The sequence below is a fragment of the Myodes glareolus genome, chromosome 6, assembly GCF_982192425.1.
Source record: "Myodes glareolus chromosome 6, mMyoGla1.1, whole genome shotgun sequence".
In the NCBI taxonomy this organism is placed as follows: Eukaryota; Metazoa; Chordata; class Mammalia; order Rodentia; family Cricetidae; genus Myodes; species Myodes glareolus.
This window is the reverse complement of record NC_142031.1, coordinates 105,476,324-105,598,395: the sequence shown is the minus strand read 5'-3', so window position 1 is coordinate 105,598,395 and position 122,072 is coordinate 105,476,324. Positions and strand designations below refer to the sequence as shown.

The 122,072-nt window shown below is 48.7% G+C and overlaps 1 protein-coding gene and 1 long non-coding RNA gene across 8 annotated transcripts; one reads left to right on the top strand and one right to left on the bottom strand.

The window, feature by feature from the left end:
• Positions 1–32,409: 32,409 nt before the first annotated feature.
• Positions 32,410–46,112, bottom strand: LOC148121937 (uncharacterized). Its single transcript, XR_015738179.1, has 2 exons — positions 46,040–46,112; positions 32,410–35,546 (listed from the first exon to the last, which is right to left on the bottom strand). It is a non-coding gene; the product is annotated as an uncharacterized LOC148121937 (long non-coding RNA).
• Positions 46,060–99,668, top strand: Adcyap1r1 (ADCYAP receptor type I). Of its 7 annotated transcripts, XM_085691045.2 has the most exons (18): positions 46,062–46,572; positions 55,159–55,281; positions 56,509–56,614; positions 68,910–69,017; positions 71,423–71,443; positions 72,297–72,338; positions 74,939–75,048; positions 75,534–75,631; positions 76,050–76,182; positions 77,449–77,602; positions 77,907–77,967; positions 78,588–78,657; positions 82,448–82,539; positions 85,214–85,297; positions 88,872–88,955; positions 91,753–91,882; positions 93,533–93,574; positions 94,963–99,668. In XM_085691045.2, exons 2-18 carry the CDS (start codon positions 55,231–55,233, stop codon positions 95,149–95,151), a joined length of 1,575 nt encoding a protein of 524 aa, XP_085547171.1. In that variant the 5' UTR covers positions 46,062–46,572; positions 55,159–55,230; the 3' UTR covers positions 95,152–99,668. The 7 variants fall into 7 exon arrangements, with proteins under 7 accessions (XP_085547172.1, XP_085547175.1, XP_085547171.1 ...); XM_085691046.2 differs by lacking the exon at positions 71,423–71,443 and having other exon boundaries at positions 46,060–46,572; XM_085691047.2 differs by lacking the exon at positions 88,872–88,955 and having other exon boundaries at positions 46,063–46,572.
• The last annotated feature ends 22,404 nt before the right edge of the window (positions 99,669–122,072 follow it).

Genomic DNA, 122,072 nt, shown 5'->3' with positions numbered 1-122,072 from the left:
GAGACCCTCATGCTGAGTCTCTTGGCTGGGTCCAGAGGGGACTTAGGTCTGCACAGACACACAAAAGGTCAGAGACAGTGTTTGCTCATCCTTTCCTCTCATGCTTTCAAAAATTTCTGTTGAAGTTCGGCCATTCTGTGCGCCAGAAACGGATCCAGTGACCAAAACGCTTGAGGAAAACAAATAATCCCAGACCCCAAGGACTTAATTGGCTCCCGCCTTTGACTCTTTCTCACCCATAGCATAGTCTCTTGCAGCTGTGAGGTCAGCAGCCAAAAGGGAAACTGGCCAAGGCAATAAGGATCCAGAGCGCAAGTGGGAGTGAGGATGGGGGAAAGCCACAGCCGCGGTTTTCTCCGCCCACAAATTACAGGGCTTCCTTTTGACCCTCTCAGGATTGAAGGCGGAGGAGTCTTTGGGGACATCTGGAACATCTGGTAGCCATCCCTCCCATTGAAGAGAACAAGGCAGCGGGCAGGAAGGAAAAGCAGACCCAGGTATCTTCCTGCTCCCAAATCTCAAAAACTGCCTCCATGTCCTCGTGGCCTGACTTTCTCCCCAGCCTCTTCCTGAACACCCCAGGACCTCAGTTTTATCTCCTGCCCTCACCTCTCAGCATGGGCCTGCTCCTACACACTGTAGAGCCCGCTTGGAAGATTAGAGTCCCACAGGAACCCAGGCTGAGAGGCAAGGGTCCGAGATGAGAGGCTGAGATTGTGGGAGGCGGGGAGGAGACTTCCTGCAGGAGAGCTCAGCTTTGGAGTGGTGAAGGAGGAGCTGGGTAGAGGTGGGGCAGCAGAGCGGTGAGCTCACAGTTTGTGGGATGGAATGAAACGGCTGAAACTTAAAGACTGGAGGTGACATAGGCTGCTCAGTTCGTCCCCAAAATCCGCATTCTGAACTTTCAAACCCTAGTGTTTAGAATGTGGTCACTTAGACATAGTACTTTTTTTTACCTGTGTTTTTGGTAGTGCTGGGTGAGGGTAGAACCTAGGGTCTCACACATGCTAGGTAGATGCTCTACCGCGGAGCTATACCTGACACCTAAGTAGGACTTTAAAAGAAATTACTAAGGGAAAATAATATCACTGGGGAGGCTCTAAGCCGACATATTGGTGTCATGGTGAGAAAAGGTGATCAAGGGGGAGACAAAAAAAAAAAAGGGAAGTCACGTGAAAAAGGAACTATGTCCATAAGCCAAGGAGTGAGGTCTCAGAGCACAGCCTGCCAAGGCCTTGATTCTGGCTGCTAGCCATCTACAACCATGAGGAAACAGATCTCTGTTGCTGAAGCATCCTGACCAGGGTGTTTGTTACAGTGGCCCCAGCTAAGTCATCTAGGAGTCAGACTATTGGATTATGACCCTGTTCCTTGTCTCAGGCGTGTGTGGCTATGGGCCACATGGAGAGTCCATTATCCCAGGACTCTGCTGGGAAAAGACAGATACCAGGGAAAGAGCCCTGGTTTATTCTTTCCATGTGTCTGTGTCCAGTGGAGCCTCATGTATTGATGAGGCTCATCCAGAAGAGAAGGTGACATTATTTATATGAAGATTGGGCTGACCTTTGAAGGGAATTGGTGAGTTATGTTTGCTTTCAATAATGTGGGGAAAAAACAGATGCAACATTGCCAGCACAAGGAGATGGACCAGACATAGCACAGACGCTGTCTTCTTCGTGTGCTCTTAAGGGAGGGAGGTGCTGCTTTTACTCCTTGAGCCAGCAGAAGGCCTATGAGGAAAGCATCCATAAATACATATCTCATGCCTGGGCGGTATCATTCACAAAACTGGATGTGGCAGGTGCAGAAGGGAGATATTGAATGTCCATGGCATAGTTCTAATGTTTTCCTCTAGACACCAAGTAACTGTGTCATCTTTATTAAACCTCAACAAAGCCCAACAATGCAACATAGTTGCTTCCCTAGCTTTCCAGATGAGAAAAGGGAGGCCCAGAGGGTGTCTGTGTCAGAGCCTACAACAGATGCTAAAAAGAAAGAGCCAGGTGGTGGTGGCGCACCCATTAATCCCAGCACTTGGGAGGCAGAGGAAGGTGGATCTGTGTGATTCCGAGACCAGTCTGGTCTACAAGAGCTAGTTTCAGGATAGCCAGGGCTGTTACACAGAGAAACCCCCGTCTTGTAAAACCTAAATAAATAAATAAAATAATAAAGAAGAAGAAGAAAGAGCAACACAGTCAGATGTGCTGGGATCGTGAAGACAGAAACCCAGGAAGAGGTTAGGTAGCAAGCATATGGGCTACTCCGCCAAAATCTTACCCTCGAGAGGGATTGTTCAGACTCTTACTAGATTGATAGTAATCTTACTAGATTACTTACTAATTACTAAATGTGGCCTGCTACATCACCCATGAAGCAAGGCAAGCACAGTGACCTCAGGATACCATGAGGCAGCATGCAGCGGTCTCTGTGATGCCTGTGAAGAGATTTTAAAATAGTAGCCTCTGTCGTTCCTCTAAAGTCATTAGAGTGGACTGACCCCATGTGGAGGACATGTACTCAGAAAGATATTGCTCATTCTGATCATACACAGATTTGTTTTTCTGGCAAGTATGACAATTATTTACTTCGCACTTATTTTATGTTGGGTAATATAAGAATTCCAGAGGTGTTTTAAATATATGAGGTATGTGTGGGTTCTCCATGAATACCATGCCATTTTGTTAAGAAATTTGACCATCTCAGGACTTTGGTATCCAAGGGGTATTTTAGAAGAAAGACTATGTGGTTACTGGGGAACCAGTGGTCCTGCTAACATGTGGTTGGCAGTCTTGGGCCTGCTGTCATCTCTCAGAGGTGTTTACATCTATTTCCCTAGTGTTTTGGCATGCAAAAGCCCAGAGATCTGTAAGAATTTCTTTTGTTTCCTTAATCTTTGTGTGACATATCCAGAAACCTACCCTTTTTAAAGTCGTGTTGTTTATGGTAACAGTGTTGAACCCCAGTGTGACACCTACTCTATTTTGTTACTTCTGCTCTGTGCTAATTGATTTGGGGACCGGAGAGTTTTATCCAGTCTTATCTAATAACAATTTCTTTGAAGGCCATTTTACCTTCTGAGCTTCACTTTGTCTTCCTTTCCTTGGGATAGTAACCCAGGATCCCCTGTTCATTCTTGGGCCTGCCTGCCAGATGTGGGGATTGCGGGGGGAATGACTAATGTTCTCTGGTAATCCCCAGATGACTCCTGTCAGCTCGAGCAAACTTGGACTATTTCTGGAAGATTTGGGCAAGAGAAAGGACTTGGTGTCAGTAAGTGGGTGAGTGGATAAGACTCCATGGCTGTGGAGTTTTCCTCCTGGAGGTTCAGAGAAATAGGGTATGGACTTGTGTGTCTTCATGGGTGGAGCGGGCTAGGACGCTTCCCAGGGTTGTTGGGAGGCCTGACACCCACGCCATGGCGGCTGTGGAAGGATCTGCTCTAGTTTTTAGCCAAGGCCCTGGGTTTGCAATCAGGCCTGGAACAGTGGCCAGAGGAAAAACAACCAGAAGCATTGCACTGTGTGCCGCTTTTCCCTGGAAGAATGCCGAACGATGCTGAGGACGGCCATACTCCCCGTTTATTAAGGCCAAGGAAAACGGCCTGAGAAATTGGAAAGATAAGAAAAGGGACCATTAGTTGTCTTTGCCCTCAGCAAATGTGATGTCTTTGCTGTGTTCACAATAACTGCCACCTGAGAATGGATGCCCTTCTTCCTCCTGCTGCATCCTCCAGGGAGGGAGGCTGGTTTCAGGAGCCACGCTGTGTAATTATAGGTTGGGCCAGAAGAGAGAGAAGAGGCAGAGGGGAGAGTGTGACCGCAGAGGCCCTGGGGAAAGATGGAGGTGGCGTAGGGAGAAAGGATGAGCGACAGAACCTTGTGGAGGTCTATTTCTTAGCTGATGGTATGGGGTGCCAGGGGGGTATCCATGACCACCACTGTATCCTCCTCATCTGTGTTTCCACAGAGGATTCTGGGAAAGGTTGCATCTTCCGGCCTCTCATCTGTAGGGGTGGGAGTTGGGCCTACCTTGGGAATCCAGCCAAATTCCCCCTATCCCAGACCCTCCCCACCCCTGACAAGGAAGAGCCTGTCACCAGGAGAAGGATAACACTCCCGTGTCCAAGTCTTCATTTCACTTGCAGCTCGGCACTAATCCAATTGCTGCCTCTAACCTAATTCTCCATTGTTGCTAGAGTCCTTTGCTTTGCCGATATTAAAACTCTTTTCATTTAATTGTGCAGAAGATAGATCCTCCTTGGCCATCAGGTGGTAAATATAGAATAGCTGATGTGTAGCTCTAATTTCTTCCCTGGCAGGCCTCCTGCATCTCTGAGTAATTGGGGACCAAGATCTTATGGAAGGAAGGAGACAGGAAGGGAGAATAGGGACAGGCCTCCTGCCCTGACATTGCTAGGAGGTCGCAGGTAAAAGGCAGTCTGTTCATGTCTGTAGGGCCAGTAGGTTCTCTACTGCCCTGAAACGCATACATGTCTGGTGTTTCTGAACCAAAGGTGACTAAGGAATGCTGATCCATTGTAAACAATGTGAAAGGCCACATTTTCGGCCAGAGCTGGGACCACCAGAGAGGGGTGGCTTGGATAAGCTCCTCACCCTCACTCGAGGCTGGGCTGCTCATGTCTCTGTGCAAGGTCACTAAAGATCCACACGCTATCACAGTTCTGCTATTCTCTGAGGTCCCATGTGGCGGTGGACTGTAATCTTGCTTGGTGACTACGGGGTTTCTCAGTAAGACAAAGAAAGGCAAGATATCAGTGCAGGTGTATTGATCTCCAGTTGGGAGGGGGAATAGCATGTGGAAGATGGGGCCACTGTGTTCCCATAGGTGGGGAAAGAAAGCGTATCATGGAAAGTTCCAGGGCCCTTAGTGTGCTCTGAGTTCGCTCCTGCTCATCCAGGAGGCAGGGATCTCAGTCACAGTCACTGATCCAGTCCACAGTTACAACTAGCTAAGGAGGAAGAAGGAAACATCTTTGGACGAACCACTGATCAACAGGGGGTCCTGCTTATCTGTGACTGCAGTTTCTTAGAAGCTCACGCTTCCATGACTCCCATAGGCTCTGGAAAACACAGCAACCCATTTGGTTTCCTCAAGGAGAGTAGTAGCATCCCTTGGGCAGCATGCTCAGCTCTCTGAGCCTCTAGGCCCCTCCTTCAAGACCACGGGTGAACCCGAGTTTTTAGACTAGTCCAATTTCCCATCAGCGGCACCCCTGCACTGTAGTTTACTTATTTCTCCTGTCAACCCTGCTCCTCATGGACTGGTCAGACTGTTTCTCCCAGGCTGGGCTTGGGCTGCCTTTTCTTCTCTCCAACCTCACAGTGAGATATGGGTTCAACTCAGAATCCACCAGAGCAGGACCCTGCAAGACCTGCCTCTCTAGTTCCCTTGGTGCTGATCCAAGACCCTCAGAACAAAGGGAGAGGATTCTCAGGGTTCAAGTAGCCATGGATCCCTCTGCACTATGGTCCTAAAGACACCAAGGTAGTTTTCAAGACTCTGGCCTGGACTGGTCTCCACTGACACTTATCTCAGCATTCGGACCTGCAGGTGACTCTCCTTCCTTGTCTTTCCATTTTCAGAACCAGGAACAGCAGGGCATGGGACTGCTGGAAACACTGACCCAGATGGTTCATTCACAGTTGTATCAGGGCCAGGATCATCATAGCTCTCAGATCCTTTCTGTTCAGACAAGGAACCTGAGACCCAGAGGTGGAGTCTAGAAGGTATACTACTCCTGCATGGCATCCTAAGATCCTGACCTTTTAGATTCTGATCTGGGATCAGCATATCTGCTGCTGCAGTAATAGAAATGGGCACTTACAGGTACAACGGTCCGAACTATAGGCATAGAACTCCATCGTCACCCTCTACCAGCTGGGTGACCACCCACAAGTTACATGACCTCTCTGGTCATCAGTTTCCTCATCTATAAAATGAGGGTGACAGCGGTATCTGTCTCCTGTGGTGACCTGAGAGGCGCGAGATAGCCTTTGCAAAGCCCTGGGGTAGCATCTGGAAAGCGGCACATGATAATTAGTTATCTCACACTTCCCCTCCAACCAGTTCAAACCAGAATGAGCAGAGCAATTCCAGCAATCAGCGAGCAGGCATTTAAATTTATTGCCTTGGAAAATGGAAGGGTTCTGTTATCAAGGGGCTATTTGGATGGCTTTCCCAAGAAGACAAGATTGCACAGATGTCTTTTTCTCTGACACAGAAGGTTCCTAGCACTGGGAAGGGGCAGCAGAGTCACCCTGTCCCTCTTGAAACTGTCCACACACAGGAAGGAGAAAGAGGGAGAGGGAGAGGAGAGAGGGAGAAGGAGAGAGAGAGAGAGAGAGAGAGAGAGAGAGAGAGAGAGAGAGAGAGAAAGAAAGTCTGGCTTCTGCTGGTATTCCCCTGGGAGGCTTCCAGAAGTCAGGGCTGCCTTAGTTTCTGCATGCCTTTCCCATCTCTTCCCTACTGACTTCTGCTGCATGGAGGGTACAGAGCAGGAGGAGCCTTGCTCCATGTCTCAGGAAGCTTTGTCACAATGCTAAGCAAAGATGTGAGTTCTTCTCCCCAGGGGCGGGAATAGAGGAATGTCACTTGCCTAGCATGGAACACACAAGGGACACCCCAAGCTCAGAATAGTAGCTCCTCTAGCTCATGGATCATCCGAGAACTTCTGCCCGTGGCTCAAGATAAACTTGCGAATTAGGCATAGCATAGTAAGAGAGATAGTCATAAGGAATAGCCATCGCATACTGCCATGAAAGTTAGAAGGCCACAGTCATTTTCTCTGTCAGAATAACTTAGTGTACTGGACTCTCATATCCTTATGAGAGTAAACATAAACATATGGCATGATGTTTGGGTGTCAAGATAAAATGAAGGGAATAGTGCTGGAGATCCTGCTTGGTTCTGGAAGACAAACCATGTGGTACTGAGAGAGTGTATCTGATAGCCAACATGGCTGTTCTGTGGCCAGTGGGCTCGTGGTAGCATACTCAGAGTGCACATTAGATCAAGGGATAATTCCTGTTCCCAGGTGGGTGTGTATGGAGACGAATAGCATGAATGTCATCCCGGTACCCAGAATAAGTTGTTTAGTTCTGGAATTTTCCACTTCATATTTTTAGACTGTGGTTGAGTAACAACAAGTAACCAAAACCACCAAAAGCACAAGGGAAACTACTTGTAATATTTTATTAACATCATTTATTAAAAACTTAAAAATCAGTTTTAAAACTTCACAAAGAACAGAGCGTCAGACTTTTAAACAGAATGGCGTCAACCATGCACCTGTGTCCCCTGAAAGCAAGAGCCTCCCACCTAACTTGCCTGACCTTGAGGCTCAGCCCGTCTCAGGCCAGCACGGTCTGTGTCTCTTAAAGTAGAATCCGGGCTTGCAAAGCTCCACAGCAACTCAGCTCTGAGAGGACCCAATCTTCCTGCTTTGAAGGAAGAAATGAGAGAAGGGCATTCAGCTGCAGAGAAGGCTGGGGCGTAATCTGGTCCCTTTCAGTCCCTTTCAGGAGACTGGAGTTGGTGAAGTCAGCTGCGGGTGGACAGGAGAGCCTCTGCCCAGGGCCCTGCCATTCTGCTGTCCCACATCTGTCCTATGGGGATCTTACTGTGGTTCACGTTTGTGCAGAAACTTTAAGAACTACTGACCAATGCAACGGATGCGCTTTTTTAATCCTTGAGGACACTGCGATGCAGTGCTTCCCACTTCAAATATCGGGAGTCCTCTCTGCTGCTTGGCCTCCTCTGCCGATTTCCAGGCCCAGCCCACTCTTCCCAGTCTTCTCCGTAATCATCCACTCCCATGGATATACTTGTGAGGGATTTTTCTTATGAAATAATTTGAAGTGGGAAGACCTGCCTTTAATTCGGGCCACACCTTCTGTGGCAGCCTATATAAAGGGCATGGAAGAAGGAAGCCTTGGTTTTTTACCAGCTTGCCCTTATTCTCACCGGCAAGCACATTCCTTCGCTGGTGTTAGAACCCATGTCTTCAGGATTTGAGAGCATACTGAAGACCAGCTGAGACATTCAGGCCCATGGAGCAAACAACTATTGGATTCTTGCCTTTCCATTGGTAGATAGACTCTGTTGCTGAAGATACCACATATTTTGACCACTGAACATGGAGAAATCCAAATGGTATTGATAGGAAAGCTTCTTCCCTGCGGGCTAGGTTTCACAGTACTGGAAAGTGATTCTAGAGGAGAAAGTCACCAATAATTATCTTAATTATTAATTATTAATAATGTAATAATAATTAAGTTATCTTGTTATGAACCACACAAGTTGCAATAATGACAATGCCTGGCAAGATAGGTTCATGGGGGCGGTAGTGGCACTGATGTTATTGGGGTAACCAACTGCCTTTTGGTTGGATTTTAGGCTTACTCCACAGCAGAAAGCACATACCTGGGATATAAATCTGGTCAGCAACTCATTTCTGGGGGAGGTCATAAACCCTAGGGGTGATCCTAATAGTATTTGATAAATGGTCATAATATCAAAGTGCCCTATAGCTCTCTACTAGTACAATTCCCAGTCCTTATCAGAAAAAATTCTTTGTGCAGTATTTGGTGGTTCACACAGAAGTGCACAGATGGTCAATGTGTCTGTGTTGTGTGCTCAGCCATAAGTGGGGCATCTACATAATAATACCCTTTACCCCTATGGTTTAGGTGACATCACATAAGAGCAGGTGTGATGGTGGTAAGGGCCAGAGGCTCAGGAGAACCAGGGAAAAGCAACAGCTTCTAAACATGGCTCAACTCCTGTACTCATAAACTCGCCACACCTGTGGTTATCTGAATAAGGCCTGCACGCAATCAAACGAAACAACATTGCAGCATGGACAGGGCAGGAGGTCATGAGCCCCCATGGCTAGTTAAGAAGATACGGAGAGTTGATGTTTGCTAGGGGGAGAAACTGCCACTTTTCTTTCTTTCTGTCACTTTTCTTTCTATCTCTTTAAGGAGGGGATACTCAGACTCAAACACAAGAGAATCACAGTTCTGCTGTCTCCCCATGTCTGTGCTTCCTCTCTTTTCAGTTGACTCTTCTATGTTCTGACTGCAGACTTCCTACTCCTTGGTTCACTTTCATCTTTGGTGTAGCCATTCGCCAGGAACTTTCTAAGAAACACAGGGGAGGTAATTTTGTGCGCTTCATGCCTGTGTCTGGCTATGTCTATTTCTCCTCTTTTATTCATTGTTTCCCCCCATATGACGAATGCTTTGATAAGATATGGAACTCTAGGTTGCAAATGAGTTTCTCTAGAGCCTGCAAATGCTTCAGTTAATCACGCTCCGGTTTCCAGTGTTGCTGTGGAAACATCTGGTGCCCTTTGAAGCCTTGTCCTGGGTACACGATCAGCTCTTCCTCTTGTTTAAAAATTTTCTGTCCCTGATGTTCTGAATTTCATGCCTTACCATGTCTTCCATGATTTGTTCCATAATTCATGGGTGCTTTCAAAGCAGAGACTCGCATCCTTGAATTCCAGAAGATCTTGTATCTTCTCTTTGAAGCTATCGCTCCCTCCACATGCTCAAGGCTCTCACGTGTTGAAATCCCTGTTAATGAGATGTTTGACTTTATGCATTGAAGCACCCATTTCATATCTTTTCTTACTCACCAGTTTGTACTGTTTTCCAAAAGAATATTTTACCTCAGCTTTCTGCTTTTTAACTGAAAGTTGACTTTAAGATGTGATATTTTTCTCCTTATTTTCTAAGAATTTTGCTTATTTTCTGCATATTCAGTTAAAAATAGCATCCTGTTTTTAAAGAATGTTTCTCCAATACAATCTATTAAGATTTTAAAGACAGCACTTCTATCTTCAGTTTCCCCCCATTACCTGTCTCTGTGTCCACTAACTCGAGTCCTCTATCTGCATCTTCCTTTGCTTCTCTCCTTGTCGCAGACCCTTCACACTGGAGCCATCTCTTAGGTGTGAAGGATCCTATAAAAGTCTGTATCACAGACAGAATCACAGGTCAGCTGTCAGAGGGTCTGTGCACAGACACAGCTTGCCACTATCCAGCTTCTCTGGAGGGGTTCAGGTGACACAGTGGTTTGAATAAGAATGGCCCCCACAGGCTCATGTATTTAAATGCTTGGTCCCCAGTTGGTGAAACTGTTTGAGAAGGATTAGGGCATGTGGCCTGTTGGAGTAGGTGTGTCACTGGGGGTCTGAGGTTTCAAAAGTCCACACCATACCAGGTTAGCTGTGTCTGTGCCTCTCTCTCTCTCTCTCTCTCTCTCTCTCTCTCTCTCTCTCTCTCTCCTTCCCTCCCTCCCTCCCTCCCTCCCTCCCTCCCTCCCTCCCTTCCTCTGCTTTTGGATCAGATGTGATCTCTCAGCTGCTGCTCCAATACCATGTATGTCTGCTAATGTGCTCTTCACCATGATGGGCATGAACTCCAACCCTTTGGATCAATGCCCCACCCACAAACTAGATGCTTTCTTGTATAAGTTGTCTTGGTCATGGTGTTTTATCTGTCAACAGAAAAGTAACTAAGACAGATGGCAAGCCTGTGTGTCACTTTTTTGAGGTCTTTCCTTTAGAACTGTTAAATCTTTCCTGAGGGGATATCTCTCATCCCTTATGGGAGCATTGGGTAGAAGCTGCAGGCTTAAGTTCTCCCTCCTGTTTGTAACCCCTCTTTTCTTTGGTGCTTCATCCACAGTCCTCCTTAACACCCTAGGGATACCAAGGCTTGCTCAGCATCTCTGGATCAAGTTGTCCTGAGAGACACCCATCCAGCTCACTTAGGTGGGAAGGGGATCTAGAGATTGATGTGGGACAGGTCTCATGCCTTTTTAAAGCATATGTGCACTACTGACTCTATATTCAGCTCTATTTCTGCTTCTGGAAGTTTCTGGAAGCTCTGTGCCTTAGGCTTCGAGGCATCTGAACAGAATCTGGCTTGCTGCCTGATTCGTCGTCTCACCCCAGGCACTTAACTTACATCTTGTGGTCCCTCTTCTGACTGTCTTTGACCTTTTTGACCTCTTAGTGGTTTTTGCAGGGCTGGAGAAAGGAATATATAATCAAATGTGGTTACTCCATTGAAGTCTTTTGACAAGACCAGAGAGACCTCCTGACACCTCCCCACTCTGATTCCAGAGACCTCTGCAATCTGCTTCTTTCCCTAGTTCTGCTCTGACCTTGAGCTCGGTTTATCTCTTTTCCAGCTCCTTCCTCATCTTGTTTTTCCTGCCTTCTCCCCTTCCTCTCATCCTCCCTGCCTGAGTTCTCTTCAGCACTTGCCAACTGTGCTTTGCCTTCTAGAGAGCCTTCCTTAATGCCATCCTGACCCTGAAGCCTTCCTTGATGCTCTCCTGACCCTGGCTTGCCAAAATTGGGGGAGTGTTCTTGCTCTGCTTCCTTTACCTTGCTGCCGAATCCTCCCTGGCCCCGTCTTGCTTCCCATGGGATTTCCAGGTCTGTGAAGGAGGTATGTGCACAAGGTATGTGCTCCCTTCCCCCATCTCCCCAACTGGGCCCAGTGCTGGGGTGAAGTAGATTCTGATTTGTTGAACTCATAAATGAATGCTATAATTAAAGCATGATGACATATAAATTATATACTTAATATATAATTATATAAGTCATAGATTGATGTTATAATTCATTTAAGTGAGCATTAATTTTTTGCTAACTTAATGAGCCTGTAGCCATGAATGAGTAAAGTCCATATTGGTCTGGGCAGAGGGCAGAAAAGGGGGAGCCACTCAGGAGTGCTCAAAGAAGTCTCTGTAAGTCACCACGACCTGGCTTTCCTGAGACCCTCGAGAGAAAAGAGGGTGTGGAGTGAGCCTCAACAGTTCATCTTCTGTAGCTGGCTTGGTGCTGGGCACCCTCCCTTGAGGAAGTGGAGCTGCATATCCAGGCTTGGGGCAGAAGAACCATCACTGTGTCTGTGTGCCTCCTGCACCCACTCCATCTGGTCTTCTGAATAAAGCCAAAGAGGCCGAGCCTCCCCACGGGGAACCAGAGAGTCTGGACAGTGTCTCCAGCTCTTTTCCACAACATCCTGCTATTGCCCCTGCTGCCCTTCCACAGTGTCACTAAACTCTGGATACCTCACAGACATTCCCAATGCACTGGCCCCAGGACAGGTCTAGGTGTTGGCCTGGCTGGTTAGGTCTATAGTGACCACGCTTTTTATCCTTACTACCTGACACATTGCCCCTCCTGGACTGACACTGGCAGGAGCACAGAAAGGCACAGGGCCAAGACTCTGGAGCGGGCATCCAGGCGTGGCACAAGAATCCCTTGCAATCCCTGCTCTGGTTGTCTGGTCTATGAAATGTGTGTGAAGCAACACTGATTCATTGCATTGTGGTGCAGTTTAAGCACAAATTGTTGAGCACTCTGCCTGGCGCCCACAAACCTTATGAAAGAAAGTCTTGCCTGTGATCACTAAGCAACTGCTTAGGAAAGATCTGTTGAGTTGACTGAATCAGGTGCTAACAGTGGGTTTATCACTCTGCTTTGGCAACCACGCATTCCCTGTTGGCTTTCTGCCTCCCACTGACCTCTTTCAGTCTGCCCTCTCTCCTGGCTGCTCGCAACTTTGAGGAGGGCAAGCTCATTATGTTCGACACTGCACAAATGCACACAGATTACTGTGTGTGCATGAACACATGGAGCCAGGCACCATTTCCCTGGTCCCTATGCTCCAGTCTGCACATTCTCAGGGTTCCTTTCTTTCTGTTTCTCGCTGTCTGCAAGCTGCTGCCCAGTTTTGGTCCTAGGAAGCGCTCACGATGCTTTTGGCTCTGTGATTTTCTTCCCTGGAAGCCAATTATGGTCCGCTGCCTCTAGTGCTCTGAGAGGTTCCCGTTACACTTTGTGACTCCATTACTCTCCAGAGCTTCTGGAAGAGGTCCCCACGCCAACTCAGTGCATAGAAGCCTCCCCATTGGTCGATGAACAACTGGAGTCCCTCGTGGGCCTTGAGAAGAGTGTTTATCACCCAGGGCACAGTGACTTGCTTCTGCTTGGCTAGCTCCGTGCTCATTTAGGATGCAGGATTGTGGGGTCTTTGGGCTAAAGCAGTCCTTCTGTTTGGCTGGGTCTCAGACTTCCACTGGGCTCAGGACCGAGCCTGTCTTTTCTGCTCACCCCTTCTGAACTCTTCCATTCTTTGCTCTTTGTGTCTCTAGGCCATTTCTTCATTGCCATCCTCAGACTTGAAGTGCAGGGGCAGAGCGGAAGGTGAGCTGTTAGGCTCCATCAGTTCAGTCTTAGGAGAAGCACGTGCACCGTGCCTCTCACCTGCTTCCCCCAATTCCTGGGGAGAGGGTGGGTGTAGGACTGAGCTGTTTCAGTAGTGGGTTGTTTCAGAAGTAGGTGTTTCAGTAGGCTTCACCGGCCTCCCACCCTCCCTTAGCATCTCTCCTCTCCTATCTTTCATCGACACTCAATTCTTCAGTACTCCACATGCTGCTGAACCACCTGTGCCATGGGTCAAAAGCAAGATGTGGTAAGGAGCTGTCCTGAGGCTGAAGTGCTGAGGAAGCTGGCACCAGCCTATACCGAGGGTGCTGGCGGGAGCGGGGTGTCCACGAGGGAGCTCCCATTCCAGTCTTCCTTTTAGAGGGGTGCGTGGTGCTCACCAATCCACTCCTAGCCCTGTGGGACTTGAAGTCTCACCTCAAAGGCCTTTTCCTCAGGCCACTGGAAGCTTACCTTTCACCTTAGTGTGAATGAGATCGTGCCTCTTCTACGAATGCATCCTTTAATTATTGAGGGCCCTAAGGATGGAGCTGGAAATGCCTTTTCTGAGTCTGTATCCCAGACCTAAGGCTCCTCCTCTGGGCTCCTGTGCTTCCCCTCTCACCATGCTAAGCCCCTGAAAGGAGACACCGGGTGGACACACAGGAAGCTGCAGGGTGACTATGGGCATGAGGAAAAAGAGAACAGTCCCAGGAAGGGAAATGAAGTCTCTTGAACGTTAGCAAACCTCCCCTCTGCCTTGGCCTAGCCTCCCCAAATTCCCAGGGTTGGCTTTCTTTGGGGAGGGCAGTAGGAGGAAGGGATATTCTTTGTTTGGGGCCCCAGCCTGGCCTTGTGCCCTTTCCCTCTGAACCAAGGGTGATGTCTTTATTGTTGTTTTTGCAGTGTTTTTGGCATCTAGGGTGAACTCCAGTTGCCATGGCAACTCCAGCAAAGGGAGAAGGGAGAGGGTTGAGGGGGTAGAATGTATTCCGCTCTCAGCTTCTTTTCTAGGTGGGGGTCTAAAGAGGGCTAAGACTAATACTTTCCACAGGAAGGCCCCTCAGCACCCCACATCTGCCCTGCCTGGGTCTGACTCCGTGCTGACTGCTGCACCTAGCAAGTGAGATTCCTTTTAGGGTGAAAAACAGGCTTCCATGCAGTTAGACTAGGGGGAGGGGGAGCTCAAGAAACTTCCCAGTTGGAGAATCACGCAGACCCCTCTGTCCTCCTAGGGTGCCAGGGAGCATCAGGCAGGGCAAGAAGTCCTCTAAGTGCTTAGTCAGTGGGAATATAAGCTCTAGAAACCAAGACCAGGAAGTCAAAAAGGAATGTTTCAGGATAGACATGCCACCGCCCTTTGTTCTGCAAGGACAGAGTCTGCATTAGAAAACGAAAACTATATAAATCCTTTTACCTTCCAGTTCAATTTTCAACTTCTGGGTGATAATGCTACCATGTCAGGGAAGTAGTTTTGTGCTGTGGTGACAAGCAAGCCCACTGAGAAGTGGCAGCTGGCATGAGGGATAGGGGTGCTGGAGGAAGGTGAGTCTGTCTGTGGAGAGCCATCTTTCTGCGGAAAGAACTGTGACCATCTGGCCTAGGGCTGCCTGAGTGTCTAGCTGCTCAGACGGAAAGCTGGGTGGTATGAGTTTCCTGAGTTCTGCGGCTTTCTTCACCACAGTCCTGGGTTCTGTTCCCTGGATTGATCCACCTAGAGTGTGCTGTCAGATTGCAGATGTCGGCCCAGGCTGCGTCTCTGAATGGTTCATATGGGATGGCTTTTTGAAAAAACTCACTCATCCCATCTCTTTCTGTTCTGCATGGGGAAAGTGGGTCTGGATGGGTTCATGGGTTCTTGGCAGGGCTGCAGCTGGGGGTCCCCAGCAGAGAAACAAACAGGTGACCAGAGAGTATACATGCTGCTGCGGGTCCATGTGGGACACTTCACCCTGTTGGGGGCAGGTTGGACCCAGAGGACCAGGGAATGATGGTAATTTTAGTTCACGTTTCCTGGGGCAGGTGCTATAGCTAGCATGCTGGTGTCTATTGACTGCACTTTTATTTTCTGTTTCACAGTTCTTTTTGAGGAGTACTTGCTTATTGCACTAGATGAAAATCCGCTCTGACCTTACATCTTTTCTGCTCACCCCTAGGCCTCAGGAAAGATATTACTTAGCCCCTAACACACATTCCCCTCACCTAACTCAAATCTAGAGACCACGGCACGGCAGGAAGAGGGCCCTGGGCTTTTCTGTCCTCCTTGACGTGCCCTGGCCTTTCATAATCTTCCATCTGATGACCAGTTCCTGATTCTTCCCCTCTGCAGGTGGGGTAGAAAGGAGCAAGTAGGAGGGGAAAAGAGAAGGCGAATCTTGCTGGACCTGCTTGGCACCATGGGTTGTGTTCTCTAGTGGAACCATCTCTGTTCTGACTTCTCAAGGGGATGGCATCCAGCAAGGACAGTAATGCCCATTCACGGTCTACTATCACCCTCAGAATTCCATATTACCTGGTCCACCCTACAGAACTTGGTCCGCATTAGATGCCTTTGGATTTGGCTACGTATGGGCTGTATAACCTTATATAAACCAAGTGGAACCTCTCCATGTCCCAGTTTCTACATCTTGGAGAATAAAAAGTGAAGAGGTCACTACTTTGCATGAGTGGTCCTCCTGATGCTGAGGGGCAGGGGTGTCATCTAAATGTCTGTCATCAAATGAGGAGACCTTTCTCTAGGTCTTTAACTGGGACCCAGACAGCAGAGCAATGCCACTTCGGATCTGCTGTAAGACTCCAAGCACAGGGCCTCACTAGGGTCTTCAGAGCTCTTTGGCCTGCTCAGAGCACTCCCATCTTCTGCTGTTTACCATCTCTTGTCCTTTCACCTACCAGGCAGAGGTAGAAAACCCTGGCTTCTAGCCTCACCCACAAGTCCTTCTCAGAACCAACAGCCTTGTAAGAGGGCAGGTCATGGACTTGTTGGGGCCACTAGACAACATTCTTCTTGTTGATCCTCCTGTAGTGTTACTTTGACTCTCAGTATAAGGCCATGACTGAAAGGACCCTAGAGCTAAGTGAGTGTCTAGATGTTGAATACAGGGGTATAGGAAGATGGACCTATCTAGGCCCTGTTGTGTTGGGTAGAGTAGAATTTTCTATGATAGAAAAGAGACTGGATGGGGCCTCCTGATTGTGGAGAGGAGGTCTTGAACCTTCTCTCTGTTCAGTCAGAGAACTGGTGTGGCTGCCTCTGCACCTCTTCATTGGGGATCCAGTGCACCTATGACCTTCATGCTGCCTGAGACAGGACAGAGATTTCATGTCGGAAGTCTTACAACAGGCTCCCTTCAGGCCTTGGCCACAGGCGTGAAAGTCACTCTAATGAGAGATAGGTCAGGTCAGGTTTCCCAGGATATCCAGGGAGCCTCCTCTGACATCTGAGCCTTCACAGGCCTTGCTTCCATTTTCTACAGTGAAGGGAAAGAACCACTGTGCCAGGTTCCTCCTTTCATGACTAGGGTTTGCCCATATCCTTTTATCTCTGAACTTTTAGCACAAGACCATATCCTATCTGGCCAAACCAGCCTTGTAGGGATGTCTACAAGGGATGTTTGCAGGATGTCTGAAGCAGTGCTTCCAGGACGAAGGGAGAAAGTCATGGGGTGACTTGTGAGAGGAGGGGACTGAGGTAGAGTATGCTTCTGTGGAAAATAGAGGCACTTCTGTGTATGTTCCAGATAGAGACTGGCCTGCCACTTTGGATCACCTTTGTCACCAAACTGTGTATCTCTGCTGCTAGCTGTGTGGCCTGTCCACCTTTCACCTCCTGCAGAGATGATCCAGTAGAGGAGGGGCAGAGACTTGGGGGAAAGCAGATGAATACAGTAAAAGAGAAAGCCAAAAGTAGGGCCTGTAAGAGAAGGCTGGAGGGAAGGAAAAAGAGGAAGGAGGAAAAAGGAAGGATGCAAGAAAGAGGGGTGTGAGGAGGGCTCACACAGGAACATGATGAAGAGGCTCCCTTTCTCAGTCTGTGTCCCCTTCAGCCTGACAGAGCAGTTGGTGAGTGTTGACTGACTTTTCTGTCCTGCTCAGTTCCCACAGTCGTTAAATCCCAAAGAAATCACACAGAGGTCTACATTAATCATAAACTGTTTGGCCCATTAGCTCAGGCTTCTTATTAACTCTTATAATTTATATTAACCCAATATTCTTGTCTATGTTATCCACATGACTCAGTACCTTATTCAGCGAGGCAGTCACATCTTAATTCTTCTGTGGCTGGGTCACGACTACAGACTAGGACTTCCTTCTTCCCAGAATTACCTGTTCTCCTTGACCAGCCTCTACTTCCTGTCTGGTTGTCCCACCTATACTTCCTACCTGGCTACTGGCCAATCAGCATTTATTTAAAATGTAGTTGACAGAATACAAACCATTGTCCCACACCAGGTGAGCTTATTGTAAATATTTTCCTGGGGCCTCTTTACCTAATAGCAGGTGAGACTAGATACTTCTTCAGTGTGGGTCAACCTGAAGCTATAATCTAGTTCCTGGGGCAAAATGACCAGAAGCTGGCTCCTTTCCTGATCTGCAAATGTCTCATGCTTGGAATCAGGAGGTTTGTGGTCTCTGAGAGAGCATGGTGCAGTGAGTATGTGGGAACAAGCCACTCAGGCTCAGGTGCCTGCCAGCAACTCTCTTAGGTGACTCAATGACAAATAGTTTAAATGCTTTCATTTTTCATTTGAGGATCTCCAAATGTGACAAAACCAGCATTTCTCTAAGAGCTGGTATGAGGTTTGAATGAGGCAATCCAGGTCGAACATAAAGTCTGGCCGTCATGAGGACTGCAGAAGTCTGTGATTTTGTTTCTTGGGCCCCTGTGTATGGAGGTGGAAGCACACACCGAACTTCTGATCATGGCTACTTGCTTACAGAGAGGGGCCAGTGATCCTGGCTCGGAAGGTAGCCAAGGATGATGAAGAGCCCATGCAGATCAGGGGCAAGCAGTAAGTTTCCAATGACTGCCTTTTCTTGGCTTTTCCTCCCCTATCTTTGAGGAAGTATTAAGGTCCATAGTACAGATAAGGAAACCCAGGCTGGCAGCAGACAGGGGCTTGCCTGGGCAATGTGCAAGATCCAAACAACCAGAGAAGTGGGGATTCATGGCCTAGGATGTTCCTTTCAATGTGGGCTCTGGCAAGGAGCTTGGGGACCGTGGGAGGAGAGTTCCTGCCAATAGCACCCATTACCTCCCACTTATGGTTCTTTGTTGATTCTGAACAGCAGGTACCAGGTCTTAATGCCACCGTTGCCTCTTCACATCAGGAGGAGAAAATTGGACTAAAATGGCTTTGTGCTTTTACCTCACAGTTTGGAAGGGGATAAAGCAACAGCATAAGGGCAAGTAGGGAATGGAAAGAATGGTTTCTAGTTTGAGTACAGGCTTCCCAGCCTGCAAGGGGCTCAAAAGCAGGTGCCTGGGAAGAGGCAAAGGGAAGGGCTTAGCAGGGTCCAGGCTCCTTCCCTATAAGATTCTGAGTGTCTGAGCATCCTCCAGTGAGTGAGTCACATCCAAGTGGGACCCAGCAGAAAGACAAAGCCTGCCTATAAGTATAAGGTTTTTGAAACCACACAAGAGAAGACAAAGTTTGGTACTCAGCTGGCTGAGGGCAAGGGAAGGGAAAGAATCAGAAAACTGTGAAAAGATGTCAGTTTTTCCTAGGGCTGGGATATAGGAATCTCACTTGCCTAGCATGCAGCTTGCAAAGAATACCATAAATTTAGGACAGTAGCTTCTCTTATTCATGGATCATCCCAAGATGCAACTCAGGACAAACTCTAGAGCACACTTCCCACAGAGATTGGGTTTTGTCTCCAGTACAGCTGCAGCCTAAATGCTACTTAGAGGATTACCATGTCCCGTGGACCACTGTCATTGAGGTGGGATGAGGGGAACACTCAGAGGCAGAAGAGGCGTGGAAAAGGGCTGAGAATCTGGCCATCACATTCTAGTGTTTCAGAGGCAAGTGAGAGGCAAGATATGGGGTTGGCAGGAGGTTGCAGAACCCTCAAATCACAGCATGAAGTCTGTGGATAGAAAAGCCCAGATCTTGGAGGTCATGATGGGACTACCATTGCTGACCCTGAGGAATAGGTTGGGGCATCTTTAAAGGTCCTTTTCTTCTCTCATTGCTGTGAACAAATAGCTGATCAAAAACAACCTAAAAGGGTGTCTTAGGGTTTCTATTGCTGTTGTGGAACACCATGATGAAAAAAACAAGTCGGGGAGCAAAGGGTTTATTTGGCTTACACTTTCACGTTGCTGTTCATCACTGATGGAAGTCAGACAGGGCATGAACCTGGAGTCAGGTGCTGATGCAGAGGAGATGGAAGGGTGCTGCTTACTGGCTTGCTTCTCATGGCTTACACATTCTGCTTTCTTATAGAACCCAGAACCACCAGCCCAGGATGGTCCTCCCCCATTGATCACTAGTTGAGAAAATGCTTATAGCTGGATCTCAGGGAGGCATTCCCTCAACTGAGACTCCTTCCTCTCTGATGTCGCTAGCTTGTGTCAAGTTGACACACAAAACCAACCAGAGGGGAAAGACTTATTTTGCTCATGGTTCAGAGAAATGCAGTCATGTCGGGGAAAACAAGAAGATGGAATGCTTGGTCTATGGTGTCACCAGAAAGTAGAGGAAGGATAATGATAATGTTTAATTTGTTTTTCCCTGCTTTTCTGTGTAGGTCTAGTGCATGCATGTATGTGTGTAGTAGATGCAGGAATGTACATGCCTGTAAATGTGTGTGTGTGGAGGCCAGAGGCTGATGTCCGTGTCCTCCTCTATTGTTCTACTCCTTATTTTCTGGAACAATAAAATGTATTATGTAACTGGATATCTCTGATTTGGCTCAACTACATGGCTCGCAAGCTGCCAGGATCCCCCCTCTGACTTTCAATACTGGGGTTAAAGGTGCACACCGTCATGCTTGGCTTCTCAAGGATGTTGGACATCCAGACACAGTCATTAGTGCTTATGTGGCAAGGGCTTTACAAGGCCATCTTCCATCATCCTTTCCTCTGTGTATTTGGTCCAGAACTCCAGCATGCTGGATGATATAATACCTACTTCTCTGTTGCTGTGATGTAAAACCACAATCAAGGCAACTTAGAGAAGCAAGAATTGGTTTGGGCTTACAGTTTTAGAGGGAGAGACTATAATGATGGTGGAGGCTGGAGCAGGAAGCTGATAAATCGTATCTCCAACCACAGACACGAAGCATGGAGCTAACTGAAAGTACAGTGAAGTTGTGGACTCCCGAGGTCCATTCCCAGTAACATATTCCTTTAACAAGGCTCTGCTTCCTGAAGGCTCTGTATACCCCCCTCCACTACTGCCATCAAGTAGGCACCAAGCCTTCAAATACCTGAGCCTGTGGGGGAAATTTCCTACTCAAACCACATTCATGTGAGCCTTCCCTCCTCAATTAAACTGCCCTGGGAACACTTCACAGATGCACCAAGAGGTGGGTATCATTAATATCTAGGTGTTTATTAATCTTACCAAGTCCACAACTGAAATTCACGAGTCTGTCCCTTTTCAACTTGACCCTCAGACATCATAAACCATAACATTCCACCCATCATCCTTCTTAGGCTCATGGAGAACTCATGCATAATGCAAAATGCATTCCTTAGGATATCAAAAGTTCTCACAATCTTAAATTTTAACACTTTTTCAAAAGCCCAAAGTCTCTTCAGAGACTCAAGACACTCTCTGCACTGTAAGCCTCTATTAAACCTAAATCACAACAGGAAAAACTCTAAACTTTACAGCTCCTTGTTCAGCCTCTGGGGATCTTAATGACATATCTGGACTCCTGCAGCCATTGCTCTACTGATGGATGCTACATATAGCACAGGTAGCTTCTGTCTGTCTCTTGGTCCAGATCTACTCTGTGCCTGCAGCCTTTTTTTTTTTTTTTTTTTTTTACAGATTTCCCATGGTCTTTGCATCTCCAGCATCCATAGGTCTCTAATGAAATGTGGGCTCCATCTTTCCATTTTCAGAAAACTTCTCAGAGTCACACACTGTCTGGCCCTGGTTGTTTTCTGGAAACTTGGCATGGCCTCCATGACCTTCAGCTTATGTTCTGCAAACCTGCAAAGCAGCACCATACGGATGGTGCTGCCAAGTTCTGCTGCCGGTTTGAGACACAGCATGGCACCCTTCTGCCACAGCTGTAATTATCTTTATGCCTTGGAGAATGAACCTATAAACCCCTTTCTCGGTTTTTATTTTGCAAAGGGACTCCCTTTAGTGAGCAGGGAACCCCTTCAGAAGAATTTTTAGCTTACCCTCTCTCCTTTCAAATGAATTTGCATTCTTAAAAGATTTTATTTTTAATTATGTGCATGTGTGTATGGATGTGTGTGTGTGTGTGTGTGTGTGTGTGTGTGTGTGTGTGATTGTAGGTGCCCCTAAAATCTAGAGACATCGAATCCCTTGCGGCTGAAGTTACAGACAGTTGTTAACCACTTGACTTGGTGCTAATAACTGAACTAGGGTTCTCTGCAAAAGCAGTATACATTCTTAACCTTTGAGTCATCTCTCCAGTCTTGCATATACATTTTTATAAGGTAGAGCCTTTGATGTGCGTGGTCGTGCTACTAAGGAGAGTAAATGTGATGTTTCTCTGTGACTGTTCTAATTTCATAAACAGTTACAGTAGGCATATCTACACTCTCCTTGTTTACAACTTTAAACTGGTTCCTGCTCCATCCTTGTCAGATCACACAGTTGTCGTATCTTTGTGCTCTCTGAAACTCGTCACATGCACTAGATTCCCCCTTCCCAAACTTTTATAAGTAGCAAGGACTGCAGAGAAAAAGCAAGCAAGCAAGCAAGCAAGTGAGCAAGCCAACAAACAGCAAGCAGCAAGCAAGTGAACCAGCAAGCCACCTCTATGGAGCAGCCAAGTGAGAGGCAGAGACCAACTAAGCTGTCCGGAAGAATCACTTCCCACCCTTCTGAGCTGCTTGTGGGTTATCATTGAGCTTTGGGTTTTCAGAATTTGTGAGCTATCACCCATTCCTGGTTGGGGTTGGGGTGATGCAACCCTCTTGGAGTCATTTAAGCCCCATACGTAACTGTCACCTCCGCTCTGTCAGTATCCCAACAAAGCTCATTGTTCATCAACTTGGACTTTGGCGCCATCCTTTCTTTGGTCTGTCCCCAATTCCCTTTCTCAGGTGAGTGGACTTTTGTTCACATTTCCACAGAAATAGTGTTACAAAACAAGTTGACAACCAAAATTAGCCATTACATGGAAGTTATATGGAGGTCCAGGCCCTAGGGAGTCTATTCTGTATCTGTTCAAACTCCATCCATTGAATTTTATATATTTTTCATTTAAAATATTCTCATGTGATATATTTTGATCATATCCTTTCATGTACCCCATCTCTTCCCAGATACTTCCCACCTCCCTACCCATCCAACTTCATGGTTTTTTTCTCTTTCATGTACAAAAACAAAAATAAAAAGCCAAAACAAAACTGAGAAAACAACTACAAAAAGTGTGAAATGAAAATCAAAACAGACAAACCTAAAAGAAGAGAAAAAAAAACTAAAAAAAAAATAAGAAAACAAAAAATTGTATGGGAAAAAACAAAAACTTAAAAGCATGGGGAATATATAGTCCGTTTATGGTGACCAACTATTCCTAGGCATGGGACGAGGCCAGGAGTGTGGTTGACTTACCTAGGGACACTCCACTGGAGAAAACTGATATTTACCTTTCCCAGCAGGTAACTGCAAATAGCTTCTTGGTGCGGAGTGGGACTGTCCAATTCCCCTCTCCGCGGTGGGATTTTGTCTGTTTTGAGCCTGTGCTGGTCTTGGGTAGGCTGCCACAGTCTGTGCTTTCACATGTGTTTCTGGGAGATGTTTCCTTGGAGTTGTCCACCACCTCTGGCTCTTATAATCTTTCTGCCCCCTCTTCTGTATAGATCCCTGAACCTTGATGGGGTGGATTTAAAAAAAAAACACTTAAGGTTGAGTGCTCCAAAGTCTCTCACTCACCCTTGGCACATGACATAGTTGTGGATCTCTTTGCTAATTGATATCTACCACAAGAAGGTGCTTCTCTGGTGAGAGTTGAATGATGCTCTGATCTGTGTGTATAGTAATTAGGGGCCACTCTATGTTCTTGTAGTAGAATAATAATAGTAGGAGTCTCCTTAGGTCCGTGACCTATCTACTCTCAGATAGTCTCCTACTTTATCAGTGTCCTATAAGGGTTCTATCTCATGGAGTGGGCCTTAAGTGGAATTTTAAAGAAATGGCTGATTACTCCCATAACATTTGCACCACTATTGCACCAATACTGGCAGGTCTCTTGCTGGAAGTTTCAGGATTTGTAGCTTGGTGAAACTGAGGGTACTTTTCTGCTCTGTAGTCTACAAAGTATCTGGTTAGTAGGTATGAAATTTCTGGTTGGGCACCAGTTTGATTTCTCCATATTCAGTGACATAAATAAGTTGAGTCTTCAAAAAGGCATTATCATGAAGCTTAGAGAGTAATCAATAGCCTTGGTAACAGCCTGTAATTTTTGGGGGGTGGAGTCTATAGTTAATAAGTCAACAAGATGGAACACATTTCTGGAACTGGGGGTTTTGCTTGGTGGAATAAGATGTCTACTTTGGATACCATCTACCCCATTAAATGTTGACTCCATTTAAATTCATCTCATATATTTCAGGATGTTTTTTGCAGTTGTAGGTTTGTATATGGCCTTTACAAAGGTCTTTAATGGTAGTTGTCTTTTTCCATATTTACTCATTTACCCAGCTCTCCCATCTCCCTCCTCATTTAATTCTCCTACTCTTGTTTATCCTTTATCTCTTTATAACACTCGAATCTATTTCCCTTAACTTGGAAGATCCCTTCCTCCCCCAGCCCTGGTCTCTTATGAGGTACCTGAAACCTGGGGTTATTTGAATTGAAACAAGCATACATATAAAGTTTAAGAGTTAACATTCACACATAAGAGACAACATGCAATATACATGTTTTGGGTAAGGAAGGCTATTCTTGTTCCCGTGAGGTAAGACACTGACTTGAGGACATCTGGGATGATCCTCTCCCAGATCATCGACTTTGCATCTCCCCTCTGCCCTTCCTCCTCCTCTTTTCTTCTCCTCACACCTTAATAACTGGAAGACTAGACCACATATGTCTCGGTATGTCATCATTAGGGGTCCAGGACTTTCTCCTCTCAGTGGTATAGTATTTACAGAGATGGAGTCTGTATTTCATACTTATATATTGACAACCTATAACTTGGCTTCACTGGTAGGCATTTAGAAGAACTTGTAAGCTGGGATCACATTTTGAAATGGCCAAGCCCACCTGTAAGTTGACTCTCAGGGGTACTGACCAGGAGAATAAAAATGGCCCTTTGCTACCTGTCCCAGTACAATAGTCAAAGCCCTGTGCCTACCCTGTGCCTAACATCCATGCGTACAAAGGAAAGAGGCTGTTAGCATCCTGCAGTGGAAGTTGATATCACAGGCCCTTGTGTCCATACTCGGAGCTCCCGTGGTGTTTGTAGCAGCTGCATTGTTCCCCTCGCTGATATTACTGAACACCCAGTCTCGACTAGTGAGTGGGTGTTTGTCCATTGACTGAAAACCTGAAGAGGACCAAAGGAAGACCCCAATTCTCAAGCCCCAGTACTGTAGCCCTCTCTGCAGAAAATCCTTAGATCCTGCTCTGAAACTCAAGCATTCTTCAATTCTGGAGAATGCCAGGATATGTCAAAACTGGGGCAGACTAGCAATATCAAGCATCCCAGAGGACTTTCAAAGCATGGAAGGGCTTCAGACAATGTTCAGTGTGCTTTCTAGGCATGCTGAACATCAGGGCTAAAAGTCTAAGCAGGAAGCTCAGTGACTGAGAGAGATGCCGACAGAGTTAATCTGACTACAGTAGGGCACTGGCCCAGGGCCTCCAGACTGACCTCATCCTCCCTGCCCAGCCAAGTCAACCCTTGAAATGTCCTTGATTACTTGCCTGGGCTCTGGGAAGTCCTAATCTGCTTGCATTTAGTGCTCTCTGAGATGCTGTCTTAGATAGGGTTCCTATTGCTATTTTGACCACCATGACCAAAAGCAAGTTGGGGAGAAAAGTGTTTATTTGGATTAAACTTCCACACTGTGGTCCTTCATTGAAGAAAGTCAGGGCAGGAACTTGAACAGGGCAGAAACGCATGCAGAGGTCATGGAAGGATGCTGCTTACTGATCTGCTTCTCCTAGCTGGGCCCTCCCTCATTAATAACTAAATGAGAAAATGCCCTACAGACTTGCCAACAGCCTGATCTTATGGAGACTGTTTTCGAATTGAGGTTCTCCCCTCTGAGTTTAGCTTGTGTCAAGTTGACAGAAAGCTAGCCAGCACAGATCTTGTCAACAGATTTCTATTTCTCATGTTATGCATTTGCCTAGATGTTTTCAGACAGGTACACTGAGGCTAAGACAGAGGAGTAACTTCTCCACGATGACTTTGACATGGCCAGGGACACTAGTGTAGGGTCCAACATCTTAGCCTGGCTTCTTCCAGCTGCCCCAGAGAACTCCATCTTCCTGCCTGATGATTGGATTCCAACCGCTCTGTTTTAGAGAATAATTTTATTGTCCTCATTATGCATTTCAATATTCTAAACCACCTTCCATCTGCTTTGGAGGCAGGCAGGGGAAACACTATAAACACATATCCACAGTCATTGTGCTCCCTTTGGTCATTCAACTCTGGCGTCTGCTCCCTTGTGCAAGGGAGTAAAGGAAGATGAAGCTGAGCATGGGTCTAGACAAAGGTTAGAGACAGTGTGGGATTGAAGGCAGAGGTGATGATGGGCTGTCATGCCCGTCTTCGCCCTGTAGGTACTGTGCTTGACTGCAGGCCTGTGATGCTGTGTATCATCCCTGCCTCTTAGCACGAGTGCCACGAATCCACTGCCGCTTAGCAGTGGTGATCTTTGGCCAGTCTGCTAATATCTCTGTGCCTCAGTTTCCTCATTGACAGTGTGATAATAAAAGCAGCCCCCTTTGCCTGAGGCTTGGACCTTGGAGCCCCGGCTTGGACTGTTGCAGCGGTCTGTCCCAGAAAATAAGAGACTATGTAGGAAGAAGGCAACTCTTTACTCTGTCCTGGGGCCGCGGACTGGCCTTGTCTGTGTGAGTACTAGCTTGGGTCACTGTGTAACAGGCATAGCCCTTTGCCTGCCACATTGGAAGAATTCAGAGCGAGTGCATTTCCCTCCACAATAAGACAGGAAGCTGCCCTGCGCATTATGATAAGATCATCTTTTGAGTTATTATATTTGAGGATATTAGAGGTAATGGGAGCAGTTGAGGAGGCCAGGCTGAAACAGAGGAAAATTTCATTTTTATCCACTCACCCATTTTCTAGATATGATCCATGTCTGCTCCCTGGTTGGTATCCTAGGGTAGGCAGGTATGTCCTTATAGTTCCTGCTCCCAGGAGTTTCTGTGCTGGGGGAAACAGGGGGGGATGTACAGAGGCTTGCCTGGTGTGTGGAGGCATCAGAGGTTGAGGGCTGAAGTATAGACCCAGTAATGTCAGAATGTCATCACATTGGTCCAAAGGCATCCTGAGTGGAAGGAATGCATGGGAAACCAGGGGCAGATGACCACAAAGTGTGAAGGATAAGCTTGTGGCAAGTCGTGTACTGACTGCTTCTCTTGGACACCCCATTCAATGTGGGAATCTCCAGTCCTGGAGCAAAAACGCAGAGAGTTCCAATAAGGCAGCAACTGACTAGTCTAGTTCTGGAATGGGGACTAAACCTTACTGGTTTGTACTGCACAGATGAATATGTGCAAACTCAAACTCTCGACAGGGCCTGGGAAGTTCAGAGAAGACAGCAGGAAGCTTGACTAGAGCTAGCAGAGGCCCAAAGGCTTCTGGGAGCAGGGGCTGCTCCAAGAGGAGAAGGCCTCCCAAAGAAAGCTGAGGTTGCTCATCCACCTCGTAGGGCAGATGCAAGCTGGGAGCCTCTTCATACTATGTCTCACTAAGGAGACAGGCCTCTTCTCAGGCACAAGGCTGACATGTTTTGTTTCCCCAGATGGGGATAATCAGCCTGTTTGGGAGCAGGGCTGACAGCGCCAGCAGCAGGCGGAGTTTGGGGGCGGGAGGCCCCAGGCTGCAGGCAGCTCCCAGCTCTCTCGGGAGCAGAGGCTGTCTGTGTGGCAACCTCCAGCAGGTGGGGATTTCTGTTTGCACCACAGAGAGGGCTGTGGAGTCATTTGGCTCAGTTACATGAACCCTGAGAATCAGCCCAGATCCTTTTCTCATTTAATTTATGCCTGAGTGTCAGAGCTGAAGAACATCAAGCCGGCCTTCCCCAGCTCCACTGGGAAAGGCTATCAGCAGCCTGCCTTGGGCTGAGCTGGGCCTTTGCAGAAAGAGGGAGTCTGTCTGTCCTCTCCACTTTTTTGGGAAGATGACTCTACTTCCCTATTCCTTACTGGATCTCTCCACTCCTACCAGTTCCCCAGCCCTCGGCCTCCAGTCTCACATCCCAACCTTTCACTAGGGTCTGCGTAAGGTTCTCTGGTTCAGGTTCTGGGCGGAGGGGAGCAGAGGTTCCTGCCACTGACGGGGAGTCCTAGGCAAGCCTGCTCTGAGGCTGGGCTAGGGCCCTGGTTTGTTGATAAGCATTTTTAAGCACTGGGCTGGAAGGATATTTGTAGCTTGTCTTAAGACAGTACTGAGCCACTGTGTTATTAACACTCTAAGCCATATTCACCCTGAAGGTAATGGGCTCCTTCCACGTGGATCTCTAGCGGTCTCAGGAGATCCAACATTTGCAGATGGCAATGGACTCTTTTTCTCTTTTCTTCTCACCCTGTCCCTCAGATTGAATTACAGGAGACCGCAGCAAGGTCAGCCTTTTTTTGAGGGGCCTCCTAACCCTTGCCCCATCCACAAGTTCCCCCAGTTCTAAGGCCCAACCAGCTCAAGGTTTGCCAGTCATAGTCCTTGATGCCCCTCCGCCACCTTGTCTCAGTACCCCTTTTCTGGGTCCCCAGCCAGATGGCAGCTTCCATATCTGTTTGCTCATTGAGTCTCTGTCCATCAGAGTTTGGAGTCTCCCTCAGCCTCCAGCTGTTCCAGTCTAGCTGTTCCTGGGAACAAGTTTAATAAGGACCTTTAATAGAATCAGGGGTCTCATCAGGGGAAAATCTACGCATATATGCACAGGCCTATGAGGCTCTCTGTCTGCGCACCTGGCCATCAGAGCCCAGGATGCGGCAGATCCCTGACTCTGTCTTTAGTTCCTCAACACCCACCCTCAGGGAGTTGGTGATCCAGGCTCTGCACCTCAGTTTCCTCATCCACCTAGTGACTGCATCCCCGTGTAACCCCAGCAGGACGTACACAAGGTTGTGATCCCCAACCCAAGACCTCTGGGACCCTGGGCCATCTGGTCTTCTGAAACCTTGTGGAACAGCTTTCCTCCTCTGTGGTCTCCCTGGCAACGCAGAGCCACCTGCCAAGCCTGCTGCCGGGGCCTGGTGCCCGAGCCGATCTTTAGAGCCATACAGAGATGGCTGATGGCAGGAGCCAGGGTGAGGCTCAACCTTCCCAGCTGTCACAGTGAGCAAATCACACAAAGGCTTAGTTGGTGGGGGTGGGGTGCTAGGGCCAGGGGGCCCTGGGAAAGTAGCTTTGGGGCCCTGGCTGTACCTCTCCCACCTCGTTCTCCCGACTCAGACCTCACAGTGACCCTTACTTCCCATAACACTCTCTGTGGGGTTTCTCCACCTGGCCTCTATGTTTCCTTATCTATCAAAGGACGGAGCGAATTCTCTATCCCTCTAGCTCATTGACTGAAGACAAGAAAGGAGCTTAGATATCACAGTCCTATGGCAGGGGCAGTCTTCAGGTAGCTAGTGGCCTTTGGACAGCTGCCCAAACTGCCCTACAGGTCTTTGTAGGGTGCTAGTCTCAGGGGCATTTATTAGCAAATATCTCCAAGACCCTTAGGTCCAAGACACAGAAGCCACCATGACAATTGCTCTATGATGCTGGAAGGCATTCCTTCCCAGAGCTAGGTTTGCCCTTAAAGTCTCTCCCCAAGACCACCGGGTTCTGGTGGCTGAGCATCTATCTTGGTTTCAGACCACAGGCACTCTGTTAAGGACACCATTATTTCCCTTTCCTGAGAGGGTAGGATGGTAGAGCTACCCCTGGGAAAGGAATCCAAAAGATGGGTGTGTGTTGAGGACAACCCTGGGCCTCCTGCTTCTGCCTATAGGCAGATCAAGGACAGGGAAGGAGCTACTATTATACTTCAGCAGACTCCAAGGTCCAGAGCAAAGGTCCAGGTACTTCCATCTAACCAGGCCTGGGTAGCAGCAGAAACGATTAGTTGAGAGAGGTTCTCTTGGGGTTAAACAACTATCATCAAACAGCAAGATCCACAAGGACAGGTTGTCCGCAGGCCCCCACAGTCCCTTTATGTGAAAGAAAGATGCTGTCTTTTCCCAGGCTTGGCTGGAAAGTGAGTGGACTTCACTTCCCCCCTATAGGCTATAGTTGAACCTGAGTTGTTATCCATTGCAGCCTGCCAAGCAAGAACTGAGGAACAGCAACTCCTTGACCAAATACTAGAAAATCCAGGGGCAATTCCTGGCTGGTCTCATGGGGGAGGTTTTGTTGACATTGAGCCTGAGACCCAGAGGCCAGAGCAAGGGCTTTCAGTTCCTTCAACAAACATTCATTGACATCCCCTGCCTTAGAAAGGGAAGAGCTCAAATCAAGACAGAGAAGGTCCCCGTGGTCTTGGTGTGCTATGTAGAGAAGAGACTAGAATAATACCATGAGAGATGGGCACGGAGAGACCTGTACCTCAGGATGGGTAGTAAGTGCATGGTAGCAGTCGTTCTGGTGTGAGGAAACACATCTGGCAAGACCCTCAGAGCTTTGAGCTGCAACCCACATAAGAAAAGGTTCTACTTCTGCATGAACAGCTTGTCCATAATGTTTCCATGTCCTCCTTGAGGTCTTTGAACTCAGACAGCTGATTCCCTTGCTGGGCAGAGGCTTCCAATGCACTGGTTCCAAGCTGCCATCTGGGCCTGGTTTCCGAGCAGCATTCGTGCCTGGTGAGATGGTGAGACAGGGGCAGTTTCTGGCTCGATATTCAGGGCTCTGGGCACCGTTCACAGAGGCTCCTGTAAACCTTAGCATAGCTGGAAGGGCAAGGCTGTTGAATGAGTGATATATGAAGGGACCTTAAACCAAACCCATCCAACACCCTCATTTTGTAGACAGAATCAGAGTCCTGGAGAGCCACAGTAACCCAATGAACTAAAATATAGGGTGGTTGGTTCCATCTTGTCCCTAGGGAAAGCTATCCCCTTAGCACCCCACATTTGGAGTCACACATCTTGACTGCATGTGCACATGTCTCCTCTGGCACAACACCCTCTTCTCAGCAGGTATTCAGCAAGCCCACCCTGGGTGTTAGCCAGTGACCTGAACGCCTTCTTTACCAAAGACATCTTGGCAGTCCATTGGCCTTTCAGCCCCAGCAGCACAGACAAAGCATGGCAGAATCTCAGCAGAGGGTTTCCTATTGGCACCTTGCTTGCCAGCCTCCATGGGTATGAGCAATGACCAGTAGATCCCAGGCACTCAGCAGAAGCCGTAGCAATCAGATTTCAGAAATCTGTGCGAAAGAATGGATTTTCTGGCTGGGCGTACTCTTTCATTTCCTGTGTTTGCCCCCAAAGGGCTTTTCCATCGACAAAGCACTTGCTTTTGCAGGCAGTGCAGTTGATGAGAAGCCGCTGATGGGGAGATTAGTGATGGGGACAGAAGGAACCTGGAGAGTTGGGGTGGCAGTATTAATGAAGGACTGGGAGAGCACAAGCAAGTCCACAGACAGGAATAGGCCAACTAGGAGAGGAAGCCAGGTGTGACTGCACCAGGAACTGGGTGACCCCAAGTATTTTGCCAAACCAAAAAGTCTTTATGTATAAGCAGTATTCCAAGGAAACTGTGTGTTCAGCGGAACTGCAAGTAAGAACTTTGAACAAATGTTCTAGTCAGACAAAAGGACTAACTTACTGGATATTAAATGAAGGAGTTTCTTAGGTCACTTGTCTACACTGAAGAGCCCTCCTCTTACTTATCGGGGGCCACTTGGCATAGCCTTTCTTAGGAACAAGTGCTATCTAGTTCTTGGGGATCAAGGATGAGCTTGATGCCTGCATGGATTAGCTGGAGGGAGTCCTGTATCACATCCCTAAGGTTGCCTTATTTCCATAGGCTTCCAATGAGCCTGAAAGTGAACTATGATCACCACCACCATCACTCCCAGGATGCACTCCTGCCTTGCTTCTCTGTCCTTGCCTCTGAGCTCCTCTCCTAGCCCCTTGCCTTTCCTTCCTGCCAAGCTTCAGGCTCCACTTAGAGGCCCTTCACTCAATATCTGCACTCTCTAGGTGGTCCCGTTGCCCTCCTAGGCTCTTTGCCCACAATGCCCATCTAGACTCCATGGACCTGCACAGATCTCCTGAGCCTCTTTTCCCGACCTGCATGTTCCATGCCCTGTAAACGGCAGTGCCCTTTGTTGCTAGCCACACCTAGATCTTTCTGTGCCTTTTGGATCCCTTGACTTTCCTTAAGCTTCCCTTTGCCTGCTGGTCCCTCACTGATGCCCGCTGAGCCCCTGCAGGTTCTGACTCACCCCTCCCCCTCCCCGCCACTGCCACCACAGCCAGGCCCCCATTCCCAGAGGAAGTGATTCATCACCCAGACTCTGCAACCAGCTATGAGATTACTGCCTGTGCAGCTTTGGGTGAGTTAATTAGCCTCTCTGGGACACCGCTTCCTCGTGAATAAATCAAAGATAAGAGTGATATATACCTTATGCGGTTGTGAAAATCAAGTAGTACATGTAAAACAGGCTTGTGCGTAGAAGTAGGGGCCTGTTAATCAAGGTTATCCTTGGCCACTTCCTGTTGCCCCATAGAAACATATGGGAGGCACAGTGGAGCCATATATACAATTTCAAAGCATCTAGTAGTTGTATTAAAAAGAAACACAGGGAATTTTAATGGTATGTTTTATTCAGCCCGCTACATTCAAAATATTTCAAAATTCTATCAGCATAAAATACGAATGAGCGATTTTGCCTTCTTTCTCATGTGCCAAGTCTGGAATCCATCGTTTATTTGACATTTCCATCACATTTGAACCAGCCACGTGTAGCATGTTCAGGTATCATGTGTGCCTTGCAGTGCAGGCTCTGGCCAGCAGCAGTGTGAATAGCCTCTACTGCCTGGTTCCTCCAGGGCAGACCTGCTCAGTCACCGTGAACTCCTGCCATGGCTTCCCATCTCACTGAGAGGAAAGTCCCGGCACTTCTCTAGAACTGACGGTGTCACCACATCTGGCCCCAGCTTACGGAGGGGATCGCCTCCATTCTCCTCAGCCACCTCTTCCTTCAACATGGGACAGGCCAAGTTCATTCTTCCCACCCGTTCTCTCGACTGGGTGGGCTTTCCCCTTTGGCCTTCACTCTGGTAGGTGACCCAACGAGGGGGGTGATGGAGTACAGGGGACACAGGTGCCTTAGTTTGAGACCTCACTTGAAGGCTGATACAGACTCTCCTTCAAGTTCCTTGAGTTGGGTCAGTATGTCCCAGTGGGGGCAAAGTGTTAGCCAGCCTTAGGAGGACCCTTCAACTTAAGGCTCTTGGTAGTGACCGCAGTTCAGGTATTTGGAGAATAATCTTCAGTGGGTTTAGCTTGGCCAGTCTCTACCCTGGGGAACATCATCAGTAGAAGAAGGGGGTGCAGAAGAATTAGTGTGCATCAGGATGGGGCTTTGAAAGGCTAGCTTCTCTAGCAACCACTTGTCTTGGTAGGGTTACCCATAGTTCTCTTGATTTGTAGATGGGATCAGCAAAAGCGCAAGGCTAGCTGTCAGGGGAAAGAGTGATAGAATAGCCTGAATGCCTGTGAGCTTGCAGCATAGGTTGGTGCTTGCAGACAGGCCAGCAGCTGCAATGACAGAACTCTCAGACTGGCCCTAGGCAAGCGCTGGGCAAGCGGCTTCTTCCCAAGGAGGCCAGTGGAGCCCACTTCCTGGTAGCCCATATCCAGGTCAGCTGTAAAGCCTAGAGAAGTTCCTAAGAGGCTAGGGGACAGTGGGGGTGTAGGCAAAAAATGTGGATATCTTCAGACTAGAGCCCTAGCTGAGAGGACAATGTATGTCCTATCTAATGTCCCCGCCATGTTCCCGATGACCATAGCTGGGCTGACAGGGTAGTGGCTAAGGGTCATTACACTTTCTCACCACCAGGTAGCAGCTGAATGTGTGGGAGGCACTGGAGAGGCCAGGTTCTGAGTTCAAGTCTCCTTACTCTGTGCTTCCTTCCTGAGCCATCTGTCCACTCCCAGAGTCACCATCCACCCAAGAAGTTCCACCCTTAGCTGCCTGGGAGAATCGAATGCAGAGTTAAGAAGGCCCCAGTGCCAGTCCTTGCCTCAAATCCCTTCTGTCAAAATCTGCATTGTGCCTGCTTACCAGAATTCAGACATAGTCTTGTGCTGCCAGGGTGGAGAACCCTGACTTTATTTCTAAGACCAGCCTTGCTCTTCCAAGTTCAGCCTCTTTTCTGAGCTTCTCACCTCCTCCTGTGATGTCTCTTCTTGGGCTTCTCTTAGGGTGCCTCAAGCCCACATGACCCAAGTCCAGTTCATAATCCACGCGAAGCCTGTTTCCCCCTTCAGGCTCCTGCTCAGTGAACGTGTCCACCAGGTAGACAATAGTGCAGCCTGGTGTCAGCCCATAGGCTCTGCCAGCGTCAACCTCCCTATACCTCCCGGCTAGTCCGTCATGCTGAAGCTTTGCTTCATTAGTAGCAACCATGAACAGCGGTGTAGGAATGAAAGAGAAGCATACAAGTCCGAGTAATTCACAAGGAAGCCAGAGCCTTCTCAAGAAGCAGTTTTCTCTTCCTCACAAGGTTAGCCTGGTTTGCACTATCACACTCCCGCCCCGGTCAGTGGGGAGGAGAGAGCAAATGGTGCGTCCAGGCTTCTCCCTTCAAAAGAATATCCTAGATGCTGTTTACATCCCTAGGGGCCCGAGTTCAATCACACACACTCACACACCTGGCTGCTGAGTCCTGTTGACCACGTTCCTTATAGTCTCCTGTTTCTCCATCTCTCTGTCATTCTTCCCACAGGCTCTGTCCGACGCAGCCAGCCTTCTATCTCTGCTCTCTGCACCCTCCAGCCTCCTTTCTTCCTGGCATCTTGGGCAATACTTTCAAAATGCCAGTGAGATCTGATACTCTCTTTAACCATTTCCCACTGCTCTGAGGATAAGGCCTCTGGCCATGGGATCCGGCCCTGTGGCTCAAATTCAGTCCAACCCCATTGGTGTCTGGTTGCAGTGGGGCCCGTGCCTGCTGGTCCTTTTCTCTGTGGTTGTAGCTTTTGTTTTCTCCGTGGAGCCCCTCCACCCCTGGACTCCAAGCTATTCCTTAACTTGTCCTTTAAATCGAAGAGCAGTCGAATTCTTGACACATCCCTGACATCTGGGTGAGAGCAGAGTGCCCTCCTTCCCAATGTCAACATTCTAGTTGGGTTCCACCAAGAGGTTAGTCATTGCTTCAATTCTGTGCATCCCATTTGGCCACAGGCCCAGGAGGAATGGATCACTGCCATTTCAAGTGTGCCACCGTGCCACCATTTCAAGTGTCCTCACCCACACTGCTCGCTGCACGAATTATGAGTGGCAGTTGTAAGGAGTGGCACCCAGGCTCCCCACTCCCCGAGATTGTAAAAGAGGTACATTTGTAGAGGAGGAGCCCTGGAAAGCACGGAGATGGCAGGCTCTTGTGTTCGACATGGAAATGTGGCCGGGAAGTGTTCCAGAAGTTACTGGGCTCAATCATGTGGGTTGCTACACATGCGGGGTTGGACCTCTGGAGGAATAGCCTTCCTGGATCCAAGGACGCTGGATTCTCTATCTGCACTAGGGACTGGAAAAAAAAGCAGAAACCGCTGAAGATGGAAAGTGACAGTCTTCATTGTCAGCGTGATTAGAGAGGTAGACACCTAGGAGATTAGCTGAACACAGCGCCGTGGGTGACAATGAGGAGTTTCCAGGGGCTTGACACATGAGAGAGCATGACCTTGACTGTGGGTGGCACCATCTACTAGTGGGGACCTGGAGAGAACAGGAGAGGAAGGAGGAAGTCAGCTAATGCGCTGAGTGCATAGCATAGCCACTTCCCCATCCCCTTTCCCCATCTTTCCTTCCCTCTCTCCCCTTCCTGGCCCCCCGGAGGTAAGTGACTTCACTCCTCCTCACACTGTGGTGTTCATCCTCATCACAGTCTGGAAAAGCAAAGACAGCAGACATGGCTGGATACACTGGGAAACATAAACCCAGGAAAATTCTTTCTCCCTTGTAACTTTCCCAGATTTTTTTTTCTCAGAACAATGCATATGACTAATACATGCAGTCATTTGAATCTTCCTGTGTTACGTCAACCTTTGAAGGGGAAAACTCTCACCCCACCACCTCTGGTGACCTCAATGCTGTTCTGAGGTCCCTACTTTCTGAGTCTTTACCTTTCCTGGGATGGGTGGTAGGATCATGCTGCTTAAACAAGGTGGAGGACTCTCTTTGCAAGTCCTGTAGAGATGACTTCTGTGTGGTTCTCAGTGAGCAGAGGGAAGCCATGATGGAAATGTTGGCGGGTGTTTTAAGTTTCCCAGTGACTAGCCATGACTACCGGGATTTAGAACCAGAGACTCACTGGATATTGGCTAGGGCAGCCTGACAATAGAAGATCTCAACCACAGACCTCCCTGTTGTCCTTGCTGAGAAGTGAATGCAGGTGACAGGGCTGAAACACCATGGTTGGCAGCAGGGACTCGGCTTAGCAGGAAAGTCTCTTTGCCGCCACCCATGAGGCCACTGTCACCCGCATCTCACCTGTCATGCAGAGACAGTGATTCTTGCTAGAAACATGGGAGGCTGGCTGTGATGAAGGTTTTCCTTATGACCGCACACAATGTGGCCACATGGGCCACATGAGGCTGGCCATGCCACTCCTTTCTTATTCCTCCTGCTGAACAGTTGGGGAGCTGGGGGTCTTTCGGGCTTCTTTTCCTTTCTAGACAGGAATCCCTGAGCTTGTGGGAGTGGGCATGTTAGTCAAGGGCCCGAGGAGGAGGTCTTAAACCCTCCACTGCAGCCTTATCGAAAAGAAGAGGACAACTTCCCCCTACCTTGGTAATGGCGAGAGATCAGAATTCCTCCTAGGCATTCTCTGGGCTCAAGTAGGGCAAGAAAGACTACCAAGGAGCCTGCATGAGAAGTGTGAACTGCACGATCCGTTCAGGAAGGTCATCCATATCTGCCTCCAAAATTATCAGGGTCAGTATCCCGTTCCCAACACCAGGTGGTGCTGAGTTGGGTCCCGGCATGGCTTCTAGGAATGGCCTTGACCCGGGGCATTGAAGGAATGAAGAAAACACAGACACACAAACTGGAGTTGGGTTGTCTGCACTCCCAAATGGAGAAAGCTCACTGCCCCAGAATCTTGCATGATTATTATACAGAATTGACACAGAGGCAGAGGCATTGCATTCAGCTGAACAGGAGAATAGGTTATTCCACACACGCTAACAAGGAGGCAGGGTTTATGGCAAGCAGCTGGTTCAAGGAGGCAGGTGTAGCTAATCTCGGTAGGACAGTCTCTGTAGGGGAGCAGTGCTCTGGCTGTAAAATCTGTGCAGAGAAATCTACAGTGGATATTTTCTGAGCACACTGTCTACTCATGGACCAGAAGGGAAGGATTTACCATTTCTCTCTTGGCCCCGAGTCTCGCCCCAGCAGGGGAAAGAGAATTTGCTACTTTCCAAAGGGTCTGAGAGTAGGGTCCTTGTCATGGCTGTGATCATGTCAACAACACACGTTCACTCACGACTTTGATTCCTATAGAGTGGTTACCTACATCCTCACTCACCAATTCTATCACCACTCTGTACCTTCACCTCCAACAAGGATGCCTCTGTCCCCAATCGTCTATGTCTTGACTCTGGGTGGACTAGCATCTACCCACTGACCTCCTTTTAGACTCTTTTTGTGAACAGAGTCTGGAAGGGACCTGGACACAAAGCTACTTCTGGAATCAGACACACACACACACACACACACACACACACACACACGCACACACGCACACACGCGCACACACACGCATACACACTGTCCACAGTAGGATGAGTCCACTTTGAGGAGCAGGGGGAGGGAGTATGGGCTAGGGCTCTGCAGCTGCGAGTTTCTAGAAGTCAGTAGGGCTCAGGAACAAGCAGTTCTTTAGGAAGAGTCCTGTCTTCAGAGAGAGTTCTATGGAGATGGGTGAGATTCAGAGGAGCCCCCTGAAGCATGCTGGGAGACTCCAAGTAGGGTCAGGGCTCTGTCCTGAATGAAGATGTTAGGCCATTTTGTGGCCTGATCCAAGGCTTTCTCTGAAGCCGAGATTAGAGGGAGGCCAGTCTAAGAAAGGGTTAAGGGGAGGCCTGGCTGTGCTGCAGTACTGACTGGCTTGAGCCTAGTGAGGTCTCATACTTGGTGCTTCTTATACACTCCCAGCCTCTTTCCTGGCTCAGTCCTTCTACCCTCCAGGCTCCTGGTGTCACTAACCTTGCCTCTGTTTCCCCGGTGCTCAAGGCACAGCCACATTCTTCTTAGCGCTTGGGATTTCAGAGTGAGACAGAAAGCCTAAGGTCCTCTGTAGACTGACTTTGCAGAATGTCCTGATCGGAGAAGGAGAGGGCAGCGCTGGGGTCTGGGGTTCCGCCAGCCCTGGCAGCTGGATGAGCAGCTGTAATGGGATTAAGACCAGCCATGCCCACATCCCTCCCCCAGTGGCCTGATTAGGATGCAGTGTTGGCTCTGCTGACTGGGCCAGGCAGCTCTTTGTCCCCACCCCCAGCGCTGCTAGTGCCTAGCAACCCTCACAGGAGAGCCCTTTCCCACCATTCTGTCCACTAGCCGAGCCCTAAGCTCAGAGCACACACAAGCGCCACTTGCTTTTTTTTTTTTTTTTTTTTTTTTGACACCGACAGGGAGCCAGCTGGCCTATCCAGATCCTCCCATGTTCCAGTTCCGAGTTTCTTCTGAAAGTCTAGGTTTCCTTTCCAAGAGTCCTGCCTCCTATCAGTGATACTCTGGTAGAGTTTCATTATGGAATCTCCGAGTCACGTGATCTATTCTAGAAAGCCCCAAACTCCAGGATTGTAGGACAGGAGGTCTCAGCTTGGTGGGCTGGACTCCAGTGCTTGGTGAGTGTGTTGGAGAGGAGTGATCTGAAAGTAGGGTCTGCGGCTGTGGGTCGGGGGGGCACAGCTAAGAGATGCTGGAAGCTGAAGCTTCCTTTGATCTCTTGAAACCGCAGTTTCTGAGTGTGCAGAGAAAAGACCGGAGACCGTCTCCAGCTCAGCAGTATCCAGCTGTCCAAACCGGGGCTGGAGCAACGAGTAAAGAAGGACTTGGTCCTCAGCCAGTCTGTGATGGCCTAGCGGAGACACGTCTTATAGGAAGAGGCAGGTGGTTTGTCGTGTGTGCACAGAGAGGGCTGTGGAAGAAAAGGGCGAGCCTGGTGGGTCAGTGCATTAACCCTAGCATTGCTGAGAAGGAGGGGATCCCAGGTCTATCCTGGGCTAAGTAAGGAGAGCCTGTCAAAAGCAAACAGCAGCGACAACAACGAAAACTAAAGCAAACAAATCGACGAAAGCAATGTTAAAAATGAAAACGAGCAACAATGTTAATAATGAAAACGAGCAACAATGTTAAAAATGAAAACGAGCAGGCAAGGGAAACATGGCTCTCTTGTATTTACCCAATGCTAAGCATCACTCCAAGACAGATGTATTATGTGTATATAGAAAAGCACACATATTTAGATATTTTTCACAACAGCCTCAAATATTCAATGCTGTTATTTAGCTTGGCTTTCTGGGTAAGAAAACAGAGGCATAGAAAGTTAAATGACCTTGTAGGACTGACAGTTTAAACCTGAAGGTCGATGATGAAGTCTCTGCCTTGTTAGTACTACTTGCTTCAGTTAAACAGGAGGAGATGACAGGGGTCATAGTGGTAGGGACCTGTGAACAAAGACCGAGGAAGAGGAAGGGTGATGCATGTGGAGATCTGGAGAAAGTTCTGGATAGCTGTGTCCTTCAGAAAGTGGGTTGGCGGCTCCTTCTAACAGTAAAGATGGTGGAGGTAGCCTGGGGGCTGGAGGGAAGCTTCCCTCTGGGGCGCTGTTAGAAGCAGCAATATCTAAGAGCTAGCGTGACGAGGGTATGTCTCTGTCCATCCCAGACAACAATATTCCTCTGTGACCTTTCCTTCCAGACCACTGCAGATGAGGTCCCCCATTCTGTAGAGGTGTCCTCAAAACACAAAGTAGCAGCCAGAGAGACAGCCTGGTGACAGAGATCTCCAGCCAGCCTAATTAGGAATAATTGAGAACACCTCTCCCTCCGGCCATCATCCCAGGGTGAGACAGATCCAGGACTGATTTCCCCCAGGAACCTGGACAGAAAGGCAGGAGTGAGGGAAATAGCTGAGCATCTTGTGCTCTCCTTACACAGCTGTCCCCTGTTACAGAGAAGCAGCGTCGGTGACATTAGGATTGAACTGAGTGGGCTGGCAGCATCTTTGGATAAGTGACTTGGTCTCTCTGAGACTTGGTTTCTTTACCTGCATACACATGATCACCATGGCCCTATTCAATACAGTCTGACGAGCTCCTAAGATGGGAGACAGCACAGAGCCTGGCTTATAAGGCTCCATGGACAGAGCTGCAGACATTGCTTCGGCCTTAGCAACTGTGGCTCTGGACAGGTCAATGCTGCTATTTTTCTGTCCTGGCCTTCAGACTCCTCATCAAAGTACAATGGAGACAGGGGTTAGCCACTCGTTTGTAATCAGCAGGGAAGTGATACCAAACACTGGAGGCACAGCCAGACAGGTCCAGGCACTGACTTCAGGGAGCTGCTGTAGGGGACTGCAGAGCCCCAGCCCCGCCCTCACACTCCAGGCTCCATAAGATGGGAACTGCAGTAGGTTGGATTTGGAAGTACCCACAGTTCCTGCCCCTGCTGTGAAATAGCACATAATCTCACCCTCTTGAATGTGGACAGGACTTGTAAGTATGGTGTGATCTTGTTTTCTTGATTGGCGCTCATCTGAGGCAAAGGGGAAGGGATCTTGCTGTCTGTCCCCATCGAGTTGCTTTTAAATTTAGGACCAGGGAACTTACTCTGAAAGAGTCTGAGCCAAGCAGATGAGCCTTTGGAAAGAGAGATCAAAGACAGAGAGGCCAAACAGCTCTGAGGGTAACAGTGCTAGGACAGGTCTCTCTGAAGCACATGGTGACTGACCTTTCAAAGCTAAGGCCCAAGTACGACAGCCCCAAGAAACTGAATTCTGCAAACACCTTGGGATAAGACCCCAGGTCTCCACCGAGCTCCTGGACCTGGTCTCTTTTTGATTGCAGCCTTATAACATACTGAATAGAACTCCCTGTCCAGTCTCTGAATGCATGGAACTTGTGACATAAGCCAGCTAGCCAGGTATATTATCTCAAGTTACTACGTTTACAGTAACGCTTTGCACAGCACTAGAAAATCTAAACTATATAGACACTGCCTTGAATATTTCCAAGGCCTTAGGTCGTGCAAGCTCAGGTCTAGGGCCCAGGCACCTTATGAATTTCTTGCAGATAGTTCTTCCATCTGCCACACAGCAAAGAATTAGTTTAACGTCTGCCAAACTGTTCCCAAAGTTGGTCATCAAATAACCTTCTATTTGCCCTACTTTTAATATAATTATCAGCATCATTTGCATGACACCAACTCAGGTCTAAGGCTGTCATAGGCCTTCCATTATTCTGAACAGCTTTTTCTGGGAACGGCTGTATTCATACCTCATGCAGGCTGCCTCCTCCCACATGAATTATCTGCAATTTCCACACCTCTGTGCCTGCCTGCCGAGGTCCTTTATTAGAGCCAGGGCTGGTGTGGGGCTGGGGCATACTGTCATTTTTAAAGCAGTCAAGACAGACTCTAAGAAGCTGCAGGAACGGCAAGTAGAAACTGGTTTTGACTCTGGTATTGGCAAGGAGGGAGCAGACAGAGGCAATGCACAACCACACCATGACGGAACCTAGAGCAGGCCAGAGATAGCAGACCTGCGCCCAGCTAGGGGTGGGGTGTGTGCAAAATGGCCTTTACATACATATGTGGTCGTTTTGTAGTCCACACTGGAAGGGTTCTTTCTACAACTGAAGAGGCTATGCCCAAACTCCAGGCATGAAGAAAACAGCAGGGGAAGGAAGGATAAGAAAAGAATCCTATGGAGAGAGAGGAGATGGTGTGAGACTAGAAATATTTCATTCTCTACCAACTATGGGCTCTCAGAACACTTGGTTCCCATGAGTAACCAGCTGACTCCCTGGGGAAGGCACTACAGAAGGTGAATGGGAAATGTCACTCACTCTCTGACAAGAATTGCCTAAGAGTGATGAAGCTATGCCTCGGCAGACAGGCCCTGCTGTCTGCCTGAGATCCCTCAGGAGGGAATATCTCTATCCCAGAGGAGAAGCAGCATATTCACAGCACGAATCTGTGTGTGGGACCACCCACTGGCTCGTCTGTGACCACACCCCTGGGGATGCATCCTGTACCAGAAGATGCAATGAGTATGTATATTCGCCTGTGCACATCTGGGCAGGGCAGTGTATTTGCATATCTATATACACAGTGCAAAGAGCTGAATATCTACACACAGGTCTGTTGCTTTTCCTCTGGGCTTCAAAGAATTATCTCTCTCATCTAGTCCACCCCGACACCCACACTTTCCAACTTCCTAGGCGCATATGTTGTTATCCAAGAGCTGGGGAGACACAGGGCTGGTAGCTCTGAGACCTGCTCTGCCAGCAACTGTAACATCCTGGAACTGAAGCATCCTTTCTAATTCTGAGCCTTGGGAGTGAGAGCTCCAAATCTCTTGCCCCTGAATCCCACCTGCCCCTAATTCCAAACAGTCCTTGCCTCACTCATCTGTATCCACTGCTGGGCCCTGGAATGGATGGGAGGGGTGCAGAGAGAACTTAAGCCTAGTGAGGGGTGCCAGGGGCCTCTGAAGATGACCTTCTGTCCTCCTTGACTCCAGGTAGCTGCCGAGATATCTCAAGGGCTTTCAAATACCACAGGACCACAGTCTGCATAGCACAGTTCTAGACAGAAAACTAACATACATTTCCTTGGTTTTTTTAGGGTATCCAAAGGTCTGGGGACCAGGTCTTTGAGGTCCCTGTTCTGGTGGTACCGAGTAGACCACCTTGATAGGCTGGCACACAGGCGTGGGGAGGGCTTCTCACAGTGCTCCCGAGCACTCTGGTTGGAGGTTAAAAGACCCTAGGGAGCTTTCAAAAAACACTCCTGCCCAAGCCTCTCCACAGACCCATTATCTAATTATCTGCGGTGGGGAGGCCCTGGGCAGGGGTGTTTCTTTCAAAGCTTCTGAAGAGATTCTGTGGAGAAGAGTTAAGAAGGGTCATTTCTCCACCAGAAAGTGCCAGGAATCCAGAGCAACCTGGGGTCTCCAAAGGGAGAGCGCACCAGAAATGCTAGCTCTCCACCACGAGACACCTGTGTTCTGGGAGGTGCAGCTTCTGTCTGAGTGGTGCCAGGCCTGGGCTAGAGTCACGGAAGGAACGGCTTCTCAGGAGAGATGAATGCTGGGTAGGGTGGCCTGGCATCCATCTCCCTCAATCCCTCATCTCAGGAAATTGAATTAAAACCCGTATTTTTCAGATGCTGCCTGCCCAGCTGGCTGGCTGGCTTGTGGAGAGGGATGAGGCAGTGAGCTCCTCAGGGTAGGGAACAGTGGGAGTGGAGGCCCGTCATTTTCCTGCTCTGGGAGGGAAGGCAGCTCAAACGGACTCTGGAATAACACTGCCACGGTGCTTCTTTAGCGTCCCCTAAATACATTTCAGAGCCTGGCAGCAATGATGTAGGTGGTGGGCTGCCAAGCACAGAAAGTCAAGGTTAGAACTTGACCTGAAGCTGACATTTTGAGTGAATAAGGGTAGAGATAATGAGAGATCCTGGCTCTCTTCTTGAGGGTGCTCAGTTTAGGTGACCAGAATTAGGTGAAGTTATTACGCAAGGGATCATATTTGTGAAGAGGCCCAGAGACAAATGCCTGTGACAGGCCGAGAGTAGCATAGGACACAGAAACTCATCCTGGACTTACAGGATAGTGGAGGGGGTAGTCACACGACACTCCTCTGCTGGGGTATGGTGTTTGATCTGCTAAGAAAATCATCTTTTTGCCCCTGGGAAGCGAATCAACTAAGAAGAAGCACCACTTCTGGATGACTTCAGACGTATCTAGCTGCAGGTGTGTCATGGTTTTCCATCCCCTCTTTGCCCTTATCAGGTCTTTCTAGGCTGGGTGCAAGTAGGACCTGACTGCCCAGTCGGTTCTGCCAGGAACTCACCTTCAGGCCATAGGCTATGTGTATGTGTGTGTGTATGCATGTGTGTATGTGCATTTTACTTCCTTCTACATGGTTGGTTGCCTGGACAGAGGTAGATGCATGCTCTCTCTCTCTCTCTCTCTCTCTCTCTCTCTCTCTCTCTCTCTGTGTGTGTGTGTGTGTGTGTACAGAGGAAGATGCATGCCATGGCTACCTTTTCAAACACGATGATGTGTGCACGTGTGTGCGCGCGTGTGCATCTCACTTCCTTCTACATGGCTGGCTGCCTGGACAGAGGTAGATGCACGCTCTCTCTCTCTCTCTCTCTCTCTCTCTCTCTCTCTCTCTCTCTCTCTGTGTGTGTGTGTGTGTGTGTGTGTGTGTATACAGAGGAAGATGCACGCCATGGCTCCCTTTTCAGACACAATGGTGTGTGTGTGAGTGTGTACAGAGGAAGATGCACGCCATGGCTCGTGCGTGTGCATCTCACTTCCTTCTACATGGCTGGCTGGCTGAACAGAGATACATGCCATGACCACCTTCTCAGACACCACATTGTGCACCAGGTAACAAAGAACAGCGAGCAGGGTTTTGGTTCCCAGACGCAGACGTGAAGAACCAAGGACATGTAATAAACCAAGAACTGGATGCACACCTTCAGAGTGGCAGGACTCCCACAGGGGACTCTGACTGTCACCATGTCTACTGTAGGTGATCCCACCTCCCCATTCCATATATCCCTAGTGCCAGTGTCCTTCATTTCATGCTTCGTTTCCGACCTAGAGGCTCCCAACAGCCAGTTTACAGAATACTTTCCTAGGTGACATCTCATTTGATTGGTCCTACATCGGGGCTGGAGGCTGAGTAGAGAAGCTGACCCCCAGCTTGGGAAAACAGACTAGAAAGAGATGCAATGCTTTCCAGAGGGTAGTCTGGATGACACTTGCTTAGTGCTGGCTGTGTTCTTTCTAGAAGGGCCCTGGCCACTCCTGATAGAGAAGGATGGTAATCTGCTCTTCTCTTCCTCTGGAACATGGCCTGAAAGGATCACAAGCCAGTACCAGTCAACAGTGAGGTGAAGCAGGCAGGCCAGGGCTTTCTGGGCTACAAGGGGGGAATCATGGATATCTCTGCATATAGGGGATTTCATACACACATCTTTCTGAAACACTAGGTTGCTCCTTTATTCTGAGCTTTATTATTTTCATTTGTGAAATGGGGTGTAAAATGGTCAGGTCTCATGTGTTAGGATTCTGTATGGCTCCCATCTACACTGTGATTCTCTTACCTCCCAGACCTTTTATCTTCTGCTTGACTAACCTTGCCAAAGAGAGACTCAAGTCCTTTCTCCTTTCCTCTTCCTCCTTGGGGATCCCTCAGAAGGTACTCTGTACCCCAGTGACTGGACCTATCGGGAGGGTGGCCCAGAACCTACTTGAATGGGCAATGACAGATCTGTTTGAGAGCTGAATGATGGAGATGCAGAGAACTCACAGGAAGCTCTGACTGGGGACAGTTACAACCAACCGGGCTTGGCAGAACAGTGGCTATGAGACCTTAACCTGCTGAGTTCTACTCATTAAGCCTCCACTTACCAAATTGTACCAGGAGAAGGCTGAGTGGACCATGTCACCGAGAACAATAGTGATTCGTTCAGCAGCAGCGATTATAAAAGGCTAGTACAAGTCTACTACTGGCATACAGACTGTCTTTACTTAACGCTGTTCTCAAGACTACAGAAACAGGAACGACGATTCTATAGTGCAGGTGAAGTCAGAAATGTCAGGCCACATGCCCAAACTCACGGAGCTGCCAGGGCAGTCTCATTTATTTTAAGAGCTCTCCTATAAGCACCATCATTCCTATACTGGCTATAGAGGTGTTCTCCAGAGTGTCACATTTGAGGACATCCAGATAGGCACTTGCAATCCAACCCTTGCAGACCTGAATTGTTGACAGAGAAAGGCCCAAAGAGGGCCTGGGACTTGGTCAAGGGGCAAGGTTGCCAGAGGAGGTTTGGAACACAGTGAGGGAAGGGAGAGGGCTTTCTCTCTTGGATGTTTTGCGGTTGGACAGAAAGGTGGAGAGTCCAGAGGAAGGCTCAACTCAGCCCGGAAGTTCTGCGACAAAACTGGGAAAGGGGGGCTGTTACCTCCGCCTCCGCGCCCTGGGTCTCTGCCGCAGCTCCGGCTGTGTCAGTGCGGTGGTCCTCATCGCGCTCCCCATCTCTGTCCGCGGTCTAACCCCGCCCCCAGGCGCTCATTGGCCTGCACCCCACCCCCCAGCCGGCTCGGTCCTCTGGGGAGGCGGTGGTCTGTCGCCTCCCTCAGCCCCGGGCCTGGCTGCGCAGCAGAGGCGGCGCCTCTCCCGCAGGACAGAGCTGGCCGCGCGGAGCGGGGAGGGCGAAAGCAGACGAGGGGCTCCCGGCTCCCATCCCCGGCGGTGACTGGCGTCCGCTCTGGACCAGCGTGGTCCCCGTGTGCACATACGCACACGCCACGGCGCAGGAACACACAGACCCAGCTGCCCGCGGCCACAAGCACTCAGAGACCAGGCTCAGCGCGCGCTCCGCGGCTGACTCGCTCCAGCCAGTGCAGCTCCGGCGGGCACGGATTCGCGGGCTGCACGCCCTCCTGCACCTTCCATTCCGGCACCCTGCAGCCCGCACGACCCTGGGACCAGCAGGTAAGAGCCACCCCCGGCCCGTCCCTCCGCCCCGCAGCACGCGTCCAGTTCCAGACCCTTCTCTGGCGGGGCCCTAGGACCCCTTCCTCCAGCCCAGAGGTCTCTTGGAGCTGCGTGCTCCGCCGACCCAGAGCCGGCGAGGGCCAGCACCGGGCACAACGCTGGAGCCCAGTCTCTCTCGCTGTTGTAGGCAGCCTACGCTTCTTTCTGCCCCATCTAAGTGTCTGGGACGGTGGCGTGAGGCCACCATTCCTTTAGATCACTCAGTGATGATCGGCCTAGCACTCGCAGTCTTTTCTGGTGCCAGAAAAGGACATTCAGGGGCAGGAATGACACTGCTGCCAGAGGGATCCCAAGAGATCTATTTCCCTGTCTCTAGGGCGGACCAAAGCGCCTAGGCGGATTTGGAAGCGAGGCACTGGAGGGTCCTTTGGGGGACTCCGTTCCACCGTCTGCGGGGTGTCTGAGGGGTAGGCAATCTATGTACTGGGGATAGAGGTAGGGTAGGAACCAGTTCAGTTTGTTCCCCAAGGGTGATAACCTTTAGGATTGTTTAAAAAAGGATAGTCCTCCAGTTTTTCCCGCGGCGCAGAGAGGTCGAATGAGAGATGCTTGGGCTTTGGTGGTCTAACAAGGAAACGCCCTGCAGGGCCTATGGGAGAAAATCGCTGCTGGAGTGGGCCCTCCTGAGACCCCTGCTGACTATTTTAAAGGCCCGCAGTAGTTAGTTGCTGGGAGCAGGACCGTATCATCAGCAAGAGCGTGGCAGGTTTGGGGGTCGGAGGGACCAGGCACCAGAACATAGAACTAGATCTTTAGGAGGAAGCTCGCAGGAAGGGGATGGTGATGGCATTTCATTTGCTGCTACGGAGTGGGGCATCAATTCTAGAAGGAACTCAGAGCCTTCTGGAACATCTTGGCCTGAGAGTGGATTTTGGTAATTCTTCAACCCATTTCGGGACTGGTGTGTGTGTGTGTGTGTGTGGCTACTTTTCTTTACTTCAAGCTATATGTCCCATAATCCCTCACTCCCCAAACAAAAAGAGAAACAGGCCTCTGTTGCCATTTTTCTGTGGTAGCTCAGGTGCATTTCTGTGGGGGTATGTGGGAGTTTAGAGCCCACACAGAGCATGGGGGTTGGGGGGGGACTGCAGTTGGACTGAGGTAGGCCATTCTGAAGGTCAAGCTGGAGGCTGGAGGGTGGCTTCTGGGCATGGAAAGAGGATAGGTTACCGTGACTGATCCTTTTGGTGGCCAGGGATAGCAGGTAGCTCTAGGTTTGTTGTGGAGGTCCTGGGATGCCTTTGGTATGGTGGGCAGCTGAGGCTGGAGCAGGTCCCATTCCCAGGCAGGGGGACCTAGGACTCCTGCTCCTCACCGACCTTGGAGAGAACAGGCAAAGGCCCCAGTCTGGATGCAAGCCAAAATCTGAACACACAAATTAAAGACAGGACATGCTGGAGCCGGCCTCGAGCCAGGTCTCCTGACCAGTCCCTCAACAAGTGTGTGTGGTGTGACCAGGAGTCAGAGGTGGTTCCTCCTGCTTTACGCCATCAGGGGAGATTCACGGGTGGTAGGGTATCTGTCCTGAGATCCCCGAGGGTCTACCTGCCTCTGTGTAGTGAGGGACATGTCTGTGCCGAGCCTGTAGGAGGAGGACCTTTTCCTGCACTCGGAGATGGAGCTAGGCTAAAGGCTGTGTTCACATCCTGTTTTGTGAATGCTTCAGGCTGGCAGGGGGCTGATTGGTGAAGCACTTTGGAGCCCTTGGTTTTTGATTTGTTTTGTTTTTTTTCATATGGTCACCTCTCTGCCATGCTTCTACTTTTGGACACTCTCTCCTCCGTTTGTATTGAATGGAGGAATGTACTCAGTGCATGTCTACAGATCAGGATACAGGTGAGATTCTAGAAAGGACAGCAGAGAGGGTCACAAGGTGGCTTTATCACTGAGAACGGGGCCAAGCAGGGATTTTATTGCCTAGGAATGAATGGCATTGAGTAAGTGACGGGCCCTGTGCTGCCTGCCAAATGGCAGGGCCAGGGTGCTCAATACAGTGTGAGAACTTTGCTCAGGGTGAGAAGATCATGCTCACCTGTGAGCCACTCCTCTTGGAGGGGACCCTGAGGGAACTGGACCGAGCAGAGGATGTGTGTAGCAGAGCTGTGACGTCGGGGCTTTTTACCCCAGAAGGCCTGGAGACCTCAGAAGCTGCCTGCCACTTCTGAACAGAAGGAACTGGGCTCCTGTGCCTGAACGGATGGGACCTCGTGGCCCAGCTGCCTGGCAACATGGAGGCAGGAAAACCCTTAGCTGTGATGTGTTTGTACTGAGCTCTGGATGCCGTCAGAAGCACACAATGAAAACCACCCCCACACTGACACATAGAGGAGTGACACACAGCTGGGGAGGCATGTAGACTTCCCATGATACCTGCCTGGGATCTGGGATGAAGCAGAGGCAGGCAGAAACAGAAAGACATGCTCACATCAGATCTGGGAACACTGGGTCACAAAAGACAACTTTAAAGAAGGCCCAGGTGTGTGTGTGTGTGTGTGTGTGTGTGTGTGTGTGTGTGTGTGTGTGTGCGCGCGCGCGCGCGTGCGTGTGTGTGGTGTTTGTACACTGTATTGCAGGAGCCTGGAACATGGTCTGTAGCTTTTTTCCCCCTGTAAATCTAGTAAATATTTTAGACTCAGTGACCATCGTGATTGGTTGCAGTGACTTTATCTTGCTGCGTGAGCTTGGAAGCAACTGCAGGAGACATATGAACAGAATAACAGTCACTAAAGGACGGTGTTTTGGTAAGCTTTATGGACACCCAATATTTTAATTTCAGGCAGTCTGTATTTCATGAAATTCAATTCTTTTAATTTCCTGGCCATTTAAAAATATACCATTTAGAAACCATACTTGACTCTCTGGCTGTTCAATACTAGGGCATAAAGTGAATTGACTAGAAGGTTCCCTAGCTGCTGGGCTGAATGGTTAGAGGCAAGAGAGGGTCCAAGAGATTGAAGAAAAAGGAGGTCTGGTCTTGGAGCTCAAGATGCCTGAACACTAGCTGCTCCCCTTAGTCTCCCTGAGGCATCTGTTTGTCAGTCCTTGGGGAGGCTTCCACTGTGCTCAGACGTCACCCCACCCCCATAGTATAACTGGAGACAGCACACATTAAATACTTCTGATGTTGTCTGAGCATGCCATGTAGTTCCTAAGCCCCTTCTCCTGTTTCTCTTATGGGGGAGAAGCCAACGCAAAACCTCACCTTGGATCTCACAGTAAACTTGGCAAGACCTCAATAGCCCAGGCAGGAGGGAGGGGCTCTCTGTTCAGGGCTGGGGACCAGAGGACAGAATGAGTAAGCTCACGGGTGGGCTTTCAGGAGGTGGTGCTCCAAGGTGGAGTGGCCTCTCTCCTCCCAGCTCTCGTCAGATTCTGAGTAGTACCTGGCTCTTTCCACCTTCTCCCTGGCAGATGGGCATGTGGTTTACTGGCTGAGGGCACTGGCAGCCACCGTGCACTTTGGAACCTCTTCACTGGAAACCTAAGGCTCAGGCAGCGAGCTCACCACCTCCCCTCTGCTTCTCTCAAGCCCTGCTGTCCTCCACGGACCTTTCTTTCCTGCCACATCTTCCAGGGATACTTTGCTGTCATTTTACTCCATACCTCAGCATTCGACCTGCTTTCCATTAGCCTGGTCCTGATCCTGAAGGTCCCTGTGGTTGCCTCTGCTTAGTGGCCAGGAAAATCTTTTCCCTTGTTGGGGTGCAACCATCTCTCCCCACTCAGGGGCACCCCATTTCCTGATACAGTCCTCCAGGGTCCCTAGCTGCTAGGCTGGCTCCAGCCTTCCCTACCTCCTCCCCACCACCTGATGTCTTGCCCTAGAGGTGACTCTGCTGCCGGGTGTATGTGGAACCCAAGCCTGTATGAGGGGCTAGGGATGGGACAGCGCTGTCCTCCTGTCCATCCCTGTAGGGGCTTCATGGGGCAGAGGAGTTCAGAGTAAGGAAGGATGCAGAGAGACAACAGACTCCAACTGAGAGCCAGGACCAGCTATGGGAGTTGTAAGTGGCCTACGGCAGAAACCACGCCCCTGCTGAGCATGGCAGATGGCCTCTGCTGGGTTTGGTGCAGTGAGCTGAAGGGTCTGCAGATCCCCCCTTCTTCTTCTGACGAGGAAAGTCTCGAGGTCCGTGAGTCACCAATTCTCCAGTGTGCTGACTGGTGATGCGGCTGCTGCTGTCAGTTCCTGCTCAGCTCACTTCAGCACTGCTGGGGCCCAGGGAGGGTGGCTAGAGGGGTGGGGGATGTTCTGGGATTTCCTAGACCCCCTGAAGTTCTGTCCATATCCCATTTCTGCCAGCCACATCTCTATGCCCTGTAACGTTGGGAAACACCTTCCCGCTCTGGCCTCAGCTTCTCCATGATGAGGTGGCTTCTCAAGTTGATCTTAGGCAGGACTGGAACATTCTGTTCACAGTGGCTCTTTCTGAAGAGGGAGACAGGTACAGGTAAGGCTGCATCTGCACAGGCAAATGGCAGTCAGTAGCAGAGGCTCTGCACACCTCTGGGCAGGGGTAAAGTGACCAGAGGCTGCAGCAGGCTCCTTTACAAGTGATAGAGCAAAAGCCAAGGGATGCATATGTTTTGGAACCACCTTTCAGCTCTGTGGGGTACTTCCTGTGTGACCTTGGAGAAGTTACATGGCCTCTCTGTGTTCCTGTCACCTACCCTGTAGAACGAGAATAATGCCAGGAGCCACTTCATGAGTGTCTGTCAGGTTGCTGGAGTTGACGGGTAGAACTTGGAAGCGCGCCCAGCACACAGGGAGTACTCAGAAAGGACTGGCCATTAGGAGATAGAGTGCAGCCAGCCTGCTGTTCCCAGTGAACGTGACACAGGGCGGAGGTGACGGCCCAATGACACGAGAATCATGAACACGGAGTGGGAGACACCTCACAGATGCCAGTCTATGGCACCTCCCTGAAGCTGTTGAGACAGGCATGGCTCTCATTCCCACTTTGCAGACAACGTGTCGAGGCTGAGCAGGAAGCTTAAGTACTTCACCTGAGGTCAAGACTAAAATCTCCAGGGGGAGCCTCCCACTTCTCGTCCTCTGAGAGCTTGGAGGCAGAGCCTCCCCGTTCGCAGAGCCACCTGCCTGGCACCGTTTGGAGCCCAGGGAGCACTGTGGGGTGGGAGGGCTTGCAGGGTGGCCAAGTCAAAGGGGCTGATGTCCCTCCTCAAGCTGGGGGTATCTTTTAGACCTGTGGTGGCCTGGCTCATTCCAAGACAGGGACGCTTGTATTTCTAAGGAGTCTTGAGGCAGAGGCAGCAGACTGGTGTGGCAGATCCAGGGGACACGTGGGGAGGGCGGCTTGTGGAGGACTGTGTCTGGTCCCCACAGAACACTGTGAAAACCGTGTTCCAGGTGCTACTGGGAAAGAGTGGAAACAGTACAGATGCACTGGAAGAACAGAGAGCCATGCTATGTGAGGCTTCCAGAGTCAGGAGGAGAAGCCAGGGCCCGAGCCCTCTGTGGTGCGGATCAGGTGGAGCAGCAATGGTAACCCAGGACCCTAGCTCTTGTTTAGTGGTTGCCCCACCGGAAGATACTTACTTGTGTGCCCTCATGGCTCCTGTGTCAGCACTATAGATTTCTCCCTGGATTGTGATTTGGCTGGGAGGCTGCACACAGAACCAAGGATCCCTGTCCATATCTGCAGGAAGGTGATATATGGTGATATTTAGTGTGTGCTTTAACAGATTAATCTTGCCTAAAGATTAGAGTGTGGGAGCTAGCCTCTAGTTAGCCATATAGGCCTGGCAGTAGTGGCGCACATCTTTAGCACATCTTTTATCCCAGCACTTGGGAGGCAGAGGCAGACGGATCTTTGTGTGTTCAAGGCCACCCTGGGTTAGAGTAGATCGATCCAGTCTCAAAGAGAAACAGAGTCAGGTGGTGGTGGTTCACACCTTTAATTCCAGTACTTGGGAGTCACAAGCCTTTAATCCCAGCCCTAAGGAGTTGGAGACAGGAAGGGATATGGCTGGGCGGAAAGAGGACTATAAGGTGGGAGGAGACAGGAGCTCAGGGTATTTAGCCTGAGGATTCATAGAGATAGGATCTTGTTCCCTTGGTTCTGAGGATTTCGTAGAGGTAAGAACTAGTTACTGGTTGCTTTGCTTCTCTGATCTTTCAGCTTTCACCCCTTAATATTTGACTCTGACTTTTTATTATTTAGACCAATTAGAATTCATGTGACCTCGATATGTCTGTGAGCTAGTGGTTTCCTCACAGTAGCGTCTTCTGTACATGGCTCTGGGTCTCCATAAAGGGACTTATGAGGGGAGTTGTGGTCACAGGTGACCACACTGATGCTTCCACGTGGAAGCCCTGTGGATAAGGGTGGGCTAGTGTCTGTGGACATGACATGGTTTTATGCTCATTTGCTTCAGAGAGGGGAGGGGAGAGACAAGGAGAGGGAAAGGATAGAATACCAGTCCCCACCTCCTAGTTCTCTGCCGTTACGTTCCCTCCACCAGAGAGGACCTTAGAGCTGCAGCTTTCTTTGTCCTGGTATGCATCCCTAGGTTCTCACAAGGACTGATGCAAGGACCCCTATAAGCCCGTCTCCACAACCCAACTGGAGGGCCAGCCTGGCAGCTGGCCCCAGGCTGCACTATGCTGCAAGGGTCTGGGATGGAGAGGAGGTAGGTATGTCTGGGGACAGTGTACTCCTGAAGCGTTTCCCTGGGGACCACAGCTCTGTTTTGGAGTCTTCATCTTGAGATTATTCAAGGTTAAAGAGAGTCAGCTCTGAGCTCAGATGACATTCTGTTCTTAGTGGATTTTCTGTCCTGGAGTAGCTGGGAATGATGGCTTCTCACTCCTGCTGAGGTACCCAGAACTGGATATTCCTCTATCCTAATCAAGCCTGAAGTCATTTCTGCAGGCAGAGTCTGGAATCTCAGACTGGTAGAGGTGATCGCAGCCTTTGGGGGAGCCATCACTACTACAAGGCTGCCTGTAGCTACGAGGAAGGTAAAGAGTCTGGGGGGCAGAATAGGAACTCAAGCCTATGTGCATGACCTATGTCTGTTCCCAGCTTTCTCCCAGTCCACCCAGCCCTACTTGCTTCCTTTTCCCCAGTACTTATTAGCTGTCTGAGGCCTCCTCAGCATCTCTGAGTGAGCCTGGGGAGGGACATTCTCCTCTCTTCATCTTCCTATCGCTGCTCCTCATTCCTCATTTTAGGTATTTATTACCTCATGGAGCCAAAAGGGTTGAAAGAGGATGTTAAGACCACACACCAGAGGCACAGAGGCATGAGTGACAAAAGCTGGGCACATGGGACTTGTGGGTACAGGGAGCAAGCTTGTTTCAGCTCCTCACGGCCTGCAGAGTGAAGCCCTTCTGTGTTAGCCGTGCTCTGATAGGGCTACTTAATAATCATTCCCACAGCAATGTAGTCATAACCAGCATAGCTCCAAAGGGATGACAAAGCTCTGCTTGGCAGGACCAGTGTGTTGCTGCTGCAGTGAGTAGCCTCGCATGTGTTGCTTTCTGTCCAAGGGCAAACCTTCCTAAGTGCAGATCTCCTGGATGGCAAAGCATTTCTATCAATGGTCAATTGTAGAAGCAGAACAGGCTCCGACGGTCTGTGCGCTCGGTTCCCCCAGTCTCCTCAGTTATCTGTAGCTTTTCTGGGGTCCCTTCTGGGGTGCTGGTCCTCACACACCTTTTTATTTTTTAGACCAATTAGAATTCATGTGACCTCGATATGTCTGTGAGCTAGTGGTTTCCTCACAGTAGCGTCTTTTGTACATGGCTCTGGGTCTCCATAAAGGAACTTATGAAGGGAGTTGAGGTCCAGCAGCACTAGGATGTGAGCATACCCTTAGCAGTCACTAAGGACAAAGTGTGGTGGGACAGGATGACAGGGGAATGTACTCGTCCCAACTATGCAGTGGGAGCAAAGAGGCCCTCTCAGGGTGAGCAGGTGCTCTAGAAGTTTATTGCTTCGTACCAGAGCTGTTTGGAGTTGGCTAGGTCACACAACCTGGAACGGTGTCCTGCTGCCACAGACTGCGCCATGATCCTGGCTTCGATTCCAGCATCATTCTCCAACCGCTGGGATATCATTCCATCTCCCCTTGAAGAGGTGGCCTGCACTTAGAAGGGAAAGAGAAGGAGCTTGGAGCATGTGTGCCCTGCACAAGAGGCTCACACTTGTGCCTGAGAACAAGGGAGCCTGGTAAATGTCACAGCTAGGTGGGCATGCATATGCCAGCCAAAATGCTGTTCCAAGTGGAGGCAGAGAATGTCGAGATGTGGAGACAGCTGGTCTACTGCAGAGGAATACGCTGCCCTAGAGTGTTCCAGTAGCCTGGTGGCTGAGCTGGCATGTACAGGCATGCGGTGCTCTACTGTGGGCTCAGTGCAGATGGTACTCAACTCGTGTTGGTAGGACAGAAGGGGAAAAGAGGAGGAGTTCAGGCCCTGAGGATTTACCAGGTCTGGAAGCTTGGACTGGAAACCCACTGCCGTTGACACCTTGTGCTGTCTTTCCTTCCCTTTAGCCTGTGGACAGCGGTGCTGATTCTTCACTGCTGGGAGCAGCAGCCAGAGCCAGAGGCCGGGCGGGAAGCACCATGGCCAGAGCCCTGTGGTGCTCCCTGACTCCTCTCCTCCTGCTGCCCATGGTAAGGGCCCAGCGTCTCCCTCCACAGGGGTACCGAGCCTCCACCTGGAGAACCAGTTATTTCTGTGTTCTCTCAGCCAAGCTGTCCCCTAGACTGGCATGTCTGTTCATTTCTGCCAACACTCACCCCCCACACACATACACACATAGACTGCAACACTCGTGCTTCTGTGGTGTGAATTAGATAAATGATTTTCCTCCAGACTGGTGTTGATTGGGCTGGAAGTTGTCACAGAATTTACAGGTCTATTAAGATGGTGACACGTGCAGTGACATTTAAAGTTGCATAGAATCTGGATAGCTCAACTGTGTGCAGGGTCCCTGATTAGGGCTACAGAACTGTCTTCTGGCCTCCATCCCATGAGACCCTCTGACATCTAAACTCAGGGCCCTGTCCTCTTCCCAGATCTCTCTAGAGCAAAGGTGAAGATCAGGACAGGAGGAGAGTTCCATTTGGGCCAGGACAAGGCTGTCCTTAGAGCCCCAGGTCCCTAGCATCCTGATCTGTATCTCCCTATGGGACAGGACGGACACATTCCTCGGTCTGTGAGCAGCTGGGGTTGGATCTGTCTTGGGACATGCCCCTTGGGAGCTCAGATCTCTGCCATGGGAATAATTTCTGATCTGGGGAGTGATGGATATGAACTTGGCCATCTATCGTGATAACAGGGTATGGCTGTAAAGTTGCTGAATCCTGCTGTGGAAACTGAGATGAGCTTTGCACGATGCTCTCTCTGAGCCTGTCTTTCCTCCTCTGAAAGAGAGTGCTGAGACCCCTGAATCCTGCCATTACCCCTTTGTCTGCTGAGGCAGGGCACTTGCTCCTATAGCTCTCAGTTTACCAACTCCCACCTTCCCCTAAAGTGCAGCAGGAGCCAGAGTATCAGATTCAAACCCTGCTACGTGATCATGTATCTTGTAACGAGTTGAATCACATCTCTACTTAGTACACATCTGTAACAGAAAAATGATGAAACCCAAACCCGTCCCTCTGCAGTATTTATCTAGCATCCACACATACTAGGGCTCAGGAGCCTGTGGGTCCCACACATTGAGTTGGGGTCTGGGGAGAGCCCTCATGGCATCTGTGACAAAGCAGATGTTGGTGCCCCTGCTGGTCTGAGGTCTGTCACCCTCCTCCTTATTAACACTTTACTTCTAAGTCAAAGCAGAGGGGCTGCCAATGGAGCGCCTTGCTCCCTTGTTGTCTGTTCCTCTTGTTCTACAGGCTATTGCTATGCACTCTGACTGCATCTTCAAGAAGGAGCAAGCCATGTGCCTGGAGAGGATCCAGAGGGCCAATGACCTGATGGGCCTAAATGAGTCTTCCCCAGGTGAGTGAGTAGGCAGACAGTCCCGGTGTCCTCGGCACGTGTAGGCTAGCTTTGTAGAAGGGGTGGGAGGGTGTGAAACTCTGGAGTCTATGGAACACCTTCTGAGGCCATGGTATTCTACATCTGCCCTGCTCAGTGACACTGGGTGGCTCTCCTTGGGGCCGTCTTGGGATGGGCTCTTCTGGGGAGCTTCAAGTGGCCACCGTTTTCTCTTGGGCCTGGTCTGGCTAGCAGCTGTCGACAAGCTGGTTCAGAGGCCTCCTGGGACCAGTGGCAGCAGGAGCCCAACTGTGATGGCTGTGTGGCTGGGCTATAGAAGCATCTGGCCAGCTGGAGGTAAGGGCGTGGGGTCACTTTCTATCTGATGGCTCCAGCAGAAGGCCAGGGCTTTGGTTACGTTGAGCTCCTATACCGTATACTGGATCTGGCCGCATATTACTTTAGCCTGATGCCTCAAATGATCTCAAGGATTAAAAAGCAGTACCTCCTAGCAGTTCATGTCCTGAGGGAGAGTTACAGCTTCTGGTAAGACCCAGGGGTCTTCTTCTAGCTCCCCCTACAGGTGTAGGGGAGTTTGGGTGGGCATCTTAGAGATGTCATGCTTTTCTCCTGCTCCTCCCCTGCAGAGCAGGCTGAATCTGCCTGAGGGTGGGGCTCCTCGACATCCCGAGAGGTGCACCTTTCTCTCTGGACTCACCTAGCTCTTCTGAGAACAATCTGCTTGAAGACTTTGTTTACTGCAGCCCAGTTAACAGAATTTCTGCTGAACCAGCTTTATGGCAGAGGCTTCCTCTCTAAGACTGACCGGGAGGAGGTGCTCCCAGCAGGGCATAGCTACTTTGCTGTCAGACCAGAAAGTGGACTCTAGCCCACACCAAGTAGGGAATCTGAGGGGGACAGATAGGTAGGTACACAGTGGTAGGAAACCAAAAGCCCGTGAGAAGATTCTCTGATCTAAGTGACTTCTTTGCGTGGCTGGGAAAGTGGGTTCTGAAGACAATAGCTATCCAGTGCCTGTCTACCTTAGCATTGGGTCAACCCCATGCAGCCTGCCTCCGGACCTTGAGCCATTGATCCCAAATGGCCACTTTCAGGAGGGGAGGAAAGAGAGGTGAAGGCATACTATGTGAGGCTGTGCACAGTGTAATTACACTTCTCACTTGTACACAGGGTCAAAGGAGTTGCCAAGATAGGCTTGCCCATAGGGTGTTCTTCTCTGAAGGCACTGATACAAGAAGGGGTGAGTGGTGGTGGGAGGGGCTTCCCCGGAGAAGGGAGGTGAGGCCCAGGAGGAGCAGGAAGGGACTGAGTAGCTTGGAAGACCCACCCACCAGGGAATCTTTTAGGAGAGCATCGCCAAGCCACAGCCCAGATTAAACCAGAATCTTGGCTTGACATAATTACATGACATTCAATAGCTCCCAGGAGGTTCTGGTGAGAAGCTAGCGCTATGAAAACCAGTCTGAGGGATGGGTGGGCATCAGACAGTGTGTGAGCCAGGAGCAATGGGAGAACACTATGGGCACAGGCTGTTTGTCATCACTCCTGCTTCCTAGATGAAGAAAGAGGTGCAAGGAAATCCTGCACCTTGCTAAGGACACAGGTCATTGCGAGTGGGGCCTGAGCCGGGGCTGTCTACGTGCACAGTCACTGGAAAATGTTGCCTCAGGATGGCACACTCTGAGGCCCAGCAGGCCTTCCATATCACCTCTGAAGACACGTCACACCTCCATTTTCTTGGGTATCATGGAGGGGGGATTAATACCTAGCAGCTGTCATCTGCAGGAAGCAGGGAGGCTCAAGAGCCTCAGCATCTCTGCGTTTGTGAGTCTCCCTATAGGCTTCCCACCTTCTGCTAGGTCAGAGTTCTTCTGGTGAGGTAGAAACCATTTGGAACTGTCTGGAAAGGCTTTCTGAAAGAGAGGGGAGTGGAGTTGGACATGATTTTGAACTTTCTTGGACTGCCAGCCCCCACATAATGACACAGAGACTTCTTGTTAATTACAAAGCTTGGCCTTTAGTCTAGGCTTGTTCCCAACTAGCTCTTATAATGTAAATTAATCCGTTTCTACTAATCTATGTTCTGCCTTGTGATTCTCTACCTCTCTTCCATGCTGTTTGTCTGACTCCCGCAGTGTCTCACTGGCATCTCTCGAGCACCTAGATTCATCTCCAGCTCCTCTCTCCCGCAGAAGGCCTGCCTAGCCTCTCTTGTCTAGTTATAGGCCATTTAGCTCTATGGGCCATTCAGCTCTTTAAACCAACCAGAAGGTGCCTTTCCCATAGTGTGGTCAAATAATCCTGTCACAGGGGAGAGTTGAGAACCAGCCCTGGCTTCAGAGAGCTGAGGAGAGGAGGGAGGGCGGAAGAGCAAATCTGGGTAGCAGTGACTTACCTCAGGTGAGAACTGTGGGCTGGCCCTTGGAGAGTAGGTGTTAGCAGACACACTTGGGTCCTCAGCGCTCATGCCTGGTCACAGCTTGACAACCTAAGTCAGCAGTGTGCTTCTTTCTGTCTGAAGATGAGATTATTCCCTCAGAGAATTCCTTTCTCACTTCCTTGTCCATTATCGAAATCCCCACGCCCGGATGGTAAGAGTCAGTGTGTACCTTTAGATAGGTTCAGAGATTCAGCTCTGCAAATCCACTACAGGGCAGTTGAGGAGTGAAAAGTCTCCCCAGTTCTAGCTCTCCTCTTGGCTGGAGACACAAGGAGTTGTGGGACGAAGAAGGCGACCTTGGATCTGTCTTCTCAGAGCAGAACCGCACAATGGCAAAGGGTGCCCACGTAAGTGTCTCGTTGGTGGACAGTCCACGGAGGAAGGGCAAGGGCAGAGGGAGGAAGGCCCCCTGGGAAGGCTGTGATGAGTGCGGCATCCATCAAATCTGTGGTCTAAAGGGCCTGTGGTCTGATCTGCTGCAAACTGGCGTCTGAATAGGCAGTTTCTGCACACCACGCTGGGGTTCAGGGTCTACACAGCTCATCCCTGTTGTCAGCCTCTGAGGGATGGCCATCATGTCCTCCTGAGCCTCAGATAAGCCTATGCCTGCCTCTAGAGGTGTCTTCACCTGGGCTGTTGGGTTAAACAACCTTGTGACCCTGGAGCAGGAACCGTCTCATTGTACTTTGAGGTGTCATTGAAGTCCCTAGGAACACTCGAAGGCACCAATGGACAGTCCTTTCCCACCATAGCCAAGGTCAGCCGCATCTGGGCTCAGGGTCCAAAGTGTGTTCTCAGAGCGAGCCTCCGGTTGGCCAGAAAGTGTGTCCAAGGTTTGTGTCCTAGGTTGGTAACTCTAGAGAACCACCCCCACCACTGTGCCCACGTGATGTCAGGTGTGAGAAAAAGGGACATGGAGCAGGTGAATCAGGCTAAGATCTCAGTATATCTGGGAGAGGCATGGGTTAAGAGCTGTGTTGTGCTGTTATCCTTGGTTGGGGAGAGTAGGGATTGGTCAGGTGCAGTCCCCTCCTGCCTCTCCAGCTGTGTTTTTCCTGAGCACTCACCTGCGTAGACATGGTCAGAAAGTAGTGGTAATGCTGAGACACACTTGAAGGTGAAGAAGAAAGCCTGCCAGTTTGCTTCAGTTGAGCTCAGGGCAGCTTTTACACACACACACACACACACACACACACACACACACACACACACACACTCACTGGTTTCTCAGTGTCAGGGCCATCTGAGAATGGTGTGGCCGGACAGCCTCTTAAATCACCACCCAGTGCAGGAATACAGGCTTTGGTGTTCTGGTCAGCCCCTGGACATGGCCACATCGTGCAGTTCAGAGACAGACAGTAAACAGGCGATGTGTGAGAATACATAACATGGCACAATGCTTTACAGTAAAATCGAGAAGTTAAGTACACTGTGAAATAACATTGAAAGTATAGTTTAGTAGATTCATGGGCCAAGAATTTAGCCAGCTATTCTGCACCACACGTGATGGTGTGTGCTGTGCTGTTTCATATGGCTGGCAGTGAGGCAGGTGTTCCCACCAGCATCACCACTGCACACAAGTGACTTTAGCATGGTGATGCTGTCACTGGTGGCGGGGATTTCTCAGCTCTAGTAGGTTAGGAGACAGCCATGGCATATCTAGTAAACAGGGTCTGTTGTGTTGGAGGTGAGGCCCATGTGTGGCCCTGTGTGGTGGAGATTACTGTCTTGGGCAGACACCTATATCCCCTCATCTTCCTGATCTTCAGGGTCGGAAATACCACCCCATCATTCTGAGCATGTGTTGATAGAGTTTCTTGGGACGAGGAGCAGGGATGGAGGTATGTTTCAGTGTTTTGTTTCTCTTTTCAAATCCCTGATCCTGCAGGGGACTTGAGCCAACTCTGAGTCTGGCTTTGCTGTATGACACATGAAGCGGCTAGAGCCAGAGGTGCTGTCACTGGCAAGTCACACGGAGAGTCTCAGCCAGCTCTGGGTCGGTGCCCAGAACTCCTGACGGGGGAGTTCCCTTTCTACTGTGCTGTAGTGCCCTTGGAGGAGGAGGAGGACAAGGAGAGGGGCCTGCCATGCACGGGATCTGGGGCTGGTCTATACACCACAGGCCGTATAGCACCATTTGATCCCTCTACCTGGGTCAGGGTTGGTTTGTCTAGGTTGTGACCAGCACCACCTCCTCTTTCGTAGGGCTTTGAGCCGTGAGCCTGGGAACCTTCCTGTATCTAAGAAGAGCTGGTTTCTGACTAGTCTTTAGGGAACGCCAGATGCAGCAGTGATGGGCAAGGGAGGCCTTCAGGTTGCCTTTCTGGACTTGTCCTAGGTAGAGTTCAGGTGCCTAAATTAGCTCCACCCCAACCCCCACCCACCCCGACCCTGCTGGCCGTCCAGCTGCTCTAACACTGACCAGGCCCAAGCATGAGGAAGTGAGTGTCTGTAGAAACACTTGTTCTGAGGAACTTTCTCAGAGCAATGTTTTCCAGAAGCTGGTCCATTTGGAACTCAAGCACGTATCAGACTCTCCCTGGGGGCTTGTTAAGCACAGATTGTTGGGTGGTTCTGGGGTATCTTGTACAGGGTATCTTGGGCTGGCTGGGGCCCAAACATCTGCATTCTGGGAGGTTGTCAGGTATGTTGCTGGCTCAGGGTCACATTTGCAGATATGTTGCCTTCAGCTCTGCCCCTTTCCCTTTAGAATTCACATCACAGGAAGGGGGGTGGTGCTCATTCGATGAAACAAGAAACCTTGGCTGTCAAGTGATTTTTTTTTTTCAGGAAATTGAATTATTTTTCACTCTCAAATGGAGGACGTTCTTTAAGAATACCTGTGAATCTTGAAAAGAAGGGAGGACTGTGGCTTTGTCTGTCACTCTGGTGTTCCTTGGGCTCATGAGCTTTGAACTCTATGTGGAACTGGACAGAATCATCACCATGACAACCTCTGATTAGCTCCTCATTCTGTTCCCTTCAAAGACTAATGGCCCATGCACTCTCCCTCCTCTCCTCGCCTAAGTGGATTCTGTCTCCCCTGCTGTCACGGAGTCGCTGCTGCTTGGCATGGAGTGTCATGTGGAAAGGAAGGTGCACACAATCCTGAAAGTGTGTAGCGCTTTCTGGCTCAAGGCGCCCTCATTGCTCAGTCAGGCTTGTGTGGCTTGAGCTGGGAGGACTGAAGGCGGGGCTGGTGCCCTGGGGAGTAGAGAGAGGTTACCAGGAGAGACTGGATGGGGGAGCCCTCAAGCGAAGCAAGCTCTAAGGGGATCAAGGCCCACTCTAAAGCTGGGAACGTGAGCATCTTCTCTTGGAAACCCACGTTCCCAGCTGTTGTCTCGCTGCCCTGCCCTGCTTTTGCTCTGCAGCCTTCTTTGCCAGCTCCGCTTCTAAACCTCCGCATTCTTGAGTGTTCTTCTGTGAACTCACTTGGCCACCTTACCCATTCTCATCTGGTTTAATTTTGGCTCTTACTACTCTCTCAAATCCAGCATATGGGAGGTCAAACATGATTTTCAACTTGTCTAATTCTCTCACTGTTTGATGTCTAACTAGTCCTTACGTTGTGACAGGTCTGTCTGTCCATCCGTCACCCTTCCACCTACTACCTACCCACCCATTGCCCCCCATCCATCTACCTATCTATACATTCAAACATCCACTTATCCATCCATCCATCCATCCATCCATCCATCCATCCATCCATCCATATCTATCCATCTTTACACCCATTTATATCAACACCCATTTACAGAGATGCCCAAGTCAGAAACCAGGGTGACATCAGTGATACTTTCTTACCTCTTTTGTAGGTGAGTCATTATCTAATAAACTGTGCTATAGTTATGAGCCAGCCTTAAAATCCAAATATTAGAACATCATCGGTCAGTATAGTTAGCTATAGTGGGAAGATAGAATTTAACTTTGCCTGGTCATTAAGAGACTCAGGCTCTTTCCCTATTGGAACATTGAGACTTGTGTATGTTATAACAGGCTTTATTTCAGGCCACCAACCAGCTCCCAAATCATGACATGGAGACTTATTATTAGTGATGAATGCTTGCCCTTATCTTATACTGTCCCACTGGCTCTTCTAACTTAAATTAAGCCATTTCTCCTCATCTATATTTTGCTTTAGGGCTTTTTAACCTTTCTCTCATTTTGTATGTCCTACTCCGTGTCTGGATGGTTGATGACTGCTTGACTGGTTGACCTCTGGTGTCTCCCTCTCTCTCTTCTTCTTTTCTCTCTCTCCTTCAACCTATAATCCTCCTCCTCTTTGTTCTCTCTGCCTACCAGCTTCACCTATCCCTCTACTGCCTAACTGTTGGCAATTCAGCTGTTTATTAGGCCAATCAGTTGCCTTAGGCAGGCAAAGCAATACATCTTTACATCATTTAACAAATACAGCATAAAGAAATGTAACACATCTTTGACTAGTTAAACACTCCACAATGACTTGTGGTCTCAAGGGTGCTGCTGGGAAGCGACAGAGAAGAGTAGTGGAGGTCCAGGGTAGCTTTGGAGACTATTTTACCTCTTTCACTTCCTTCCTAAGGGTTTAGAGGTCCGTGGTAGTCACATGACATTGGACAGTGCTAACCATCTATGCCACACTCCAGTCCTGTCTTCACCATGCCCTATTGCCCTATTAGATTGTCTCTAATCTGTTTTACACAGTCCTAGACATTTTTACTACCGTTACTCTGAATGGTGTAAACTGCTCATTTATTTCCCTGCTTCCCAGACCCAAATAATCATACAGAAACTATATTAATCACAGCACTGATTGGCCAATAGCTTAGGCTTCTTATTAACTAACGTTTACATCTTAAATTAACCCATAATTCTTTTCTGTGTTAGCCACGTGACTTGGGACCTTTTATCAGTGAGGCATTCTCATCTTGCTTCCTCTGTGTCTGGACGGCAACTGCAGACTGAGCCTTTCTTATTCCCAGAATTCAATTCTGGTTGACCCACTTATACTTCCTACCTGGCTGCTGGCCAATCAGCATTTTATTAAACCAATACAAGTGACAAATCTTTACAGGGTACAAGACCATTGTCACACAGTACTGAATCAATTCCTTTGTGATCCCTGGTCTACCACCAGATCCTGGCATGACTTTATGTCCCATTCTTGCCAATGTTTCATCTCTCTGAACCTCTAAATTGGATCGCTGGATAGTATCCTAAACATCCTCTCTAGCAGGGACAGAAAGATTCTCTGCTACCATCCAGGGACACATTCTTCCCTCTCAGTCCCAGACACCTGCAAATGTGCGACCTTACCTGACAAAGGGCATCTGCCCATGATCTGGTGATAAAGAGAGGGCCTTGGGTTGCTTGGATGAATGCAGAGTGATCATGAAAGTCTTTAAACCTAAGAGGAGAAGGGAGAGTTGAGGAGGCTTAGATGCCAAAGCTCTTAATTTTGAAGCTGGGGGGAAGGAACAGAAGCCAAAGGACACTGGTGACCTCTTGAATCTGGGGTTATTGAGAGGTTCATCCCCTCAAGCCTCTAGAAGTCTTGCTAGGTGAGCTAGGGGAGACTCATTTCAGGCCTCCTTCCTCCAGGATGGTATGATAGTAACTTATGCTGCCTAAAGATGCTTAATTTCCTTACAAACCTCCAGCCCCAATAGAAAACTTGTATCTCACTCACTCAGCACAGCGTTCCAGACCATTGTGAGCTCTGCGAGGCCCAGGCTGGCTGCTTTTGCTTCATCTGCACTGCTGAACTCATTATGTCTTCGCCGAGTCTCTTTTGAATTAATGAGCAAATGAGAAGGAAAAATAGGAAAGGGAGAGAAAAGGGAATAAAAGGAGAGGAGCGTGCAGGAGCACAGGCATTGTGAAGGCATCAGTTAGCAGAGCGCAGGAGCACAGGCATTGTGAAGGCTTCAGTTAGCACAACCTTAACTGTGCTGAGCTGTGGGAGCTGCACGTGTTCTCTCGGTGTGTGGTGGGGACGTAAGTTTCTGTCCTTAGTTAGAAAACCTAAAGGCCTCTTGTGAGCCTACCTCCTGTCCTGCCTAAAGGTGGTCAGTATTTATAGGTGGAGGGTCCTTGTAGGTCCTGGGATCCTGGAGGTCTCTTTTCTGGGCTTTCTTGATATTGTGGCCTCGTGAGAAGACTAAACTGGGGACAAAATGAAGGACTGGGAGAAATTCCAGGCTGTGACAGGCACATCATTGGAAACCCTGGGCAAGGAGCTTGGCAGATACCACACAGTAGACAGTGATTCTTACCATCCCTGAGGGGTACACAGTTTTGTGAACTCTCTGCTCCAGAGTCCAGATCTGGCCATTCATAGTTGGGGGTACCAGGAGCACCTGGCCCTTGTTCTGACACTACTCTTTGAATCACAGTGGAGGAGACCATACCACAAATTTGGGCTCCTCTAGGCAGATGCCCTTCCCTTCCACAGCTTTGTCTTCTTGTGAGCTTCATGTCCACCCGACACAGTGCAGTCACTGAGAAAGCTTTTATTAAGACCATGAGTGACTTATCCTGCCTCCACCGCTGGTCCCCAGCTCGGGATCCTGGCTGCCGCTCCTTGCCCCTCAGCTCTTACATCTGTGTCCTCTATGTGGCCCCCTTACCTCAGCACTATCAGCTCGAGGAGCAGCTGGTTGTGCCAGGGCCTAATGCTCCAATTATGGGAACATCTGCTGGCCAGGGCTTCTGGGGTCTGGGCCAGATGTGGTCATGCTCCATGGATATTTCATAGTTAGCATGGGCCATGGCAGCCAAAGAAGTGCTATTGGGTCTCTTTCAAGGACATGATGTCACAGCCAACTGTGTGCTGGCCAGACATCCTGGGTGGACAGGAATCCTTGATAATGGGTTGGGACATAGGTGACTTTTCTCATCTGGTCCTCTGAGTCTCTGTACACTTGGACTCAGCATATAGAACTTTAGCAATTTCTCTAGCTCCTAGAGGGTGTCATTCCATGGGCAGGATGTCACAGGTCAGGGAACTAGTGTGCAAGATCTAACTTCTCAGAGACCTAGAAGCTGGGAATACCGTGGCCTGCCAGAAGTTATGACTGTGACAGAGGAATCATGCTGTCATGAAGTCTGTCTAAGCCACCCCTTTGCCTGCTCAGGTTTCCTCTGAGCCTGTCAGCAGCTGCTCATTGAGCTTCTATCTCCTCAGTAGGGCTGTCCCTCTAAGAAGTGATTTGAGGAACATCTAACTGAAATAAGGAAGCTAAAGCCAGTGACAACCAACATGTATGGAGCCAGCGTGGTGCTGATCATAGAACTCTCTGTGCAGGAACTGGCTAGTCCCCCTAGCAGTCCTGGGAGGTGGGGCGGAGGCAGTCACTCACTTGCCTTATGGGACACTGAAGTTATCCCATCTGTAGACCCTCTGTAGGTCACGTTTCTTTCCCAAAGCTCTCCGATGCTGTTTGACTTGCTTCTGAACCCGTCTCCAGATCCCCTCCACCTTTGTCACCCACTCTTTGCTATGTCACTATACATGCTGCCTTTGTTGGCCCCTCCTTGTCCCTCCCCCTCCCCTTCTTCCCCTCCCTCCTCCTCCTCCTCCTCCTCCTCCTCCTCCTCCTCCTCCTCCTCCTCCTCCTCCTCCTCTTCTTCTTCTTCTTCTTCTTCTTCTTCTTCTTCTTCTTCTTCTTCTTCTTCTTCTTCTTCTTCTTCTCCTCTTTCTCCTCCTCCTCCTCCTCCCCTCCTCCTCCTCCTCCTCCTCCTCCTCCTCCTCCTCCTCCTCCTTCTTCTTCTTCTTCTTCTTATCCTTTCCTTAAGAGAAATGGCTCCTGGTCTGGAGAGATGGCTCAGCCCTTAAAGGCTAGGTTCACAACCAAAAGGATATGTCTCACTACTCATGTGCTTAAGGAGAAGTAAGCCTGGCAGGCTAGGTAGGAACAGGGGTAGGTAGGCAGGGCAGGGACAACAGGCATCGTGCTTGTGGGTTGGTGTAAGAAGAACGTGGATTTTACTTGCTGTTGTGGAGGGTCACCAAGCCATGCAATTAGAAAAGATTTTGGTTCTAGCTAAGGGCGATCTAGGAGGAGGCTGTGAGTCCAGTGGAGGCTGATAGTTTCCGGTGGTGTCTGAAGGGAACCAAGGAGTTCTAGATGATGCTCAAGACGGAGATGGAGTGAGTTACTCCCTCTCCATTCCAGCTGGGCTGAAACAGATATGATGTTATAGGAGGGTCTAGGTGGTGACCAAAAATCCTGCATTTGATTTGCCTTTGGCCTCTCTAAGTGGGAACATGCAGCTGGTAACTAACCTGGGGGTCAACCCAGAAGGTGGCTGAAGGCCAAAGACTAGAAATGTCTGCATGTCATTCTGTTAAGTCCCTGAGCAGGGTGAGCTCATCCAAGGTGAGTGGGCAGGTGGCCCAAGACGGGATGACTTCCAGAATCTGGAGCCAGTCAGGTGGGCAGAGTACAACCCGGCTGGAGTTGAAATTGTTCCTCAGATTTGGCAGCAAAGTGGTTGTTGTTGACCTTGGGTGCTGCTGCAGTGTGCAGAGGAGGGCTGGAGAGAGAGGTGAGATGGTGGCCACACGCGGAGAGAATCCACAGAAGGACAGGGTTCCCAGGAGCCACCAAAACCTCCCAAATCAGGGCTAGGAGAGCCTGCCTTACTCTTCCTCACTGCTCACTACAGGAGACTTGGGGATTCTGAAGTCTCGCTATGTACTGGTCCCTTCCCCTCTGCCAGCCAAGCCCCACAACAAGGCTCTGACCTCAGCCTCCTCAAGGACTCTGCCTCCATCACCTCCTCCTGTTCCAAGTCTTTCTGTGGTCACTTCCGAGCTTCTGTCTGGATACTGTCCATCCTCTCAGCTGGGGGAGCCGTGACCTCACTTCAGAAGCCAGCTTTGTGGGTGGTAGATCATTGTTCCAAGCCTCTGCCGGGAAGGAGGTGGGCTGTGGGGTGCAGCCTCAGGCCAGCTGGTCTGGCCTCAACGCCACCCCCACGGAGATGTGAGACTCACTGTGGATGTGAATGTGAGGCCAGATTCGGCAATGGTGAGGAGGCTGGGGGAACACAGGAGTCTGGCAGGCTTCAGGTGAACCATGGCATGAAGAGGGCTTTCCACAGAGCCTCCTGCTCTGGAGCTCCCACAGTGGCTTTCTGAACTACTCCAGGGGTGCTTTCCCAGGTGCAGGAGCGAGCCTTCCCCTCCCAGGAAGACGTCCCTTCTATTCTCATAAACTGTTTGCCTCCTACAAAGGCCAACTTCTGAGCAGTTCATGCAAAGTGTGTGTGTGTGTGTGTGTGTGTGTGTGTGTGTATGTGTGTGTGTTACTTGTGTATGGTTTGTGGCTGTAATTTACTATTATTATCACCCAATTGCAATACCTAACAGAAATAACTTAAGGGGAGATTTATTTTAGCTCATGGTTTCTGGAGTTTTGTTTGTGGTTGGGGAGGCCCAGTCGAGGAGCTCAGCTCGTGCTATGGAGCCCAAGAAGCAAAGAAATGGGGAATGCTAGCACCCCACTAGCTTCTTCCTTCCCTCCCTTTATTTTTCCCAGGATACCAGCCACCCACAGGTAATATCATCCGCATTCAGGATGGTTCTTTGCTCTTTAGTAAATCCTCTCTGGAGATGCCCTCACCATCACCAGAGGAGTGCCTCACCATCTCCTAGGTGATTCCAAATCAAGTCAAGTTGATATTTTACCATTAAGGAGGGGCATATATGTGTTCACATCTATAGTATGTGTTGCCTGTTGTGCCTATGTGTACTTGCATATGTGGGAAGTGTGTAGTGTGTTTGTGTCTGGTTGTGGTATATGTACACTTGTGTGCATGTGGTATGTATATGGCTAGGCGCACACTCACGGTAGCTCTCTCTTCTAGGTTGTCCTGGCATGTGGGACAATATCACATGCTGGAAGCCTGCTCAAATAGGCGAGATGGTCCTTGTAAGCTGCCCTGACGTCTTCCGGATCTTCAACCCGGATCAAGGTAAGTAGAGCCCAGAATCTCTCCCGGTTGTGTTGGTTTAGCCTGCAGCCCGCATAACCATACCCTTATCTGGAGCTCAGCTTCAAGAACTCAGTCGCCTGATGAGCAGATGGCAGACAAGATAGGATGGTGTCCTTCATGCTGTCATAGGGCATGGAAACACTTCTCCAACACAGTACCTAGTGCCAGGTATGCATTGCCAGGTGAGTGTCCTGGTAGGTGAGAGCAGTCTGGGCTATGGCTGCTCTAATTTTTACCCCATTAGGGGCCTTCGGCAAGGGAGACCATCCCTCAAGTTTTTGGTCTCATAGATGGTAATGTGACAGACACAGTGGCTGTGTCCCAGGTGATTTGTAAGGATAAACTGAGGTTGCTTATGGAGATGCTATGTAGCACAGCACCAAATGCATTTTGCATATTCAGTAGTAAAGTTAGCTGATATCATCACAGTCACCATGACGATGGCATAGTCCCGGATCTCAGAGGCCTGCAGGAATGTATGTGTGGGGCTGTATGATCAAACACCCACAGGAGTATAAAGATGACTGATAGACACCTATGCCCACATTTTTAAGCCACTTGATGTGGGGAGGTACCCAGCCCTCCAGATCGCTAGCCAGTTTGCCAACTCACCAGTCCACACATGTGCTAAGCAAAGCATGTCCCTGGTCCTTGCTGCCCTCAGGAGGCTGTGAGGATTCGGGAAATAGGAGTTGGAGTCCTGCTCCTCTACCCCAGCTGTTCAGGAAAAGGCCTTGGACACCAAGGGAAGTATGCTATGATGTGCAGACACTGACTTCAGGGGTGTGTGTGTAATGGCCTGTCTTAGGGTTTCTATTGCTGCAGGGCAACACCATGGCCAATATAAAGTTGGGGAGGAAAGGGCTTATCTGGCTTACACGTCCACATTGCTGTTTCATCACCAAAGGAAATCAGGGCAGGAACTCAAGCAGGATAGGGCCCTGGAGGCAGGAGATGATGCAGAGGCCATGAAGGGGTACTGCTTCCGGACTTGCTTCCTATGACTTGTTCCTGCTTTCTTGTAGAATCCAGGACCACAAGTCAAGGGTTGGCACCACCCACAATGGCACCCCCATCGGTGGTTAATTAAGAAATATCATACAGTGGATTGTATGGAGGCGTTTTTGCTATTGAGGCTTCTTCCTCTTGGACGACTCCAGTGTGCATGTCAATCAAGTTGACATAAGACGAGCCAGCACAACCAAAGCTGGGTGGAGGCTTGTGTGGAGCTCACGTCTTGTCTGCTCATGGTCTTTGGTGCCACCAAAATGATGTGTAGAGTTTCTGGGGCCAAACTGGGATCCCATGGAATGGGCACTGTGATATTGGATGCAGAAATGTGAATTGAGGAACAAGGGACTACTCTGCCCAAAGACAGAACCCCAGTGTGCTTGACTTCATGGAGGGGATGCCAGGATCTGTCTGGGAAGCCACAGCCAATAACTCACCTCCACCCTGGGTTGCAGGAGGAGGAGGAGGAGGAGGAGGAGGAGAAAGAGCGGTATTCCCTGGGGTCCCCAGACTCCGTCTTTGACTTCACATCCAGAACCCAAAGGAGGTGGGGTTTATCTAGATAGCTTCTTTCCCCCACATCTTGTCCACCTCTTGTTGGCCCAGAAGAAGCTGGTTTCTGAATGTTCCCATCCTGAGGGTTTGGAGACTGGCTGTGCCCCAGAGCAGGCCAGAGGGTAAATTCAGGGACAGGGCCTGACTCCTAAGGTTTATTCCCATGGAAGCCAGCTTCATCACTTCCTCTATGTGCCCATTGCTTTATTTCCATTTGTTATTGAAGCTTTTAGAACGGCCTCCCTAGGTAAATTTCACCCACAGAAGCCTTTTTTTTCCTCCCACGGTAGCAGCCACAAAAGGTGACAGGAATGAGAGTAAAATGATTTCCCTCCACTACATCCGCCTCAGGGAGCGTGGAATGTTATTTACACCTGGCTCTTAATAGCTCATTAAAGCAGGCCCTTTAGCACCTCTGCTCACAAGCCTGGTAGTGAGACCTGCCCTCCCCACAGAAGGGAGGGCACTGCAGTCTCCCTTGGCTTTCTCTTTCCTAGGAAGCTCAGTGACAATGGTGTTGGATAGGCCTTCCTGAGGTGCTGGTTTTGGGGGTACTGGCCAATGCCTCCCCTTCCTCTTTGTGTATCGATCTGGAGGTTGAGTTAGAGGCCTCCCTGAGCTTGCTAGGTCCTAGAATGAGATCTTCAGGCCTTCAGGACCTTAGAACTCTCTCAGAGTTGGGGGTGGAGGTGGGGGGAATGGCCTGTGAGAACAGACCTTCAGCCCTGCTCACTTCTGCATTCATATTCACATCCATGTTCTCTCTCTCTCTCTCTCTCTCTCTCTCTCTCTCTCTCTCTCTCTCTCTCTCCATACAGTCTGGATGACAGAAACCATAGGTAAGAGGACCTTTGGGAGGGCGCAGGAGATTCAATGTCCCTGGCTGCCTGCTGGAATGATGGTCAGGAAGGGTAGCATGCATAGCCAGATTCTTCCCTCCTCCCCACAATTTAGCCATCCCGGGGGCCAGAAGAGATGAGGGACACAGTGGTTGGCCCCAAGGCCCCTTCAAGCTGAATCAGGAGTTTGAGTCACCAATAGAGGAGTTGGAAACCAAGTCCGTCTGTGTGCATAGTGCATGCGTGTTCCTATATGAGGGCTGGCCTTGTTTGTGAGTTCATGCAGAGACTGTCATTCCAGCAGCCAGGAGGTAGAATGTACCTGAGGAACAGAAGGGAATTAAAGATAGATTATGCTGAGGGACAGGGAAGCGGTCAGGGGAGACCTCCTGAAGGTGGTGGCATGTCAGCTTAGAAATGGAGTTTGAAAAGTTGAGAGGAAGTGGCGTTAACTTCTAGGTTGTCTTTGGACAAATATGGGAATCAAGGTTAGGGAGTTGGGAGAAAACTGCAGATGAACTTTCTGGGCTTTGGGGGTCCATTTGGTGAAAAACAGACTTGGAACAATGGTGGCGGTCGAACTTTGAAAAAGAAACCCCAAACTCCAGGCTTACGCACTAGAGGCTCTCTGGTGGGGACCGAGTCACGGACCACTCTGAGTAGCATAGCTACGCAGCTGCCACCCTTGTGAGATTGATGCTGCACGTGGCCATGTGCCAGAGGGATGTATGGGCAGTTGCTGAGTGGATCCAGCTTCTTGATTCCAACCCCACTGCAGACTGGGCTACCTTGGCTTTGGCTAATGGGGTAGGTTGATACAAGCAGTCTTCTGACCTGTGCTTGTGTTTTGCAGGGGATTCTGGTTTTGCCGATAGCAATTCCTTGGAAATCACAGGTGAGAGGGGAGCTGGAGCCACCTTGGGATGGCAGGGGTGGAGGGCACTGCGGTGAGAGCACCAAGACCTGCTTTGTAGCTGGACTTTATTCTGTGTGGTTTTGAGTATGTGGCTTCTCTGAGAAAACTGTGCACTGCCTCCTTGGAAGGTGGTACTCAGGTCCCCTGAGAGAGGATGGTACATCCATCCATGCATGCAATCACATGCTGTGGGGGAGCTAGGGATGTCTGAAAACCCCTTCATACAATGCGAGTGCAGAGCTCTGGATTACAAGGTCTTCCTTTGGTGGCTTTGAACCTCCCTCCTGCAGAGGTTCTCAGACTTCAGGTTTGCACTCCAGTTGCCTGGAGGGGTCCATGCACCACTGTGAGCATCACAGCCATAGGCCACAACCCTGGTGAGACTGGAGCTGCGAGAGGCCTTGTGGTAGGGGGATGCGATGCGTGGTGACTGAGTGAGATGAAGCCTCCCCATCCCATCCCAGCTCTCTGCAGACTGGGGAAAGTGCAGATTCTGGGGTTTCTACTGATGTAGTCCCCTGAAGAGGGGTTGGATGCATAGCCAGCCATTCTCCAAGTGAGAGGGTGGAGCTCTATCAGGAAGGGTGCTGTGCTCCTGTAACATTGCTGGAGCAAAACAGCCCAGACAAAGAGATGCTGTCACTGCGAGGTTGTGACAATCTGGAGAGCGCCCCATCTTCCGGAGATTTCTATCAGAACAATATTCATAGAACCGTTTGGGGAAGAAAAATGTTTATGTTTTTCTGAACCAACACCGTGTTATTAAAATAAAAGAGGAAAATAAAAGACAGGAAATGGCTTTTCCCTCTAGGAAGGTTTTTTTTTTAAATGATTTTCAAATTCCTCTGTACCCTTTGTCCCTTTCTTCTCCCTACCTCTGTGAGATAAGCAAGGCAGAGTTAACCAAAGCCCAGAGAGGGCAGTGGCTTGGCCATCCGGGTCAGAGGGAGATGGGGGAGGCATTCAGATTTTCTGAACTGTTCAGGGGCCTTTGCAAGGAGCTTGCCAGCAGCAGCCCGAGACACATACATTTTTCTGACTAGGAGACAGTCTGGTGACACCGCTAACACTGAAGCCCTGGGCCTGCTAGACTCCCTTCTTGGCTGTGTCACAGGTGTCAGAGAAGCTGTGGAGACCCTCCCGTGCTGAGCAGATTGTTCTCCTGGGCAGGTCCCTGTTCTGCCATTCCCAACAGCCCAATTTCTCCAAGTGCTAGCGAGGGTGTGTCCAACGCTCTTGACTGAAGGCAGTTGGGCTTACACCTTCCAAATCTGCCAGAAAAAAAACCAGGATATGTTGGTTAGAAAAGTAAGGAGTCTTCCCTGCTCCCTGCTATCTGGTACTGACCCACCACCTCCTCATTGAGCTTCCCAGAGGCCACCTTACTCACAGAGGATAGGATATTTTCTAGAAGTATATGCTCCAAACTCCCTACCCACAGTGGTCTCTTATTGTATACAAGTCGCTGGTCTTTGAAACCCATAAACTGACTATACCAGAGACTGCAGGATGAGGCCCCAGAATCTGCACTCTACCGAGCCCACAAACTGACCAGGAGTGCACACCTAAAGTTAGAAAAACAACAATTCTGTTCTGTTCTCTGGAGATTTAAAACTACTCTAAGCCCTGCTCCTTTTGATGTTTCCTAAGAGATGGGTAACTCTTGGGCTGCCAATTAGGGACAAGATTCTGGAGCTAGCTAGAAGAAAAGGCCTCCTTGCCCTTTGCTTCCCTGGACCTTAGTGGTTCTCACTGACTCATAATGACATGATGTCATTCCAGGTTGAAGCAACCCACTCACATGAAAAATAGCCTCCACTCTGCTTTGTAGGTAGCAAATGTCCTTTTCAGTAACCGTGACTGTTCCATCCCTCCAGCGTCCCACGCAGTGGCCTTAAAGTCAATCCAAAGTGAATGAATGCACATTGATGACAGGAGACAGACTACAAAACCCTGAAAGGCAAAAGGAAAGCAAGGAAACACCAACAAAGGCCCTCCAAGAGTTGCGAGGCTGAAAGGAAGAGAGAGTAGGCCTGGGCTTGCTAAAACGCAGTGAAGTCAGGTGCCCCATCCATGTGAGATGTTCCAGCTGCTGGGAGGCTCAGAGCTCTGCACTCAAGTGTGCCGAATCCTCATCCCACGGTCACTCAAAGAGGTCTCGGACATGCTGGATGCCGTGTTAGGGTCCCTGGGGCTGGGGCTGGGGTTGGGTTTGGAAATAGCATTTGTGGCGAGTTTCTAGGTGGTTCTGTCTGCACATTGATCTTCTGAGAAGTGCTGATCCAGGGTCCCAGGGGCAGGCTCCGAATCCTCTTCGGGGGAGAGTTTGGGAATATTGCAGGAGAGATACTGGCTTGCTTGACCCTTGGCTAAGGGATCAGGCTGCTCATTTGTTCTACCCCACCCCTGCCGTCGCTAGTGAAGGATGAATGCCAGGTCTTCAGCAGTCACTCCATCCTGTGCCTTCTAGCTCGAGCCTCCGGGTGAACACGAGGATTTTCAGGAATTCCCACTATGAAATCATTCTCAGAGTCCCTAAAGTCATTCGCATACCTTGCTTGGCTTTCTGTTCTCTGCAGACATGGGAGTCGTGGGCCGGAACTGCACAGAGGATGGCTGGTCAGAGCCCTTTCCCCATTACTTCGATGCTTGTGGGTTTGATGACTATGAACCTGAGTCTGGGGATCAGGTAAGTCAGATGGTGGGTTAGTTCTGAGGGCCTCGGGGCTCTGGGAAGCACTCATGAGCACCCGCTGTATACTGAGCCTGAAGCATGGAGATTAGGATGTTCCCTCACCCTGCTGGGGCTCTGTCCCACCACAAGTCCCCTCAACCCTGGCTACTCATTCAGGACACTGCCTTGCATATAGCCCAGCAATTGAGGGCATAACACTGTAGCTAGCAGCGAGTTTCTTCCACTGTTCTTCAGGCGATCAAGGCTGTTTTCTGTTCTGACTGATCAGGGCCCTTGCCTTCAATAAATTCCGAACGTGTTTAGAGTACTGACCCTTTGCCGAGAGGAGCAGGCATCCAGCAGTAGTGGCGTGATGGCAGAGAAGGGGGAGATGTTGGGCCTATAGATGGGCAGGCCCTTGTCTGGGATGCTGGGTGTGGGTGTAGCAGGGCAGTGGCTGGTCCCAAGTGGAGCCCTGTGTGTCCTGTGCCCTGCTCCAGGATTATTACTACCTGTCGGTGAAGGCCCTCTACACAGTCGGCTACAGCACGTCCCTCGTCACCCTCACCACTGCCATGGTCATCTTGTGCCGCTTCCGGTGAGAGCCCAGTGGTTTTGCAGCCAGAATCGTCCATCCTGCTCCAAGTGCTTACCTCTCTCCATCCCTGGAATGCCCCTGGAAGGCAGGCCCTGTCCTTAGCATAGCACATGGGTGGCCTGGGAGGGAAGCTCAGGCATCTAGGATCACAGTCCTAGGCATCTAGGAGCACAGTCCCTTCCAGAAATCTCCTTTGCTTGCCTTAATCTCTCTGGTAGAGAGGCTGGAGGAAGGAGAAGTCTAGCCATTAGATTACCAGATGACCGTGGTGGGGAAGGCAGAGGATTATCAAGATGGGAGCAGAGGGTGGTCTGGGAGAGAGATTCCATTAAGACAAGCCCTGAGCAGGCCCAGAGCAGATGCCCCTGCCCCGCCCTGAGGGTGTGAAATGCTGGTCTCCCCATCCTGGTCTGTGTAGGAAACTACACTGCACCCGCAACTTCATCCACATGAACCTGTTCGTGTCCTTCATGTTGAGAGCCATCTCTGTGTTCATCAAAGACTGGATTTTGTATGCCGAGCAGGACAGCAGTCACTGCTTCGTCTCCACTGTAAGTGTGCCAAGCAGCCCAGCCACCCCGGGACTATGCCCTGTTGGCATCCTAGCCACCCTGGAACTATGCCCTGTTGGCACCCTAGCCACCCCGAGACTCTGCCCTGTTAGCATCCTAGCCACCCCGGGACTCTGCCCTGTTAGCATCCAACAGGAAAGGTGTTCCTGCAGGTGAAACCTTATCCCAGGTCATGTGAAAGTTCAGGAGCTATGGAGTGGTTACAGTACTCAGTATATGACTTCAGGCCCAGCCAAAACACAGTCCAGCCTGTTGTGGGATGTTTATACACTGTGTGAAGGTGTGTTGCTGTGATTGATGTAATCAATAGCTAAGCAGGAGGTATAGGCAGCATTTCCAGGGAGAGAAAGGAAGAGAACAGGGAATTGAGGGACAGAGGGGAAGCCAAGGAAACATGAAGGGAGTTGGACATACAGAATGAAAGAAAGGTAAAAAGCAACATGATAAAACATAGGTTAATAAAGACAGGCTCATTTAAGTTTTAAGCGCTAGTGGGACAAGCCTTAGCTAAAGCAGAGCTTTCATAATTAACAGTAAGTCTCTTTGTCGCTATTTGTGAGCTTGCTAGCAAAATCCAGCTACACAGGCCCTCAGCCTGGACCTTGGGCCAGGAAGGCCATGTGAGGATGAGGCTCAGACAGGGCTTACCCAGTCCTGTGCTCTGTAAAGCATGTGGAATCTTGTGGCAGTGTGCAGGGCCTTTGTAGACACCTTTCCAAGCACAGACGTGTGGAGGAGGTATATGCAGAGAACCAGTTTATGATATAGCGGGATAAGAACAAGCTAAACTTGGGGCCTTCGCTGGGAGGGCATGTTTAGGGATCTGCTTGAGAAGAGATTTCCCAGGGCCAAGGTGTGTCTCTACCTGTGATGTTTCCAGCTCCTCATTTTGTAAGCAGTCTCCTGTGAAGACTGCTGGTTGCTTCTTTTCTTATTTACCTGGTTTGCAGTGCTGGGTAAGGGGCGAGAGGGTGGGAAAGAGGAGCTTGGAGCTTTCGCCTGTTATCACCGGTCCTTGTGCATAGCGTTTTCTGCGCTGGGAAGGTGATCCTGAGTCCTAGGATGCTGTGTATTCCGCCTCCTCCATCCAGGAATGCCTACAACCTTTGGTCCTTGGGATGCCTGAGGCTGAGTATGCCAGTACGGATAGACCTCAGGATTTCCTCGTGTTCTGTGGAGCTGGATTTCAGGGTTTACCTGGGGGCGGGGCAGAGAGCTCAACTGTTCCTCCGGCTGTCGCTGTAGGTGGAATGCAAAGCTGTCATGGTTTTCTTTCACTACTGCGTGGTGTCCAACTACTTCTGGCTGTTCATTGAAGGCCTGTACCTCTTCACCCTGCTGGTGGAGACCTTCTTCCCCGAGAGGAGATACTTCTACTGGTACACCATTATTGGCTGGGGTAGGTTCCTGACAGGGTCAGTCTGGATGGGTTCAGGCCTCCTAGTCAGTTGTACATTTGGTTCCAGCAGAGCCCTCACCTCACAAGAAGGCTGTGGACTTCTTGTTAATTCTTAGAACCATTTTCTCTTTTACTTCCTTCCCATGGAGACCCCATTTTCTGAGGGAGAGCTATACCCAGGAATCATCTTGGGAGACCAAAGGGCCTGAAACTAGGGGAGATGGCAAGCTGGAGATGAGGGACAGTAGGGTCCCCCCAGGAACCCCCACCCCAGGCTAAAAGTACCCCTTTTGTCGTTCTTCAGGGACCCCTACTGTGTGTGTGACTGTGTGGGCTGTGCTGAGACTCTACTTCGATGATGCAGGGTGAGTACCGCTGGAGAAACACAGGCTGTGGTACTGAGGACATTTCAGGCATGGGCTTCAGTGCCTGCCTGGTTTCACACGACCTCCCCAGTGTTGTTCTGGACAAACCTCAGTCCTGGGCAGCACCTGACTCTTCACCTTGTTTGATCAAACCTGTCTCAACCCCAGACCAAAGCCTGGTCCCAGGTTCCTCTCAGCCTTCGCCCCTTGTGGTCAGCCTTGTCTTAAGTGACAACCCAGCAACAGAATGGGTACATTTCTGAGCCCATCTGGTTTGGGGTTACTCTGAACATCTGTTATCCTTTGGAAAGAAGGAGGAAGAACATTGAAGGTGAGGTCACTTTCAACCCCAAGGTCATCCTAAGGACCCCGAATCTGAATGAGAGGCATGTCCTTTCCAGGGGTCCCACTGTAACCCTGATTCTTGGGCTCCAGTTTCTGCTATGACCAAGGAGCAGAAACAACAACAAAGCCTCGGGTGATGGGGTATTCTTCTAGCACCCACCCCTACTTCCAGATCGCCCTGGCCAGGGGCTACAGGGGGAGAACAGTGCAGGCCCCTCCTGTCACCTGATGCTCTGCAGGGTCTGTTATGATTTCTCCTCTTTGCCGTCTTTCAGCTGCTGGGATATGAACGACAGCACGGCCCTGTGGTGGGTCATCAAAGGCCCCGTGGTTGGTTCTATAATGGTGAGTGTCCTGGGGACAAAGGGCAGGGAGAGGTAGACAAAGAGAGTACGGGGAACGGAAAGAGAAACTCTGTCGTAGCTCTATTATATACTGTATATATATATATATATATATATATATATATGCGCACATTATTAAGTTATTCCTCTAGGGTTGGGACAGGCACATTATTCTGTTTTTAATTATTATGAAAGGTGTTACTAGGAGTAATTTCACGTGTAATTTTGAGTGTCTCTAAGTTTTTCTTTAAAGTGACTCTCTAGAGAATTGCTGGTCGAAGGGTATACGTTTAACATTTCAGATTCTCCGCCATTTTGCAAAAATGCTTCAACAGATCGCGTCCCCTTTGGTGGCTTTGCTGGCCAGACACTCCGTGTACTTGCAGTAACAGTCATTTGATGGGGCACAGTCCCGTGGAGGTGGCGCTGGCTTCTGCATGGCGTGTCTGTTTCTCTGTGTTTTTTGTGGGCCCGAACACTTCTAAACAGCCCTTTGGTGGCTTATACTTATTTTGGACACTCCTGTGAACGTCTTTGTCCTCCAAGAGATTGTCTTTCAGATCAGCTGAGGAGCAGTGTTCCCAGGCCAGCGTGACTTTGGTGCCTTGGGACCCTCAGCCTTCACATCTACAGTCCCCAGCCTCCTTTCTTGTTTATGGAGGATTTCAGTCACCTCAAGCTTTGCAACCAATCTCCTCTTAATTTCTTCACAACACGGTTGTGGTTTTGATTATCAATGTATCTTTAAGAAATAATATATTTACTTTTTGTCTTTTTAAAACTGCTATCCATTTCTCTACTCTTCTATTTTTGATGGCTTCACATTTCCAATCCTTAGTGTTCTTACGGAATCTTATATGCTGGAAAGTTATTTATCCCCAGCACCTATGCACTGTGTTGAAGACCTTCTGCTTGTGCTACTCAGATGCCTGTGCAGGTGGCCGGACAGCTACTCTGACCCGCATGTTTCACCACCTTATGTGTAAATTTCTTCTTTGTTCTGTTGAACATTTCCCAGACATTCACCTAGGCAGATTTTTGAATATCCTTGCTAAGTTGTCAGAAAAAAATCTGGTGGAGCTCTGCCTTGAATTATGTACCAGTTTGGAGGGAAATTGATATTCTCTAAGAACACCACAAAATTCCCTGGCTGCCAGTCTTTCTTGCTGCCATTTGCTTCCTCTGAGATGTTTCCCAGCCTGGCCCTTAGTGGAATCTAGGGATCTTTCCTTCACTGTGGTAGCTGGTGGGCTATCGGGGCCATGTAGAGAAGTGATCAGTGTTTGTGATTTCTTGGCTGAGTTACATTTTTGAATTCTCTCATGAGTTTAATCCCTCTTTATTTGGTTCACATGGGGTTTCTACATAGAAAATTATGTAACCTGTAACTGAAAACAGCTTTTGCCCATCTTTCCCAATATCTGTTCCTTTTATTCCTTGTTTTTATGGAGGACAATGTTTGCTCTAGTTTTTGGCAGTTGTCTTGCATGCAATTGGGCAAGGGTTTCTTCCTGGCTGGCTTTCGTGTGTGTTGTTATAAAGCTGAGCACGGGTATTGCATTTATTCACATGTGCTGACGAGATCTTGCCCTTTGACCGAATAGTGTCATCTACCAGTCTGGGTTTTCTCTACTGCTAGGGATACCTTTGTATTTGGCTCTGAGCACATGTGCTTAGGTTTTTGGGACAGATCGCTAGGAACAAGATTCTGGGACAGAGAGTTTTTTACTATTCACATGGCCGTGGACAAGGAGCAGGAGTGCTCACCTGTGCTTCCTGTGTCTATGCTGATGTGTCTATTACTAATTATTTGTCAGTCTCATAGGGATGATTGAAAAAAAATTTTTTTTGGTCTCTCATCATAAGGAGTACTAGTACATTTCTTTGCATTCCTAGGATGAAATCTCTGTGGTCATAATCTGCTTCCTTTTTTCATGTACCACCAAGTTCTCTTTGTGAATGTTTTCCTTAAAATCTCTGCATTGTTTTCCATGTATCTTATATGTCAGTGTGAACTTATTTTCTGTTCCTGCCTGGCTTTGTTTTGTTCTGCCGTTTGAAACAGGGTCTCACTACGTAAGCAAGGCTGGCCTCGGTTCATGATCTTCCTTCTTTCATCTCTTGAGGTCTGGAACTGTCGGTATGTGTCACCATGCTCAGTTTCTGTTGGGGGTGTGTCTGTTCCCCGCCCCCCCCCCCGTGTGTGTGTGTGTGTGTGTGTGTGTGTGTGTGTGTGTGTGGAATGGGGAGGAGAGAACAGATCAGTCTCTAGTACAATTCCTCAGAATTCTGCCCATTTGGATTTCTTCTGAAGGGTTTCTCACTGGCTTGGAATGCAGCCCCGGACCTGCCTGTGTCTGTCACTCAGCCCTCAGATGACAAGAACATGCTGTCACACCTATCTTTTCTTTCTTTTTGTTTTCTTAACACAAATTCTAGGGATCAAACCTAGTCCTCATGCTTGTAAGGTTTTATCAGCTGAGCTACCTCTCTTCCCTCTCTTTGTTTTGTTTTTTTTTTATTTTTTGCAGCAAGATCTTTTGAGATTTTGTTTTTATTTGCTATGAAACAATTATATTTCAGGGAATTGCATTTTCTTGACAAGTTCAGAAAATTATCTGGGCCTACTGTTTTCTAATGCGTATACTTTTGACGACTTTTAAGTTTCCTTCTGAACTTACTGCTCTTCTCAGACCTTTCATCTCCTAGTGAGTTGTTCTTGCTCGTTTTAGTTTCCTGGTTTTGGTCAATGTTCTTGCATGATTTGAAATAGTCTGTCTCTTGTGCTGTCCCCCCCCCCCAAATACTTAATGGTACTTTCTCCTTAGCAATATTTGCGGAGTCCATTCAAGCATTAATTAGGCAGCAGCAGCAGGCACGGCAGAGCAGGGATGTCTTTCTTGCTCTCATAGATCTGTGAGGCAAAGAAGAACACAGACAGGGTCCTTCTCGATCAAGCTGCCTATCGCTTCCCGTTTCTTTCTCCTGACTCTTCACCTGCGCAGTGTCCCCTTTGGTGTGCCGCAGCTTGCAGCTCTAAGACGTTCACTTTCCAGCTCTCGCATCCCTAGTTGTTCTTAGGAGCTGTTATTGTTTTTAAATAGAATCGTGTTGTTCTTTTCTTAAGGGCGACGTTGGCTCCGGCCCAGAGATGTCGCTGTGCACGCTGTCTGCTTGTTGTGCCTCCTTTGCATTTATTTGCAGCCCTTCCTCCTCCGTTCGCAGTACACACGCAGCTTCCTACTTTGTTTGGAAAGCATCTGTCCCCGATGGCTCATGCTGCTACCGCTGTTCCCAGGCAGTCCTCTAACTAAGAATGCTCTGACTGCTTCCTTGGATCCCGCAACTCTGAACTGGAACTTTCTCGCTATCCCCGCCCCACCTCTATCTCTCTATCTCTGAGGCAGGGTCTTGCTAAGTGTTCCAGGCTGCCCCGGAATACATGTTCCCGCTGCTTTAGCCTTGCAAGTGCGGGGATTGCAGGGCCGCATCCCCACCATCTGCTGAGTTTGGAATCCCCTGTGCAGTCACCCCTTTAGCTATGCTTTTCCATCACCCTAGCCTTCTCTCTGTTCTCTTCCAGAGAGGCCTCGCCTCCCTACTTACTCCCCGTGTTCTCTATTTCCAGCTTTTCGCGTAGAATTCTTTTTCTTATTTCCTTCTTTTCCTTTGGATGACTCAGTGGGAACCTTAGAAGTCTGCAAGGGGACCTGCCTGGCTGGGAGAGGGTCCGATTGGGCGGGATACCAGGCTGGACAGAGACTCGAGTTTGCCTTTCCTTCCCTGCTCAGGTGAACTTCGTGCTTTTCATCGGCATCATCATCATCCTGGTACAGAAGCTGCAGTCCCCAGACATGGGAGGCAATGAGTCCAGCATCTACTTGTAAGTATGCTATGTGGCTGTGTGGATGCCACAGCCATTTCCGACCACATGGCCTGCACTCGGGGTCACAGGCAGGACAGAGCTTGAACTTTGCTGGCAGGTTGACCTAGCATGGGGATTGGCAAGATTTCTTCCTCATTAAAGTGCCTGTGAACTACAACTGCCCTCCCAGGCCTCAGCCAACCCGGAGCTCCTCAGCTCCGTGAGCCCTGCATGGAAAGGAAAAGAGAGAGAAAGGCCGACAGAGCCTCTCGGGTGGCAGGAAAGTCAGCGGAGAACTCCGGAGTCCCGGGGGCAGCTAGGGTCTAGGTTGTTTAGAAGTCCGCTTTCCTTTGGGGATGCTCGTTCTGTGGGAAGATGAGCCCATTGGAGGCGCGGCTGTGACCGGCCACGCCCCCTCATCTACTATGCAGAAACTGCTAAGTGCCTGGCAGTCAGCAGGGGGAACCTTCTCCTTGGTCATGCTCTGCATGGGATTCTCTTTCCTCCGCCTTCCTTCGGAACAGCTCTGTCCACCTCTGTTTCTGCCTGACCTTCTGCCTCCGCCCCCTTCGTCCCTAGCAGGGGAGCATTGAGTGACTCCAATGAGTGCAAGGCTTTCGCTACGCTTATAAGACATGTGGCTTCTAGGCCTTTGAGTTCCCAGAAGTCGGGTTGTAGCCACTACCCAAGAAACATGACCACCTGAATCCTGCCCCTTCTCATTCTGAAATCAGACAGAGATCCTGTTGACTCACCCTCCTCCTCCGGCCTCAGGAATGGGGCGTGGCGTGTGGAGGCGTGGCGTGTGGAGACGCTTCTAATGCTAAAGAGAAAGGTCACAGGCTCTGTCTGCGAGGTTGATTGTGGAAGGGCGTGGTAGCAGCTGAGGGTAGAAGAGGGTTGCCATGGGACTCTCACCGCATCACCGGGGTCTTTGTTATAGACCCAGCCTGAGGCTCGCAGCCTTGATGGCTTCCCTGAGAAAAGTGAGGGGGACAGCAGAGAGAGTGAAGCAGAGGACCCGCCAGTCATTCTCCTAGGGAGAAAAGCAGTGCTGCCAAGAGATCGAGTCCTAGGTCCTCCTCCTTGAGGCTCCTTCGGGGGAGACAGAAACCACTGTTTCTCTGTGCCAGTGGGTAGCACAGTGTCTTTATTATATACACTACATGTTCTCTGCCTCTGCAATAACTATACGATTGAAAAGGGGATGCCTTTGTGGTTATTTTACTATCTTCCCCCATGCCTGCTTCATGTTTTGCCATGATTTATTTATTTATTTATCTGTTTATTTATTTATTTAAGCGACTCACTTGTCATTTTTTTCATGTTTTTCCAGCTATTTATTTATTTGCTACTCTTTGTCGGCTCTTCCTTATCTGCAGGTGACATAATAGGACGTTATTGGTAGAAGTCATGACCTCTTGCTAGGGCAGTGGTTCTTTTGCTTCTTGCTCTGCACTGTCTCAGGCAGTCACGAAGCAGACCCCTTCTCCCCTCTGCTACTTTCCTGTTAAAGTCGTGCCTCTATGCCCAGCCTCAGTTTCTCTTGCTTGCCTTGTAAGCTGGCCCTCCTGTGGACTGTCACCTCTTGTCATTGGAGCTGGGGAGAAGCTAATTTAGCCCAACTTTCTCCTGAGCACTATCAACCTTCCTCAGTCTCCTCCGCTTCCTGGTAGGATCTATGTCCTGTTCTGAGGCTCTGAGCCATCTTCTTTGGGTGGAAGGGGAAGATCCTTCCAGCTTCTCCCTATGCCTATGCAGAGACACACCCAAGGGAGCTCTGGGAACCCTGATCACACATTTGCCATTTCAAATGCCCTGCCCCAGACAATAACAACTGCTGCCTCTGGCCTGGTGGTAAAGAACAGTGGTTCTCCCTAATGCATAGATAAGAACCACTTGTAATTAGCGCATGCTTTTTATAGTTATATTCATAGTCACACGTCAATCCAGAACTTTGAAGAAACAGCTAGTTGGTTTACTTTCTTAGCATAAAAACAGCACTTTCTAGGTTTGACCAGTGCTATTTGGTAGGAAAAAACCCAAACCTATGATAGTCTCTAGCTTCAAAGACGAAAAACTCAGGTGGATGATATCTGTAAGACTGGACAAGGGATTAGCTCGATCCTGTTGAATTCAGCTATGTATCTGAGTGTTCCCGGGGTTAAGGGGACCTCGCTGACCCTGGTGACAAAGCCTCTGGGAGCTGCAGAGCATGTAAAAACACCTGCATACGGTTGATGCTTACAAGCACAGCTGGGCAAGCTATCCCTAACTAGAAGGCCCTTTTACAGCAGAGGACACTAGTGCTCCATGAAGCTTGGCAAATCCAGCGGGAAAGAGCTAAGCTGTGGCCACAGTTTGCATCAGTGCTGGCTTGTGTCATCCTTTCTGGTCTCAAGGAATCCACAGATTGTGAATGATAGGGTTAAGCCAGTGTATACAATAAAAGGCTTCCTGAGTAAAGATCCTTGGTAGGCTCCAGACATCCTCCCTATAAAAGTATTCCACTCTCAGGGCTTTAGGGAAGCTGGCTCTAAGCTCAGGTGCCTGCACTAGGTTGGAGGGAGAATTTGGGGTGGGCAGGGCATGGAGGGAGGCTATGCCTGAGTTCCCAGATGTATGTATTTTTCTGCGAAGACCCTTCTGGCCTCCCCACAACAGCTCTCTGGTTTTTTTCCTCTGTTTCCAGAACAAATTTAAGACTGAGAGTCCCCAAGAAAGCCCGAGAGGACCCCCTGCCTGTGCCCTCAGACCAGCATTCACCCCCTTTCCTGTAGGTTGGTTCCAGCTGTGCAGATACTAAGGGTTTGTCCACTGTCAACCAAGCTGCTCCTGGCTCAGCCTTGAAGGATCTGCCGGATGTGGGACCCTGCAGAGGGCAGGGGAGCCTCGGTCTGGGTTAGGGTCAGCAGGGGCTCAGGTTAGGGCTGTGCAAGCATTCAACCCCGGGCTGGGCAGGGTTGCTTTGTTTTGGCCTAAAGCCTGAGCTTCTACTAAGCACAGCTCCCCGACTCTGGAGGGTGGAGGAGAAGGAGGTTTTCTAGAAGACTCAGACTGAGAAAGGAATGTCTCAGTCCAGCCATGACATGGCCTGGCTTCATTCTTAGTGCCTATGACTGGCTCTAATCTGGGAGGTGTGCATTGGAAGCTACCTCTTAGGTCTGAGGTGATGAGGGAAAACCTCTGTGCAGTCCCCCCTCCCCCTCCCCACAGGGCGTCTTCCACCTCCTTCCAGGACAGGCTCTGTGTGTGCGGAAAGCCCTTCAGTCAGGATATTCAGACAAGGATTTGCCCTACAGGTACAGCCTTCCAGTCCCTGTACCCCATTACCCCCACCCTGTCAATGAGCATCTGCCCCCAGAGTTCTATCAGGGGTGGTTTGGGGAAACTGTTATCCTGAGAAACCCAGGAAAAGACCCCCCCCCAGTAAGTCGGTGGCTATAAAGCCCTGAGACCGGTATGGAGCCCTCTGGGATCCCAGGCTCATTCTGTCTTCTTGTTGGAGGAGGAAGTGGTGATGAGCCATACTTTAAGTAGGGATGCTGTTTCTGGGGAATATTTCTTGGGACCTGGGCAGTGCTCTGAAGGTGCGGGAGAGCATCAGGAGACCACCATGACCTACAGACCGCCAAGGAAGCAGTAGTACATGGATTCCTAGGCTCGGAGGTGAAGACGATGGGAGTACTGTCTGTACAGGGCATGGATAGTTGTCTGTCTAATATCCTATTGGATGTTTCCTGGGGCTTCAATTCAGCCAATCCTTCACGCAGAAGGCACTGTATTAACCTTGCACCAGATCCCTAGGATAGACAAGAGAGCTGAGAACCTGGAATAGCCCTGACCTTCCCACAGATGAAGAGAAACCATGTCAGAGCTGGACCTAGAAGCCAAGGCTGCCCTGACTTGCAGAGGGGGCTCAGCTGCACCAGCCACTGGCCAGATTCCCACAGGCCAACCCCCACTGACCACCCGAGATCTCCATCTTCTGATGCGCCTAGCACATTTCTCTGAGTCTCCTGAGCTTCCTTGGACTCAGGGCGGTCTTCCAGGTTGGCCTGGGTGTCGCTTTCTCTACTCTTGCCTAGTTATCCTGGGAGTCCTACACCCTGCTTTTCTCATTCTCTGGTTCAGCTCTTCTGCCTCTGTTCATCCTGTTGCTTTTTAGTGAGACCGTTTGCAAGTCACTGCAAGCCAGGGGCAGGGGTGTGGAGAGGCCCTCTTCCCCTCCTTCTGTGGATAGTCTCCCCTGAGAGTCCCCTGGATGTCACTCTTGCCTTTGCTGTTTCCTGATGCGACCTTCATCTCCCATCAGGGCGACCCATCCCACTGAACATATCACTAAATTGTCGTTTGGTTATTGTCAGGAATTTTTAAAGGAAAACCAGAGGAGTCTGTGTTTACTGTAAAATGTCGGGGAACCCCAAGATGGAGGAATATGGGACAGTTTTGGGAAAAAAAGGAGAGGTCTTGGGGGAGGAAAACTAAAGCTTGGAATTTAAGGTGGCAGAAATTGGACAACAGATATGTGGGTGTGTGGTGTCTTAGACTGGCCTTGTCTGCTTCAACCACGGTTTAGGGTTGTCAGCCACTTGGTCCGGATGAGGGAGAAGACAAGGCAAGAATAGCTTCTGTTCCTGTGGACCCAGAGGTCCTTATTTACATATTTGTATCTCTCTCTCTTCCTCCATACACATGCACACAAATATATATACACACACAATCCAGTCCACTGTCATTTACAAAGAACACACAAGGTCATTCTCATGAATACCTTGCAATAGGGCTTCTCCATTACACCCTCAGGCTGAGGTTGAAGGGCAGCTCCTGAGCTGGCAGGGCAGCTGACCAGAGTGGCACCACAGTCTGCTAGTGATATGCAGTCAGGTACTATTCCTGCTGCTGGTCTACCCTTGAGTAGCAAGGCATCAAAGAACACTTACAAAATACAGCACCTCCCATAGGTGATTTGAGATAAAAGATGTCATTTATTGAATGAGTACCACAGGCCTGGAAAGAAACAGCCTGCTGAGCAGGCTTGCATTTGCCTCATCTGAAAATACACAATGCAAGTTCTTGCCTCAGCCGAGTAGTGTGTCTCCAGACTCTAGTTGCCTTTAGATCCAGCTGGTGTCAGAAGACAGGTCTCTGAATGTGAAGGACCTAATTGCTCCTGCATATGCTTCTCCATTGGAATCGAATCCACACTTGATTACTGCCTTAACTCGCCAATATGAGGTGCTCCAGAGCCCTCTGTGGCTAGGTAACTTGTTATCTAAGGTGACAGGACTCTTCATCTCTGGTAGGGAAACTAGTGTCCCTGGCTTTTGCCAGCTCAAGCATGAGCAGGACCAGAGAGAATCAGCAGAGGCAGGAGAGCAGTAGCTAGATGCCTCTGTGAAGGAGGACAGCAGCGTGCATAGCCAGCCTAGGCCCTGGACTTTCTCAAGGCTCTCATCTCTTCAGGCTTTGCTATTCAGCCCCCGTCCATATACCTGGATGGTGCAGTATATCTTCATGCCGACCTGTGGAGTTCCTCAAGCGTTCTGTGGTTTTGTATCCACATGGTCACCACTAGCTGTGTGTGACTATGAAGCTCTGCTACTGTGACTAGAATTTTGAGATAGTAGAGTATTCATTCAATTGTATTTTGATCAATTTTAATTTGAGCATCAGCTAGGGCAGTGGCTATATTAGTAGTAGGTAAATACAGGTCAGACGAATGAACAGTTCATTAAGTCAGGCCTGCCTCTACTGTCCTGTGTGTCCTCACACTGAGAGGAGTTGGGAGTGGGGGAAGAAGACATGATCAGAACACCCATGGTAATCCTTGCTAACAAGCCTGGAACTCTGTCTCCTCGTGCCAACCATATATGAGGTCCCCAGCCCGAGCTTCCACCTACTCATCTTACTGAGTGACCTTGGCAAAGCCATGCTCTGAGTCTGGGGCTGACAGAGATATGACCTCTGGCTTCCTGTCTGATTCCCAGCCTTTTAATACTACTCGCCTACTAGTGGCCCCAGTGTGTGTGTGTGTGTGTGTATGTGTGTGTGTGTGTGTGTGTGTGTGTGTGTGTGTGTGAGAGAGAGAGAGAGAGAGAGAGAGAGAGAGAGAGAGAACTATGTACACACACATACACTTATGGACATAGATTCCTTTGTCCAGAACTGACTCTGTTTGAGTCCTTAGCTTCCTCGTTCTCCTCTGCGTGACTTCCTTAGCTTGTCTCCATTCCCTCACTTCTCTGCCCTCCCTGCACCCCATGAACTAAGTCTTCCCAAGTCCTACTGCAGTTTCTCCGCTGCCCAATGTTCCCAGCTGACAGAAGTGCTAATCTTGTCACATCCAGCAGCTGCGTGCAGAAATGCTACTGCAAGCCACAGCGGGCTCAGCAGCACTCTTGCAAGATGTCAGAACTATCCACCATTACTCTGTAAGTGTGTGTGGCCGTGGCTGTGGCCGGGTGCCCTGGAGGGGTGGGGGATGCATGCTGCTATTGCTGCCACCACCTGTGCTTGTCTTCCTTTGGGCTGGAGGAGTGTGGAGGGCCACCCGGAGCCTCCCTGCCTGCCCTCTTCCTGGCTGTTGCATGCTGATATGTGTCTTGTGAGTTCTCTGCAATCTTGTGGGTGGCGCTGGAGGGCATGTGGATATTGGAGCTGTGGCATTGCAGGGACATCTTGACTTCGTGGCTATACTGATGCCTGACTCGTTCCATAGTGAGCAGTTAACGGCTGCTGATGGAAGTGTGTCCTTCCTCAAACCCCAGCTCCAAGGGCAGCAGTCAGTGACTGCTGACAGAAGCGTGTGCAACCTCAGATCCCCACTTCTCTGGGCTTTGGTCTTGGCAGTTGCCGAACTGTAAGAGCTCAGAGCGGGGATGAGTTCACTATGCGTTGAGCACGTCGTGTGCTTCTTGACTGAGTTCAGACCCCACAAGGACCCTGTACAGTGGCTTCTTGCACTGCCTCCATTTTATAGACAAGGAAATTGGAATCTGATGAGGTAGAGTAAGTCACATGACTGGGAAGGGCATGGACTGGAACCTAGAACATCCTAAGAAGCACACCCTGGGTCACCTATGATACTCACACAGTGGGAGGTGTGCCTTTCCTGACAGTCCACCGAGAGTTCTGGGGGCTCTGAGCACTAGAAGGTCTTCTTGGGGCTGTAGGAATCTTCTTCCTATGGATGGTTCTTTGGGGTAGGAGGTTAGAGGTAGAGGTTGTGTCTCTCTGTCTATCTAGGTTAATCAGTTTCAAGACATAGCTTGTCTTGGAATTCCCATTCCCAGGCAGTCAGCTCAGACGTTACTGGTCCCACACACCAGGTTCCTGAGGCCTCTCATCTGTCACCCTGTCTACCAAGGGCCTATTCAGAAGTGTTCTGAATCCCTGGTTGTCATCCCTGCTTCAGAGCTCTGAAAAGACATACTGCTCTTGGGCCACATCCCATGAAGCCCTCCATTCAGACCTACATCTGCCCTGTGACTGGGAAGGCTCTGGCACCCTTCCCAAAAGCCAGTTTCTCAGTCTGAACCCAAGACACAGAAGGCTGCCGTGAACCCTGGGAGGCTTAGCATCTTGGTTCCCAGGTTCCTTTTTACTCTGCTGGGTCAAGAACCTAGAATGGGTTCACTGCAGAGGGGAAGTTGGAGGAGGAAAGCAGGGCCCTAGCCTGCTCAGGACCCAACAGGACCCCCAGATAGGCCATGCATCTGCTTTTGTAGGCGCATCTCCCAGGCCTTCCAACCTCCATTCTGTCTCCAGACACTGCTGCTTTCTGGTGTCAGATCCTGGGCATCGAGAGACAAGTGGGTCCTAGTGCCCGGGAGATACTGGGTTTTAAGGACTCTAGCTGATGTTCCATAGAACAGGCATTTCCAGCGTTGACTGAAGGTACTCGCTGTGAAACCTAACATATAAAAGAGGGGCCCTCTTCAGGGCCACCGGGTGTAGACAATGATGAAGACAGGCTGCTAGGAACCCATGTGGGCTCATGCAGAGACTCACTCAGATCCCATTGGCTCTGTCCTAGTCTATAGGATATGCTGCCTTCGAGCAAGGGAGCCACTGTGAGCCCCACAACTGTGGGCTTTTCTTCTCCTAAAGATCACCCCAAGCTTCTATTCCTCTCCCCTTCCCTCCTCCCTCCTTCTCCCCGCCCCTCCCCCACCACTTCTTGTCTTTCCTCTAATAGAAGCTGGGATACCAAGGGCATTATTCAAATCTAGGGATTTTTTTCCCCGGAGAGACTGGGAAGGGGATATGAGGGGCACATGGTAGAGTTGCTTCCAGTCAAATAGTCACCCTTATATTTACAGTCCCCTTCTGAGGGCTAAGCTGTGGCAGGATAGGGTGAGGTTGGTGGTTCCAGGGGCCTGGATAAAGCTGAGGGAAAAGCATCTGCAGAGGAGAGCTGGGCTCTTTGGGGAGGTTCACAGGGGACCGGTGTCCGGGGATGGGACCCACTCGGGGAAGCTCCTGTGATAATTTACTCCCCCAGAGCAGCATTCCCAGCCCACGTGTGTCTGGTGCCCTCCCTGTGAACCTCTGTCTCTGTATAGTTAGACAGGGCCCTACCAACTCTTGGCGCTATTGCAAGAGCTAAGAGCAAGAGAGGATCCCAGGAGGCATGGTGGGCTCTCTGGCTGACCCATCCTTAGGGCAGACATCCTTCTTATCCTTTGACTCAGTTTCCTGGGCAGCAGCTCTCTCTTGTGCAGGTAGAATTTCTGCTCAGTCAGTAAATCCTTCCTTGAAACCCTTCCAAGTTCCTCTAAGGTACACCTAGTACCCTCCCTCCTGGTCACTAGGATTGCTCACAATATCCCTAGCCATTCCCAGACTTGGAAAAGCCCTATCTCCATGGGTCTTTGGGCAGCTGTTTTTGAGGTCAGGTGGCTTCCCTCTGAGCCAGGACAGATTTGTTTTGACTCTAATCCTATCCTGAATTTTCCTCTGATTTTATACATTTATGCAAGGGGGCCCTATAAATGCTATATTTTCAGTGGCCCTGCAGGGTACTGACTAGGTTCCTCCTTACAACATCCTGGGAACCCTGGGCTCTAGTTGGCTCCCTCACTCCCAGACCCCTTGCATCAGTAAAGGATGCCAAGCAGGTCTGAGAGCAGGGGCACTGAGAGGTAGCCAGGGCTGGTGACAGGCCCTCTGCCCTCCCTGCTCCCAAGCTCTGCAGTCCCCCAGCAGATTTTTGCTTTCTCCTGACAGACGGCTGGCTCGCTCCACCCTGCTGCTCATCCCACTGTTCGGAATCCACTACACAGTATTCGCCTTCTCTCCGGAGAATGTCAGCAAGAGGGAGAGACTCGTGTTTGAGCTTGGCCTGGGATCCTTTCAGGTAGGCGCCGTGCTTGCGGAGGGCATAGCTCATTGGAAACTGAGCCCTGACCTCTGACCCACGGCCAGCTTTGTAACCCTGTGCACCTTGACTTCCAATCTCAGTGTTTGTCTCTGACATGAGTGCTCAAGCACAGGTCTTCTACAGTCCTTTCTGCTGCTCTAAGATGCGGCAGAGTCTGGCTGTGTCTGTGCCTGGGGATCCTGACCCAGGTCCCCCTGAGTGACTTGAGATGAAAGCGCTCTATAAAGCCCCGGAGATAAGATAACTAACTTCAAGACCCTCGTGCCATGTCCACATCCTAACTTCAGTCATGTCCTCCAGCCTCATGAGGACTGGAGTTCTGTCTTATCCACCTGAGTCCCTGGCACAGGGGACCCCAGTCTTGGGCCTGACACAGAGACCTGAGTGGGCTGGAGGTACCTGGATAGATCCTTAAATGAATGGGTGCAGGGACAAGTAGAGGAACGTAACAGCAAGTATATAAGCAGGAATGAGTAGGAGGCTGTACTGTGTGCACACAGTAAGTGTGTAAGCAGGAATGAGTGGGAGGCTGTACTGTGTGCACGCAGTAAGTGTGTAAGCAGGAATGAGTGGGAGGCTGTACTGTGTGCACGCAGTAAGTGTGTAAGCAGGAGTGAGTAGGAGGCTATATTGTGTGCATGCAGTAAGTGTGTAAGCAGGAATGAGTAGGAGGCTGTACTGTGTGCACACAGTAAGTGTGTAAGTAGGAATGCGTAGGAGGCTATCATGTGTGCACACAGTAAGTGTGTAAGCAGGAATGAGTTGGAGGCTATAGTGTGTGCATGCAGCACAGCAAGAAAGTGAATAAAGACGCTAATGGTGGAGGGGGTTGTAAGGCGAGCATCTTTCCCTGTTTAAATTGATATTTGAGGGTGATGGTCAGAAATTACTCTGCACACCTGACTTGAATGTTAATGCAAAGTCCTTTTCCCCAGTTCATGTTCTGGCCCAGGAGTTACAATCTAAGGCTCCCATCTTCATGTTTGACAGCATAGTCTAGCCACCATTCATCTGACATTTTCAAATGAAAGCACCGGGGTACTGAGGTCCTACAGACCTGGTTTCCAGCATTCAGGAAACGGTTGCTTTGTTTCGTGCTGAGAAGCTGAATTCATGCTCTGCCAAGTACTCACCGCACATGGGTTGCTGTGCTTTGTATAAAAGCAGTTTTCCAAGGGAGGACAGAGTAGGGGGTAGTGATGGACAAAGATCCTAGCGGTCTGTCTTGTTCTGAAGGAGCCCTGCTCTCAGGGGCCTGCAGACTAGTAGGAGAGCCCAGAGAATGTTCTGGTTTCCTCTAGAAAGGGCGAAAGGCTTCCCTAAAAAATGGGATAAAGATAGTCTTCAGTGATGGGAAGAACTTGACCACGTGAATGTGAGATCCAAGATGAGACGCCTGTCAGTGGGGACTGGTCTATCAGCCGTTTGGCCTCATGGGTGCGCCTGTCTTAGTGAATCAGGATGCATTCCGCATTACTGTAGAGCTTTGCACAGGCGTGCCCCGTCTAGACTGCGATGTTTTCCTTTATTTATGGTATCTTTTCCACTGCTGTTCCTCCCATGTGCTCACAGTGTCTCAGGACGTCCCTTGCTTGTAGACTCATGGATGTTTGTGTTCTTTCCCAGGGCTTCGTGGTGGCCGTACTCTACTGCTTCTTGAACGGGGAGGTAAGACACAGTCTCCCCACCTTTCTCAGCAGGGCACATGAGGGGTGTTGGGGGAGAGAGTGGGAGCAGGTTCATCAGATGGGATCTTCCAGGTTCCCAGGACTGAGGACAGGTGACACAGCTGTCAGTGAAATGTGGTACCAACATCTCCCGGGATCCCCCACCGGTTCCAGAATCACTCCAACTCTGCAACCAAGGCCGAAGCAGAAGACAGAGTAGAGCATAGTTGGTGAAGGCGTCTCTGCTGAGAGCATAGCTCCAGGGCACATTCTTTCCCAAAGACATGTCTTGGCGTTCTTTCCCAAAGGACGAGTCTTAGCAAGCAGGAGTAGTCCCTATAGGGTCATCAGGCTGTGGTAGGCAGTGCCCACCGAGCCCCAATAAGCCAGGCTGACTATCCTTGCTAGCCCAGAGCCTATGAGACCTTAGAAGAGACCCTAAGGAGAAACCTGGAGCCTTCCTGAGGCGTTTCATTCCCAGAGATACCATTTGGGGCTCCTTCTCTAGCCTGCTGGGGTAATGTTCTGGAGCAGAGCCCAGGATAGAGGTGCCAGGGAAGTGGAGGGGACTGGCTGTGTGGGATGGGTTTGCAAGCAGAGAGAGGTCTTTTTCCTGAGGCTCCGGGCTTAGTGGAAAGATCTTGGCCTCAGCAGACTCTTCCCCTTGTTTGTATCTAAGATTGAAGATAAGCATCCACAATCAGAAGGCCAAGCTAGATCAGATTATAGCAGACGGAGAGAGCGCAGAGAGGGCTTTGCTTAAAGATCCTGGGAGAACCAGAGGGAGGAGTCTGGGCAGCTTGTCTGGAGTCTGCCGAGGGAGAGGAGGCACGAAGTGGGGAGAGTGGGTGTGGGTGCTGCTCCTAGTCATACCGTGTGTATATGGCATAAAGGTGCCTGGCTGAAGCGGCATATGGAGGCTTACGCTTTCTTGGCATGGCCACCGTTTACATATGCAGAGCTACCGGGGTTTGCCAAGAGGCATGGGCTATTTTATAACTCGCAGTCTTAGGAATCTTCTCACCTTGGAAGCGTTCAAAGCCGTGGATGTCTAGGCCTTCTCTAAGGATGTTGATATCATCCTTCACGGGCTTTGGGCATCTGGGATATTTTAAGCAATTTGAGTAAATCTCATGTGTATCCCACAGTGGCCAACAAGGGTGATGATCTTTATGTGATCCATTTGCTTCTAGAGGTTGCTAGGAGAACTCTCTTGGCAGTTACAGAGGAAGCTGTCTGAGGACTTTGCCAAGACAGAGCAGGACGAGGCTGCAGGACACAGCTAGGGAGTGGGAGTTGGGTGGATAGTCATCATGGCAGCTGGGAAAGGACCAGGACAGGACATAGAAGCTGCTCGCTGGGAAGTCACGCACACGTTGCTCATTGCAGGTACAGGCAGAGATTAAGAGGAAGTGGCGGAGCTGGAAGGTGAACCGTTACTTCACTATGGACTTCAAGCATCGGCACCCATCCCTGGCCAGCAGTGGAGTGAATGGAGGGACCCAGCTGTCCATTCTGAGCAAGAGCAGCTCCCAGCTCCGCATGTCCAGCCTCCCGGCTGACAACTTGGCCACCTGAGCCCTGTCTCCCTTCTGTACAGGCTAGGGCTGCAGGCCGGTGCCTGCAATTGTTTGTGCCTCTTCCCTCTCCTTGGGCAGGCCCTGGGTAGGAAGCTGGGCTCCTCCCCAAGGGGGAAGAGAGAGATAGGGTGTAGGCTGGTATTGCTCCTCCTGTCTGGGTCCCACCTACTGCAGTTCATTGAGCCCAATTTGACATGTAAATACACCTCAAGTTTGAAAAGTTGCCCCATCTCTCCCCCCAATCCATGCCCCTGCTCATCTCTGCCAGGTTTCAGCTTGACCTATTGTGTCAAGGCCAGCCTCAGTGATGGCCTGATCCCAGGTTCAAGGCCTTGTGAGCTGAGGCTGAAACATGCCTGTCTTATTGAGGCTGGGGTAGTGCCCACCCCAGAAGATTTTCACTAAATTGACTTTAGATGTGGGCCCCTTATCAGCCTGTCCCGATTCCTGAAGCTGACCAGAGATGCAGCTCAGTGGCCAGGGCATCCTTTGGAGTGGGTCAACCTGAGGCTTCTTTTGCTTACCCGACATCTAGGATATCCAGGTGCTCAGCTCCTGTGTGCCTGGATGATGGGAGGGTTACAGGGCTCTTCAAATACCTAGGTTGGGGTGGGGGTGAGGGTCAGGGAAAGCTCTGGTGCTTTTCATTTGATCTAAGAGCTGAGAGCTAGAAATGCAGATGCATTTGGGAAAGAGATGAGCTAGCTGAAGATCTTACCATGTCCACGGCTGTGCCCTGACTCAAGACTTGATCATGTGGTAGCTTTATTTCTACCCTTCCTGCCCACAATGAACAGTCTGAAGAAGCCGTTCTCCAGCCTTGCCAACCACAGAAAGCCCCTAGCTCTCTCCTCTCTCAATTTCCCTTGAAGTCAAAGCCATGTCTAGAGCGAACCAGCCACCTTGCAGTGATATCAATGAGTTCTGAAGCAACTTTAAATTTCCATGAGCCGAGCCCTGCACCCAGGGCTCCCCACAGCCCTACCTTTCCTGATGACAAGAACGGTAGATGCCACCCCCAGCCTGGACTCCATTACTAAACTCAGATGTCGGCAAGACTTCCTCCATGTGCCCTTGACATTTGAATCACCTGTGGGCCTCTTAGGGTATTTGGAGGGAACGCTGTGTCTGTCGTGCGCATGAGCAGAGGCTGCTGATGGGAGGAGTGGTGGCTCTCTCGTGCCCATCCTGGCTCTCCAGCTGTATGTTGCACAGCCATAACCTAAGGCTTCAAAATAAGGCCATGCCCAGATGTGGAAAGACAGAGGGAAGATGTAGTGCCATGGGACCATGTGGCTCAGCTCTTTTCACATGGATGCTTGTTTTTGTCACTGCCTCTATGGACTTGTTTGTGACCGTGCTGTAGAATGCATGGGAACCGTGGGAATCTGCCTTGCTTGCTGTTGTATTAAGTAGAAGGAGCTATGGGAGATTTGAGACTGCACTGCTGGAGGGGGTGTTAGAAAGCCTGGAGAAGGTTCTAGATGATACGATGTAGAGAAGAGCTCTGTGTTCTTGACCAGTGAGTTCAGGTTTTGGGTCTCTGGCAAATCCAGAAGGGAAAAGCACCTCCTTGCTCCTTCCCAGAAACATTAGGGGCTTGGACCAACCACTGCGTGTACATTGACCCTTTACCCCGCACCTTATTCCCCTTCCTATCCCCTCTCCGGTTCTGAGAGCCAGGTTATCACCCACACAAGAATCAGTTGCTCACCCTGCACTTTGGACATGGCTAGGGAGCCTGAGCTACTTAGAAGAAGCCATGGTTTGGGATTTCCACTGGTTTAGAATGCTGTGGCTGTGAGCACGTCTGTGCTTTGCTGGACCTAAGCATCCTTGGTTGCGAAATGAGGTTTTTTTTTAGTGTGTCTCCAGGTTCTGCATTAGTTAAAAAAAAACGAGGCAGGTAAACAGACACATATTCTTGTGTATAACATCCAAGGGGTGTGCGCACACATGTGTGGACACATGTGCATGTGTGTGGACGCATGTGCATGTATATGGATGCATGTGCATGTGTGTGGTAAGAAGAATGATGTTCTGTTTGTTTTCCCATTTGGATAACACAGTGCAAGTGTGCATAGCAGAGGGAAGCTCAGGCCATGGCCGTTTGAATAGGGTTTCAGATGTGACGGGCAGAGCTAGCCTTGTAGGCTTGACAGGGACAGGTTGCCTGTGGCACCCTCCGTCCAAGGTGCAGCCCCTGACCTATGGACCCCGTTCACTTGTCGTCACCCCCATCAGTGGGTCTGCTTCACTGTGGAAGAAGAAACTGTGACTTTCTAGTTGCCTCACTGCAAAACAGCAAAAACCAGATCAACCCTGAGCCCTTGCTGCTTCCTGAGCCCCTGCTGCTGCTTCCTGAGCCCTGGGCCTGCGTCCTTCTAGAAGTTCCAGGATCCTGTTGCTTTGTTTGTCTGTCTGAAGGATTATTATCCAGATGATTAGTTTGCTAGTCTTGTGAGCAGATGTACCTGAAGGATTCTACATGTTCTGGGAGGGTCTGGCTCTCAGGCCTCAGGCAGTGAAGGGATAGTGCAAGGCTGGGTGCTGGGTTAAACCCTGTCCCCTTGACCCTCTTACATCTATAGTGCAAGCAATAAGACTTACTGATCTGTGTGTAGCCCAGTGTACCTCTGGGGTTCTGTCTAAACACCAACCATCTTCTCTTAGAATGGATCCCAGGCAAGGCTTGCAGCAATACAGCCTGGATCCAGAGAAGGGAAAATGGTTAAGAAATTCTGTGTGGAAGGTGAAAAGGGCTCCATGGACTCAGAAACCCTGAGGTAGTAGCAGAGTAGATCCAAGAGGCACCCAGCCTGTACAGGATCATTCCTGGGAAGTGGAATCTTGTTCTATGAAACTCCAGAGGCCAAATCTCATGGACCACATAGTTTAGGGGACAGGACATCCTTGTCTTGTCCTGTCTCCTGCCATGATTGTTCTGCTTCATGGTGAGCGGGGTGTGTCAGCAAAGGGTCTAGTTCTCACAAAACAAGATTCTACATCAGGCAGGCTTAGGCTGCCAAGCAGTCAGAGGGATTTGGAGGTGCTGCTCCTTTGAGTCTCAGCCTCCATTCTCGGGGTGCAGTGATGAGGTTCTCCTTGACACGCTCAGGAGCCCTCCATGAGTCCTTTCCTAACCCCATCTTCCCTGAACTGACTTCTCTGTGGACAGTGATGGGGACCTTGACCAGGGTCCAGTGCTGGAAATAACCCTGTACCTGTTGCGCAACACCGGGACCTCTTCTGTTTGCTCTGTACCCTCTCTTACTTGGGGGAAAGCTGTGAGAGACTCTTTAATTCATTGTGTACCCTTTGTCCCCTGCAACGAGAAGGCAGAAAGTCCTGTAGCACTAGTCCATGTGAGCCTAGTGAACCTGGAAAGCAGCTAGAGGAGCCTTGAGCAGAAAGCCTGGGACTTGGGGCTCCCCAGCTTTGCCACTCACCTGCTGTTTGACCTTGACTCGTTCCTGTCAGGGGAAACTCAAAGACTATTAGAGCTGGAAGAGACTTGGATATCTGAAGGCAAACCTTCCCCATGGACTCATGAGGAAACAGGTGGGCCTCGCATGTTTTTGAATGAGAATGTGGCTCTACCGGTATTGCACAATCCTGCATGTGAGTCCGATGGGACACTCCAAGCAGCCATAGAATACACTGTACCACTTGCAGGAGTGGCTGCACTCGCAGGAAGTCCAGGGGTCCATTACACAGCACAGGAGAAGCAATGGAGTCGGTGTGGTGGAAGGATTACCTGCAGCAAACCCAACCCTCTCCATCTGTTCTGGGACTCCACACTTTACCCTCAACCCCTAACCTGCAATGGTGTGGCCATGGTTACATCATCATCTGCCCCCTAGCTAGGGAGGAGGTGGGAGTGAAATGCTCCCTGTCGGTTTACAAGCTCTGAAAACAACTCAGCTGTGCGCTCATTCTTAGGGTGAAGACCCCTGAAATGGTATCCCTTGCAACCAGCCTACTGCTTTGAGCCCCCTTGGGTTAACCGTTACCCTACCGAGGGTGAGGGCAAGGCCACAGGGCTTGGGTGGACACTGAATTCCAGCTTTATCCCCATCGCTTTGTTCAGTTTGCTTTGAAGATCGGGATGGGAGAACTCTATGAGTGCTGGACCTCTGTGCCATCTGCCTAGGAACCCTTCAAGGGGGTAGGACATTCCTCTAGTGGGACCAATGCCCATTCTTTCTCCTCTCCCTGAACTCTGGGTCCTGTGGTGTGTCTGTACTCAGCCATGTGTGGGTTTTTTGTCTGCTGTCTGTCTTCTGAGGCTTTGCGTCTGTCAGGGCTGGGGTGGTTCAGCCCTGGGTACCCTAGAGGTGACTCCAGGCTCATTCATGGGAGCTGGACCAGCCTGGGTTTAATTTCCCACAATAAAGATAAACCCCACGGACCTCACTGCTACCGCTGCCTCCATTAATGCTGTGTTCACACCCTGTCTGGGATTTGAAGGATGTCATACTGCTGTAGATGATCAATAAATGTCTTATCATTTTCCCCGGTGCCTGTTAATTGCTGAGAGTGGAGGGAAGGGAAAAGAGACAGGGGGAGAGACCACTCCCCCCAGATCTGATTATCCCAGAGTAGGTAGTCTGCGAGTCCTAGTGGCCTTTGGGTGAAAATGGGATTGAGTGAGCTGAAGATGGAGGAGGGAAAGAAAGGAAACCCTCGTCTTCAGAGGACACCCTTGTGATGTGGGTAGAGCTGGGTTCACTTGGATGTCTGGACATCTTTGACGCCTCATAAGCTTTATGAAGTTTGGTGGGAGCGGCCCCCAGATTCTGAAAACTTGCCTGCGGGGAGTGTCTCAGCTCGGCCCAGGTGTGCCCGTGGCTGGCCTGGCAGTGTTCCAACATTCTTGGAGAGTCAGAGCCATCAGCCCTGCCACAGCGGGTAACCCATTCTAAGTAGCTCTCATTTCCTTAAGGGTCTAATGATTGTTGTAACTCCCCTGCTCACTGCATTAGTCATATTTTAATTGCTGGCCACAGAAAGTTAGAAAAAGAGTCATAGGATTTGTGTCAGGGTGAAGAAACAAGAAGAGTTACCTGGAGCTACCTGCCATGCCCCCAAACTGATGCCTAGGCTGTGGTTGCAGTAGCTGCCACCCTCCCAGTGATGTATCCTCTACGTTGGGGTCTTGATGCTGATGTCGTCACTGCCTCTGAAGCCCATAGCTTGAGGCAGTTCACCAGCAAAGCATCCCACATGAGGCATCCTCTCTCTGGTTGTGCATTTCTTGTCAAAGCCTCCTCTGACCTTTTCCCGGGGCTGTTCTACCTGCCGGTGTGGTGTTTTCCTGGATCCATCAGGGAGGAGGTCAGGGTTTCAAATCAGAGAGTTTTAAATCATTCCTGAGTATGGAGGAGGCCTGAGAATAGGAAGTACTGACCACGGACATGACCTGGAAGTCTACAGCCATTACAGCGCTAGCTCCCTCCAGTTACCGGACCACTCTAAAGTGAAGCTAGTGAGATAAAGGCCAACAGATGTCAGCCTTCCGCCCAACAGGCCACGGAGGCCTCTGACCCCAGTGTCTAGGAGGCTGTCACGCTGACTTTTAGAGGCTACACTTGCCCTTTTCTCCTCCTAGGAGATTGACTGGCTGTGCCCCATGACTCACTTAACGGACACCTTGTTCTGAATGTTAAGCTCTCTGCGGGTCAGAATCTGCTGGCTGCTCTCTCAGAAGACCTTTCTAAGCTGTTGGTATTTGACCAGGACAAGTGGAGGCTCCATATTTCATTCTTAGAGGTCATTTCCAAGAAGCACAGGCAAAGAGCCAGACGTGAGTTGGAAATCTTGAGTTCCATTATTAAGGAGGAAGTTCTTGGCAAATGTAAATATCAAACTACTTAGTTCACGGAGTTAATAGTTCTCAACACTGAGAACTGTTCCAGCCTCTTTCTCCCCCTGTCCCAAGGAAGCCCCAAGCTCCAGTTTTTCCTAGGTAACTCCTGGTTTTTCTTTGGTAACCACAAGTAAAATCCCATTCAGGAATCCAGAGTTCTTAAGCTTTGGGCTGAACCAGAACCACCACGTCGCTGGGCCCACCTGCACAGTTTCTGATGCAGCATGGCTCAGTTTGGGCTCAGCAGTCTGTGGTTACTGCCCTTGGAGCTAGCACTGTGAGACCCACTGCTCTACCCATCCTGTCCGAGGGGATGTGGCTGGACACGGCGGCCTGGTTGTGAACCCTGCGCTTGGGCAGTGGTTCAATTCCTAGGGGCTAGATAGCAAACAGACATGGACAACATGAGCTCACTCTTGTAGGAGGCCCATAGGTCTGAAGAACGTTGGCCTTTAGATGTCTTTTGAGGCTTAGTCATCCTTCCTGGATCCTGTAGACCATCAGAGAAAATCTGAGAAGCCAGATCCAAGAATACAAAGTGTCTTGAGTCTTAGCGCCATCTTGAAAATAGTTAGGGTCAAGTTCAGAGGTCATAACTGAAACCCCCCAGTAAAAAGTGACCTAGAGGAGACAGAACTTTGTCTTCCTCACATTAAGTCTGCAGTAGGGAGTTCAGAACTGGTACTGTGGTTCATGGTCCCCCAGGGCTGTCTCTTGACATGTGCATTGTCAGCGTGACAGTCCCACGCCTAAGTCAAAATGGCACCTGGAATTCTGGAACTAGACTCAGAGCTAAGGGAGAGAAGGCAGGTATGTTTCCCACTCACCTCCCATTGGCCATTATTTGGTCACATGATCACACCTCACTCCAAGACCAGTGTCTTAGTCACTTTTCTATTGCTGGGAAGAGGCACCGTGACCGCAGCAACTCTTATAAAAGCGTTTAATTGGGGCTGACTTGCAGTTCAGAGGTTTAGTCCATTCTCATCATGCTGTGGAGCTTGGCAGCACGTTGGCAGATATGGTGCTGAAGAAATAGCTGAGACTTCTATATCCAGATCTGTAGGCAGCAGTAAGGAGAGACCCAGTGGGCCTGGCTTGGGGCTTTTGAAACCTCAAGGCCAACCTCAAGTGGTACACTTTCTCCAGCAAGGTCGCTCTTCCTATTCCTTCTCACCTGGTGCCACTGTCTGGTACCTAAGCTTTCAAATATGTGAGCTCATGGAGGTCATTACTTTTCAAACCCCTGTGCAAGAACAGAGATTGTCCACCTGTGGATCCCATTTTATTTGAAAGAAAAGCAAGGGGAACGCAGTGTCCTAGCTGGACCACAGAATGACTCTGAAGTCTCTTGGTTAGAACTGGGTGTTCCCACCCCCTGTAGCCTTGCTTCGGCCAAGGGATGAATACGCGCTGCCGTGTTTGAGGGTTTTCTGCATTCTTTGAGCTCCTTCAAATGTCTGTATTTTGTGACTGTATTTTGTGGTCTTGGAACTTCTGTACTCATCGCCCACTTTTTAATTAGGGCGATCTTCAGAGATAGTTCTTTTGGAGAGGAGAATGAGCATCATAATTGCCATGAATTCATGATTGCCACCTCAAGTAGATGCAGGCAAAACGTTTCTCAGTCTCTGCTTTGTTAAGTGGCCCCCTAGTGGACAACACTGCGTAATTGCACTGAGGAGAACTCAGCCCCTACCCAGCCTGGGATGCAAGATTAGGAATTCCCTGTGGGTACCAGTCGCTCTTCCATACACCCATTCTATATTAGAGAGACAGTCCTTAGAAGAAGACTGTGTGTCTAGAAACACATTTTATCTTTTAGACATCAGCGTAAAAGTCATTTTTCTTCACTGGTGTGCTTATTCCCTTAAGAACGCTAGGAAGAGCGACCTTTTTGGAGCGCACAGCAGTGGCAGGGCACATGGCTTCCATCTATGTATTCATTTGGTAGCTACTTGTTGAGCATTTGCTTCGCATTGGATTGCTCTCAAGTGTGTGTCTTGCAATTAGAGCTGCTCTCAGGCACTGGTGAGTGTCTCAAAATAGTCTTTGCCCTCAAAGCTCCTGCTCTACTGAGTCAGCAAGAAGGAAAGAGAGAGAATGTGATTTCCGGTGGAGGTCAGTGTCATCAAGAGGAGGGCAGCTCTGAGGCTGGGGGACTGTTTTAGGGCGGGTAGCCGGAAAACTGGGGGTGCCGGAATCTGAGCATTGTAATTTTCTGAGCCTTGCAACTTTATTAGGGTCTTCAAAACTACCAATTGCAAGAGCATCCCAGGTAAAGGGCTGCCACGAGTGAGTGCTCTAGGGTTTGAAATGAGGCTCACTTATAATACACAGTGACTACCTATCGTCATCATAATGGATTACTACAGGTCCAGGGAGTGTAGGGCCCTGTCTTCTCTGTTCCTTGAGGCCAAAGCACAGGATGCAAGAAATGTTTACGCTAACCATCTTAGCTTCCCCTGCTCATTCTGCCAGCCTGAGGAAATTAGTTCAAAACCTTGTTTCTGTCTTTGCTATGATAATTTCACCTGCTAAGGAAGGTCCTCGCAGGTGCCCTAAATCTCCTCCCATCTGTCTGTCAGGGTTCCCAGCTCGATACCCCCTGCATGGAGGCTCCAGCCGCTGGTGCCATGCGGCCAACACCCCTCTTCTCACTCCCAGGTGGGAGGGGGCTCTCGTCCTCTTGCCTCCAAGTATATAAGCCTACGTGTGCTGAATAAAGTTGACATTTACCCTTTGGGCAAATGATCCGGCCTCGCTGTGTGTCGTGTGTCTGTTTTCAACTCCTAGGATATTGATCCAGACTTGCGGTCCGGTGTGGGAAGCGCGCCCTGTACTGGAGAGTGAGGTTTCGCAGATAAGCTTGAGGCAAGGGAGGGGCCGTCGGATGACTGACATCTGACAAGGGAGGGGCTGTCTGATGACTGACATCTGACAAGGGAGGGGCCGTCTGATGACTGACATCTGACAAGGGAGGGGCCGTCCGATGACTGACATCTGTTCTCTCACAGTTTTTGAGTATAGACATCAAGTCGAGATACTGTTGGGACTGTGACCTTCCTGAAGACCTGGGGAGAATGTTCTATCTTTTTATGAGTTTGAGCTCTTGCTGGAGGTTTTCTTTCGACATCCCTTGACTTGTAGATACCGCACCTTGCTCTTCTGTCCTCACAGGGCTTTCTCCATGGCTGAGCCTCTGAGCTCACCGTAAGGACACAAATCCTATCTGACTTATGATTGGCCACAATGTGCCATGACCTCAACTCGTCTCATCTTCTGACACCTGTTTCCAAATCTGTCTCCCTCCATAGATGCTTGGAGTCAGGACGTCAATATGTCATCTGGAGAGACACAGCATACCTGCAGGGATAAGCTAAGGTTTGCAGCTTCACTGGCTGAACTGGCATACAGGGGTCACTGGGCTATTTATAAAGAGTTGTGGCTGAAGGGTAGTCAGGGCAGGGACTCAAGCCCAGAACCTGGAGGCAGGAACTGAAGCAGAGACCATAGAGGAACGCCGCCTCCTGGCTTGCTTCTTGTTGGCTTGTTCAGCTTACTTTCTTATACAACTCAGGACCCCCTGACAAGGGGTGGCACTGCTACAGGGGACTGGGTCCTCTCATATCAATAATTACTCAAGAAAATGCCCCCACAGCCATGACCTTGGTTGCTAAACTGGGCCTCACCTCTAAGTACAGCCCATAACATGACCACTAGTCTGTGCCAGAGTCTCAGAGTAAACTTACTGTCCAGCACCACAGACAGCTCCACAGCACTGAGCCTCCTGGAGAGTTCCTGTGCGTTTGTCTGCTGGGAACATGGCAAACACAGGTTCTCTGGAATCTGAAATTCCTATTATTCAGGGTTTCCTCTTTGACACAAGAACAGGCAAAATTATTTTTGGTATGACTGAAGCTGACAACAGCCTTAAACATAATGATGTTTTGTATACTCTTTGCTGAGCAATCTTTATGTCATTCTCTATAAAGTTAATCGAAATATATTTAGTCCTAAAGTTAATTAAAATGGAATTTAAAAAAAATTGATTGGCCTCTATACCGATGGGAGCAGAATCCTTCAATTAAAAGTTCACATACGCAGTGGGTGGTGGGATTTGTCTTGCGGAATAGAGCCTGGCTCCATGCATGTCCCTGTCTTTCTCCAGTAGCAGGGGGCATCTTCGTGTCATGATATCCCATAGTTTCTGGCACTCCAGCCCAGTGTATGGTAGAGAATGGAGCACAATAACCTAACTGTAAAGTGAAACAGCCTTCATTGATCTGCAACCCATGAGCCCAGCCTGATCGCATCTCTGACATCTCCCTCGATCCATCACCAAAATGTTCCTGGCTGGTTTAGTGCTACTTAACATGTGAAGAGGTGAGGCGAGAGGAAGCCATGGTACCATGATGTCAAGTGCTTACCTGATTAGGGACAAATTCTGGCAAATGGAAACTGAACAAGGACTGAGCCTCAAGCTAGTTGGTCACCCGAAGGAGAACCTTCCTCTGTTAAAATATATAATGTTTCTGGAATGCACAGACCAGAAACCCCTACGCTTCACCCCTTGGATGATGCCACATGTTTCCCCAAACACTCAGCCACCTCTCAGATCCAAAACTTCCTTCTAGGCACCAAGAGGTAGTGGCTTGGAGGAGACGCCAGTGCCAGAAATAACCTAATTCTCTTTGTGCTCATAGTCAGGTGGCGTCCTTGTTTGCCTCTCTCTGGCTGTGACAAAACACGGACCAAAAACAACTGAGAGGGGGTGAGTGTTTATTTAGCTTACAGCTTGCAGGCCAGCATGGAAGAAAACCAAGGCAGGAAGGCAGGACGGGAATTGGAGACAGTGACTGGAAGAGAGACCTTGGAGGGGTGCTGCCTACTGGATTGCTCCTCGTGACTTGCTTAGCCTGATCTCTTAGTCAGCCCAGGACCACCTGACTAAGGTTGGCACTGCTCACAGTGGGCAGGACCTTCCCCTATCAATAACTAATTAAGAACATAGGCCCACAGGCTGGAAACAATTTCCCAACCGAGGCTCCTTCTTCCTGGGTGACTCCTGTTTGTGTCAAGCTGACAGAAACAAACCGTCTCAGATGGGGAGGATGGAAAGAAAGCCCATCAGCCTTGTATGTGATGTCTTCATGCTTACACTACCAAGGGATCCAGGAGTGTGTGACTACCTACCACTCCATCTAAGGAGTAGTGCCCTCCTTACAACAAACCCAAACCTTGTTAAATGACAATATGTGAGCCGTGTGAGAAAGTTACCTCCAAGGCTTCTGGGAACAAGGAAGGAGCTCACTAGCATGCGACATCCCCGTGAGAGGTGACACAGCCATCTGCAGTTAGGAGAAAGGTAGCAGGAGCCATTCCGAAAACACTGTAGGGAAACCAGGGATGAACCAGACACTGATGGAGATGGGAGGAAGAGAAAGAGAAACGGGCTGTGGTACCGCCATTTGGCTCACCGGGTCTAGCCTTGACTGAAGGCTTACCTTGCCTCTCTGACTTTCTTAGGAGTTGTTTGTGAGTTATCTGAACAGACTACACAGAGGAAAGACATCTTCTGACAATTAACTTTTCAAATAAATGCACCAAAGTACAGGGACATATACAATGGATTCACATGCCTACCCCAGAGCTAATACATATGAATATATCACCATGCTTAATTTAGCTATTTTTCCTTTTTAAGAACAATATTTTTATTAAGTCTTTGAGAATTCTATACAGCATGTTTCAATCTTGATTGTGTTTGTTCCTTCTCACCTCCTCCCCCATCTACCCTCTCCAACCTCACCCCTACCCACACAATTTTGAGTTTACTTTTATTTTTTCCCCACTATTGACTAACAACCATCTCTTTCTCAGAGATAATCCACTCCTGGTACTGGGATATTTTCATTTGCTAGCATATTCTATTCTAGTTGGAGTATCTTCTCGCCTCTGTTTGGGAGCTCCATTAAAACTGTATGGGTAAAATTTAGGAAGCTTCTATAGCAGCAGGTTTCCATATGACTTTTTCAAAGGCCGCTAATGTTGGTTATCTATCCCGATATCCCCTCCCCTACCCAGCCCTCTGATCTTCCTACCTCGACTTGAAACATTACAGACAGAATTGGAAATCTCCAGTGTCTCCTTGTCTACTTCACAGCCAGTCACTAACACGAACTTAGCCTGAATCTTTCCCATTCCTGTTTCTGGGGTGCATCCCAAGGGCAATGACAGGGCTCTCAGGAAAGTTCTAAGCCCAGGAGTGATGCTTCCTTTGTATGTTAAGGTCACTGCATCCCAGTGGAGAAGCAGATAGCCTGGGAGGTTTCTGGGATTTCCAGAATAGTCTCAGAGTGGAGCTGGACCAGCAGGGATGAGAATTGGATAGATATGGGATATTTGGAGACAGTAAGCAGGAGGTGCTCTCTGTTTGGGTGTGGCAAAGGAAAGCATCCAGCATCAGGTTCCTGACTGGAGCCATAGTGGGGGTGGGATGGGGTGGCATTCTCTTAAGCGTGGCTTGTCACAAGGAAGTCAATGTTCAATCAAAGGTAAGGCAGAAAAGGGAGAGGGCATTTTTGATACTCCAAATATGAAGTCATCAGGAGGAACTGTAAACTTACGGGATGCTGGAAAAGCTGAGGGTAGCATTTCTGGTGCTCCCCCTTCTCAGCAGCAAAGCGAGCACTCACCCAGAGCTGAATCCCAATGTTACCAGTAAAGCAGTGGGCTCAAAACATGGCTCTGGCACTTTGGTGGTCCCCAAAACTGAAGCAGCATCCAGTTCCAGCCCCTCCTCCACCTGCCCAACTCACGATGACTGGGCTAGAAGATAGCGGATGGCTAGGAGTCAAGTGACTTTGTTACAAGCCACCCCCTGCCCAGGCTGGATGGGCAGGTCTCCGTGCTTGTCGGAGCCAGAACAGCCTTCCCAGCAGAAGCCGAGACTCATGTGTTCCCTCATGGTACCTCCTGGAAATCTCTCCTGAGGGGCTGCGCAAGATGCTGACTGGGAAGGGGTGGTTTTACAGTCCTCATTAGGTTGGGTTGGTAGAGATAGACCCCTACATGCTCAGGGCCACCGAACCTTTTATATTAAAGGCCTCCACGATGGTCACTGGGGGAGAATGCAGCTGGCTTGAAGAGCAGGGGCTTTTAATTCCAGATTGAATGTGGTCAGGCTAAGGAAGGTAGAGACTGGGAGGTCTTTGGAAAGATGTTGGCTTCTGCCATCCTCTGGGAAGGAGCGGACAACTCCAGTCTGCAGAAGAAGGATCTGCCAACGGTATATGGAAGAAAGGTCCTGCTTGGAAGGGCTGACTGGGCCCCAGCTTCTATTTGCCTCCAAGATTGTTGCTGGAAAGGAACCTTCTACTGAAGCCAAGGGGCTGCAGAAGGGACAGAGGCAAGGGCAGATTGGTCTCTGATTTTTGATTCATTTAAGTGAACTCTTCCGCTGTAGTTCACTCAAGTGATAAGACCTGCTTTTGGCTTCTAGTGTTCCCCCACTCGACCTTGAGTGGGTGCCCCAGGACCAGATGGGGCCCTGATGGGAACCACGTACTCAAGTCTGGGAGATGTCTGCTTGGTGTCACAGGAGGCGTGGATCACACAAGGTGACCTGAGGCCATGAGCTCTGAGACTACTTTCTCCCTGGCCGTAAGGCAGCATGCATGGCTACCTGGGGTCAGGCTTAGGGGTCAGCCTTGTGTGCTTTGCAGGTGACACCATGGAGGATTAAAGCTTTGCATCAGGACCAGAGGGAGGCCTAGAACAGACCATGACACGATGGTGCAAGCACATTTTTTTTTTTTAACAGAGAGGTTAGCGAGGGAGACAATATCTTGGGTATACAAGCAGGAATCTGGGAATCATTTCCTCTTCCAGCAGCAGCAGGTTCCTTTATGCCTTATCTAGAGGGCTTCCTGTTTTGTTTTTTTTTTAAATCCACTCATAGGTCTGCACTGCCCTCTGCTGGTCATTTTGTTGATGGCAGGTGTAACGTAGTCTGTTGGGGGTAGTTCCCTCACAGTAACTGGCAAGGGGATAATGAGAGGCAAGAGTAAGCACAAATGTTTGCTATAATTAACACTGGGAGGAGACACTCACATTCGAAATATCTTGTAAGAAGAATGTGACCCTCGCGCACTGTGCAGGGTTTCGGTCTCGGGACTTTTGCTGGGACCCGTTTGTATTTCTGTATGATCACACAGAAAATTTATTTCTGGAGACCATGCATCAGGCGCATACCAAAATGTCTTTAGGATGTGAATTCGTGTCTAAGAACCTTCACACTTAATTGTAAGCGTAAACAACCGCATCCATCTGGTCATGCTGCAGATTTTCACGGAGGGTTTTGCTTTGTCTTCATTTTGAGGCGTTGGCGGGCACTGAAGTGAGAGGAATGAGGGACCCTTCCCAGGAGCTTACTGGTTGCTGGGAGGTTAAGGAATTCAGCTGGCCCCTGTACCAGTAGGTTCCTGATCTGAGAACCTCAAATGGAAACTATTCTGGGAGAAGTTTTACCCAGCAGCGACCAAGTCTAGGTACTATTTGCATAGCGCTCATATTGTGCCGTGTTCCGTAAGTGGTCTAGACATGACTTATGGTGCGTGCGAGGAGATGGAGACTATGTGCACCGTTTTGTACAAGTCTTGAGCCATCGCAGCCTGTGACAGGGCAGGAACTAGTCCCCCGTGGGCTTGAGAATACGGGGGAAGCACTGTAGCCTGAGTGAATTCGGTATCCAGACAACATACCCAGCCGATGCCGTGGAAATGCAGGTTCCTTTAATTGCGTGGCTCCAGCAGGTGTAGGCTGATGTAGCTTTTGCCTCTTCTCTCTCCATCGATCGCTGACTGGTGCCCGATGGGGATACTGTCACACCCTCTGTCCTTCCATTTCACGTGTTTCGCTGCCAAGGACAAGCTGGAGGAGCAGAACACTGCATCCTGGGAGGGAAAATTTTTGTCGCTCAGTGTGCAGGTCCACTTTCTGGTGCAGGGTCAGGATAAGGCCAATCTGGCTTGGGTGACTGTGTCTAGCCTCGGTATGGCCTTCTCCACTCCTCTGTAGCGTACTACCTTCTTCAGTCACTTGCTCTCGCGTGGACATGCCGGGTGTGCCACTAGGGAACTTGAATGCATTTCTTCCTTCATGTTAAATGCATTCATTTCTTCCCTTATGTTTGTTAGATGTATCATTTCTTCCATTGTGTTAGATGTATCATTTCTTCCTTCAGGTTAGATGTATTCATCTCTTCCTCAGAAGCCCTGATGGAGTGTCTTACCTGAACTGGGTGCCCTTTTAAGCTATGAGGTTGCAGAAGAAAACGTGACAGAGTCTGCATATCACTGCACCCAACTATGTTGTCATGAAGAGAGAAAGACACCAGAGAACAGATTATGAGCAAAATGGATTCAGCTAAGCCCTGTAGGGAGGGTGGAAGGCTGGACTGGATCTGTGTCACCAACTTCCTTTTCTGCAGTTCTCTAAAGCCTTGCCCAGAGGAGTCAGATGATCGGTTCATCCGGTCCCTGCGGCTCTAACTCCTCACTGTCAAGTATCAGTCAGTGTTAATATCTGTTAGATTTCTGCAGTGGGCACTCATTTTGAAAGGTGGCGTTAGAACTGAACATTCTTCAGATATGCCCTCCCCAAACCTGTATTAGAGCTCTCAGAACATTCTTCAGGCTTTCCAAATAACATTAGAAACGTTTCATTTGGTTCTGGCTTCAGAGCAGAGGGGCTGTTTACAGCACAGTTTCTTAACTGTGGCTTGCCACAATTTGGCAACAACCAGAGTCTTCTGAACATTCAGCAACAGAAAACTAACTCAAAATCAATAATCACGTAATGAGCCCTCATTTGCCTATGCTGCATCGAGGGATTTCATTGCGGCCTTGGTTGTGAACGTGTGTGTGTGTGTGTGTGTGTGTGTGTGTGTGTGTGTGTGTGCACTTTGCACTGTGCGCTCTCATGTGAAGCCAGAATACACCAGTGAATGCTAGCTGAGACACCTTGGCAAAGTTTTCTGCCCTTAAAGAAACTTAATTTCTCAATTATGGAAAACAAAGACCAAACATTTCCTGGCATCATCCCCCAGTGTGTAGCAAATCAGTATATCTTTGGATTATTTTATGTTAAAATATTTAATCTTAAAAATTCTTGAGTTGCTGACTCGAGTTTCGTTTTAAAAACTGTCAAATGATATCTTGCTTAGAGTTAGGAGTTTTCAACAATTTCAGAAATGCCCTGAATGTAATTCTGCCATTTTATGCCATATATTTGTGAGAATGGTCCTCAGTCTTGATGATTCTAACACCAAAGCATGAGTCAAATTATGAAGACACTGGAAATATTCTATGTCCTAGAACATCAACTAGTCAGCCAAGATTTAATTCCTTATCTAAAAATCGACAAATATATTCCCTCATTATCATGAGAATTTGCTTGCATTTAATAAATTATAAAATGATATGCATACCATGGAATTCTCTTTCAAACAAATCTCCTTATGATTTATTATCACTAACGGTTTTGTTTGTACATCTAATTTTTATTTTATTGAAAACAGATTTTTCAATACAATAGATTTTCATGCCATACATTCTGATTACGGGTTTTCCTCTCCCCACTCCTCCCAGCTCTTCCTCACCCTCCTTCCCATCTGTATTCATTCCCTTTCTGTCTCTCATTAGAAAACAAATGGGCAACCAAGGAATAATAATAAGTGAAAAGCAATCAAGTAAGAATATGACTAAACAACCAGACACAATCAAGCACCCTATAAGAAGCACAGGAAATGCATAGAGACTCCGAGTCATACATACTCACACACTCAGGAGTCCCAGAGAAATCTCGGAACCAGAAGCCATAAATATATGTGCACAGGACCTGCAAGGTAGGAAATAAAAGCATAAACAAAAATTCCCTGACTTAACATTCTGAGACAAAGAACCTCCAATTCATAGCATATACACATAGAACCTTTAGGATAAAAAGAGAGAAAAATGGAAAATAAAATGCAAATAAAACAAAAAGCATAAGATAAAATTAGGAAAAGAAGAAAGCCCTGACACAATATTATGGGATAAGGATCTCCCCACCCCAAGGATGCCTTTGAGTTCATTTTCTGTTGGCTTCTACTGCAAAGCATGGAACCTACCCTTAAGAGTAATTTGTTTCTCTAGTGAGGATCTAAATTTTCATTTGCAAATGATTATCAATTGGGGATAGTTTCTGGTTTAGGGATGGGGGCATGTACCACGTCTCCTTTCAGCTCTAGGACCCCACCTGGTACAGTCCTGTACTGTCCCTGGGCATGCTGCCTCAGTCTCTGTGCATTGGTCCTGCTGTGTTTAGAAGGCCTTGTTCCCTTGGTGTCTTCCATCTCTTCTGCTCTGGCTCTTACATTCTTTCTGCCGCCTCTTCTGCAGAGTTCCTTTATCCCAGAGAGAAGGAATTCGATGGAGGCAACCCTTTTAGGTCTGAGTGTTCCAAAGTTTCTTACTCTGAACATTGTCTGGCTGCGGATCTATCTATGTACTTTCCCCATCTGATGCAGGAGGAAGCTTCTCTGATGATGGCTGAGCAGGGCTCTGACTTATGAGTATAGCAGAATGTCATTAGGAATCATTTGATGGATAAGTTCTTCCAGTAGAACAGTATTATGCTTTTCCCCAGGTCACTGGGCTATCTAGTTTCAGATTCTTGGCCACCCAAGCAGCTTTGGGTATGAGTTCTCCCTCATTGAGTGGACTTATCTCAAATCAGGTATTGGTTGGTTTCTACCACAAGCTTGTGCCACTATTGCATCAGGTCAGGCATCTTGCAGGTAGGTTGAAGGTTTTGTAGCTGGGCTGGTGTTTACCTTTCTCCTTTGGTAGCCTGCAGAGTACCTTCCAGTACCATGAACAGTAGTTTGTGCGGGTGAAGACTTTAGGTAGGCACTAGTTCAACTTCTTTGTGTTCAATGAGTTGTGTAGGTCTTGTCTTCAGCAATAGGGACTTGTCATCAGTTTGTGGAGAAACAACAATAACCTTGACAATAGTCTTGGTTGGAAGGTTCCCATGGAACCCCTTTAGCCAATGGCTTGATTAGACGTAATCCATTCTCAGTATTGGAAGCTTCATTTGGTGATGAGAGACATTTATCTGGGACTCTATCTCCCTTGTTATTTGCCTATTTTATATATGTTTATACTATAGGAAGCTTTTACCATATTGGATTTTTATAAAGCTCACTGAATGGCTTATTTTTTAGTTGTGCCTTCCCACATTCCTTCCCTTGCACCCCTCATTCCTCCTCCTTTATGTTTGATTCTCCCATTTCAATCTCTCCCACCCATCCATAACTGTCCATTCTATTTCCCCTTCCTTCTTGGTGAGATTCATCCTCTCACCCCAGTCCCTGACTCTCAACCTATCATCTGTGGTTCTACGGATAGTAGCTTGCTTATTAATGGTCATTGACTTAACAGCTAGCACCCATACATAAGTGGATAAATACCACACTTGTCTTTCTGGGTCTGAGTTTCCTCACTTAGAATGATTTTTCTGGTTATATCCATTTACCTTCGAGTTTCATGATTTCATTTTTTAACAACTGGGTGATATTCCATTGTATAAATGTATCAGATTTTCTTTGTCCATTCATCCATTGATGGACATCTAGGTTTATCTCAATTTCTGACTATTATGAATAGAACAGTGAGCATGGTTGAGCAAGTGTCTCTGTGGTAAGATGAAGTATCCTTTGGTATATGCTCTAGAGTGGTATAGTTAGATCTTGATGTCAATTGATTACCATTGTTCTGATGAACTCCCACACTGCTCTTCATTGTGGGTGTATGTTTTTATACCTGGGTCATGTAAAAAAATACCTCAGGTACCACAAGTCTGTCCTACAAGTCCAGAGCAGCATCGAGTCCCTTCACTAGTCAGCACGGTATTTGTCATTGTGGGCATGTATCTTGGGTCTATGTGAGAACCCCCATGTCAACTTGTCCTTCACGTCAGCTCCATTTTCTGGGCTGATATTCTAGAGCAACCGTACATCATGATCCTGTAGGCCTTTCTAAATCTCCAGTCTTGAGAAAAGGTTCCTCTTTCTGGTTCTCATACTTTCTGAGTCAGGATGTATTGCATTCTTTGCACACCTATGGCCCCAAGAAAATCCTCCACACAGGATTTCATGGCATTAAGAGGTCATTTTTCTTGGATTTGCTCCCAGTGACCTGCAATGGCCAGACTCAGGCCCTTCCTCCCTCCAGAGCCTTCTGTCCTTTACAGCTATGGTCCCCTGCTCAGCCTATTCTTCACTCAGAGACATTCCCAATGTAGGTCTGGGTCAGAGTACTGTGGTGTTAGAAAAATAATGACCTCCATAGGTTCATATGTTTGAACTTTTTGTTGAAGATGGACACTAAAAGAAATCCCATACTAGCTCAGAACTGAGTATAACAAAGGGTTGTTTATTTAGGGATAGACTCACAGATCACAGTTTTCTGCACAACAGGAACTGAATTCAGCAACCAAAGGAAAGAGCAAATGTGTGCTTCACGTTGGCATTTATAGTATAAGATCCCATGCCCAAGTAGGCTGGTATCTTAAAGGCTACTGGTTGAAGCCCTTTTGTTTAAATAAGAGAGTTCTAAGCCTAATACAAAACTATATACAATAAGAACAAATATAAAGAATAAAAATTAGTATAACCAGCATAAACAATACCAAACAAGAAACATATGCTAAATGTTTCAATCCTATTCTTAGGAGTCAAAGTCTTATATTCGAAATAACTTGGCCAAGTCATGAGAGGAAAGTAATTATGACTATCTAGTCTTCAACCCCATTGAAGACCTGATAAGGGAAATAATATTACTTGAGTAAACAGTAAGTGCAATCAAACAATTTCCAAAATGTGCAGTAAATGACAGAGACAACTGGCTACCTGGGCAATCACCCAAAGTCTCATTTGCAATGTTGGAGCAACCAACTTTGTCTATGGCCTAGAGTAACTGACAGACCATTTTCAGAGGCAGGAAAATTTTCAAAACCGTCTTACCCTGTCTTGGCAAGATTTGACAGTCTTTTTCTTATATCCTGCTTGTCCTGTCTGGACAACATGCATTTTGTTAGTGGTCAAGGAATAGGAAGGCAGTTCCTTGTCCAAAGGTCAGTTTTGCCAAGAAGAAAACATTCTCCAAGTGAAGTATCTTCTGTGCTCAACATTCTTTTGGAAATAGGATAAAGAAGTGTGGCTTTGTCGGCAGAGGTGTGTCACTGGGATGGGCTTTGAGATCTCAAAAAACTTGTTCCATTCTCTGTCTGTCTAATGGTTTTGTCTCCAGATGTGTGCTCTCAGTTACTGTTTCAGCAACATATCTATCTACCTGCTGCCATGCTCCCTGCCACTATGGTCATGGAATAGACCCAGCAGAGATTATAGTGACTTTTACTACTGATGAAATTAAAAAAAAATATGGAAAGACAATGAACCCTGGCAAAGAGCTTGTACTACTTTTTTTAGGAGAGATTAAGAGAACTACTTGAATTTTTCCCTGTGTTTTACACAACACATCAATAACTGAAGTCCTTACATTCTATACTGATACACATAATCAGGAAAGACAGATTATAAATCAGAAGATTTAAGTAAAGTGGAACAAAGCCCTTATTATTCTGTATAAAAGGCAGAATTATATGCTATTCTTGTGATACTAAGGGATTTTAAAGAACTCAATATAGTTATTGATTTGCAATATGCAGAAAGAATTGTTTTGCATATTGAAACTGCTGAATTTATACCAGATGATGCAAAATTGACTTCATTATTCATCCAGGTTAAAGATATAATCAGGAATAGGCTTTGTCCCATATACATAACACACATCTGATCCCATATGTGTTTGCCAGGTCCTCTAGCACAAGGTAATTAAGAAATTGATCAGTTATTGATTAGAAATGTGCTGAAGGCTTCAGAATTTCATAAAACATTGTGTCAATAGCAAATGTTTAAAGAAAGAGTTTTCTATTACATGGCAACAAACTAATGAGATTTTAAGATGTCCTACTTGCTCTTTCTATAACCAAACACCACTACCTGTAGGGAGTAACCCAAAGAGTACCCAGACAAATGAAATCTGGCAGATGGATGTGTTCCACTTTACAGAATTTGGAAAATTAAAATGCGTACACCACACCATTGACACTTATTCAGGTTTTCAATGAGCAACTGCTATGAGCTCAGAAAAAGATGATTCAGTAATCATGTATTTATTAGAAGTTATGGCCATCATGGGTATACCTGTGCAAATAAAGACAGATAATGGTCCAGCATATGTCTCTAAGAAAATGAAACATTTTTTGCTTATTATAATATAAAGCATATTACAGGTATGCCAAACAATGCTACAGGTCAGGCAGTTATAGAATGATCAAATCAAATTATAAAGAATATGTTAAACAAACAGAAAGGGATGGAAAATATCCCCAGAAATAGATTGCCTAATGCTTTATTAACCTTGAGCTTTCTTAATGCTAATGAGAAAGGAACAAAGGCAGCAAGGAGACATTGAAAAATAGAAAAAAACAAACCTTCTGAATTAAATCAGCCAGTATATTTCAAGGATGTGTTGACCTCAGAATGAAAACCAGGAGATGTGCTATAATGGGGAGGGGGTTTCATGCTTGTTTTCACAGGAGAAGAAAAGCTATGGATACCATCAAAATTAATAAAGATTCAGTTTGGAAAAGAGAAACCTCTTCAGACAGACAAATGACAGCTCATTCATAGAGGTGACAATCATACATGTGGTAAGGAAACCTCATAAGGGTTGGTGCAGGGTTCTTTCTGTTCTTGTCTTTGCAGGAAAATATTCGTCTTCAAAAAATCAAGAGACCTTGGACATCTAGATGCCTAAAGAATAAAAGATAACTGTCCAGAAAGAATCACCAAACAAAGAGAAATCTGACTGACAATGACATTTCATCTGCAGGATAAAATTTCATTACCTGAACATGTATATATCTTTACTTAATTAAAGTTGGCTTTGGAGTTGGACAATAGCTATCCTTCTTAAATCCAAGTATGTTGTTAAAAGAAAAAATTAGAGTTTCTGTCTCATATCAGGAGTCATATGGTATGGGACAGAAAGAAGAAAGAATTTACGAAAGATTTTACTTTTCCCCATAAATATTTTTGTCTCCTTTGTACTGTTCATTGAATATATGTCTGTGTGAATAATGTTTAAGTTTTTCATAATGTACAATAAATTTTCCTGCAGTAATCTTTGAAACTTTCAGGAAGAAGATGGGACTCCACAGCAGCAATTCAACCTGGTCGTTATGATGTCATGATGCTGATAGAACTACTTTAAGATCGGTTGATAGCTATTCAAGATGGTTTCAACTTGGTTAGCTGAAATGGTGCACCTTCTTACAATGTTCTGTTCTGGAAAGAACATAAAATAAGAACTTCAGAAAAACCCTATTGACTACTCAGAGATAGTTTGCAATTATACCAGACAGTAATCTTGAAACTTAACCATAATCTTAGTTTTACAGGATCCCATAGAAAGAACATCATCCCCATAACAGCTGGAAGTAATTCTAGAAGATGATATTCCCTCTTCATTGTCTTCCCACAACTTTTTTTTATCTCATCAGCAGTGAAAGGCACTATTATTTCTGCTGGGTCTATACCTGCTAATTGATGAAGTCTCAATTTTCCTTTTATAATCAATTCAGAGACTTTTTCCACATAAGTTTTTAATTTTTTACTTGGTTTGTGTGGTAAAAAGATCCATTCTGAAATAGTATCTTCCCTCTGCATTAAAATTCCTGTAGGAGAAATTCTGGAAGGCAATATAACTAGAATGCAACTAAGATTTGGATCCACCCTATCTACATGTGCCTCCTGTAATTTTTCCTCAACTATCATCAGTTCCTTTTCTGCTTCAGCTGTTAACTCTCTGGGACTATTCAAATCCTTGTCACCATCTAAGGTTTTGTTTAAATGAATTATTAGATCAGGTGTTATCCCAACAGCTGGTCGTAGACTGGAAATGTCTCCTAATAATCTTTGAAAGTCATTAAGAGTTCGTAACCGGGTCTCTCCTGATTTGTGCCTTTTGAGTCTTAATTCTTTGTAAGCCTATTTTATAACCTAAATAATTAACAGAATCTCCTCTCTGAATTTTTTCAGGAGCAATTTGCAATCACCATTTAGGTAATACTAGCTTTACTTCTTCAAACAGCCTTTCTAAGGTATCTTTGTTTTGATCAGATATCAGGATATCATCCATATAGTGGTATATTATGGACTTAGGAAATTGTTTGCGTATAATTTTCAATGGTTGGCTTACAAAATATTGGCACAGGGTGGGAGAGTTCAACATTCCCTGTGGGAGGACGGTCCACTGGTACCTCCTTGCAGGCTGAGAGTTATTATAGGTAGGCACTGTGAAGGCAAACTTTTCTCTATCTTTTTCTTGTAATGGTATAGTGAAGAAACAATCTTTCAGATCAATAACTATAAGAGGCCATCCCTTTGGTAACAGGGAGGGCAGAGGAATTCCAGATTGCAGAGGGCCCATAGGTTGAATAACCTTGTTGATAGCTCTAAGATCTGTCACCATTCTCCATTTACCAGATTTTTTCTTAACAACAAACACAGGAGAGTTCCAAGAGCTGGTAGATTCTTCTATATGTCCAGCATCTAATTGCTCTTGTACCAGCTGTTCTAAAGCCTGTATCTTTTCCTCAGCTAAAGGCCACTGTTTAGTCCATATTGGTTTCTCAGTCAACCATTGTAGAGGCATGGCTGTTGGTACCTCTGAAGGGCCATCAATTGTGTTGTGTTCTTGTACAGCTCTAATGGCTGGTTTCTGCCATCTGTAATATCTTGTAATATTGTCCTCAGAAATATAGGCTCTGGAAGCAGCAGGAATGTTAATTTGGGTATTCCATTGCTGCAATAGGTCACGGCCCCATAAATTCACTGCAATATTTGCTACATATGGCCTTAGTTTTCCTATTTGGCCGTCTGGACCTATACAATTGACCCATCTCATGCTTTGTCTTACTCAAGATAGGGTTCCAATTCCTAAGAACTGAATATCTACCTCCTGAAGAGGCCAATGCGGATGCCAAGACTCTGGAGTAATGATACTTAAATCCGCACCTGTGTCCAGTAAGCCAGTAATAAGTTTGCCATTTACACACACTCTTAGCTGTGGTCTTTGTTCATTTATAGAAGTCTGCCAGAATATTCGTTTACTTTGTCCTCTTAGATTTCTTGATTCATTCACCACATTTAACTCATCCTTCAGGCCATTATTGCTTTTAACAGCAGGCATGGGGCATTCTAATTTCCCTGAAGAGGCATGTTCTCTGCAGTGATCGGAAATGACTGGACCACATTTGCCATGGGGGCCTTTGAGAGGCCCCCTATTGAGTTTCCTGATGGCAACAGGTTGCCCTGTTTATCTCTTGTTGACCTACACTCATTCGTCCAATGCCTGCCCTTTCCACATCTCCTACATAAACCTGAAGGCTGAGTCCTCCTATTCCTGTTATTCCTAGAAGAGGCATTATTTCTGGAATTCCATTGTCTGCAGTCCCTTTTCATGTGTCCCATTTTGCCACAATGAAAGCATTTTGTAATCTGATGTCTCCTTTTACCTTTGGAAATTGCTTCTTGTACCCATGTTTCATTGCCATAATCAAATGTATCAACATTCATTGTATGTAAAACCCATTCATCCAAAGGCACTGATCTGAGCTTTAAAGGCCCCAGGATTCTTTTGCATTCTACATTGGCATTCTCATATGCCAAAGACTCAATTACTATATTTCTTACTTCTGGATCAGGTATCCCTATTTGTACAGCCTTAGTTAGTCGTTGCAAAAAGTCACTAAAGGGTTCTCTCTGACCCTGTTTGACCCTGACATACGATTCTACTCTCTGACCTGAGTCTTGAACCCTGTCCCAGGCCCTTAGAGTTGCTGTAGCACATATGGATAAAATGTTTTCATCATAAAGAGCTTGTTCCTGAGGATCAGAGTAAGGTCCTTCCCCTAGAATTTGATCTAGAGAAACCTCAGTTCCTTTCACTGATTCTTGTTGTTGTAAAAGTCTGGCCTCTTGTTTGAATAGGCATTTGAAATGCCATAAAAATCCGTTCTCGAGGACAACTGATGTGAGCTGGTTCCAATCTTGAGGGGTGGCCCTGTTGCTCAGAGCCCAGGATTTTAACATCTCCCTAACAAAGGATGAATGTAGTCCATAATTCACAATTGCTTGTTTAAATTCTTTCAGATCATTCATACGTATAGGCTCCCATGTATGTTCTTTAGTGACCTTAGGGGTTTTGGAGTCAGTTATCTTTTCTGATGTTATTACTGGAAAGGCAGGTATAACTCGATGTAGACTGAGAGTTTTTTGAGGTGAAGGTTGCCTTTCTACCTTTTGCTCCTGTTCATCAGAGTCTATGATTTCCTCAATCTTATTAAATCTGCTCACCATTGCCTTCTGTAAGTCCTGAATCTCCTGTCCAGTATTATGCTCCAAAGCCTTCATTAACGATTCTAAGGCATGGAGCTTGTCCGTCAGAGACACTATTTCCTCCTTGGACACAATTGCCTTCATTGATAATTCCAAGGAGTGGAGCTTGTCCGTTAGAGATACGATATCCTCCTTGGACATAATCCTCATGGCATGTACTGTGCCTTCTTGTATGGAAATCCTGTCAATTAATCTATCATACCCTTTTGATAAAGTCCGATTTTCACATTCAATGGTTATAATCCTCTCAGCTAATGTTTCAGCACTTACAGTCATGGACTGGAGGTTATGAGTCATTTTGGTTGTCCCCTCCTCCAGAGCAGTGAAGCTCCCTTCTAAAGAAGCAATATCAGACTGTACCTTCTTGATATTTTGGTCAGTTGACCGAGTCATATCAAACAAAGATCTAGTCTCCTCCTTGAGAACTCCAAACTCTGATCTAGTCTCCTGCTTGAAAACTCCAAACTCTGATCTAGTCTTTTCCTTGAAATCTCCAAACTCTTTTTTGAGGAGGTTGGTATCAGTCTGAATTGTTCTTAAGGTTTTAATCTCTGTCCTCAGCATTGTAGATTCAGTCTGTAAGGACTGTATCTTTCTTATAAAATAGCCAAACACCAGAAAAGCAACAGATCCCAGGAATAACAAAGTAAGAGGAATATCTGAGACATCCTTCAGAATATCCTCCATGGTGCAATTAAAAAAAACATTGAACTTTTGGATAGTAATATTTTCTGACATTTTCAATCAAAGGAAATTGTACTTGTATGTATGTATGTATGTATTTATTTTCAACCGAAAAGAAAAATCTTACCTGTAATGACCGTTGCCTGCCAGTAGGAGGTGGGGCACACCTGAATCCACGTGGCAGTGGTGTTGATTCAGGAAGTAAACTCTAGAATATATACACTCAAATCCAGAGGTTAAATCCAGAGATCACAAAAGGTCATAGAGCTTCTAGTGGCCAATAAACAAGGCAATAAACAAGGCCCGGCTAGCTCAGTCAGTATAGCATGAGACTCTTAATCTCAGGGTCGTGGGTTCGAGCCCCACGTTGGGCGCCAATTATCAGTGAATCAATCCCACACCAGTTATGTTTTAAGGGGTTATTTATTTTGGGGGGTAAAACTTACATACACCATAAACCGTCAGGAAGGGAGCCTAGTCACTGGAGCAGGAGCCGGGAGCAGGAGCCGGGACCAAGCACCGGAACCAAGAGCCGGAACCAAGAGGGCCTGATCTGGATCTGCTTCTCTTTTTAAAAGAGAAATATACCACGCCCCAGTGGGCTGGTATTTCAGCAGCTATTGGCTGATGGAGCGGAAGTCGCTCCCCGCTGCACTGTGGGCTCGTATTTCAGCGACTATTGGTTGAGGCAGCGGAAGTTACTCCCACAACAGTGTGGGACTACTTTATTGTAATCATCTACATAAGCTACCTGTCATCTGGTGTTCTGTGAAAGCAGTCCAATGGGCTAAGA

Bases quoted from the DNA above. Each gene is read 5' to 3' on its own strand.
- Adcyap1r1 (XM_085691045.2), top strand. From the start codon at position 55,231: ATGGCCAGAGCCCTGTGGTGCTCCCTGACTCCTCTCCTCCTGCTGCCC. The intron at 72,339-74,938 runs GTGAGAGGGGAG...TGTTCTCTGCAG, and splicing joins CAATTCCTTGGAAATCACAG to ACATGGGAGTCGTGGGCCGG. The intron at 75,049-75,533 runs GTAAGTCAGATG...GCCCTGCTCCAG, and splicing joins AACCTGAGTCTGGGGATCAG to GATTATTACTACCTGTCGGT.